At 33.4% G+C, this 121,896-nt stretch overlaps 17 protein-coding genes across 31 annotated transcripts; 6 read left to right on the top strand and 11 right to left on the bottom strand.

Annotated features, from left to right (window-relative positions):
- Positions 1–10,907: 10,907 nt before the first annotated feature.
- Positions 10,908–13,108, bottom strand: LOC146538588 (uncharacterized). Its single transcript, XM_085187428.1, has 2 exons — positions 13,018–13,108; positions 10,908–11,490 (listed from the first exon to the last, which is right to left on the bottom strand). Exons 1-2 carry the CDS (start codon positions 13,019–13,021, stop codon positions 10,991–10,993), a joined length of 504 nt encoding a protein of 167 aa, XP_085043554.1. The 5' UTR covers positions 13,022–13,108; the 3' UTR covers positions 10,908–10,990.
- A 2,252-nt stretch (positions 13,109–15,360) lies between these two features.
- LOC146538587 (PBAN-type neuropeptides-like) lies at positions 15,361–18,377 on the top strand. The gene is made up of 6 exons (XM_085187427.1): positions 15,361–15,500; positions 16,040–16,140; positions 16,322–16,416; positions 16,686–16,824; positions 17,377–17,477; positions 18,207–18,377. Exons 1-6 carry the CDS (start codon positions 15,417–15,419, stop codon positions 18,266–18,268), a joined length of 582 nt encoding a protein of 193 aa, XP_085043553.1. The 5' UTR covers positions 15,361–15,416; the 3' UTR covers positions 18,269–18,377.
- Positions 18,378–18,935: 558 nt separating this feature from the next.
- Positions 18,936–20,876, bottom strand: LOC146538586 (uncharacterized). Its single transcript, XM_085187072.1, has 2 exons — positions 20,846–20,876; positions 18,936–19,996 (listed from the first exon to the last, which is right to left on the bottom strand). Exons 1-2 carry the CDS (start codon positions 20,874–20,876, stop codon positions 18,936–18,938), a joined length of 1,092 nt encoding a protein of 363 aa, XP_085043198.1.
- Positions 20,877–21,467: 591 nt separating this feature from the next.
- LOC146538585 (uncharacterized) lies at positions 21,468–26,014 on the bottom strand. The gene is made up of 7 exons (XM_085187166.1): positions 25,800–26,014; positions 25,500–25,724; positions 24,995–25,143; positions 24,203–24,359; positions 23,506–23,633; positions 22,244–22,383; positions 21,468–21,733 (listed from the first exon to the last, which is right to left on the bottom strand). The coding sequence occupies exons 1-7, from the start codon at positions 25,819–25,821 to the stop codon at positions 21,574–21,576; spliced, it is 981 nt and encodes a 326-aa protein (XP_085043292.1). The 5' UTR covers positions 25,822–26,014; the 3' UTR covers positions 21,468–21,573.
- A 1,751-nt stretch (positions 26,015–27,765) lies between these two features.
- On the bottom strand, positions 27,766–32,106 carry LOC146538584 (uncharacterized). The gene is made up of 3 exons (XM_085187506.1): positions 31,552–32,106; positions 30,658–30,899; positions 27,766–30,052 (listed from the first exon to the last, which is right to left on the bottom strand). Exons 1-3 carry the CDS (start codon positions 31,986–31,988, stop codon positions 29,022–29,024), a joined length of 1,710 nt encoding a protein of 569 aa, XP_085043632.1. The 5' UTR covers positions 31,989–32,106; the 3' UTR covers positions 27,766–29,021.
- Positions 32,107–33,052: 946 nt separating this feature from the next.
- Positions 33,053–34,539, bottom strand: LOC146538583 (WD repeat domain-containing protein 83-like). The gene has a single exon (XM_085187508.1). It carries the CDS (start codon positions 34,286–34,288, stop codon positions 33,323–33,325), a length of 966 nt encoding a protein of 321 aa, XP_085043634.1. The 5' UTR covers positions 34,289–34,539; the 3' UTR covers positions 33,053–33,322.
- A 252-nt stretch (positions 34,540–34,791) lies between these two features.
- On the top strand, positions 34,792–40,606 carry LOC146538582 (sorting nexin-16-like). Of its 3 annotated transcripts, none has more exons than XM_085187511.1 (2): positions 34,792–35,006; positions 37,328–40,606. In XM_085187511.1, the coding sequence occupies exon 2, from the start codon at positions 37,338–37,340 to the stop codon at positions 38,163–38,165; it is 828 nt and encodes a 275-aa protein (XP_085043637.1). In that variant the 5' UTR covers positions 34,792–35,006; positions 37,328–37,337; the 3' UTR covers positions 38,166–40,606. The 3 variants fall into 3 exon arrangements, with proteins under 3 accessions (XP_085043637.1, XP_085043636.1, XP_085043638.1); XM_085187510.1 differs by lacking the exon at positions 34,792–35,006 and adding an exon at positions 36,876–37,000; XM_085187512.1 differs by lacking the exon at positions 34,792–35,006 and adding an exon at positions 37,021–37,247.
- A 592-nt stretch (positions 40,607–41,198) lies between these two features.
- On the bottom strand, positions 41,199–49,606 carry LOC146538581 (uncharacterized). The gene is made up of 13 exons (XM_085187505.1): positions 49,149–49,606; positions 48,709–48,849; positions 48,019–48,262; positions 47,729–47,849; positions 47,386–47,511; positions 46,688–46,805; positions 45,942–46,151; positions 45,373–45,506; positions 45,121–45,231; positions 44,316–44,519; positions 43,949–44,060; positions 43,540–43,647; positions 41,199–42,843 (listed from the first exon to the last, which is right to left on the bottom strand). The coding sequence occupies exons 1-13, from the start codon at positions 49,287–49,289 to the stop codon at positions 42,661–42,663; spliced, it is 1,953 nt and encodes a 650-aa protein (XP_085043631.1). The 5' UTR covers positions 49,290–49,606; the 3' UTR covers positions 41,199–42,660.
- A 43-nt stretch (positions 49,607–49,649) lies between these two features.
- On the top strand, positions 49,650–59,684 carry LOC146538580 (uncharacterized). 5 transcript variants are annotated; one of them, XM_085187503.1, is made up of 17 exons: positions 49,650–49,791; positions 50,698–50,820; positions 51,696–51,813; positions 52,348–52,463; positions 52,867–53,019; positions 53,619–53,712; positions 54,066–54,193; positions 54,410–54,583; positions 55,004–55,092; positions 55,553–55,681; positions 56,287–56,394; positions 56,784–56,886; positions 57,215–57,339; positions 57,516–57,624; positions 58,017–58,115; positions 58,584–58,700; positions 59,034–59,684. In XM_085187503.1, exons 1-17 carry the CDS (start codon positions 49,786–49,788, stop codon positions 59,160–59,162), a joined length of 1,920 nt encoding a protein of 639 aa, XP_085043629.1. In that variant the 5' UTR covers positions 49,650–49,785; the 3' UTR covers positions 59,163–59,684. The 5 variants fall into 5 exon arrangements, with proteins under 5 accessions (XP_085043629.1, XP_085043628.1, XP_085043627.1 ...); XM_085187502.1 differs by having other exon boundaries at positions 54,063–54,193; XM_085187501.1 differs by lacking the exon at positions 49,650–49,791 and adding an exon at positions 49,891–50,370.
- LOC146538579 (uncharacterized) lies at positions 59,562–63,032 on the bottom strand. The gene is made up of 3 exons (XM_085187507.1): positions 62,531–63,032; positions 61,780–61,918; positions 59,562–61,555 (listed from the first exon to the last, which is right to left on the bottom strand). The coding sequence occupies exons 1-3, from the start codon at positions 62,597–62,599 to the stop codon at positions 60,324–60,326; spliced, it is 1,440 nt and encodes a 479-aa protein (XP_085043633.1). The 5' UTR covers positions 62,600–63,032; the 3' UTR covers positions 59,562–60,323.
- A 2,192-nt stretch (positions 63,033–65,224) lies between these two features.
- LOC146538578 (uncharacterized) lies at positions 65,225–68,811 on the bottom strand. The gene is made up of 3 exons (XM_085186297.1): positions 68,479–68,811; positions 67,155–67,293; positions 65,225–66,575 (listed from the first exon to the last, which is right to left on the bottom strand). Exons 1-3 carry the CDS (start codon positions 68,539–68,541, stop codon positions 65,344–65,346), a joined length of 1,434 nt encoding a protein of 477 aa, XP_085042423.1. The 5' UTR covers positions 68,542–68,811; the 3' UTR covers positions 65,225–65,343.
- A 502-nt stretch (positions 68,812–69,313) lies between these two features.
- LOC146538575 (uncharacterized) lies at positions 69,314–95,292 on the bottom strand. 5 transcript variants are annotated; one of them, XM_085186291.1, is made up of 10 exons: positions 94,897–95,292; positions 74,479–74,730; positions 73,992–74,129; positions 73,206–73,670; positions 72,814–72,911; positions 72,046–72,156; positions 71,235–71,438; positions 70,743–70,854; positions 69,932–70,104; positions 69,314–69,544 (listed from the first exon to the last, which is right to left on the bottom strand). In XM_085186291.1, exons 2-10 carry the CDS (start codon positions 74,620–74,622, stop codon positions 69,526–69,528), a joined length of 1,464 nt encoding a protein of 487 aa, XP_085042417.1. In that variant the 5' UTR covers positions 74,623–74,730; positions 94,897–95,292; the 3' UTR covers positions 69,314–69,525. The 5 variants fall into 5 exon arrangements, with proteins under 5 accessions (XP_085042417.1, XP_085042414.1, XP_085042415.1 ...); XM_085186288.1 differs by having other exon boundaries at positions 69,997–70,104; positions 94,897–95,280; XM_085186289.1 differs by lacking the exon at positions 69,932–70,104 and having other exon boundaries at positions 94,897–95,289.
- LOC146538577 (facilitated trehalose transporter Tret1-like) lies at positions 79,850–85,289 on the top strand. Its single transcript, XM_085186299.1, has 4 exons — positions 79,850–80,014; positions 82,629–82,761; positions 83,224–83,395; positions 84,252–85,289. The coding sequence occupies exons 1-4, from the start codon at positions 79,934–79,936 to the stop codon at positions 85,273–85,275; spliced, it is 1,410 nt and encodes a 469-aa protein (XP_085042425.1). The 5' UTR covers positions 79,850–79,933; the 3' UTR covers positions 85,276–85,289.
- On the top strand, positions 90,068–95,142 carry LOC146538576 (uncharacterized). Of its 4 annotated transcripts, none has more exons than XM_085186293.1 (5): positions 90,068–90,214; positions 90,539–90,650; positions 91,593–91,728; positions 92,738–92,912; positions 93,654–95,142. In XM_085186293.1, the coding sequence occupies exons 2-5, from the start codon at positions 90,561–90,563 to the stop codon at positions 94,705–94,707; spliced, it is 1,455 nt and encodes a 484-aa protein (XP_085042419.1). In that variant the 5' UTR covers positions 90,068–90,214; positions 90,539–90,560; the 3' UTR covers positions 94,708–95,142. The 4 variants fall into 4 exon arrangements, with proteins under 4 accessions (XP_085042419.1, XP_085042421.1, XP_085042420.1 ...); XM_085186295.1 differs by having other exon boundaries at positions 90,090–90,276; positions 90,558–90,650; XM_085186294.1 differs by having other exon boundaries at positions 90,090–90,276.
- A 3,314-nt stretch (positions 95,293–98,606) lies between the features above and the next one.
- Positions 98,607–100,037, top strand: LOC146538574 (facilitated trehalose transporter Tret1-like). 2 transcript variants are annotated; one of them, XM_085186837.1, is made up of 2 exons: positions 98,607–98,922; positions 99,574–100,037. In XM_085186837.1, the coding sequence occupies exons 1-2, from the start codon at positions 98,735–98,737 to the stop codon at positions 100,010–100,012; spliced, it is 627 nt and encodes a 208-aa protein (XP_085042963.1). In that variant the 5' UTR covers positions 98,607–98,734; the 3' UTR covers positions 100,013–100,037. The 2 variants fall into 2 exon arrangements, 1 of the variants encoding a protein (XP_085042963.1); XR_014878057.1 differs by having other exon boundaries at positions 98,782–98,922; positions 99,275–99,703.
- A 3,311-nt stretch (positions 100,038–103,348) lies between these two features.
- LOC146538573 (uncharacterized) lies at positions 103,349–108,686 on the bottom strand. Its single transcript, XM_085187071.1, has 5 exons — positions 108,061–108,686; positions 106,616–106,751; positions 105,061–105,235; positions 103,843–104,402; positions 103,349–103,431 (listed from the first exon to the last, which is right to left on the bottom strand). The coding sequence occupies exons 1-5, from the start codon at positions 108,145–108,147 to the stop codon at positions 103,349–103,351; spliced, it is 1,041 nt and encodes a 346-aa protein (XP_085043197.1). The 5' UTR covers positions 108,148–108,686.
- A 1,182-nt stretch (positions 108,687–109,868) lies between these two features.
- On the bottom strand, positions 109,869–114,881 carry LOC146538572 (uncharacterized). Its single transcript, XM_085186880.1, has 4 exons — positions 114,688–114,881; positions 112,812–112,947; positions 111,518–111,692; positions 109,869–111,422 (listed from the first exon to the last, which is right to left on the bottom strand). The coding sequence occupies exons 1-4, from the start codon at positions 114,772–114,774 to the stop codon at positions 110,369–110,371; spliced, it is 1,452 nt and encodes a 483-aa protein (XP_085043006.1). The 5' UTR covers positions 114,775–114,881; the 3' UTR covers positions 109,869–110,368.
- Positions 114,882–121,896: the final 7,015 nt, after the last annotated feature.

Here is a 121,896-nt window from a genome sequence, read left to right as displayed (position 1 = left end):
TCACTTCCTCGAGTGGGGATCGAACCCACAACAAGAGCGTTTCAGTCGCACCCTTGTGCCGCTTCGCCACGACAGCCTCATTCATAACAATTATATATTTTAAATAATAATTAAGAAATAAATTATGAATGAAGCCATAATAAAATAATTTATAATTATTATATTAATTTTTATTAGTGGTTTCTTTGTAGTTCTTTATAGAAAATTCCATAATCTTTGTATGTCTTTTAAATATTTCTGACCAAACAAAATGTGATATAAATAATTATAATGCAAATAATACAAATATTTACAAATTATTGCTAATATTATACGAAAAACACATGTGCAGGCCCAAACGACAGTCCGTTGTATCCGAGCAGACCATCACTTGGCCCACAGAGAGGAAATATTCCATCACCTTATGACTCCCTAAGCCCAAGTGGATGGGGTCAACCACCATCAGGTATATAAATATAATGAACATGTATATATTTAATATATTTTTAAGCCTTTCGATATATTTAGCATATAGCAGTGGATTTGGGGATACTTGATATATAGACCACTTTCCCCAGGTGCCGACAAATCTTCGGGACGTTCCGTGTTGAGTGGCAGAACTTATGCTACTAATAATCTATAATCTATAATATGCTTATCGAATAAATAATTAAAAATTATTTCCCTAGAAAAAATAAAAATAAGGGGAGACCTCGGTTGACCTTCGAAAACACAGTATCAAAGATACTGGAAGAAGGTCACGTAAAAAGCATGAGGACCCCCCGAAGGGTATGTTGTATGAAAAGGTTGATGACAGCGGACGAGGCGAAAGAGAAAGATAAAGCGTGAAGTTAAATATAATAAAATTTAAATAAAATCCTCTAGCATTACTTGCTTGCGTTGTCAAAATAATAAGTATAAAGGATTAATAAATGTTGAAATTAAAAAAAATATTTGCAGACAAATCACCGTCATCCGGTTCATGGAGCTCTGGAAATTCAAATAGTTATTCAAATAGCAACCAGCAAAGCTCTTCGTACAGCTGGGGACGAAGAGGCCAGCAGCCACGAAAACCACAACAAAATGGCCAACAGCAACCCCAGCAGCAACAGCAGCCTCAGCAAAATAGTCCACAACAAAATGGCCAACAGCAACCCCAGCAACAACAGCCGCTTCAGCAAAATAATCCACAACAAAATGGCCAACAGCAACCCCAGCAACAACAACAGCCTGAGCAAAATAGTCCACATCAAAATGGCCAACAGCAACCCCAGCAACAACAGCAGCCTCAGCAAAATAAACCACAACAAAATGGCCAACAGCAACCCCAGCAGCAACAGCAGCCTCAGCAAAATAATCCACAACAAAATGGCCAACAGCAACCCCAGCAACAACAGCAGCCTCAGCAGAATAATCCACAACAAAATAGCCAACAGCAACCCCAGCAACAACAGCAGCCTCAGCAAAATAGTCCACAACAAAATGGCCAACAGCAACCCCAGCAACAACAGCAGCCTCAGCAAAATAATCCACAAAAAAATGGCCAACAGCAACCCCAGCAACAACAGCAGCCTCAGCAAAATAAACCACAACATAATGGCCAACAGCAACCCCAGCAACAACAGCAGCCTCAGCAAAATAATCCACAACAAAATGGCCAACAGCAACCCCAGCAACAACAACAGCCTCAGAAACATAAACCACAACAAAATGGCCAACAGCAACCCCAGCAACAACAGCAGCCTCAGCAAAATAATCCACAACAAAATGGCCAACAGCAACCCCAGCAACAACAGCAGCCTCAGCAAAATAATCCACAACAAAATGGCCAACAGCAACCCCAGCAACAACAGCAGCCTCAGCAAAATAATCCACAACAAAATGGCCAACAGCAACCCCAGCAACAACAACAGCCTCAGCAACAAAAACCACAACAAAATGGCCAACAGCAACCCCAGCAACAACAGCAGCCTCAGCAAAATAATCCACAACAAAATGGCCAACAGCAACCCCAGCAACAACAGCAGCCTCAGCAAAATAATCCACAACAAAATGGCCAAGAGCAACCCCAGCAACAACAACAGCCTCAGCAAAATAGTCCACAACAAAATGGCCAACAGCAACCCCAGCAACAACAGCAGCCTCAGCAACATAATCCACAACAAAATGGCCAACAGCAACCCCAGCAACAACAACAGCCCCAGCAACATAAACCACAACAAAATGGCCAACAGCAACCCCAGCAACAACAGCAGCCTCAACAAAATAATCCACAACAAAATGGCCAACAGCAACCCCAGCAACAACAGCATCCTCAGCAAAATAATCCACAACAAAATGGCCAACAGCAACCCCAGCAACAACAGCAGCCTCAGCAAAATAATCCACAACAAAATGGCCAACAGCAACCCCAGCAACAACAGCAGCCTCAGCAAAATAGTCCACAACAAAATGGCCAACAGCAACCCCAGCAACAACAGCAGCCTCAGCAACATAAACCACAACAAAATGGCCAACAGCAACCCCAGCAACAACAGCAGCCGCAGCAAAATAATCCACAACAAAATGGCCAACAGCAACCCCAGCAACAACAGCAGCCTCAGCAAAATAAACCACAACAAAATGGCCAACAGCAACCCCAGCAGCAACAGCAGCCTCAGCAAAATGGCCTACAACCTGGATATCATTCATCACCTTATATTTCATCCAGTTCATGGAGTTCTAATGGAGCCAGTTCAAGTAGTTACAGAAACAACTATGGATCTAATTCTTATAGCTGGGGACAAAGTGGTACCACAGTTACACAATACAACTCACAACCGCAACAAAATTACCTAGAGCAACCCCAGCAGCAACAGCAGCCTCAACAAAATAGTCCACAACAAAATGGCCAACAGCCACCTCAGCAACAACAACAGCCTCAGCAAAATAGTCCACAACAAAATGGCCAACAGCAACCCCAGCAACAACAGCAGCCGCAGCAAAATAATCCACAACAAAATGGCCAACAGCAACCCCAGCAACCACAGCAGCCTCAGCAAAATAATCCACAACAAAATGGCCAACAGCAACCCCAGCAACAACAGCAGCCTCAGCAAAATAATCCACAACAAAATGGCCAACAGCAACCTCAGCAACAACAACAGCCTCAGCAAAATAGTCCACAACAAAATGGCCAACAGCAACCCCAGCAACAACAGCAGCCGCAGCAAAATTATCCACAACAAAATGGCCAACAGCAACCCCAGCAACAACAGCAGCCTCAGCAAAATAATCCACAACAAAATGGCCAACAGCAACCCCAGCAACAACAGCAGCCTCAGCAAAATAATCCACAACAAAATGGCCAACAGCAACCTCAGCAACAACAACAGCCTCAGCAAAATAGTCCACAACAAAATGGCCAACAGCAACCCCAGCAACAACAGCAGCCGCAACAAAATAATCCACAACAAAATGGCCAACAGCAACCCCAGCAACCACAGCAGCCTCAGCAAAATAATCCACAACAAAATGGCCAACAGCAACCCCAGCAACAACAGCAGCCTCAGCAAAATAATCCACAACAAAATGGCCAACAGCAACCTCAGCAACAACAACAGCCTCAGCAATATAGTCCACAACAAAATGGCCAACAGCAACCCCAGCAACAACAGCAGGCGCAGCAAAATTATCCACAACAAAATGGCCAACAGCAACCCCAGCAACAACAGCAGCCTCAGCAAAATAATCCACAACAAAATGGCCAACAGCAACCCCAGCAACAACAGCAGCCTCAGCAAAATAATCCACAACAAAATGGCCAACAGCAACCTCAGCAACAACAACAGCCTCAGCAAAATAGTCCACAACAAAATGGCCAACAGCAACCCCAGCAACAACAGCAGCCGCAACAAAATAGTCCACAACAAAATGGCCAACAGCAACCCCAGCAACCACAGCAGCCTCAGCAAAATAATCCACAACAAAATGGCCAACAGCAACCCCAGCAGCAACAGCAGCCTCAGCAAAATGGCCTACAACCTGGATATCATTCATCACCTTATATTTCATCCAGTTCATGGAGTTCTAATGGAGCCAGTTCAAGTAGTTACAGAAACAACTATGGATCTAATTCTTATAGCTGGGGACAAAGTGGTACCACAGTTACACAATACAACTCACAACCGCAACAAAATTACCTAGAGCAACCCCAGCAGCAACAGCAGCCTCAACAAAATAGTCCACAACAAAATGGCCAACAGCCACCTCAGCAACAACAACAGCCTCAGCAAAATAGTCCACAACAAAATGGCCAACAGCAACCCCAGCAACAACAGCAGCCGCAGCAAAATAATCCACAACAAAATGGCCAACAGCAACCCCAGCAACCACAGCAGCCTCAGCAAAATAATCCACAACAAAATGGCCAACAGCAACCCCAGCAACAACAGCAGCCTCAGCAAAATAATCCACAACAAAATGGCCAACAGCAACCTCAGCAACAACAACAGCCTCAGCAAAATAGTCCACAACAAAATGGCCAACAGCAACCCCAGCAACAACAGCAGCCGCAGCAAAATTATCCACAACAAAATGGCCAACAGCAACCCCAGCAACAACAGCAGCCTCAGCAAAATAATCCACAACAAAATGGCCAACAGCAACCCCAGCAACAACAGCAGCCTCAGCAAAATAATCCACAACAAAATGGCCAACAGCAACCCCAGCAACAACAGCAGCCTCAGCAAAATAATCCACAACAAAATGGCCAACAGCAACCTCAGCAACAACAACAGCCTCAGCAAAATAGTCCACAACAAAATGGCCAACAGCAACCCCAGCAACAACAGCAGCCTCAGCAAAATAATCCACAACAAAATGGCCAACAGCAACCTCAGCAACAACAACAGCCTCAGCAAAATAGTCCACAACAAAATGGCCAACAGCAACCCCAGCAACAACAGCAGCCGCAGCAAAATTATCCACAACAAAATGGCCAACAGCAACCCCAGCAACAACAGCAGCCTCAGCAAAATAATCCACAACAAAATGGCCAACAGCAACCCCAGCAACAACAGCAGCCTCAGCAAAATAATCCACAACAAAATGGCCAACAGCAACCTCAGCAACAACAACAGCCTCAGCAAAATAGTCCACAACAAAATGGCCAACAGCAACCCCAGCAACAACAGCAGCCGCAACAAAATAATCCACAACAAAATGGCCAACAGCAACCCCAGCAACCACAGCAGCCTCAGCAAAATAATCCACAACAAAATGGCCAACAGCAACCCCAGCAACAACAGCAGCCTCAGCAAAATAATCCACAACAAAATGGCCAACAGCAACCTCAGCAACAACAACAGCCTCAGCAATATAGTCCACAACAAAATGGCCAACAGCAACCCCAGCAACAACAGCAGCCGCAGCAAAATTATCCACAACAAAATGGCCAACAGCAACCCCAGCAACAACAGCAGCCTCAGCAAAATAATCCACAACAAAATGGCCAACAGCAACCCCAGCAACAACAGCAGCCTCAGCAAAATAATCCACAACAAAATGGCCAACAGCAACCTCAGCAACAACAACAGCCTCAGCAAAATAGTCCACAACAAAATGGCCAACAGCAACCCCAGCAACAACAGCAGCCGCAACAAAATAGTCCACAACAAAATGGCCAACAGCAACCCCAGCAACCACAGCAGCCTCAGCAAAATAATCCACAACAAAATGGCCAACAGCAACCCCAGCAACAACAGCAGCCTCAGCAAAATAATCCCCAACAAAATGGCCAACAGCAACCTCAGCAACAACAACAGCCTCAGCAAAATAGTCCACAACAAAATGGCCAACAGCAACCCCAGCAACAACAGCAGCCGCAGCAAAATAATCCACAACAAAATGGTCAACAGCAACCTCAGCAACAACAACAGCCTCAGCAAAATAGTCCACAACAAAATAGCCAACAGCAACCCCAGCAACAACAGCAGCCGCAGCAAAATAATCCACAACAAAATGGCCAACAGCAACCCCAGCAACCACAGCAGCCTCAGCAAAATAATCCACAACAAAATGGCCAACAGCAACCTCAGCAACAACAGCAGCCGCAGCAAAATAATCCACAACAAAATAGCCAACAGCAACCCCAGCAACAACAGCAGCCGCAGCAAAATAATCCACAACAAAATGGCCAACAGCAACCCCAGCAACCACAGCAGCCTCAGCAAAATAATCCACAACAAAATGGCCAACAGCAACCCCAGCAACAACAGCAGCCTCAGCAAAATAATCCACAACAAAATGGCCAACAGCAACCCCAGCAACAACAGCAGCCGCAACAAAATAATCCACAACAAAATGGCCAACAGCAACCCCAGCAACCACAGCAGCCTCAGCAAAATAATCCACAACAAAATGGCCAACAGCAACCCCAGCAACAACAGCAGCCTCAGCAAAATAATCCACAACAAAATGGCCAACAGCCACCTCAGCAACAACAACAGCCTCAGCAAAATAGTCCACAACAAAATGGCCAACAGCAACCCCAGCAACAACAGCAGCCGCAGCAAAATAATCCACAACAAAATGGCCAACAGCAACCCCAGCAACCACAGCAGCCTCAGCAAAATAATCCACAACAAAATGGCCAACAGCAACCCCAGCAACAACAGCAGCCTCAGCAAAATAATCCACAACAAAATGGCCAACAGCAACCTCAGCAACAACAACAGCCTCAGCAAAATAGTCCACAACAAAATGGCCAACAGCAACCCCAGCAACAACAGCAGCCGCAGCAAAATTATCCACAACAAAATGGCCAACAGCAACCCCAGCAACAACAGCAGCCTCAGCAAAATAATCCACAACAAAATGGCCAACAGCAACCCCAGCAACAACAGCAGCCTCAGCAAAATAATCCACAACAAAATGGCCAACAGCAACCTCAGCAACAACAACAGCCTCAGCAAAATAGTCCACAACAAAATGGCCAACAGCAACCCCAGCAACAACAGCAGCCGCAACAAAATAATCCACAACAAAATGGCCAACAGCAACCCCAGCAACCACAGCAGCCTCAGCAAAATAATCCACAACAAAATGGCCAACAGCAACCCCAGCAACAACAGCAGCCTCAGCAAAATAATCCACAACAAAATGGCCAACAGCAACCTCAGCAACAACAACAGCCTCAGCAAAATAGTCCACAACAAAATGGCCAACAGCAACCCCAGCAACAACAGCAGCCGCAGCAAAATTATCCACAACAAAATGGCCAACAGCAACCCCAGCAACAACAGCAGCCTCAGCAAAATAATCCACAACAAAATGGCCAACAGCAACCCCAGCAACAACAGCAGCCTCAGCAAAATAATCCACAACAAAATGGCCAACAGCAACCTCAGCAACAACAACAGCCTCAGCAAAATAGTCCACAACAAAATGGCCAACAGCAACCCCAGCAGCAACAGCAGCCTCAACAAAATGGCCTACAGCCGCCAGAACAAAATTTGCCGGTATCAGGCCATCCATCTACGGTTGTTAGTTTGCCTAGACCTGGAAGTGGTAAGAAATTTGTATTTATTTTTTATGGCAACAGTATAAAAAAAGTTATTTTTTTACTTTGTGTTTTCCTTTGTTAGGAAATTTTATTTATATTTTAATTCTTAATTCTTTTATTTCTTATACGTTTTACTCGTATTCTTTATAGATGAATCGTCCTATTATTTGTGATCCAGAGCTCACTCTGGAATCAAGGCAAAGCGTTGAGTTAGCGTTGACATTGAGTTCTGCCACTCAATGTCTTGAGTCTTCGACGAAAAGTGTAGAATAATGTGTTTTGTGACTAGCTGTCCTTTGTCTCCCCTGCCAGATGTGAGTTACAGCATGAAGCTAAAAAACACAGTTTTTGTTTTTTCGTGATCGTGTTAGCAACACGAAAATTAAAGTCCCTGTAAAACATGAATGACTATTTTCAGGACTTATCCCCGGACCAGGATTCTTCCCCAATTCTCCAGGCAAGAGCCGCATTTGCGTTTGCTTCAACAGTTTTAACGATATGCCTTCTGTCCTTAAGAAACAATTCCAATTTTACTAAAAACCTTGGACGCGACACGATTATGAATTCGACATATTTTATTACTTAATAAATTTTAGCATTTTGATACAGTGTTTTATTGTAATCCTTTTATATTTTGTCAGCTTTTATTTTATACTAGCGGCCCGCCCGCGGCTTCGCCCGATTGAACTCCATGATTATTAATTTAATAACCAGAATTGACTGACAACTGTCATTATAGAATAACGTCTGATATATATTTTTATAGCTTTTCGCCCAATGTTAATAATGTATCTCCTATCTCCAGTTAACGTCAATCTTGTATTGTTCGACATGTCTATCCAATCACTAACCTGCATGCCGTCCTCCATCTCTGTCTATTTCAATCTATGGTTGCAATTTATGGATTAGGATTGATTATTAACATTGGGCGTTAATCTGTCAATTTCTAATATGATCTACATTATTGTAATTTCTATAAGAATTTTTGATTGTACCGAATTTAAAAATACGACCAATGTTCATATTTCATATTTATATTTATAATAATATACTCTGAACTTAAAGGTAATTATTTAATATACGTGTATATTTTTGTAACATCACATCCTTTTTAACCGACTTCTGTAAGAAAAGGAGGTTTACAATTCGACTGTTTTTTTTTTATTTTCTTGTTTGTTTCCTCAGAACTTTTGACTAGGTGAAAAGATTTTGATGTTTTTTTTTTAATTGAAAGCTAGTGTTTCCTGTGTGGCCTCATTTTTTTTGTCCATTTTTGACAACGGTATATAGATACCACAAAAATCACAATAGTACACTTCAAAGATAGTTTGATGAAAGTTTGGCTAGGTTCTGATTATGGAATCCTGTTGAAATTGAAGAAGTTTGTTTTTTTTGGTAAAAATTATAATTGTTTATAGTTACAATTATTGTACTATAATTGTAAAAATTCGTGTCAGAAGTGAGATTTCCCATGGTTGCATTTCTTTTTTAACCAACTTTATAAAAGAGGATATTCAAAATTTCAGCCGACTTCAAAAACGCCCGAATAAGGTTTCCAATACGCACGAATATGATGCCCGAATATTTGTTAATGCTAAATTGTTAGTTTGCACAAAAATAATAGTAATTAAGATTAAAGTTTTACATAAGGCAACTACCACCTACTCGTTTAGAAGCATTCTTTTAAGGTCTACCATCACATAAAATCGAATTAAAATTACAATCGAACTAATTTTTAACAAAAAGAAAAACCGGCTTGTAACAACAAACTAAGAAGTAAAAAATAATTTTACAAAGATTTTATAATTTTTAAGCCGGTGTCAAGCTAATGCTACACCAACCATACTACAGTATGAAATTACTAAGGCTGTTTGTTTTAGTTGGCACCAATATTTTCTCGCTAATCGGCGACTTTTGCGGCAACATCGCGAATCTTACTTCATTACAGCATCGTTTTTAATGAGTCTAGCACATAATTCGTTTCTACAAAATATTATTCAAATATAAGTGACTGTTTAAATATTCCCATTTTCCATTCCATTCCCTTATGTTTCATTCAGGCTAGTGTTAGCACAGGGACACAAAGTGTAACTGTAAACGCGACTGATTGTAAGGTCGATCCCCACTCGAGGAAATTAAATATTTGTTTAAATTTATATTTTCATTTCTTCGCTCTGGTGTCAATACGAAGTGCGGGGTTAAGTTCCGCCATTTAACACACAATGCCTCCAGAATTGCGCGGAAAGTGGGAAACGAAGTGTCTTAACACTAGGTTCATCGATGTTATGTAAATCAGTCCAGTCATATAATTCTCTACATATAGGACATCTACAATGGAGCACGCGATGCTACAAAGAGCACTTCTCGGCGATATCTTCTCAGGTGACATCTTAGACACCTCTAAAATCTTTTAAGATGACTTACCATTTGTTCCTTCGTTATTCATCGACAAATAAGAGAGTTAGTCCCTTGGTCACAGAGGACAATTCCATGTTATACCCCTGTAATGTAGTTCTACTAGTACTACCAACAGATTAAACATTAATACGAGCTGTTAAAAAATGTCTGTGCTGTTTTTGTGCGGTGTTGTTGTTTAATGTACTAAATGAAATCTACAGAATTTGTTTGAACAGAAGTGCCTAACGCTACGCATGGCATTTCTCAGTCTTCAAAAAGTCGAGAGAAGAGTTAGTCTTCTGGCACTAGCACGCAGACTCCGAGGACCTTTTCATTTTACTTCTCTATTGGATCATGCAGGTCTGCACCCATTATGAGTAGACACAAATAACACTATTATTATTAGTTCAATAAAATCTGTGATCCCTTTGTGCTTGAGACATTAAACGCTATCTACAGTATCGACGACGATCGGAGCCTCCCTGAAGTTAGCTAGCTAGTTTTTTTTACTTTACTTGATTTACTGCTATGTGAATGAACAATGCCCAAAAACTTGACAACATAACTTCAGGTACGGTCGATAAGTTACCCGGTCGTTACCATCGTGGGCAAAGACATGACCTGAATATTAGTTTAAATATTTGAAATTAAATCTATATTTATTCTCGTAACAATGCACTATTAAATAAGATAAATGAGAAACATAATTTTAAATACTATTATTTCTCGCCGCAAAAAGGTAAATTACTTCAAGTCTTTTCCTCCATTTCAAAATAGGCAGAGTGAAGAAAATCTAGAGATAAAAGTCCAAACATTGCGTGTGACATCTTTATGCGCCGCGTTTACCAGCTCCGGAAATAATCATTACCCCAAATAGAGATTGAACCCACAACGATCGCGCATACAGGGTTCAAAATGCTATTATTATTTCTTTTATTCTAATAGTCTGTATTATCTGAATAACATTTTATATAATTTAAAGGGAAAATAATATACAACACGTTTTTATTGATTATAAAACAAACACTACATATTAGTTTTTCAATCTACAGTTCACAAGAATAATTATTATTATGAATGATCAATTGCAGCTTTTTGAGATTCTCTTATTACTTCATCGATTCTCTGCCTCGTCATATAAATATTTTTCCTTAAAGCAAAAGTGACTTGATCGGCAGTCTCTTCCTTTATATTAGGCAATTCATTTTTAATACAATTTTTGACATCCTCAAACGTAGAATCTGGTAGACCATCATCGACTTTATCAATTTCTTTCACATTTTCAGCATTTTCTATGATATCTTTTAGGTCTTTAGCGAATTTGTGGCAAAAATCTTCTAAATAGTCTTGGATTTTCTCCATATCGTGGACGGTTAATTCGTTGTATTGAGATTTTACGTAATCTGCCATCATATTTTTAAATTTATTTACATATGAGACATCATCTAGTACTTTTTTTAAATCGTCTATTTCCCGTTTCTTTAGTTCTTCTATGGCTGTTATGTCTTCATCTTCTTTTAGAGGGTGAGCAGTGACAACTGCTACCAGAAACGTGAACAAAAGTAGTTTCACTGGAATAATACAAAATATATTTGTTAATTAAAAATGTTCGCATTACTACAATTTTTTATAATAAAATAAAATAAAATTAGTTTTATCAAGAATTTATATATACTTAACCAGCTTAATATTTAGACTGCTCTCGTGGGCAATTTAAATAAGAACAGTGGGTTACATCATGTGTGGGTGACGTACAGAAATTGACTATATATAGCTCTCCTAGATAAATGGACTACATAAAATAAATAAGTATAGTATAATTTTAAATATTTTTTAGATTATGTGTTCTACCAAATGAATTCTTGGCCTTTATAATATTAGTATAGAGTATTAGCATACTATAGAAATATATAAAACACATGCACTATAAATGTGACAGATTAAAATGGATTTCAATTTCCTCAAGGATAATATAAAAACATTCGTTTTCTATGTGTTTAAATCAAAACTTGATATTAATTGCAGTATTACACTAAAAAAATATACTAAGCCTGCCTAATATCCTTGTTAAATTTTGTAACAATATCTATGGCTATGTACGAAATTAGTTATATATTTATTAGATGATATAAATATTTCTACCTACTAGCGCAGTTAATGGACTTGAACATAAAACTTTGTGTATATATAAACTAACTCTGAGGTGACCATCTCTTGGCTACATTAAAAAAGTCAGTAGCTTCACGCTTTTTCCCTTTTGGAAGCTAGTGTTAAAACACTCCGTTTTTTCAGCACTGTATAATTTGCGAGACGTTACAAATTGTGTGGCGGAATCCAACGCTACGATGTGCCTACCAGAATGGGAAAATTAAAATAATTTAAATATAACCATTAACCGAGTTGTCAGTCAGTCACATTGCGACTCGATGGCCTCGTTACAATATACCTAATTATAAAAATTAGGACCTCAGTTACATTTAATTCATTGATATGTAGTTATATTATTACTACATTCTTTTGTTTTCACTCTCAAGTAAAAGAAAGATTGTCAAAAAAATTGAGAAGAATATAGAGTTTTTTTAAGGTCGGACAACAATCTTTTGCGATAAGGCTGTAACGCCGGCATTGAAGAAAAATTGCATAGGTACTTTTAAGAATTGAATTTAATTACTATCACTGAATTATCATAATTTTGTGTAATACACAGGAAAAATTTATTGAAAATTACAATTAGCTTGATAAATTACAAGTAACAATGTGCGTCACAATCACAAGCCGAACGCTTCGGCCGATGGTGCCTCTCTATCGCGTTCTCCGCTCTCTCGGTTGCACGCTCGGTTTACGCGGAACGTGACAATGAGCACTTTAGTTGAGTTGATGATGCTTGCTAGTTTAGATGCTGTACCACTATATATCTGCCATTTTCAATTCTTCGCTCTGGTAAGACAAACTGCGGCGCTGAATTCTGCCACTCAACACGCAATGAGCCGAAAATTGGGCAGTGCTGGGAGAACAGAGTGTCTTAACCCTAGATTCCCTATTGTTCGGGATACAGCGTGAAGCTAAAAAATGATAAATAAATAAAAAATGTAACTCACACATAATTTGAAGCGCGTTATCCGTTCACGTGCGGTCGGATGCACAATGAATTACTTTGAATTATCCCTCTACCTACTACCTACATACGAGAAGATGTCTCGGTATGCGATAGTTAACCAACAATAAAGGTTTTTTTTGGTTTTACTTTTATTATAAATAATGATCTTCACCATTCGTGCGTAACGAATACGAGTGAGTGATGTGGGTTCAATTCCCACTTGGGGAATGTATTATTGTCATTTTTCTCGCTCAAATAACAAGACATTACTGCGTTGAATTCCGGTTCTACCAGACACCACGCAATATCTAGTGAGTAGAAGAGCGAAGTGTGTTAACACTGGATACCCTCTGCCGATCCTACTATAAAAAAAACTTTCTTGTACTGTATTACATGACACCGTCCAACCAATTCGCGCGCTCACTCAATTGACTAACCCAATGCATATTGAGAAACGTGTCATATAAATAAGTACCTATTAAATAATATATACATAGGATTTTTGTTAGCTTCTCGCTGTATCCCGCACATAGCAGGGAAGGTCGCAGAGGGAACCTAGTGTCAAGACATTTCATTTCTCAATTTTCCAAACATACCATGTTGAGTAAACGCCGCGCTTGGTCTTCTTACCAAAGTAAGAAAATGACAATAATTCGCTCCCCCAAATAAGAATTAAACCTACAGCCGCTGTGTTTACAGTGAGACGCTGTATCCTTTTTTTACTGAGAAGAAAAAAAATATATAGTAATTTTAATTTTTGTATAAAAACGTAATTGTACAAATCTTTATTTGACGTTTCCCAAAACAATTATATTTTTAAAAGGTTACTATAATTTTCTAAAGGTGTGATATATTATAGGCACAAATATTTTAATCTATTCTTGGTCCTTTTTTCTATTTAATATATATCAATGATTTACCGTATCTAGTTGAGAACAACCATGAGATGATGACACTTCATTGATTTTATACATTGGTTCAGTAATGTTGCTTTGTAAAAAGTTTGAACCTGCTACTGCATATATAAGAAGGACCATCCATACAAACAAACATGTATGTATTTAAAGTCCTTAATCAGAACTATAAGACGATTGTGTAAAACGATACTAATGGATAACATCCTTAGTCTACAACATCCTTTTTTACTAAATTAGCGTTTTTGATTTCAACTGCGATATTAGTTTTTTTTTAGATTAACAATATATTCCACATATAGCAGGGTAAGCAGAGGGAACCTGGGAAACTAGTGTTAAGAAATTCCATTCCCATTAAGACGCTTCCGCTCCCATTCCTACGGCCATGGTTATGGCAGGAGCAGTCGGCGTAAACAGTTGAAAATATTAAAAAAATGTTAAAAAAGAGACACTACAGTCTGGTTGGCGGGTTTTTTTTATTAATCACATTGGAAATTGAATTCTCTAAACCACTAAACACTACTAAATGTCTCGTCTAAGGTCTGATAATACAAAAGGCGGTAAAAACTGTCGTGAAACACGCTATATCCTGAAAATTTGCTGAAAATGGAGAATAGAGTGTCTCAACACTAGGTTGTAGAGTATGCAGTTAAATTGTAGACAGGCACCATCGAGGGACACGACTAGTACCTATGTAAATATATAAATAGAAAGCAATATAAGTTCGCCGATAATCTTTGTCTTATTTGTCGCATTTATATCAATTTGTTACTAATACTTTAAGCTAATAGGGGAGATTGGGGACTCATGGGGTACCGAGTTCTATATTATAATGTGTAAAACTGTGGCTCAGTTAAGACATGGCTAGTTTACGGAGAGCGGCGTTTAGTTTGTATTAGCGTTGAGTTGAGTCAACTCGCAAAAATTTGGTGGTTCTTCTAGCTGCTATGTAGGTAAAGCTTTAAGCTGTTTGTTTACATCTTAAGTGTTATTTTACATTATTCACTTTATTTTGAGTACTCTTTGACTATCTAACTATATTTAATATACGAGTATTTTATTACTGTCATGACGTGTCGCACTCAATGACCTAATATTTTATGATATACATATACTCGTACTTATAGAACCATTAGCTGTATGTCAAAAAGCGGACAAGTTGTATGTTCAAAACTTTTTTCAAAAATTAACATTTATCGTCAAATAATAATAATAATATCACGTTTATTGCTAATGTAATGTCAGGACGGGTGGGTTTAGTTTTTGTTTACTATGTATTAAACCTACCTCACTAATGTACCTACCCTGCTATACGCGGGATACAGCGTAACATATGTCTTTCGAAACAAACGTAACTTTCTTTTACACCCCAGTCTACCCCTTTCATTACCATATATTTTCAATCACCTTTAGTATAAAAGAGCGAGCTGGCTGCCACAGACATCAGTGGACTACAATCACTCAACACGAAATTCAATCAATAAAAATGTTCTCTATCTCGGATACGTTCTTTTGTTTCATAATAATTTTTTCATTCATTAACTTTTTGGCTGCCTCCGATAATACAAAGGTTAGTTTATTTGTTCTTTTACCAACATGTATTGATATAGCATATAAAATGATAAGCAAAGGGAACCTAATATCGAGACACCCCGTGGAACCCCGCACTTGTTGTAGTTACCAGAGTATATAAAAATAATTCAATAGCCCAAGTAGGAACCAGACCTCAAATGACCCGTGTTTCCCATTTTAAAGTAGTCAATTCAGTTCACAGGTTAATAGTAAAAGCCTCGTAGATTTTAAGAGATCATAGCTTAGGTGTTGGATTAAGTATTAGATACAGAAGACAGTATTAATTGAGCCAGTGCTTGTTGTGAGGTTTTTTCACACTGAAATCCCGGCCACCGATGGCCCGGACTCTTTTCTTACCATAGGTAGATTTTTTATTTTTAAATGTAATTTTTTTATTTATATTTTAAACTGTATAATTTTTAGGGACGTAGCTTTTCGGATTACCAAGTGTTGCCATATAAATAATGACAATGTTAAAGTTAAATTCACTTATTTACAAAAGATTTCCTGTTTAATGTAAAATATTTATATTTTTAGGATGACGGCCTCGACAGAGGCGCGCACAGTGACCGAGGTGGTCTCTGGTTCGGTCCCCGACTCGGCAAGAGATCACTGGCACTTGTTAATGAAGATGATAGGTAACTTTTAATGTATTTAAAGCTTTTTTTTTTTAAAACGTATAAAAAATTATTAAAAAAACTTATGTTTTGGAAAAAAAAATTGAAATGTTCACATATTTATTTCGGGTAAAGATTTAAGATTTAAAGAGAAAAAATAAAAAAATTGAACTTAGCATTTATTAATTTCTTTTGATTCCAGAGAATCGTTCCTAAGATTGCTGGAAGCGGCTGACGCATTGAAATACTATTATGAGCAACTACCTTACGAAATGCAAGTCGATGCTGCACCTAAAGGTAAATTAATTTGAACTATATTAACGTTATGCAATATAGCCTATATAATCCTTTCCGACAAATGGACTATCCTAAACAGAAATACGAGTATTTTTTCAATTTCAAGCAGAAGTTCTCTCATTCGACGATTCAAAAGTGCTTATAATAGTCTATTTGAATAAAGAATATTTTGAATTTGAATTTGAATTTATGTGGAGACCGGAGTGTCTTAACACTAGGCTGCCTCTGTTGATACTGCTATATGTGTACTGTGTATTTTTTTATTTCAGTTATGAAAAAGGTAATTTTCACACCAAAATTGGGCCGTGCTTTGGAACAGGAGAAAAGATACGAAAACATTGATTTTACCCCACGTTTGGGAAGAAAGCTCCCTGAGAGGATGTCCGCCACTCCTGCTGATGAAGAGAGGTAAGTTACGTTTTTAGGGTTCCGTACCTATAAAGAAAAAACGTTGCCCTCATAGGAAGTTTTCTTGTCAGATTTTTCAAGATAGTTAGAGATATCAAGCTGAAATTAATTGCAAATATCCAGGTAACAGTCTAGTAGGTACCTACAAGCGCTTATGTTTCTTTTTTTGCAGTATTTTGTATGAAATTAACCGCGTAATTACCGCCACCGTATGGGGTATTTACAGTAGACAATACAATTATGAAATTTGACAAGAATTGAAAAGTCACAATAGAAATAAAGAAAAAAAATACAAAAATTAGGAATTTCTAGACATATTTTAATAAGAAACGGTTACAAACTTATATTTGTAGTTCATTTCATATAAAATGAGCATTTTGTCAACTGTCATTAAGTCATTCAGGCGGAAACCGCGGTGGGCGAATCCAGTTCGCACTTAACCGGGTTTACGCGGTATCCCGCACATAATGGGGGCTAAGGTGACCTAGTATTAAGACAGTTTGTTAGCTTTCCGCCCGAACACGAGAAATAAAATTTTATATTTTATTACAGGCCTGATGCATTAATGGCTGATCCGAGATCCAACTACTTCTCCCCAAGACTCGGCAGGAACTTCAAACTAACTCCTAGACTTGGCCGAGAGTTACTTTATGGTATGACTTTTAATGACCAGGAATCAATTTTCATAAAAACTTAAATAATTATTTTTAAATTAAGTTGCTGTCTTAAGGGGCTGGGTCTAACTTTAAACGTGACAATTGTGGGTTCAATTCAATGAATGAATGAATTATTTTCTTTCTCTCGCACTAGTATAAAGAAAAAACACAATCAATTGCGATGCTTGGGAGACGGAGTCTCTTGACACAAATTTCCTTAGCCCATGGGCCATGCCCACATAAGAAATTTAACAAAAAAAAAATTACCTGAAAAATTTAAAAAAAACGCCTATACAAAAACATATCTGTTAGAAGTCCACCAAGATAACTAACCAACAAACCTCTGCTTATCCTCCTATAGGCGATATATAATATACCTACGTAGCCGAGTAGCGTAACTCAACGCCACATTTTGCTTCGTTTCAAGAGAAAGAAAATGAAAATATTTAACATTCCATTTCTCAAGTGAGAATCGAACCCCAACCTATTCCGTTTATAGTCACACTTTTGTGCCCCTGCGTCACAGTGTACCTCAAGTTCGTTTTTTTTGGGCTTCACGCTGTATCCCGCAAATAGCAAGGAAGACGGTGGGAACCTTGGAACCTAGTATAAATATTAGGACATTTCCGTTCCCCACTTTTCGCCAGTTTCTGGAGATATTGCGTGTAATTAGGGTTTTTTTATAGGGCTAAGATTTTTTTAAAGTATATAATTTATTTCTTCCAGATTTGTACCCAGAATCACGAATTAGAGTAGCAAGAAGCATCAACAAGACCAAATCTACGTAAATTCGAACACCGGACATACATTTATAATGGGATTTACTATGTTTTAGACAAATATAATTGTTATTGTATGATATTTTAAGGTGCTAGTAATAAAGTGATCTCAATTTGATTTATTTAATTTTACTGTATCGTCCTTTACCGTTAAAGACACTAAAAAAACCTAGTTATTTAATTAAATTTATTTTAGGCTTCATGCCGTATCCCGGACTTAGCAGGGTATATGGAGGAAACTTGACACTAGGACACTTCAGTTCCTCACTTTTCGCCGTATACTCGAGGCATGTTGAGTGGTGGAACTCAACGCTGCTTAATTAATTACTTATTTTCATATTTTTCCATTATTAAATCTTGAAGTTTTTTACTACTACGGCTACGCTCAGGTTCAAGACGTTGTGTGTAAAAGTTAAATGGTGGAACCGCGTTTTGTCTTTCCAAAGCGGAAAGTTCGGAACAGTAACAGTTAACAATTTTGAAACATTACAATGTTTTTTGTCCATTACCTACTGACTGACAAAAAGCATAGCATAACTACACCGCAAATAAAAATGAAAGTTGGCATAAAGGATCCTTAGGATGTGTAGGAGAGCAGGAAGTCTTCGTATAGTTCACACAATCTAATTTTCTGAGGCTACAGCTCAAAGAACATTTAAAAAAACAAAACAAGAAATCATATTAACATTTTTTTATTGATTCTCGCGGGTGGATTACCAAAATATTTGAAATGTTCCCTTTCTCTATCTTTTTCTGGGATCGGTTCATCAAAATCATATCTTTCAGCTCCCGCCGGTGAAACATAGTTTGGTGTAACAATCGTATATACTTCTCTGGTCGGCCTATAAGTACCTAACTTCAAATCCTTAACGCTAGACGTACTTAAATAATCTTCATATACGATATTCTCGGTTCTTGCTTTCACTTCTTCACCAGATTCTGCATAAGATGGCTTGTAAATTTGTGACTTTGCTTTTTTCAACGGTTTTCGAGAAACTTCCTTAGAAATTGGACTTTTTTTTATTTTAAATCGTTTATTCTCCTTACTAGAATACACGTTGGTATCTTTGGCAGGAGTCTTATAGTCTTCGTAACTGTCGTTTTTAATCATTTCTATCTTTTTAAATTCATCATAATCTTTTTCTCTTGTCGTTTTTTTCCTGTCCTTATTTGTATACGTTGTTTCTAAAGCATCTGCGTATTCATATCGTTCTGTTCCAACTGTTATAGGTTTCTCAGGTCTATATTTTGTTGTTTTATCAGTTATTTCATCTATGTATTCTGATTTACCATCTAAATCCTTAATTTTTTTGCGAGTAGTTAAATATTTAACTCTAGCTTTTGTAGTTTCGTCGTCTTCTTTTTTAGTTTCTTTATTATTAGATAGTTTATCTGTCAGTTCTTTTTCTAGGCGCTTCTTAACTCTATCAACTAATTCTTCGAAATCTATAGTAGCTTCTATAGCATCTTTAATATGGATATTGCTTAATTTGTTTGTCTTTTTACCTCTGTTTTGTCTATTATCATGTTTTTCACGTAAATCATATACTGTTTCAGTCTCAAAGCTACTTTCGTAATCATATTCGCGGTCTCTCATGTTCGTATTTGAACTAATTCTCTTTAAGCTATCTGCCAATTGTTCTGGAACAAGTTTCTTAGCGATTGCGTGAAAGTCCTCTAGATTCGCCGCGAATAATAAATAGCCATGTAGTAGTTTTATGAACATTGAGTAGTATCCTGAAATTAGGTTGATATTAACTTAAAAAATGTAAGCTTTGATGCAGGGATTATGGTCTTGTTACTTTAATATGTTATATTCATTTTAATTTTCCTGCAGTCTTAATTTGAGGCGTTGTTCAAGTAACGATGAGAAACTTATATACTTATCTCTTTTATAAAAACCATATTAGCATTATTTTGAATTTATTTTGTAGTTATTATTAAGCTTAAGTAAACATCAAAATTTTAATATATATATCAAGATAAACAAAAATCAAATTCAATTAAAATAAAACAATTGCTTCAAATAACAGAGAAAAAGAAAAATAGGCCGTCGTGGTGCACTTTCGTCTCACTGTAAACAGGACGATTGGGATATCCGACTCGGTGGAATGAATAATTTTCACTTCCTCATTCTGGTGACAAGACAAAGCACGATGTTGAATTCCGCTCTTTAACGCGCATTGTCCTGAAAATTGGTCGTGAAATGGGTGGCGGAGTGCCTTAGCTCTCGTTAAACTAAAATAACATTGATGATATATGTATACGTATATATATTGACCTCATATCGTGGTCGTGGGAATATATCATACATATTCTACTTTCGCTACTTTACGAGAGTAGAGAGGTAGGTTCGAGTTCCGCTATTCAACGTGCAATGTCTCGAAAATTAGACGGTAATTGGAGAATGGAGTGTTTTAGCACTAGGTTTTTTCTACACATAGACATGTGGGAATGTGGGAAAACTCGTTTGTATTTTTGATAAATTAATAAATATGTCACTATGTTTACTACAGAAAAAAAAGTTTAAAAAAAAAATATTAAAGTAAAATAACAAAAGATATACTAAAATTAATCTACGCTTACCAATGCTGAATATATTCGATAAGAGTTTCATTTTGTTTTGTCATTTTATTACTTTACAATAACAATTTTTATTTAAACGCATTTTATTAAGGAAAGCGACTTTATGCTTTCAATTATACTGCATTATTCTTTATTTTAAAAAAGGTTTGAAAATTTTCACGTATCGACATTGGATCCCGTGCCTCAAATTTTTCTACATTTAGTCCAATCCTGTCATATTTCTACACATTGTCTAAAAAAATATTTTTAATTATTTATTTAGAAGTTTATTTTTGGACAAAACTTATACAAAAATTAAATAATTGATAGCTTCACACTGTGTCCTGCACATAGCAGGGTAGACAAAGCAACCTAGTATTGAGATACTATGTTTCCTATTGAGACACTCCTACTTTTCGCTAAATTCTCGAGATATTGCCTTTTTGTGTAGCGAAACTCAACGCCGTTACGACAGTAAAATTAAAAACTTCAATATTTCATTTCCCGTCAGTGGGAACAGAACCCTCAACCTGAATTAACAACTGAACCAAATTAAAAATTATATTCTATATACTCTTATCTCTCTCTATAACTCTATTTTTAATGAAATTCTTAGGCTAGCCACAAAAAAAAACAACAACCATATACAATAATCATTTAATATTAGACATTAGATAAAAAATTTCATAACATAATTAGCAATAACATTCAAAACACTAGCTCGATTCCTGGTAGAATTTAAAAACCATTTATTCTTCCTCTATGTGTACTTTATTAGATTTAGTCTTATGGAAGACTTGAAAGAGCTCAGAATTAGGTAATATTGCTCCTTTTGCCGCCATAAAGAGCAAAGTCTGCGCTATATCTTCACTTTGTATTTCTATTGTCACTTTCATTTTCTTATTTAATCTGTGGACAAATCAGATTATTAAAAAAATGTTTTGCAGTTTCACGCTGTATGTAAGCTCGCATATAGTAGAGTAGGAGAGAGGGTCGAGTGTCCCGATACTCTATTTGAGACATTGCATGCTGAGCGGAACTTAACGCTACGCCTTTTGTTCTAGTGTGGGGAAATGAAAATATATTAATACAATCATACCTGCGAGTGGATATCAAACCCACAGCTGTCGCTGTCCATATGTACGAGTATATTAGGGAATCAAATGCGGCTTCGCCCCTTATAGTTATCGTTATATTATAGCCTAATTATAAAAAATATATTACATAAATTATAGCGAGTCTGATGTGTAAGCAATGATGCTGAAATTTTACATTCTAATATATGGATATTATATTTAGAATAAAAATGTTATTAGAACACGAAAGTAATTCAGATCTATAAATAAATAATTTAGTTCAAGCGGACGTTAGTTTATAATATTAATAGTAAGATAAAACTTATAACAAAAAAACACTAACCTGTCCGGGTCACAGAAATCCCTTTCACTTGTCACTGTCAATTTGTTCAAGCAGGGTGCGGAGTCTAGGATTCCTTTAGCACATTGCTCAATCTGACCTCTAGACGTGTAATCAATACCATTGCGGGTTATCGATGGTACCTAAACGTAATAAAAAAATAAAATTAGAAAAAAACCATAAAATAATTCACGTGGCAAAATAATCATGTGACTGTATAAAAGCGACGGTTGTAGTGTTCAATTCCCAAGAAGGAGAATTTTTATAAATTTAATATTTTTATTTTCATACTCTGGTAATAAAGAAAATGGCGGCGTTGAGCTTCGCGTTTTAAAATGCCTCGAGAATTCGGCGGTGCGTAGAGAACATGATGTCTCAACATTAGGGTCCCGTTGCCTACTCTGCTACAAGCTGAAAACCACGACTGAAACTAAAAAACCGGTGTCCGTAAAGCAGGTTTACTAACGATTTATTTCTATTCATTGATGAACAAATGCATACTTTTATAAATTGAATTAAATTATTGTCACTCTATTATCATTTAGTATAGTAAAATGAAGGAGTAAATTGGAAATAAATAATAAGTTGTTATCACGTCAATAAAATTTATTTAAAGACAACTAGTAAAGGTGTGAGTTATTTTCTTCTATTGAGGGTTCCATACTATTGTCATGATTGTAAGTCCAGCAGTTGGTCCAGCAATAGAAAGCAAAACATATAAAAGTTACAAATATAAATTTGTAATTATTTCTTTAGCTTTACACTGTATATAGCAGAGTAAGTAAAGGGAACTTAGAATCCTAGTGTTTTTTAATAAAAAAAATATAATCAAGTAAAAAAATTTTGTAATTAAAATTTATATATATGTCATTGTCTAATGGCAGTGCAAGTGAAGGAAGCCGCCAAACTAAACACTAGTTATTTATTAAATACAAGCTGTACCGTGTGCTATGCTACACTACCAATTAAATTGGTTTGAAGGAAAGACATTACACGAATACTCAATTAATTTCGAGTCATTTTATAAATTTTGTTCATTTCGAAATAAATTGGTTGTACCAACTTAGTAACCTTTGTAGGCTCATGTACATCAACTTGGCTGCAAATGCATAGTTTGCGATTCTATAAAGAACATATTGTCTGTATGTAACGTAACATTAAAAAATAAGCTTCACACTGTATCCCGCACACAATAGGGTCGACAAAAAGAACCTAGTGCTAACACTCCGTTGCCCACTTTCTTGTAATACTAGTTACCTACTAACCATTGAATAAGATGGCGCCTCCGTCAAATAATCCGGTTGTTCATTATGATTAGTGTTATATATACGTAATAGAGAAAACACGTCCTGTCCGTTCAGACATGCGTCCTCGAAGTTATTGTAGCCTAGACCTGAAAAAATATTAAACATAATATTGAAATATTAAATATAAAAATAATATTGCGTCTTGAGTGGCGGAACTTCTACGCGCTTTATGTTTTTGGCAGAGAGGATGTGAAAACATAACGTAATCCATAACCCCCGAGTGGTAATCCAACCCATACCGTCATGCTTACAGTCACACGCTGTGCCACTTTATCTTCCCGAAGCGGAGATAAATTAGTAACTTAAATACGATCATCACCTATATGGTATAGTACATATCGAACCCACGACCACAACTGTCACATTTGCAGTCGCGTCTATTGGGACAAGATAAATATAAAAATTTAAATAAAAAAGGGAATTTAGCAACCAACGGTAAAATAAGATAAACATTCATTAATTTAATATTTTCATTTCCTTGTTCTAGTAACGAAGCAATATGCGGCGTTGAGTTCTGCCACTCAATACTCAATGCCTGGAGACGGGTTTCTCTGAAGTGGGAATGGAGTATCTTAACAATAATCTCCAAGGTTCCTCCTCCACCTATCCTCCTATACGGCAAACTGTAAAAAAAAATTATAATTTGTGTACTAACCTCTAACACAAGCACTTAGTAAATTCCCTTTGATACAGTTCGCCAACGCTACAGGTTCGTTAGGTACAGCAGCCACATATAATATTGATCCAGACTGGGTCTGAGATACCATTTGTAGACTAATGTAGATGAGATCATCCATTTTTGCTGTATATACCTAGAATAATAGAAAAAATATCTAATAAATTACTATTTAACAAAAAAATAACTGACAAACTAAAAAGTAAAAAATAATTTTATATAAAGTAAACCATACTTTGATTTTGTTAAAGAAAAAAATAAAAAAAGATTTTATAATTTTGTCACCTACTACAATGAAAAGAATGATTACTACGATGTTGAATTACTAAGCCTGTTTGTTTTACTTCGCACCCAACTTCAAAATTATAAACAGATTACAGATATAGTTCATAAGCTAGCAGATGTAACTACTATCATTTTTGGAAATGTGGAAAAAAATTTATGAGATTAAATTAGTCTTGTATTAAAAAATATAACAAATGAATGCATTAAGATTTTATTAACTTTAATATTTTTTTCCAAATGCGAACATAGAAAACATTGCGAATATTTATCTTGTTTATAAGAATAAGGAAATGAAAATAACTTATAACTTTGAAGAATGGCATACTACTACAGAATGCAAATGCTCAAGTAGTTTCTCTTAAAAACAAAATATTTATTGTACAGTACAGCTTCAAGCCCTGTTACACAAAAAAAAAACTTCGAGTTCTACATAATATAGAATTATTTTAAATAAATTGAATCCCCTACTTTGAAGCCACTATTTACCTCTGGCTCCATATTTCTCAATCCCTTTATATTGTGTACTGCCTGCAAAACTCTTGAAGGTAGAACTTTGGTTAAAACATTGACAGGCTCATCTGTTATTTGTTGTGTTAACTTTATTACATGCCATGTTCTTTTTCTCGTTACTTCAACTGGAAAAAAAATAATGATTTAAATAAAAGTGCCAACAATCTAGAAATACCATTGTGCCATACCCACTGTTACAGTGAATTGTTTACTGTTGAATATGTTAATTAGCCAATTTAATTTTATAAACATTTAAAAAAATTAAGAATTATTATCTTGAAATATGGAGTAATATTTTATGTATATAATCAGTGTATTTTTAAGAATTTCAACAAATAACTACTATTTAAGAACCGCTTGGCAAGCCTCATCGTTGCTCATGCTTGATTTAAAACCAAAACTTCTTGAAATTAGTGTGTATAAACAAATTCTTTAGCTTTATGATATCAATATAAAAGTATAGAAATATCGATAAACTTACATTTCAATCTTAATTTCGCCACTATTTCATTAATTTCTTCACTAGGTAACGTATTAACAACATGTCGACATAATATTTTGGCCACACTTGGGGGGGTCATTGGTAATCTAGCCTTTCTAACTGCATTGGAAATTTCCCTCCAACGCACACCAAATTCAGGTAAAACGGTCACACAACACGTGGCTATTGGCATTTTACTTATAATTTTTTGTAGTTCGTTTATTTCTGTAATTAATTAATTAATTCATTTTATAGAATCTGAAATAGTTATTAATAATATTGGCATGTTTGTATACGTACTGTTCTTCGATGTGGATTCCATTTTTTCTTTAATATATAATTAAATTATTATTCAATATTGTTTGTTTTAATGGCAATAAAAAGGTACTTTATATTTAAACACTATAAGTCAATCATTATAATAAGTAATAACATAAAACAGCGAATATATTGTTGATCTTTATTTCTAGCGTTCAGCGAATATGTCACTGATCGACGACCGTTACGAAATCATTTTTAAATTCGAATTTTGAATAAAATGTCACAAGACCACAGAATACATTTTCCCACAGACTTAAAAACACACACAAACTATTATTGTCAATACCATATTGGAAATAATATAGTTCATTCAATATATGGCCCCGCATACTACACAATATGATTGACAATATTTTGTCGTAAAATCTGACGTAGTCGCTCATTAGCTTGATTTGTGTGCGGACGTATTAAATCTAAAATGAATAGAAAACCATTGCTTTAGTTATTACATTTTTCCTACTTACAAGAAATAGGAAATAATTTTTAATCAAAAACTGGACGAGTCGACTGGACGTTAAACATTTTAATATTATTAAAGAAATACAACTAACAGAGATCATTCGTGAACAGGGGCACAAAGTGTGGCTGTAAACGCGACAAGTTTTGGGTTCGATTTCCGCTCGATGAAATAAAATATTTCATATTTTCATTTCTCCGCTCTGGTGTCGAGGAAAAGCGCAGCATTGAGTTCCACCACTCAACACGCAATGCCTCCAGAATTTGGTGGAAAATGGCAAAGGTATTGTTTCCAAAGTACCACTGCTCAATATCACGGTTAAGAATGTTAGTCCTTTTATTATGGTAATTAATTAAATGATATCCTTAGGTTCCTTCTGTTATGTGCGGAATACAGCGTGAAACTAACTTTATTAAAAGAGGATGGTTTAAAATATATATATATATAAGTATATTTAGTAAATATTGGGCAGTTTCTATAACGCTTCTTGAACGATTTCTTGACTTTATCTCAATATGCTTCAATAGATGTATTCCATGCAAATGGAGTAGGTTGAGTAGGAAGGCAGAAGGCTCCCTAGAAGTTAAATATTGATCTTCGACTAAAATATTGCCGCGCGCCCGCACACGCCAATATTATTGACAATATCCCTGCCTCCCACGATATTGTCATTGCAAAAACAGAATTTCTAGAAATCCACAATAATATTGACACACACAATATTATTGAGGATACGTACTTTATTGACAATATTATTGTACGTGTACGGCCAGGCTTTGACTGTTGACATCTATGATAGATGCTGTATGTCTATAACGTTCGGAATTTATGATTCAAATACTTTTTAAAATAATAATATATTATCCACACATTAAAATACTATCACTTAATCTAATAAATAACTTTTAGGTAGCTACACATGCAAATGCGATAGTGGTGGATTAAAGTAATATTTAACTCGATTTCGTGAATAAGGCGTGTACGATGTTGTCGCTTTGATAGGTTTATGTGTGGAATTGGATGACTGGGTGCGTTGGTGCGTCGTCCTTAACAAATGGTGTTTTATTTTACAACGATAATTTGATTATTTATTTTGTTTGAAAAAATCACTTTCTAGTTTTTGGCAAAATCTTTCATTTTAATTGTATTAGGCTTTTATAGAGTAGTTAAAACTGCTTTCATTTAAAGTGGGGATGACCAACAGTCGTTGAACGAACGAGATGAAGTATTGAAAGTTTACTACCTAAAGAAACAGATCCTTAAATTAATAACTGTGAAGAAATCTTTTCTTCACTTAAGAAATCATATAAATATTATCGTCATTATTATTACTATTTAATTTATATTTCTCCCTCTTGTCTTTTCAAGACCAGTAGCTTTGGCTTGTCAAGCTGGGATTAATACTATCTTTTATTATAAAATCCAGTTATATTAACATTTTACCTTGTAAAGAAAGCATATATATTCAAGAAAATATAAAAAAACATGTAATTATAAAGCAAGTCTTTATTACACTATATTACAATACAAACTTAAAACTAACAGTCAATAATAAATTTTTACATTACAATTCCATCAAACATAATTTTGGCTTTAACCTAACGTCCGTTTCCGTTTTTTCTTTTTTTCATAAGAAAAATCCTTAATTTTTCTTATGAAAAAAAGAAAAAAATATATATAAATATTCTTTTACCGCATATTAATTGTTTTATAAATTATAATATAAAAAAAACAATATAATGAAACATTTGTTTATTAAAAAATAAACAAATGTTTTTTATTTCGAGACTAACAAAAATAGTAAAATACAACATGCTTCTTGCTTTATCCCGCGCGCAGCAGGATAGGCAGAGGGAACATAGTGTTAAGACACTCCGTTTCCCACTTGCCGCCCAATTTTTCGAACCATTGCTTGTTGAGTGGCGGTACTCAAGGCCGGACTTTGGCCGGACGGTGAAGAAATGAAAATATTAAAAAATAATAATTAATTCTCTCAAATGGGAATCGAATCCACAACCTGCATGTTAGTCACAGTTACAGTTTGCCCTTGGCCTACGACGGCCTCGAACGTCATGCACAATTTTCTTTAATTAATATGTATTTTCACCATCTACTTTTAGCACAAAACATAATGACAATAAACTTTTACATACAAAATAATATTAAAATTGTACAATATTTTAGAACATGCAGTTTTAAATAAACAAAAATAGCGCCAAATTAAATTCACCAGACAGTCAAGATAAGAAACTTAAATATTCGAATTTTGAAAACTTAACCCCACTTAAAATATGTTTTATATTTTAAGTGGGGGGTAACATTTATCGCAACAATATAAAGTATAAGGTCTTGTTAAACAGCCTTCCCCAATAAATGGACTACACAATATAAAGATATTTTTTTAATTGGAACCGTTAGTTCTTGAGATTAGCTAGATTAGGCTTGATTTTGCTGTAATAGATTGTTAGATATATTTATTATATTGTAATGACATTTTCAATTGAAAACATATCATTTGAAAGTTAACAAAATATACCATATTTGAATAAAAACATTACTAGTTTCATACATATATACATAATACTATAAAACTTAGGCATTGCATGGCGATACGTAACATAACGCCGCGATTTGTCTTGACAAAGCAGGAAATGGAATTTATTTAAATAATATCTTTGCCACCAAGTGGGTATTGAACCCATAACCATTTCACCAGTTGAATATTAGACCAGTGCCCTATTATATTACACTTTCAATATTAATATATTACAGCCATCTTCCTGTTCCTTGACTTCATATTTTAAATCCACTATAGGTTTATCAAAAGTTAATCTGTGTATAACTTTCTCTTTTACTTTACTTTCTTCTGGTGTTTTTGGTGACTTAGGTGACAAACTAGGCTTAAATTGACCAATTTTAGTCTTAACTACAGGCTTTTTAATTTTTTTCTTTATTTCCTTTTCTGCCGTTGGAAAGTTTTTAACAACAAAATCTTTATATGAATCATTAAATGATGATGAATAAGGAAATGATGGTGACTGGGAGTCACTACCTTTCTTATCAGTATTTCCTTCTCCATCATCTAAATGCTCTTCATTGTTTTTTTTATCTGTTATAACCTCCATTTTTGTATCAATATCATTATTTTTTTCATTTGTAGCCAAAGAGAATGAATTAACTATTTTAGGTGACATTTCGTGTTTTTCTGAATTATCCTTAGTTCTTTTCATCTCTAAACTAATTTCCACATCATTTTTCCGTTTGCCTGATGACATTTTGGAATATTCTAGAGACAATTGATTATCAATCTTTTCAGTTTCTTTATCATAATTAGTCAGAATTGATGTCATATTTAAAGCTTTGTTGAATAAATTTCTCAGTGTTGCCACATTAATTTTAGCAGCGTCCACTATAATGCACTCCATTAAAGATTTAAATTGCGGATATAATTGATTTTCATCTGTTGGTACATTTATTATAGTATTATAATCATCAGTTTGTTTCAAAAATGATGTTATGGTAAATTTTTTATATTTATCCTTTAAAAAATAATTTTCAGTGGTATGTTTAAAATGTTTCTTGAAAAAATGAACCTGTATACCTTTTGGAAATTCTTGCACGACTATTGTAGATGGACAAAAATATGTAGCGTCGACTTTTTCATTATTTTCTTTTGTGTAATCACAGTGATAGTAGTGTTTAGAATCATATTTTTCTAGAGTTGCATATTTTACACTTGTTTGTATTTCCATGTCTGACTTCCAGTTTGTGAAGTCTGTAATAATTATTATTTATATATATAAAAAAAATATACAATATATTAAAAAAATATATCCTTTTGTGAAATAAAAGAAATATTTTGAAGATCAACGTGGCACAAAAGCACAACCTCAAGACTCTGTTGACTATGACGGTTATTGGTTCAATTCCCACTCGGAAGAGAAATATAATTAATATTTAATTTCATCACTCTGATAACAAGGCAAAACACGGCATTGAGTGTCAGGAATTCGGCCGAAAATGGAGATGATGGATGAATGAACAATGGAACTGTCTTAGTGCAAAACGGAGTTTCTTAACAATAACTTCCCAGGTTCCCCATGCCTATCCTGCTATGTGCAAGATACAGTATGAAGCAGAATAAGTCATAACTGATTTCAATCAAATTGAGTGCGTGACAATGTCGATTAATTTTTAACAAATTTTTGTACATAGCAGTTTCATAAATTAATTGTGATGGTTGCAGGTTCGATAAAAGATTATCATTTAAAAGAGAATTCAATATCTCAGAAAATAGGGCCTCAACTCTGCTTGCCAGTGCCATATGCAGTATATGACATGAAGTTATAAAAGAAACTTTATTTTTATTTTATCACTTACCTGTAGTTAAAGGAAAGAACATACTCTCAACATCCTCCGCATGAGAACTTAATATGTGACAATCGAACGACTTCATGTTTGGCAACCAATCGTCACACCCCATACAAATTACCACTCTACCTGGACTAAGCTCTTTAAATTCCTTGTCACATAAATGTGTTTGTATCGATTTCACTTTTCTATTACATTTGTTGCATAGTTCTATTCTTATAGGTTGAATAAGACTGGGGGAACTAGGTGGACTGAAAATGGAAATTAATTGTATAAATATATTAAATATAAATATAATTTCAATATAAATATAGCTTGACTGGATTGGGATACAGAAATCAGGTATAGATATATTATACAATCTATTATCGGGGGCATTTCTCAATGTAATAGAACCCAAAACAATGATTTTTAAATTTTTTTTGGTTTGGCTGTTTGTACTCAATAGTAAAGTACAATTACTTTGACAAACTTTCTTTAACATTTAGTGTCTGTTTCATTTAAAGTGGTTCACAAATAAAGATTGGAGATTGGAGATTTTAGTGTTCAATGTATGGTCTATAAAATGATAATGTTATTAGAATATTAATGTAATTGAGATTAGTAAATAGACCATTGTGTAGTGCAACACTCTCACAAAAAAAATATTTTTTATTTTTATAATTTTACATATCACAGTTATGATTACTGTATTATTCAATATGGTATCAAGCATTACTCACTCTCTATGACCATAAGAAAAATTATTATTATATAAAATTTCATTTAATGTTTTAAACTTAAAAGTTATATATTAAATAAACTGAGAAATATAAAATATTCTACATAACAATTGTTTTACTAAGTAAAACTAAAATTGACATTAACATAACAGAAAATAGAATAAATTATAAATCTACTTACACTTTAGCACCTTGTTTATCAACACAATGATACTTCTGTATATGTTTATGTGCTGGAAAATAAGTAGCGAATACGCTAAAACACTTTGGGCATTTAAATTCCACAGTTTTTTTCTTCAACGACGCACTATCCCGACTTACAAGTGGATTTTCTTTCGCTTCCTTCTTACTTTCCTCTGTCTCTGGTTCTGAAAATTTTACTTTTTGAGTACTCTTTGGCGGCGTGGGTTCTTTTCTTGTTAATTTTTCCTTAATTTGCGGCTTAATAGATTTTAAAGGTTTATTGACCTGTTTAGGTTTGTTTCGTCGTTTGATAACATTGTGCGCGGTGCGCTGGTGGATTATTAGTGCGTCCATAGTCATTAATTTTCTACCGCATAGGTCACATTTAAAAGCAGTACCTCTAGCTCTTAATTTAACTGCAGTTTTGGCGCGCATCTTTAAGTTGAATATTGTACATTTATATAAAATAACAGTTTCTATTTAACAATGTAATAAAGAGCGGACGATGCGCTTTGACGTTTTGTAATTCGTTTTGACAGGTAACCTAGTTGTTTGGTACAGATTATATAATACGTATGGGAATATATCTCATCTGTTCTATATGTGATTGTTGTAATTGGAGAGCAAAATAAATAAAAAATGATATATAGTAATATACCTATCTACCTATCCTTGATAATGATATAAAATTGTTAATTGAGGTCGTCGTGGTCCAGGGGTGTGAGTGACCGTAACGCGGCGGTTGTAGGTTCGATCACATTTCTTCGCTCTGGCACTACTTAAGTCAAAAGTTCCGCCACTCAAAACGCAATGCCTCAAAAGATTTAGCTGAAAGTGGGCAACGGAGCGTCTCAACACTATAATATATGTTTCCTCTGCCTATTCTGTTGTGCGCGGGATACAGTGTGAATCTGATTTAATCTTTTAATTTATATAATATTCTTGTTTGACATAGTAACAGTGGCGTAGCGAGCTTAACTCGCGCCCGGGCAAAACTTTTACAGCGCCCCCCAGGCGAACACTATATAATTTCATATGTATGTTTAAAGTTTTGCAGACTATTTGGTGACCCTTTATGAGCGGCGCCCGAAGCATGATTACCCAATTGATCCCCCCCCTCCCCTCACTACGCCACTGCATAGCACATTATAAAATATATTTGAATAACAATTAAGTGTTTACCAATATTTTTATTAAGTAACAATAAAATTAATCATCATCAAAATCAAAGCCAATTCAGGTTCCCACTGCTGGACATAGGCCTCCCCCAGGGGATGGCAAAACTCCTGATCCTCCGCTTTCCGCAATCAATCATAACCAGCAATCTTCAGGTTGTTGCATTAATAATAATGAAATGAAATTAAATTATTTTAAAATTGTAACAATAATGCAATATTATTTTAAAGTTAGAATTTTTTTTTATATTTGTATTATAAGAAACATACAATATATTTTCTTAAGCTCACCTAGTATAAAAAATTGCATAAAAAGATTCATACTGAAACATAATAATTTAAATATTTTATTTCCATATTTTTTGTCTTTTTTTTTAATTATAACAATTATGAAAAATGTTGCATTTTGAGTGGTTGGACTGAAGGTCAAAAGGGAAACATGAAAAAGAAGGGAAATTATATAAACGGTGATGTAACTCGCAACCACAGCGGTCAGTCAGAAGCTATTCCACTGCACTACAATGCTTGACCTAAATGTTCCAAAGCAAGTTTATAACTTTCATGTAACTATATTCTTTATACAGTATTCTTCCATCATTCTGTCTGAGGTATACCCCAAAGTTTAATTTCATCTTCTGAAGCAGTTAATAGAAAATTATCTGTAGGATGATGGTTTATAGAAACCACAGGCTTATACCCATGTTTTAATTTAGAAACACAATTGCTGGATACTAAATCCCAATATAAAATATCTCCATTTGCTGAACCAGATATAATATGGCTATCTTTTTCATTAACAGCATTTTCAAGTAAAAAGTCTTTACTTTCATGTCCAGAAAATATATTAAGTATTTCACCAGACTCTTTATCAAATAATTTAATTGTGCTATCAGCACAGCTTAATATGGTACATTGTCCATCATGTGTGATATTAGCAAAAGTTATAATATAGCCTATGTAATCAGAAAACATTTTTCCTACCCTTAAATCGTAAAGCCTTAGGTGACAATCTACAGAAGAGGTCATTACTTCATGATCAGTTACTTGAATTGATGTAATAGTATCTTTAGCATCTTTCAACACTTGTACGGGCTCTTGCCTCCGGCTTACCACATCCCAAAAGGAAACTGTATTATCAACTGATCCAGACACAGCCATTGTGGATTCTTCGTTAAATTTAACACAAGTTACGGAGCTGGCGTGGCCACGATATCTGCGTATGGGTTGTCCTGTAGTAACATCCCATAAAATAACTGATTTATCTGAACTACATGAGACAATTTGGCTGCTATCACAAGAGCCTGCGGCGTCTAAAACTTCGTTGGCGTGTCCTCCGTATGTTTTTAAGAGTAATTGATTTTGAGGATTCCATAATTTAATTTTCTTATCAGCTCCACAAGTAAGGCAATAAGCACCGTCTACATTATAACGCACAGCCCTTACCACCTGTTGTTTGCAAGGTATCGTTGCTATGGTTGTTAGCTTTGTAATATTAGACATGATTTTGCTGCTGCCACAGTTTATAATTAACGCGGTTGTTATAACAGTACAACCGTACATAAACAGTTTTATCGTGTTGTCATGAATAAACGTTATACACAACAATAATACATTATAATATTTTGCATACAATAATATTAATTATACAATTGTTGATTTCCTTCTCTGACTATAGTTTTTATATAGCTAATCCGCCTTTGTTTATATGTTTCTAAAACGTTTTGCTTTTTAACCATTAAATTGTGTAATAGATTATTACACAATTTAATTATTATATACATAATAATGTATATTACAAATTCCATGATAAGGTATATGATAATGTGACACACAATTTAAATATTATATACAAACGGTTACAAATAAATTCAGAGTTAAAATTACTTTAAGTTAAAAAAAGTCTATTTAGCATATAAAAATTTAGTTATCTTCACGGTAGCTTTGAAATATTATTTTGGGTAAAAATAGAATAATAACCAAGATATCCGGTACAATTTAGCAATTTAAATAAAAATCGATTTTTAAACGATTTTTTATGTCGACAAACAAATATAATTGTTTGTCATCTGTCACCACACCACTAATTGTTGTTGTCATTGCGTTGAACCTTACAATATTGTTTATTATTTTCTTTTAAAAATACTATAAAATAGCAACGTAATATTTTCAAATGGTGCTCATTTAGAGTAATGTAATCAAATATTATATATAAAAAACATTTTGTTCGTTACTGTGATCAAATGGGCGTAGCGTAGTAAATTCTAATTGGATTGACAAAGTAAGTTGTTTTGTGAAGGTTGCCTTATTTGGTTTAATTTGTATGTATTCTACATAATTAACCAAATTTATAACTTATAATGTTGATAGAATAAAAAATGTTATATCTTTACAAATTCATGTTAATCGGATATACTTCAATATACTTAAGATTGAAATCATTGAAATGAATATAGAACATCTTAAATTGCCAAATATTGCTCAATTTTAAAAAGTGCCTTATATTACTTATTTACTACTCACTTTATTACATTAAATTAAACCCTTATGACAAAATTTATTAGTTTCTGTTTATCATGTTTTATCTCACCTATAGCATGGTCTGTCTATACAGACAGATTGACAGACTAATAATAATAATAATAAAGCCGCAGGGCAGCTTGTGGCGAGCAGTTGGGGAGTGACGACCCCATGGACCTGAGATCTCCGGAGGGGAATTGTAATCTATACCCCGCCTCTGGCTTGCCTTTATTGGCCGGCAGAGTGGAGCACAAGAGCTATATGCTCGAAAGGGTGGAAGTGATCAATCTGCGTAATAGCGGGGAAACTCGCTCACCAATTCCTCGTGATGGTGAAACCGGTGCACACCTCTCTACATCCTTAGCCGACCACGCCGATGTTGCGCCCAAGGCACTACGCCGCTTTGTGGGGGCCCATCTAGTGGGAGGCGAGTCACCGTCTGCTAACCATTCCATAGCCCTAGTTTAGATCTCCACATTTTCCATAGTTCCTACGCATTAACCGGCGACCGGTCTCTGAGCAATTACCTGTGGTTACCCAGAGATGAATCCCGGCTGATGCGTCACAGTAAAACATTTGTATATTCTCTTAGGGGCCTCTACGTGTTGGATCTGTGTCCCCACATTGATGTGAATCTTTAAAGAGAAACATAATAATAATAATTTTTAAGCATCACAAATTGTTAATTTTATTAATCATATGTATATTTATATATTTGGCTTTCACTTGACTTAGGTCCGTGACTGTCAATATGCCGGTATTAACTTACTGAGACTACGAAGTAGAATAAAAAATAATAATAATAATAGAGCCCTTCATTCCAAATCTTAGTTTACATTTAAAATATTGTTAGTAATGTTAGTAACACTTATATAACATTAATTACTTAAAGTTAACTAGTTACTACTAACTACTACTGTTACTATTATTTTGTTGGGCCAACTTTGCGTTGTCCTTGTCATTTAGTGTTATCTTAAATGCGAGCAATGGGATCGGCCCAACAAACTAATAATTGTTTTATAATTGCCTTGTAATATGATTTCAAACTGTTATTCTTATGCCATACATACAACTCTAACATTAATGATAAGAAATATATAAAAAATACATTTGAAATAAATCTCTCCTATGTTTATTTTTATTAAAATAAATAAATAAGCTTCACGCTGTATCCTTCACGCAGCAGGGTAGGCAGAGGAAACCTAGTGTTAAGAAACTTCATTCCCCCACTTTCTGCCCAATACTGCAGGCATTGTGTGTTGAGTGACAGAACTCAATGCCGCGCTTTTGCCTCAACATCAGAGCGGGAAAATGGAAAGATAAATGTAAATAAATATTTCTTATTCATATTACTAATTACTATTAAATGCCATTTAGTTTGTTAAGCATGGATGGCTTTGATTTGTTTTTTATGATTTTTCTTGCTTTAATTATTTTCCTTCTTCCTCTTGAACAATGCAGCAAAGTTCTGAAAATCTAACTTCAGGGCGGCCAGTGGCCACAACTCTTCGATTGTACTGTAATTATGATAAATGTATGTGTTTTAGTGTTAACAATAAACAAAGTACAAGTTCCGGTCACTTAACTTATTTTAAATAATAGAACAAATATCTTATTGTCTTTTTACCTAGAAACATGTGGGCAGTGAAATGTGAATGACTGGAACAGTTCTGAATTATGCAAGAGTTTTTTGTGTAATCCCAGTATGGCTGCGTTAATATTTAAGTCCTATCAAGCTTTTTCCTGCATAGCAGGGTAAATACAGTGAACCTAGTATTTAGACAATCCGTTCCCTACTTTCCAGTCTATTTTCAGGATATTTCGTGTTGAGTATCAGAACTTAGTCTGCGTTTTGTCTACCAAAACGAAAAAGTAAAAATAATTTATTTTCTCGAGTAGGAATCGAACCCACAACTATCTCGTTTATAATCGGACGCTATTCCCGTGTACGACTGATGAAATAAGCAGACGATAGAAATAATATATTATTTGTTTACAAAATGTTAGTGTTGGAATTTCCCGACATTTTATTTGCTTTATCATTTGTTGTTTATTTGAAAAATTTAAATTTTTTGATTACAGAATAAATAAAATGGCGACTCAGAAATTGGAATCCAAACGAATACAGCTGGATAACCGTCCAAGAGATAATATGAACAACGAAATATCCTCAACATCTAGCGAGGACAACTCCGATGCTGTAACAAAATTTAATAATTTTTATAAATCCCGATATATAGAAACTACTCAATCGGACAATGAAACTATGGAGCCGTCGCGTTTAAAAAACAAAAATCATTATAAATCCATGGGAAATATTCATGATTATCAGAGCAGGGTGCAAAATTCTATAACCAATGTGGATGTGCAACTCCATTCCTCTGAAATTAAGAAATTTGAAGCCTTACGTATACCGATAGTTGGTTATGAGGTTATGGAGGAAAGAGCTAGGTTCACAATATATAAATTAAAGGTTGAAGATGACAAGAGAGATCAATCTTGGCTGGTTTTTCGAAGATATACAGATTTTGTTAGGTTATACAACAGAATTAAAACGGAACAACCTAATGTACTGCTTCCTTTGCCAGGAAAAAGATGGTTTCGGGACAATTTTGAGCCTGCTTTCTTAGAAGAAAGGGTTAGAGGGCTGCAAGTTTTTGTGAATGCAATACTAGGGAAGCTTCCTAATCATCCGATAATTAGGGAGTTTTTCTGTTTGGATGATCCACCTCAAGTGTTTAGTTATCAACCAGAAGTCCAAGCGGTTTATGGAGCATTGGAAGATTCAATAACAACGTTAAAAGTGCAATTGAAACAGAAAGACGCCACTATAATGCATTTACAGAAACGAGTGGCTCTTTTGGAAGATCAAGTCAAGAATTGTCCAACTTGTAGTACAAATAAATCGATGAATCAATAGTTTTTAAACTATTTCTTTTAATAAGTGAGTATAAATGTATAGAATTTTTTATTATAATGATGATAGTCCAAAAAACAGTCTTTTTGAGTGGATTTTTTATGATTAAACTTTATATAGGATGCAGTTTAGAAGTAAAATATTTTTTTTATATTTCGTAAGTCAGTAGAAAAAATGGCAGCATTGTATTTTTAACATAATATGATATGATACTTGATAACTAAAGGACCAGATTCTTCATCTTTTTTCAAGTTTTAGAGTTATATCACTTTAATAGCCTGACGTTTTAAAGGTATTATAAAAAAATAATTATCCAATATTTTAAAAAATACTGCTTTAAGGTCTTATTAGTGTTTTGGTGTCTATTTTTTAACATTATAATTTTAAATTTTAAACAGACGTTATATGTAAACTTATCAGGATTAAATATTAAGATATACAAAAAGATAATATTTTAAATAAAAGTGTATATTTATAATATAACTTTCAGCAATTTGAGGATATTTGAAATTCCAATAATATTATTGAAAATTAATATAATGTTCCATAAAAAATGAGTAAAATTAATAATTTATATTTATAATTTTTATAGTTTTTTGCTGCACTACAAACATTTTATAAAATAACATTAACGTTAACGTTAAAATGGTTATATCTTAAGGTACAAATAAAGTGATATTAAATTTAAATATTAAATTCATTTTACAATGGGTTACCTTTAAATGAAGTTAATTCTTTTGTATGTTCAATTTAAAAAAAAGTAAAAATATAGTAATTAAAAATATAAGTTAAATTAGTAAAATTTGTGTCATCACAATTTATTTTAATTTTATTTATATTAATTATAAATATTGAATTTGTGTTGATGATCAATAAAAAATACAGCCATATTGAATATATTCCATACAATGAAACAATTACAAACATTAATATTCTTTATTATTGTCTATGAAAAAAAAAAGTTACAGATTTAATGAATGAATTAATTGTTAAAACAATTTTTGAAATGGATACTCATGTTTTATATACTATAATAATTAGAATTGAATAAAAAATAAAAAAGAACTGTTTGTGGAGTTATAGGTAAAAAATCTTATTTTTTCAAGAAACTATAATATATTTTTTATTTTAAATTCATGAAAGGTTTTCTACTTGATATTTGGAGTATGAAAACGGAGTTACAAAACAAAATTTATATTTTAAAGACATTGATGTCTTGTCACAGTTAAGGTACAAAACTTTGTGGTTTTTATACAATCGTTACTATATACTCATATGTATAACTAAATATTAAATCGCGTTTCGACGTCTGTCTATATTGTAATATACAAACAAATATAAAAATAAGGTTCTAATTAAAAATGGAGAGAATGTGGTGATTTATCACTAATTTCTCTGTCGTTATTCATGTACAAAATAATAGGAGTGTTGACGACATTTTAAATCTCGATACTAATACATTATTCAATTTTAATGTTGAAATAATTTGGTTATTATTATTATTTGTTTTAATCAGCTTCACGTTGTATCGCGTACACAGCAGGGTAGGTATAGGGAACCTCGTGTTAAGACACTCCTTTCACCACTTTCCGCCGAATTCTGGAGGCATTGCGTGTTGAGTGGCGGAAATCAACGCCACGCTTTGCCTCGACACCAGAGCGAAAAATGAAAATAAATATTTCCTTTCCTCGAGTGATTTTACAACACACCTTGCCCCTGCGCCACAACTAGCCTCAATATTAGCGTGAAAGTAATATTTAAATGAATAAAGTTTTTGCAGTTTACACTTATGCAGAGAAATATAAGTGTAAACTGCATATATATATATATAATAGTAAATAAGAAAAAATAACCAAGCTAAAGAAGACTTGCTTGTTTTACATCAATTAATTTAATTATTTCAATATTATTATTTCCTCTTTTTTTATATTATAATTAGTTGAAGTTATTTCTAAGTTTTACGATAATAGTCAACATTCCTATTAAAATCACTAGGTGCTAACCGTCACGATTAATAAACATAAAATAAAAATTTTATTAATTTACTTTGTAATATGTAATTTGTCCTAGCATTTACTGTATTTGTATGAAATATGCATTTTTTATTTATTTGATTTGTTTTATATATTTATTTTTTCAGTTTGATAATTCCTTTATGTAACTATAATTCAAAATGTCGACCATATATACATCAATGTATAATAAACGATTTTTTTTTGTAGTGGGAAAAACTGAATTGTCTGTCTGTATAAGTTTAATTTCTATACATTAGTTTAAATACTTATGTGTAATATTAAAAAAAAGTCATACCACTTTGAGTTATAAATGATTGCTTTCTTTTTTATATAATTTTGTTTGTATTATATTTATTGAAATACAAATTAATGTAATTCACTGAAGCAATAAGTGCCTTTTGTAAAATAATAATTATTATTGTAATAAATGTTTTATGTTTTTATTTTTCCTATTTATAATTAAAACTTAGTTTTTTTGCTCGGAATTGTGTGGGCATCTTTTATGTCTTCTCGCTTCTCCCATATATAATTCTAAGGCCCGTAGTTATAAATGGCTCTCATCTCTGAGAAGCCGATTCTCTACCTCCGAGAAGTGTGATTGTAAACGCGACAGCTATGGGTTCGATACGCACTCGCAGGAATGATTTATTATTTATTAATATTTTTATTTCTTCGCTTTGCCAACAAGGCATTGATGGCGTTGAGTTCCGCCACTGAAGGGCGCCACGCAATGCCTTAAAAATTCGGCGAAAAGTAGGAAATGAAGTGTCTTAACACTAGATTCCCTCTGCCTACCCAACTACGTGGGGGATACAACAAGAAGCTGAAAAAAGCTAAAATCAAATAATCTACCACCAGTTCATTAAAGATAATGCCTTAGACCTGCACAGCTTTTACAATTCGATGCGTCCGACTGCGACAATAGATCTTGATAAAACATTCTAATTAGAAAGCGAGAGGTAAGTGGAAGGATATGTCTATTATTTCTTTTAAATCTAGAATTATAAATAAAAATATAATATAGTATTTTATAAATTAATAATTTATTCAAAAGTATACATATATCATGTCTTTTTATAAACTATGTATTACTATATATATAAGGCAGAATATATTTAATGGATTTATTTTTATCTTTGAGTTTGGAAAAAAAATAACCTAACCTTTTTTCCAAATTTTCTTATTTATATTCATAGTATATGTACATAGATCTAGGATATTTTCTCAAAATTAATGTATATAAATAATATACCCATTTTATGTTTCATTAAGGGTTCGAATTCCATTCACAGATGTAGACAGTATGGTCGAGTCGTGGCCGCCCTGAAGTTGGAAATTAATCAAAAGTAAGAAAAAAAAACAAAAAAAAATCTACGCAGCCATCTACAGTTAACTTCAGAATGACCATTTCTTGTTGACTGTACAGTATATATTAACAACAAGCGGCCAACAAACGCTTATTGCTATATTTTAGCCAAATTACACAAAATGTTTACTTAAATTGAGATTATGTGTTATTATGATGTATAAGCTATATTACTGTAAAGGTTCATGTAAATCCGTTCCATAGTTTTTGTGTGAAAGTGGAACAAACATATATTCTCACAAATTGTTACATTTATAACATTATAAGCAAAAACTGGAGAATTAAGTCTTACCACCAGGTTTTCTACATTTCATGAAAAAAGGATAAGTTTGTAAGAAAACATTTTTAAGTAATTATTTGTATGTAAATCTTTTATAATTATTAATACCCTACTGTATGTAAAAATCTTATTATGTATATAAATTTAAATTATTCATATATGTATATGATTAAATAATATACCCTCCATATTTTAATATCTTCCAATTCTTTTAATCTATCTAAAAGTAACTTCACAAACTTTACTAAAAGTATCAATATTCCGGAAATTTTTGCGAACTTCCAGAATTTGCAATATTATTTAACTCAAATTTAGTCCAATTTACACTGCACTGTAAAATAGTTTTTAATATTCTAAAGTCTTTTAATTATTTTTTTATTATTCCTCACCTTATATCATGCTTTGGTTTTTAACTTGCTAGTGTTTTAACCTTTGTTGACAAATATTATAAAGTAGCGGTCTATATTTTCTTTTAAAGTATCTAAATATCTTTTTCCCTAGAGTCCTTAATATTTATAGAAATTTTCGGAATCTTCCAAAACTTCTAACACTCCTCCGCCTGGTATTAATCAACTGCCGTACTCAACCTACTCCACTTTGCGGTCTTTTGCGTCCTCGAAACTTCTAACACTATTTAACTGAAATTTAGTCCAAATTATTTTTTTTCAAATTCTCAAGTCTATTGAACACTGTTCATCATAACCAGGTAGAGATCTTTTTTTTCTTCCAATTTATTTAGAAAGTCTCTACCCGAAATTTTACTAAAACGCCATGTTTTATAGACATTTTCGCCGTCTACCAAATGATATCTTAAAAAAATTCCAACACTATACTATATCATACATTTTGGTTTTTGACTTCCATAAATTCGACCATACGTTTCGCCGGGAACACTTTGTGAACCCTCTTCCTATGTGTATATAGAGAGGCCTTTTGTTTGAAACTTTGTTGGCAAATGTCACAAGTCAAAGGTCTTTCTTTAGAATGTATCACTTCGTGTTGTGTCAGGGCTTTTTTATCCTGAAATTATATTTATTATTTTAATATATGTACTTTATAAAACTACAAAATTAGGCCAGTCATTGTGTAGGGCACAAGTGTGTGAAAGTAAACGCGACAGGTTATAAGATGATACCCACTAAAGGAAATGAAACAATAAAATCACGAACTTTCGGTAAGAACTATATTAATATCAATTCTATTTACTACTTCATGCTGTATCCCGCAGAAAGAAGGGTAGGCAGAGGATACCTAGTGTTAAGACACTCTGTTCTCCATTCACCGTCTTTCGAGACATTGTATGTTGAGTGGAGTTTTCTTGTCACCAGAGCAAAGAAATGAAAAAAATAATTCCTCCGAGCGGGGATGGAACCTACAACATTACGAGGATGTAATGTCCGGCGTAAAAGAATGGATATAATTTTTGATTGTTTTCATTGATCACTTATAATTAATAATACGCTTTTTTTAAGTTTTTTTCCTAGCTTTACTTTTAGAGACACTCACACAAATGCAAAGCTTAGCTTAAGCCTCGCGACTTGTGGTTACCTGTATTTTCATTTCCCCATCCTGAAGCATTGAGTTTTGCCCCTTGGTGCAATGTCTCGAATGATGGTGCATGTAAATGGAGTGTCCTAACACTGGGTTCCCTATACCTGCCCTGCTATATGCGGGATGCAGTGTAAAGACTGAAAAAAGTAAAATAAATATACATACAGTGAAACCCTTCTTGCACATTTTACAGACATGGTTTCTAGGTTTCGGTTTCTTCTCGCCGTGTACCCGCATCATGTGTTTTTCTACGTTCGCTCGAGACGCTATTGGCTGAAAAAAAAAAGATTTTTTTTTAAATTTAATAAAAATAGGTACCATAAGTATTAAAATTTATTATATTTTAAATTTACCAAGTGGACTGAAAATTTAAGGGGTTGTAATAATATCAGTATTGTTAAAAACTTTTTTTATTAATAATGGGGTGGTCACACAATCTCCTCTCGCTTAGCTTACTGTAAAAATAAATAATAAAAGAACTCTTTGAAGGGCAAGGACATATAAATTATAAAGAAATAAAAAAATACTCAAGTAATATTTTTTAATATAACAAAAAAATATAAATTCTAATCACCTTATTACATACAGGACATTTGTGTGTAGTTTTCCCCAAATGTTGATAGTTAAAATGATCCTGCATACTCTGTTTTGTCGGATAACCCTTATTGCACATTGGACATGGGAACCTAAAAAAAAGAAAAATATATGAGATCGTCGTGGCGCAGCGGCATAATGTCTGGTATTAAGTGCGACGGTTGTGGATTCAATTTCCGCTCTCGGAATAAAACCTACTGCGTGTAGTGTCACGTACAAACGACGGCCTCAAGTATTTAATTTTTTTTTAAATTCTCAGCTATCACATATATTTAATTCATTTAAACGTGGTTCAATGTCCACTGGGGCATTAAATTATTTTCTATATTTATACAAAACTTACTCACTTAAACACCTGATCAGACGCATGAGGCCTGGAATATTTAAGATGAGCTTGATATGTGGCAAGATGGCTGAACACCTTGTTACAGTCTCTGCATTCATATTTACTTGTATTTTGATGTCTTTGTATGTGATATTTGATTTGTATCGATCTAACCATTTTGTGACAGATTGGACACTCCTCTCTTGGTAATGGGCCCTCGTGAAGTCTATAAAATATACATATAATTAAGAAACGGCCTTCGTGTCGCAATGAAACAAGGTTTTGAGCAGAAGGGATTAACTGGTTTTGGGCTCAATTCCCAATTGGGGTAATGAATTGTTTTCAATTCGTTGCTTTGGCGACAAGACAAAGCGAGGTGTTGAGTTCTTCCTCTCAATACGCAATGCCTCAAAAATTCGGCGGAAATTGACGAACGGAGTATAATATATAAAATATTAATATAATTTATCCATTTGATCAATTTCACTCTATGTTTATAATTTATTGGAATTTCTGACATATAACTTTGACTTGTAATTTCACAAAATATAAACTAAATGTATTTCACCAATCACAATGTTTCCCCAGGAAAAAATAATGAAGCCGTCATGGCGGAGTGGCACAAGCGTGCGCCTGTAAACCAGACGGGTATCGGTTCGATCCCCACTAGAGGGAAATAAAAAATTTAAATTTAATATTTGCATTTCCCTGATCTGGTACCAATACAAATAGTGAACTCAACACGCAATATCTCCTGTAGGTTCCATCTGCCTACCCTGCTATAGGCGGGATACAGCGTAATCCAAAAACATAATAATATTTTTTACCTCATATGCGTTGTCAAAGTAGTTCTATTTACAAATCTCTTTTTACAATGATCACATTGTAAACCTTCTCTATGAAATCTGTCGACGTGATTCTTTCGAGCTCGGGAATTTCTGTAAAAATGGGAAAACATTTAGTGACGGAATTCAACTCCGCACTTATCCTTGCCGGAATGTAAATGAAAAATTAATTCTCTGAGTGCCTTTAAGTAAAACTTTAAAAAATATTAACAGAAATTCGTATCCACTACTCACTTGAAGAACATATCGCATTCCAAACATTTGTAGCCAACTATTGTTGTTTTGGACAATAGTTTCCTTAAATCACTTCTAGTTGGTGGGTTTTTTTTTTCTTTTATTTCATCTATTTCTGGCTTTTTTTTTCTGCCCTATAAATGTTTTTTTGTAGAAATTTTATATTTCACTAATAAATAATTAAAAAATAAAACTAAAATACACGCTTTTCTACAGGAAGTGATGAATGCCCTCAGTGCTGTAAATTGTATGAGCGTAAGAAGAGCATACTAAAGAGTTAGACCATTCAGGTTCTGGCTCCATTATCACACTGCTCTTTGATACTATTAATATAGTACAAGACAATAATGCATTGTCACCAAGTTTCACAAGTTTCATGAGGATACAACTATTACAAGGAGTTCCAATTCAGATTCTTGGATTGGTCTCTAGCAGACTGAGGCAATAAAAATATTAAAACCCACAACCGTTGCTTTCACGTTCAAGATCCTCTCTCCCTACTTTATACGAGACATAACAAGAAACTATGAAAAAAAACCTCAAATGAAAAAAATCAAACCCACACCAACCTTCACATCATCATCACCAATCTGTATAACAGCGTTGGGCCGCGTTTTCACCATATGAGACTTTACATGTAAACTCATTAATTTACTACTAGTTTCGTATTTATTGCACAGTTTACATACATATCTCCAGTAGTGGCTGTCTGTGTGTTCGTTTAATTTGTCCTCTGGTATATATACGTAACACACTTTGCATGCTAGTTGGCCTGGTTTCTGAGAAAAAAATGGAAAAAGTTATTTTGGGATGAATATCTTACATAACTATACAACAAGCTTAATAAAAGGCCTTGTCTTAAAAAAATATGTATAAAATAATTATATTTAATAGTGGTGAAGGGACTGTCTTAACACTAGGTTCTCCCTCTGCCTACGATGCTGTGTGCGAGATACAGCGTAAAGCTGATTTTTTTATATTCAACATTAATAAATAATTTGGCGGAAAGTTAGGAACGTAATGTCTTAACGGTAGGCTTCTTCTGCCTACCCTGCTGCATGCGGCGTACAACGTGGGAAACTAGTGTTGTTCCCATTAAGATACTTCTGTTCTCCACTTTCTGCCCAATTCTAGAGGGATTGTGTATTGAGGGGCAGACCTAAACGTCGCGCTTTGTCACGTTACCAAAGTGATAAAATGAAAATATGAATTACTTCTTTCCCTCAAGTGGGAATAGAAGCCACATATTGATTTTTCACCAAATTTTATATTCATTTTAATAAATGCATACAGCTAATATACTTTTTATACTAACCTTTCTATGCATAGCCACAAAATGATCTTCAACCTGCTGTTGCGTGTAAAAACCTATTATACATAATTCACATTTAAAAGCTGTACTCGTGTATTGAACTTTTGTTTTTGCTTCTTCTCTAAAAAATTAAAACATTTCACATTGATAAAACCATCAAATTGTGTTTTTTATTTTATAAATAAAGTAGAAGAAAGTTATAGATTTAAATTTTTTATATCCATTAGAGGTATCCAAGTAACGGAACCTAGTGTTAAGACACTCTGTTCCCCAGTTTCCGCTGAATTTTTGTTGAGTGGCCGATTTCATCACTTTGATGTCAGAGCAAAGAAATGAAAATATAAATAAATAATAATTCATTCCTCCGAGTGAGGGGCCGAACTCACAACCACCGCGTTACAGTCACACCCTTGTGCCCCCGCGCAACAACGGCCTTAATTTTTGTTGATCTTTTTTATTTATATTCGTTAACTATACAAGATAAAATTATGTTTCTAATTATTTTTTGTTTGTTTCCTAACAGGATTTTATAGATTGTGATGACGCAATGATAGAAATAGGTATAGCTACAATACACATCTGAAGTAATAGTATTAGTGAAAAAAAAAAAACAAATTAAGATCTAACACACAAAATATGTATAAAATATAAATTTAATTTAAAGAGCACAGATATTTAAGTAAAAAATATATAAATATTACCTAGCCTCCAGCATTTCAGCTTCAGACATGAATACAGTGTTATATCCAGATTTCAAATCACTGTGAGATATTGTATCATTTTTAAATTTTTGCGTTATAATAACCGTATCCGGGTTAGTTGTTGGGCTGAAAATAATAAGAAAAAAATTATGACTTCATGTTTTCTCTAGCTTCGTGCTGTATTCCACACAAGGTAGGCAGAGGGAATCTGGGAAACTAATGTTAAGACACACTAGTCTCCATTAAAACATTTCCTTTACCCACTTTCCACCAAATTGTTGGAGGCATTGCGTGTTAAGTGGCTTTATTATGTTTATTTTATTAATAAAAAAGAAATACTCACTCAATAGTCAATTCCGGTAATTCCCCCTTAACTCCCGTAAAGGGACTAACTATCGCGTCAGCACCGACCACTATATGAGACATAACACCTGTCATTGTGTTGTCTAACACCATTTCTGGAACTAATACAAAATAAAAATTAATTTATAGCAGGCATTTAATTTATAGAAGATAGTTCAGAAGTGTCAGTTCTGTTTGTCTGTTGGAACTCAACACAGCGGTTGGCCTCAACACCAGAGTCAAGAAATGGAGATATAAATTTAAATAAATACATAATAAACAAAATCTCACCTTCAATAACCTGATCTTCTATACCTAAACTGATATGATCTCTCAAAGCTCTGCTAACATCGTAGCTTTCATTTTTTATATTTTGCGCTGTCGTCACAGTAATGTACTGAGGATGCCATTCTTTTTCTAATAAGGCACTGTCATCAATATTTTGTGTATAATCAGCTATTACTTTATCATAATCAGTTTTTATAACACATTCTAATGATGATAGCGTTTGCGACATGTATGTATGGTCCATTGTCTAAAAAAAGTAGTACAATTAAAATTTTGGACTTTCTGATTTAAGAAAATAATATTGTTGTCTATTAGAAAGTATACTTAGATGGTCAAATTAACATTGAACATTTAAAAATATCCGTAAATCTGTATTTTCAGTTTCACATTTCTTTTCACATATAGCAAGATATGCAGAGAGAAACTTAGACAGCTACTTGCATGTTGTGTGGTCTTCTAATGCTGCTCCTTATTTTGCAATTGTAGGCTAATGAATATAATTTTAAAATGATCATACCCTGATTGCCAAATGGCATCTACCCCAAAACTTAACCACAATGGCCTCTTAGAAACAATAAAATTTGAATATAATAAATATTTATATAAAGAATAGAATAGCCATGTACAACCATATCTTAACAAATCAGAAAATTAAATAGTTAAAATAGTATTCTATTAAAAATTTATGAATACCTCTTGAGACTGACTTATAGCCAATACTCTTAAATGTTCTTGTGCATTGTGGACTTGACTTTTAAACCTTGCAAACTTCTTCATTATAGCGAGGCACTCCCAGCAGACTACCTGGTCTAATTCTATTATTGAATCTCCAAACTGAAATCAATTTATATTTAGGTTTTAAAATTTTATTGATTATTTATTAATTAGTACTCTAAAAAGTAGTCATTAATGTTTAGCAGTTACATATTAATAGTTATAAATAATTTTAAAAAAAACTGATTATTTAATCAGTTTTTTATGCTGATTAATAAAAATTTAATATAAAATTAAGCAGTCTCTACTATTATCTTCACTTCACAAATATTTACTTTCAATGCTATTTATAATTAGGCTATATAGTAATTATTTTCATTATATAATAATTTCATAATACTGTATTTAATTAAACTCACCCGGTCGCCAGCATAGTCGTACATAATCAATCTAAATATCTGATATATAGAAGTCAACCCATTTATAGACGTAACATTCCTATCAGAGCTTAAACAAGTGCAGCACAAAGTTCTGTAGCCTGTATCCACATCTTGCTCCATTTTAAACTTATAAAAATTTCGCGGGACAAATTAAATATACAAATTTGTTTATATTTAGCTTCAAACTTACTTAAAAAGTTTCTCTTATATTAGATAACAATACAAATAAGGTTATAAGCTTTAATTTGTTCTAATAATATCATAAACTAATAGATAAATGTATATTACAGTATACTAGTTATTGTGTATTGAAGTAATAATCAAAATTATCACAATATGTTATCAATCATAACAAAAAGTAATACTCCCATGTAAAATAGACGAAATTATTAGAAGAATATTTCAACGCCACAACGACACCACAAAATGGCTGCTTTACACGGTGTTGCTGGATGTGAAAATTTGTATAATTTTATGTATATGGCAACACTTTAAACGTCAGATTCTCACTAGTGATGTGTTGTAACAGTGTATTTCTATTCTAATTAATTTTATTAATATAATTAAATGTATAAAAAAAATTTCTTCACATTAATTGATTGTAATAGTGTGATAAATGGGGGTAAGCTCTATTTATTTAAATCGATATGTATTAAAGTAGTAACCAATATATACGAAGACATCCCTAAAAACTAATATAACAATGGCGTCTTATTGTTTTGTTTTGTTTTTAAATTGTAGCGAAAGGGAAAGTTATAAATAAAACTTATTTTACCAATGTACATAAATAGGATACCTTTATTCATTATAAAGCGTAAAGTTAATATTGCTACTTGATTAAATTATTTATATTTATAAAGCTGTATATTTTAATTTAAGTTTTGCTTCGAATATCGAAGAGAAAGTGGATTAATTTAAATTTTATAAAATAAAACTGCTATATTATATCTTCTAACTATAAAAAAACGTATCAAATGGAGCACGTTTTAGTGTAAATCTATATACCTCTGTAAATTATTTTATACTTTAGTGATAAATTCAGTTACAATATATTTGTAATTTTTTATTAAAAATGGAAAATAAAGATGATATTGTGAACAATCTTTTATGTATGGCTTGTTTATGTGTTGGTCGTTCCATTCACGAAGTAAAAGATGAAAAATTGAAGAAATACTACTTGGACACCTTAAATGAAATTCCCGTAAGATAAATTCAATTCTATATCAAAATTATTGTAAAAGTATTTACATATATTTATTAAAAATTGTGATATTTTACTAAATATTTAATAAATAGATCAAATGTAATCAGAGTAGTATAAAAAATAAATTATAAAGTAAGAGACCTCATAAAAATATTTGAAAATATTATTACCAATATTGTTAGGAGGTGTTACTGCTTACCTTGCAATGCGAAAAAAAAAGATTATTTTTGGAAGAAAAATATGCTAGAACATAACTTTCATAGAACTATTCCCTGTATTATTTTGTATATTTTGTTTAAAGTTAAGATTTTTTTTTATTTGCAGTTAAATTACATAAAATTGGTGGTACCCATAATATGTTGGGAGTGTGAAGCAATTCTGCACAAAGTAATAGCTTTTAGAGAACAAGTGAAAGATTCCTATAGGATATTACAAACTTATACTGAGGTAAGTTATAAAAATTGGACACAATCATTGTAGCAGGCATGGTTGGCCCTCCATGAGGGGGGTCTACATTCTGCAGTGGGTGGTGATAGGCTGAGAGAAAGATTGTAGTAGAGTGCATAGACAAGCAATATAATATATTGTGATTAGCTAGATACCAGGACAAAGTGGCTTGACCCCTCTGGGAAAAGACAGGGGACGTCAAAGATAAGATGGGTTGACAAAATGATTAAAATAGCTGGTACCAATTGGATTACCAAAGCTCAGAACAAACCAACATGGAGAAAGATGGAGGATGCTGTTTACCCTAGAGGGGCTCTACAGTAAACAACAAATAAGCAACAATATCATAATATAAATACCTACTTACTATAGAGATCTTAATAATAATAAAAAAAAATTTGCAACGTTGGCCAGAAGACAAAACAAACATTTTCTTGTGGTTTATAAATAGGATGTAAAACAGAACCAATTGTATTTACTTATTTATTTTTTATGACTTTAATCCCTGTATCCTGTATAGCAGGGTAAGTGGAGGGAACTTTGTGTTGAAACACTATTTCCCATTTTCCCATCTGATTTTTGATATGTTGCATGTTAAGTGGTGGGACTCAATCTTGCACTTTGTCTTGTTGCCAGATTGGGGAAATGGAAACAAATAATTCACTCCTCTTCTTCCCCATGTGTGAATCATTTTTCTGAGTAAGAATCGAACTCACAACCATTACATTCACAGTAAGATGCTTGTGCCTCTGCATCACAACAGCCTCAATTTAAATTTTATCTATGCTGATGTTTCTATTACAAATATAAGTGAGTGGTGTAACTCTAGGTTCTTCCTACTATGATTTTCTTAATGTAAATAATTACTTTTACAGAATTTGAATGAGTGCCTGTTAAGTGATGTATCAAGAAGTCCCAGATTAAAAGTGCATGCTAATACACCTATATCAATATTACCTAATCATTTAAATGAAATAAAACTTGAAAATAATGGTAAGTATTTTAGTATTTTTTGTTTTGACAGTACACTTTATATTGTTTTAGTATGTGTTGTCTTAGTATACATTATTGTTTGTTTTATTATATTTTTAGTTCATCTGGACTCAGCTTTACGCTGCATCCCGCATACAGCAGGGTGATAGAGGGAACCTAGTGTTAAGTCACTCTGTTTCAGACTTTCTGCCGAATTTTTGAAGGCATTGTGTGTTGAGTGGCCAAACTCAATAGCTGGTCTTGTCCTTATTGTAAGAGTGAAGAAATGTAAATATTAATAAATAATAATTCATTCCCTCGAGTGGGGATCGAACTCACACCCTTGTGTCCTTGCACCACGACGGCTTCAATCTTCATCAGTACACGCGCGTAATTATATTCATTCGTGTTTGAATGGAAGTAGTACAGTGAAACAAGTTGACATGACTTTGTATAGTTTCAATTATGGGCTTTTTAACATTAATCATTAGTATCTGAGATAAGTGTGTTCATTCAAACAGTTTGTTTGAATTATTTTTCTTATTAATAATTCAGATAATAATAAATCAGAAAATGAAAATAATAGTAAAGATGATATATCAGATGGTGAACCAAATGAAGACATACAGACAGTTATATGTGATGTTAAAAGATATAAAAGAAAGAAAAAGGTAAACATTTATTATTTTTAAAGCAATTGTTGAAAGGTGAAACATGACACCAGGCTTTGTATTACCACAGGTTTTTAAGGATATTCACTCCTTAAGTAAATAATGATATATATTTTAGTGTTAAAAGACTATTATTTCTGAAAAAGATATGTTCATGTATGTCAAAATGATAGATATACATGAAGCTATCTTTTTCTGTAATATTTTTTTTATAATGGGAATCAATGAAAATAATTAAGTCAAGAATTAATTATTTTTGTTTCTCCCGCTCTTGCACGACGAAGCACGCGGTTAAGTTCCGCCTTTAAACGTGAAAGGGGAGAATAAATGACCTTGACGCTGTTTCCTTTGGTTATCCTGCTACGCGGGGAAAAGCGTGAAGCTATGAATATTTTTATTATAGAGTATACACAAAATAAGAAAATTTCAAGATGACAAAGATCCAGTTGATATAACAAATGAGAAAGGAAGCCTAGGAGATATTAAATTAGAAGAGAACATTTTAGAAAACACATTGAATCAAGATTCAAGAATAGGTTTAAAAAAGAAAGATGAGGTAGATTTATATAATAGTATTAAATATTGACATGCTAAGAATTAGTTATTAATATATTAAAATTATTTACGATTCTAAGCTATAAGTACATTTTTTAAAATTCACACTTCAACAGTATCGGTCACCAGGGCAGTAGGCAGAGGGACCCTGGTAACATAGTGTTAAAACGCTCCATTCCCCATTTAGACACTTCCTTTTACCACTTTCCGCCGAATTCTTGAGGCATTGTGTATTGAGAGATCGAACTGAACGTCTCTCGTCGTCGTCTTTGCTTGGTTACGAGCGAGAAGAAATGAAAATATTAAATATATCATTCCCCGAGTGGAAAACGAACCCAGAACCGTTGCTTTTACTATCACAAGCTTATGCTCCTGCTCCAGGACGGCTTAAACGACGACGACGACGACGAGTACAAACTAACTATGATATACAGATTGTGCATATATCATCACCACCTCTGGCTAGTTTTCACCTAGCATTTAAATACGTTTGGGGGTGTTAATATTGCGGAAAAAAAAACATTTTGGGCTAACATCAAATATTTTTTATATGTATGAAATATTTTTTATATGTATGTTTTTATGCTGATATTTTTTTAGAATATTCCTAATCAAACGAACACGGATATGAAAATTGAATTGAATAATGCAGTTGTAGAAATGGATGACATTAAATCTGAATTTGATGATAAAGGTCAGTACGTGTTCATACTGTGCCCTGCATATAGTATTATAGTCAGAGGGAACCTAATGTTAAAACACTCCATTCTACATTTTTTTTATTAAGAAAACAGCCAATTATATCCCATAAAGACTATTTTTACAGTGTGTCGACGTTTTATTGATTTGTTTTTTTTTTGTGTCACCTTCCGAAATATCACAAAAAAAGCTATTTAAGTTTAAAAATAGTCTTTCCGCATACATTCACATATTTAAATAGTTTTTTTTTAATTATTGCACTAAATGACCGATATAGCGTTAAGTTCCGTTACTTAACACACAATTCGCAATGGCTTTGTAGTTGACGCTTGTAATTTTTTTTAGAAGATAATTTAGAAAATTCAACGTCGGAATCGGATATAAAAGATATAGATACGGAAATACAATCTTTTTTGGATAATGTAAAGAAAAATACAGATAAAAATAGAAGTAAAAGTAAGAAGAAATCTCATATGGTAAGTTTTTTAAATATTTATACAATATACATGTGCAGTATAGCTTAGTAGTGTAGAGTGCTTGTTTTTTTTCTTTTTTTTTTTCAATTTTAAAATTGATAAGTGAGTTTCGGTCTTTACATTTTTCTCTATATTCTTGTTTTTTTAAAAATGGTTTAAAAGTCACTAAAACAATAGAGCTTTTTTTTTAAATCCCTCTTATTTCAAAAAATACAGGAAACGAAAACAAAAATTATAACAATAGATCTCTCCTACGAGGAAATGCAAGCGGAAAGAACAAAAATGTCGGAAAAGGACAGTTTTTTAAATGCCAAATATAAATGTGAAAGTTGTTTAATTGTGTTTAACACTGAAGTGTCCTTGAAAACTCATAGAAGCAAGAAACACGAAGTAAGTTTGTTTACTGACATAACTGACAGAGCTGATATATCTGACGTAGCAGATAAAGTTAAAAATGTAATTATTCCCCCCACGTATAAGGACATACAACCTTCATATACATAGTCAGATGATTAGATGAATCCAATATATTTGATAGCTATATACCTTTAAGAGGCAAGTCGTGGCGCAGGGGGAACAAGCGGGCGACTATAAACAAGACAGGCTGTGGGTTCGATTCCTTCTCTCTGGTAACGAGGTAAAGTGCGGGATTGAGTTTCGGTACTCAACACGCAATGTCTCCAGAATTCGGTGCGAAATGTCTTAATGAGCTGTATGAAATGTCTTACTACCTTGCTATGTTCGAGCTACAGCGTGAAGTTAAATGTTCTATTTAGCTTCATTTTTACAAGTGCAAGTGAAATTTTACAGGTGAAAGGTGATTTTATATGTTCAATATGTAAAACAATTATATCATCTGTAGAAGCTTTTACAACGCATTACAAGAGACATATGAGAAGGTAATTTTATATAATTTTTCTTTTTCAGCTTCACGCTGCATCCCGCACACAGCAGGGTAGGCAGAGGGAACCTAGTGCTAAGACACTCCGTTCCCCACTATCTGCTGAGTTCCGGAGGCATTGCGTGTTGAGTGGTAGAGCTCAACGCCGCGCTTTGCCTCGATACCAGAGCGAAGAATTGGAAATATAAACGTAATTAAATATTTCGCTTCCTCGAGTGGGAATCGAACCCACAACCGTCGCGTCACACCTTTGTGCCGCTTCGCCACGACGGCCTGTATACCAAGAGATATATATATATATATATCTTATATAAATATATTTTGTTATCAAAATTACTTTAGTGTCCTAATAATATTGTCATCGATCCCTCAATCAAGGAACTGTTTCGATATAACTCTGGACTTATCTTGGATATATGGATATAAATTTGTTATTTTTTATAATAATTTGTTTTCAGATATGAATGTCCCGTTTGTGGGAAAAGAACCCCCGACCTAAAGACGATACAGCAACATATATACACGAAACATAATAACGATAAAACATTAAAGAAATATCAGTGTAATGTATGCGGGAAAATATCTAAGTGAGTAATTCATTAATGACATCAGTCTCTGCTTTTTTTGTGTGTATTTTGTGTGTTCTGTGGTAAAAGTGTTATGTTTTGTATCATCATATTAGTTATGTTTATTGTTTTTAATAAGTGAATCGTAACTAATATAATTGTTAAGCTTGTAGATGAGGCGAGTGGTCGCGCAGAGAGGGACAAGCATGCCATTCTAAACGCGTCAGTTTGTGGGTTCGATTCTCACTCGTCGAAATATTTCGTATATTTAATATTTTCATTTCCTCACGCTGCTACCGAGGCACACCGCGGCGTTGAGTTTCACCACTCAACAAACAATTAAATGCGAATTCGGCGGAAAGTGGGGAACGGAAGTATGTTAATGGGAGAAGGTTAGCACTAGGTACATAGATTCCCTCTGCCTACCCTGCTATGTGTGGGATACAGAGTAAACTAAAAAACAAAAAAAAGTATAACAGATATAACTTAGCTCCACGCTGTATACCTAGCGGGAAAGTCAGAGAGAACGGAGCGCCATATGCAACGGGCTCTAACAGATATAGTTTTATAATATGTATTTCTTATATATTCATAACTTAAGTGACTTATTTCTCCGTTCTCCTCAGTTCGCTGGACACTCACCGCTACCACCGCGACACTCACAGGGCGAGAGTGGAGTGCTCGCAGTGCGACAAGACTTTCAGCCATAGAGCAGGACTCATGAATCATAGATTGTGAGTATTATCTATACTCTTGTTTATACTAGTTTCTACCTGCGGCATCGTCCACTTGCATTAACATTTGTTTTTTTCTCTTTTATGCTGTATTCTGAATATAGTGGGGTATGCAAAGGTAGCCTAGTGTTAAGACACTTCGTTCCCCCACGCACCGCCACGCTTTGCCTTGTTACTAGATCGAGCACATGAAAATAATAAATATTTCATTACACCCAGTGGAAATCCAGCCAATTCGAGAAATTAAATATAATATTTTCATTTCCTCGGTCTGGTAACGAGGCAAGTGCGGCGTTGAGTTCCGCCACTCAACACTCAATGCCTCCAGAATAAGACGGAAAGTGATTAATTTAAGGAAAACGGAATATTTATTTTTTTTGGTTTTCCAGAGCAGTACACGAATCTCAAAATGAATTTCCTTGTACAGTGTGCAACAAAGTTTTCAGATGGAAGACTAGTTTGAAAAGACATTTAGAAAAACATGATAATGAGGTAATTTTAATACTCTATTACTTATAATATTATTAAGGTACAGGTACAAATACATTGAAAAAATATTTTTTTTTTAATTAAAATCCTTAATAATACAGTAAAGTGAAAAGAAAATAAATATCTGAATAAGGAGATGATCGTGAATTTAAAAATTCACTTACAGAAATATTTACTTTTAAAGGAATTAAAAATTATGGGTCAGTTGTGTGAATGAAATTTTTAGTAGTTGCACTTTTTCACTTTAGTTACGAGAATTCGGTGGGAACTGGGGAACGGAAGTGTCTTAATAGGGACGGAGTGTTACACTAAGCTATTTTGCTGCTTTCAGGGTAAAGGCACCAATTCAACTAACAGAGCGTTTTGTATATCTTGTGGCATTGGATTTTCGTCAGTATGTTCGTATCAGCGACATCTAAGGAACAGCTTGAAACATGTCACCCACGATCAGCTGAAGTGAGTAGTTTTTTTTTTGAGATTTTAATTTGGATGTTTTAGATAGATTTTGTTTTTTTTTTTAAATATTTTATGGATTTTTCTTCTTTAATATGTTTTGAACGTAGGTCTTTTGGATTGTGTCCGCAACTTCGAATAGTCTGATCTCACGCTATAATACACAATATAATTTTCAGATTCATCTGCGACCACTGCAACCAACGGTTCGCAGATAAAACAAAGCTACGTGACCATATAGAGGAGAAACATTTACACAGGACTTTTCAATGTCCCATATGTAATAAGGTTAGTTATTATAAACTAGATTAAAATATGTCTTTGTCGCGTTCGCGTTGCTTGTTGCAAAAAGCAATTCACAAAAAGCAATGATTACAAATTTTATTTAGTTTATATAAAAAATATTTTTTTCTTACAAAAGTAAGAATTCGATATCGATAAGATAAAAATATCGATTTTCAATAGGCGTAGAAAACCCAATGTTTAGACACTCCCTTCCCCAAAGCAACGCACAATTTTCGGAAATTTGCTCAGCGAGGAAATAGAAACAATGTCAATTCAATCTCCCAAGTGCGACTCGAACCCACAAAGGTGTTGGGAAACAAACTGTTTCAATTGCACTTTTACGAACATTTACAATTATTTATTTCCATTTATCTATTAATTATAATATATTTCAGCCGTCCAAAAACCGTGTTGGTTTAGAACAGCATATACGCGCAGTGCACAAAGGGAGGCCGAACAATAGAATGTGTCACCACTGCGGGAAAGGATTTCCGGTAAGTAAGGAAAATTTCATATTTATAATACTATTATAGTAATATATATTTTTAGCTTCGGCTGCTGCGGTAGGAGAGAGTAGGAGCAGAGGGAACTTGGGAACATAGTTTCGAGATACTCAGTTCTCATTAAGACACTTCCCGTTCCCTACGTCCGTATTACAGTACTGTCTCAGAATCGTGTCCGCTCTCAAGTTAGACTTATAGTTATTTGTTACTTTTGGTTATTTCCTTATTTTTTTCTTTTCTACGCTCTGGAAACAAGACAAGGTCCCGAAAATTCTGCGTTGCGTGGAGAACAAAGTATCTTAACACTATGTTCCTACACGGCTATATGTGGGATACACTAAAGCTAAACTTTAAAAAAATGCTCCCTAATGAACAATGCGTAAAAGTTCAGGGCGCACCTTCATGGCGACCACGACTCGTCAACCGTACTATATATTTAATTATTTATAATTATTTCAGACTAAAGTCCAGCTCGAGTCGCACATACGTACGCACACCGGCGAGCGGCCCTTCATGTGCGAGTTCTGCCCCACTACCTTCTCACAACAGTCCAACCTGTACAAGCATCATAGGCAGGTGAGAGAGTGAGTGACGTGAAGTGAGTAACTGAGTGTCTAATCGAATAAGTGATATGAGTGAATGATATTGAATGTTTTCTATGGACATAGCAGCTACCGAAGATAATAGTTAGTGAGTTTTGTCGGCTGACTGATTTGAAGGTTGCTTGTCTATAATTTACTTTATTCTCTGGTCTTGAGAAAAAGCGCTGGGTTGAGTTCCACCAGTTAAGTTGGCGAAGAATGGGGAACGGAGTGTCTGAACATTAGGTTCCCTCTGCCCACCTTGCTGTGTGCGGGATCCATCGTGACGGTAAAATAAAAAATAATTTTGTGTTTTTTTAATTTTCAGGTACATTTAAACATAAAATCCAAACGTTATTTATGCAAGAAGAGCAGACACGACGGGAACGCTACTAGTGACCCAACGTTCACGCTGCCAATAATACAGTATATACCCGAGAATGGGTTTAGTTTATGATTTTAGCATAATCTGTGGTGTATTAAATTATTTATTTAGTAACTATGCTCATAGGGTATCATCATAGGGTAGGTACTAACTTTTGTATTTTTAATTGATAACTAAAAACCCTTAACTCAAAAAATTTTAAAAAATAAATAAAACTTTTTAGACGGTTTTTTTTTAGAAATTACACCAAAAGTGAACCACAACAAACGACAAATTATTGGCGCAAAAATATGGTCTGTCATTGATGTTCCGCTTGTCTTCCATATTTTTTTATTATGTAATAATTGTGGGTTCGAATCCAAATTATATACAATATTGTATAAACATTCTCATCTTTCTTATATTATAAATGTAAATATGTGAAAATTGATGAAACTGTAATGAAACAATAATATGTTAAATTATTAATTTATTTATGGAATTGTATAAGAATTAAAAACATATTTTTTCGGTATCTTTTTTACTTGTGTACTTCAGTTTTTATATACAAATTTCTTGTGTTGATAATTGTATGTTTATGAATAAAAGTTTAGAATATGGATTTTTTTTATTATAAAATCTCTGAAGAGCTTAGGCATATAAACACTGACATTAAAAAATAATTACTTAATAAATACAATTTTAATAACTAATTACCTATATGGCTCATATCCATAATTCCATGACAATTTTAATTAATACCTTTATTTTTTGCGATGACCACTTCAGTTCTGACAATGAAATAACATATAAATAAAAAATAAAGCAATAAATCAGCGTCACGCTGTATCCCGCATACAGCAGGATAGGCAGAGGGAACCTAATGTTAATGTTCTATACTCCGTTTCCCACATTCCGCCAATTTTTTCGAAGCATTGCTTGTTGAGTGGCGGAATTCCACGCCGGGCTTTTGCCTTGGTGCCAGAACGAAGAGTGATAAATATGTAAAATGTTATATTTATACGCTCAGATAGTATCAATAACGAAATAATTAGTCTAATTACGAATGAATTAAGTAAATCATATCGATACCGAGAATACATTGAACGATCCCCGTACTTTTTCTTAAATTTAAGTTATGTTTACTAAAAAATATTCATAACAGATGAAAAAGAAACTCCTTATAAAAACAACATATTTTACTTATTCTATTTAAATAATACAGAATCAACAGCATTAGAAAACGAATAATAATTATTTATTCCTCTGCAGAGGTTTCTCTTCTTCACTCGTCCGTGTATCTTTGAAAAATTCTTCTATCTCCAATTGCGTTTTATTTTTAGTTTCAGGCATATATACATACAAGTACACAGTACACAGACCACAAGATATGCCAAAGAAGAGAAGGCTGCCATGTATACCAAAATGTTTAAATAACAGAGGCGTCAGTTTTACTATGCAGGAGAAAAAAATTGCAAAGGTAGCCCCCGTTATAGCGTAACAGCTACCTTGGAATTTTCTTGGAATGATTTCACCATATATAGCCAAAGACAAAATCAATGGTCCACAGCTTATTGACAAAGAATATAATGTTAGTAAAGTTATCGTAGCATAATTACTTTCGTTTATAATTTTTAATTTAGCCAAATATAAATATAACGAGGTGGCAAATAGTATAAATATGCCTGAAAATGATGAGCTCATATACAACGTTCTTCGTTTCACAAATCTTGACAGGAAAGATCCTAAATACAGTCCAAAAACAGTCATTCCATCCAAAATCAACATCGCTGTGTACGCTGTAGACTTATCCTCAGTTAACTGATTGAATATATCCAATATGTATAAAGTGCAGGCCATTTTGCCAGACAAATGATATTGTATGACCGACAGAACACAAACAGAAAGTGGCTTATAAAATTCCTTGTTTTTCATCATTTCCAGAAAACCTATCCTTCTATTATTCGATAAATCGACACTAGCTGCAATCAATTCCTGTAATAACTTCTCTGATTTTTCGCTATTTCCATGTAGCCATCTGAACGAATACTTGCATTCCTCAAATCTACCTTTACTGGCCAACCAATAAGGTGATTCTGGCCAAAAGAACACATTGAATGTGTAAATTGAGCAAATTAATCCCAAAACAGCAATGTTCTTCCAAGGAAAGAAAGTTCCGATTGCGTTAGACGCCCACAGGCCCCAGTAGAAACTGGCAGCTTTGATGGCCAGAAATATGCCGCGGCATTTGGGCGAAGTATATTCAACTACCGTCAAAACTCTGACAGTAACGTTACCACCGAACAAGAAACCTTGGATTATTTCCGAAATTATGATGTGGTAGGGATTTCCGCTGAAATATAGAATGAGGAATACAATTAGGGAGCACACTGATGAAATGACTTGCGGAGGTTTTCTTCCCCAATATTGGGTTACTATTGGAATTATTATTATCCATGGATATGTTGCGAAGCCGCTTGTAGAGTCTGAAAATAGAAAAAACATAATGCGTCAGGTATAATAATAGTCATGTTTGAAGGCGTTATATTGATATTTTATTGTGGGTTTGATTCCCTCTCCTTGCCGTTTACGTATCTTCCTATAACATTATGGTGTTTTCGAAGGTCAACTGGGGCTACCCTCTGCCTTTCTTACCCACTTATATTTGTATAATTTTAGAGTTAAATTAATGTATTTTAAACCAACTTACATAACCAAGATGCCAATTCATCATCTATAATTTCGGTAGAATTAGCTTCTTTCCGCATTTGTGGTATGAACACCGTGGGCGCTCCGACACAGAGACCTGCCGTGAAGTATTGTATCCATACTGAGCTGCATATTAATATCTGAAAATTTTTTTAGTCCCGCGTATTGTAGAGTGGGCAGAGTGAACTTAGTGTTAAAACACTCCGATCTCCATTTTCCGCTAAATTTTCGAGACATTGTGTGTTGAGTGGCAGAGCTCAACGCCGCGAACGCGAAAGGTATTGCTTCTTATGTGTGAATGTGAAACCTCTTGCATTACATTTATATGGATAGTGAAATATTTAAAATGCATTTTAATATTATTTATTTATTTTATTATAAATTTTACTTAATAATATTTATTTTATTTTAAGATCATTCAAATCTCAGGAACTGTTATTGATCCGAACTGAAAAAATATTTTTAAGAGGACTACGGTTATGCGTTTGACCTTTATATGTGGGTATGGATTTTCATCATTCAAATTTCAGGAATTATTATTTATGTATACATAATTTCTTCGCTCCAGTGTCGAGGCAAAGCGTGGCGATGAGTTCCGCCACTCAACATGCGATGCCTCCAGAAGTCGGTGGACAATGGGGAACGATGTGTCTTAACAATAGGTTCCCTCTGCCTACCCTACTGTATCCGGAATACAGCGTGACGGTAAAACATAATGATACCTATAGGTATTAGATATAGTGTAGATGTACCTGTTTCAAAACCGATTTGACGGATTCCTTCTCGCTCTGGACTTCTTCACAACTAGCATCATCATTCATCTTATGTATTTTTATTAAACAAAATATTTAAAAATTCTAAAATAAAATATTTAAAAAATATATACGAGTATAACTTAGTAAAAAAATAATAATACTAATTAAACACTTAATTTAGGCTAATCGTGGCGCAGGGGCACAAGTAATTGTAAACGCGAAAAGTTGTGGGTTCGATTTCCGTTCGAGGAAAGGATCAAAGGAATTATAATACTATCTCTATTTCCTCACTCTGGTACAGATGCAATGCACGGCGTTGAGTCCCGCCACTCAACACGGTATGCGTCTAGAATTCCACTGCAAGTAGAGAACAGAGTCTTAACACTAAATTCACTCTGCCCGCTCTACTATACGTTAAAACAGAAAACAATATTTTTTTTATAAAAATTAAATACTAACAAAACACTTGGTACGCACTTGTACTCGAAACAGACGCGTATTAACTGATATTGTTTTTAATAATTTTGCAACACATACATTATTTATGAATACAGTATGTAACTTAAAAACAAAAACTCGAACAATGACAAATATTTTAAAATGAAAAGCGAAACGATTAGTTACAGTTATCCATTTTAAAGCGGGTTTTGTTAGTTAAAATTTAAAAAAAAATAATAAATATAAAAAACAATAGGAATGTACAGGCATAGGTTATTTCAATCGGTTGAAATATATTATTTGTTATGCTCATTTTTATATATTATTCTATTCCATTATAATTTTCAACTCATACTTTTAAAATTTAAAACGGGCGGTAACAGTTTAAGTTCGCGGTTCTAAATACCCACATTCGTTTACTTTTCTCTACATCTAGTGCACTAGAAGTAGTGTGCACTCGCCAATTAAATAAGAATAATCAAAGAAAATAAAGCTTGAATCTAAAAATAATAATTTGAAAATTCGTAGTGTATAGCAAACTTTATACCAATAAAAACCTAATAAATAATTTTAGAATAGCACTTCAGATGTTTTAGTTTTCATTAAGTACCTCATTTTATTGTTGAGAGCTATCTATATATCCTACCTATAATAAACTCAAATTCAAATTTTTCAATTTTTTATACGTTTACAAAAATAAGTATTTTTCTTTAATAATGAATGATACATGATAATTCTATGTAATTATCTTTGGATATGGAAATTTGTCAGGCTTTATTATATTAGTATAGAACTGTAGATGTACCTATAGATTATGATGAGTTCAACACGTATACAAAGGAAACGAGGCGTAGGAAAAAACAACATCGAAACAAAAGACAATAACACGTAACAGTCGAATGACGAATTTTAAGCTAGCAAAATACAAATTTAACTGTATTAGAATGGCGGAGGGTACCCTTTTTACAAATTTAACCCGTCAGTGTAAATATAATTTATTTAATAAAATACATCATATAAAAATTGGGCTTATTTACATTCAATAAAATTTATAATTTTATATTAATTCACAACACTTCACCGTACATCTTTCAGCTTTGTAAGTCTGTGGTCTGTCGACCATACAAAACAGAACCGTTCTGAATTCCAATTATCATTTATAATTCTAAATAGTCACAGTCAGAGATGGCTAGTTATTTATATATTAACAGCACCTAGTGTTTCAGTCAGTGCATCAGCAGCAGTCTAATCTGCCATCTATCTTTATTAGGTGGTACTAAGAAATATTAATTATCGATATTAACTAAGTAGGTAAGTAATAAGTAGAATTTTTTTTTATGGAATTGAAAAGTAATATTCATTCCTACCCCATTTGGCTTGCAATCCTAGAGTTTTGTAAAGGCCGACACGGCGCAGGGGCATAAGCGTGGGACTATAAGCGCGACGATAGTGAGTTCGATTCCAACTCGAGGTAATGCATTTGCCCACAAACTTAGGTTTGTCGTATAAGTTGTACTTCCCATTGACTTACAACCCTGACTTTTTTTGACCCCCTATTATTTTACACAATTCTTTTAGCTTCACTCTGTATCTCGTACATAACAGAGGGAACCTGGGAACCTCAGGTCATATTATAATTAAAATCATAATATTATGATAGATGTTTATAGTATTTTGTGTATGAAGCAAAATGTTTTTGACTAGTACCTAACAAAGATAATCTATTTATTTGCCAAAGAGATTGAGCAACGCTGAATAACACTGAACTCGCAGTTTGTTTGTACACCTGTCCGAGATCTTGTCCCACATTACAGATATGGCTGATATATGTTATAAATTATTCAAATAGTTTTCAAATGTTAGTTTTATAATAATTATAAATATAATAACATATTAAAATTCAATTCAATTTAGTACATTGAGGCCAATCATGGCGCAGAGGAATAAGCGTGCGACTGGGACAAGTAACTGTAAACGCGGCTAGATGTGGGTTCGATTCTCACTTGAGGAGATAAATATTTAATATTTTCATTTTGTTGAGTTGAGTTTCGCCACTTAACACGCAATGCCTCCAGGATTCGGCACCGGCAACCGTCTTTATGGGAACGGACTGTCTTAACACTAAGTTACCATGTTTCTTCTGTCTGTTCTCCTATGTGCGGGATACAGCGTGAAGCTACAATAGCCATATCTTATTTATTTTTCATATTATTATTATCATTAAATGAAATATAAACTAAATAAAAATGTTCTTTATTCATTTCATCTACTTACATATATAAATAAAAAAAACCGCTAATGAACAATGTTTTATTTAGAATACAATACTACACATCAACTAAAAGATTAAACAACATTAGACAACAATTCAATTATTTACTCCTCTGTAGAGGCTTTCCTTCTTCACTCGCAAGTTTATCTTTGAAAAATTCTTCTATTTCGAACTGTGTTTTGTCCTTAGTTTCAGGCATATACACATACAAATATACAGTACACAGGGCACAAGTTATCCCATAGAAGAGGAGACTGCCATGTATATCAAAATGTTTAAACATTAGAGGCGTCAGTTTAAGTATCCAAGAATAAGAACTTACAGCAGTAGCTCCAGTAATTACGTAACAACTACTTTGGAATTTTCTAGGAATGACTTCGCCATATATTGCCAAAGATAAAATCAATGGTCCACAACTTATTGATAAAGAATATAATGTTAGTAAAGCTATCGTTATATGATTATTTTCATTTATAATTTGTAATTTAGACAAAAATAAGTATAGAGAGGTGACAAACAGTAAAAATATGCCTGAGAAAGATGAGCTCATATACAATGTTCTTCGTTTCACAAATCTTGATAGGAAAGATCCTAAATACAGTCCAAAAACAGTGATTCCATCCAAAATCAACATTGCTGTGTACGCTGTAGACTTATCCTCAGTTAACTTTTTGAATATATCCAATATGTATATAGAACATACCATTTTGCCAGACAAATAATTTTGCATGACTGTCACAACACAAATTGAAATTGGCTTATAAAATTCCTTATTTTTGAACATATCAAAAAAACCTATCCTCCTATTATTCGATATATCAACGGTAGCTGCAATTATTTCCTGTAATAACTTCTCTGATTTTTCGCTGTTTCCATGTATCCATCTGAACGAAGACTTGCATTCCTCAAATCTACCTTTACTGGCTAACCAATAAGGTGATTCTGGCCAGAAGAACACGTTAAAGGTGTAAATTGTGCAAATAAATCCCAAAACAGCAATATTCTTCCAAGGAAAGAAAGTTCCGATTGCGTTAGACACCCATATACCCCAGAAGATACTGGCAGCCTTGATGGCCAGAAATATGCCGCGGTATTTGGGCGAAGTATATTCAACTACCGTCAAAACTCTGATAGTATAGTTACCAGCGAACAAGAAGCCTTGGAAAATTTCCGAAATTATGATGTGGTAGGGATTTTCGCTGAAATATAGAATGAGGAATATAATTAGGGAGCACATTGAGGTAACGACTTGCGGAGGCTTTCTTCCATAATATTGGGTTACTAACGGAAGGATAATTATCCATGGATATGTTGCGAAGCCGCTTGCAGAGTCTGAAATTAAAATTGTTGTCTTTAAGATATTTACAATACCTAGGTACCTTATACATATATGCCGCAGAGTACGAATACGAAACGTAAGGTGGTTTGAATTGAACGGCACGCCATACTTAAATAGTGGAACGAGCGATGCAAAATACGTTCGCCTTTCCCCGTCTGAATAAAGACCATTCCAGGTTAACAGCAGTTCATAGCAGCATGCATCCCTTCGTTACAATAGAAATATGTAAGTAAATTATAAACTTTATAAAGTGAAAACATAAATAAAAACTGATTAAGTCATCATATTGTAAAAAGTAATCAATAGACTCAGCATTCTGTTCTTTATAAAATCATTAAGACGCGATGGGACTTCGTCAGAATGTACGCACGACGGTTGTTGCTTCATATTAAGACTACTTCACTTTCCACCCGAATTGGATATAAGTATTGTTCGTTGAATGAAATCAACGCCTCATCTTGTCCAGGGCAAAGAAATAAAAATAATCCCCCAGTTCATTTTCCCCCAATGTGTTCTCGATGGTTAACCCACATTTATATAGTCTTAAATTAATATATTTTTAGTTGACTTACACAACCAGGATCCTAATTCATCATTTATGATTTCAGTAGAATTAGCTTCTGACCGTATTTGTGGTATGAACACCGTGGGCGCTCCAACACACAGACCCGCCATGAAATATTGTATCCATATTGAACTGCTTATTAATATCTGAAAACATTTTATAAATTTTATTTCTTCGGAAGGAGTGTTGCGTGACAAGGCAAAGCATGGAATTGAGTCCACCCCTCAATACGCAACGCTTCTAGATTTCGGTAAATCGAAAATTGAAGTTTTTTAATAGGTGTCTTAACACTAGGTGCCCAGGTCCACCTACCCTGTTATGTGCAGGATACAGCGTGAAGCTAAAAAGAACCCGGACAAGCGCGAGTTGGGCTCGCCCACTGAGGGTTCCGTACATTGTAATTCTCGAGCTTTTTTTGAAATTGGAGCTTAGCTTAGTCAGAGAGAGCCCTTTCATCTGATTCCTCACTTGAACTTGTGGACGAATCTGCTGCCCAGATGCTAGATGCCCAATTTCATAATTCTAGATCAACTGGAAGTACCCTAAGGATTTTGATTCTCTTTATAGTGTCGAAATACGAATCGTACGTATATTTTTTGCAATATAACATATCTTTTTTTAGGTAAATGTAGGAATACGTTTTTTTTTAAGAAATCATGGGGCCATAGATCTGAGTAGGATATGGTTTGAATTTCAACTCGATGTCTCCAAGCATTCTCGAGATATATATATCTTATTATTCTTTTTTTTTAAAAAGGTAAGGAACCCTAAAAAACCGGACAAACACGAGTCGGGCTCAACCAACTCCGAGGGTTCCGTACAAAAACTTGAGATATCGAGCCATTTCTGATATTCAAGCTTAGCTTAGCCAGAGCCCTTTCATCAGATTCCTCACTTAAACTAATTTAGCCTTTTGTCGAAATACATGTTTTGTGCCGGCCATATCTTTTTTTAAGTAAATGTAGAAATACTTATAATAAATAGTTAAGTATATGGTTTGATTTATTGACAACATAGTGCTCTTATAAAGGTTTCTTTTTTCCTTAAACGGCACGGAACCCTAAAAATGGCAATAAATCATGTTTGTTTTACAACTTACTTACTACTTATACATCATAAGTGAAAAATTCAACTGTCTAACTATAACGGTTCCTGAGAGAGCATGGTGACACATGGACAGATATACAAAGCCAAATATTTTATTATTATAATAATTCTGGAATCCGAAGCAAAGTATGGGAACTGTTGTGTGAAGTTTTTACGAGCGTCTTCTGGGTCGCGTGGCAGGCACAGGTTAGAAAAAAAGCTACTGATATTTTAATTTTAGGTACCTGTCTTAAAATCGATCTGCTGGACTCTCTCTTGTTTTGGACTTCTTCATAACTATCATTCATGTTATGTATTTATTTACAGTTCTTAATTTTTTTCCAAAAAAAGTTCTTAAAATTTATATTAATAATCAAAAATTAGTAAAACACTGTACAGTAACAGACACACGAATAATGAAAATACTTTGAAATGAAGCATAAAACGACCTGTAGATAACACTATTTCATTTGAATTTCATAAAGATAAGAAAGAGACACGTACGAAATTTCGTTATAATTTTGACGGGGGTCTTTAATTGCAGTCGTCTAAGCAAGTTGGTCGTGATATATACAAGAAATCGAATATCGAATATAATAATCGAATCGAATATAATAATAGATATCGAATCACCAGATTCGAATACGGATACGCACGAAATGAAATATTTTAATTTTTCTCGCTCTGGTAACGAGGTAGGAGAGGAGCGCGACATTAGAGTTCCGCTACTAAACACGCATTGCCTCAGAATTTGGCGGAGGGTTCTCAATAAGAACAGCGTCGTAAGATCGCTGATCGCAGTAGTGTAACCGACACTGGGTTCTTAAAACCTGCAAACCTCAAAGTGTTCATTACTCTATTTTACTGTTAAGCCTATAAATAAATACATACGTGACTGGACCGAAATGATAGTCACCTATACATGCTTTCATAGTTTCTCATGTAAGAATATTTTTAACAGACTGAGTGTGAATCCTTCTTAAGGGTTGTTACAATGGTGAGAGGCGTGATTACACATCTAACTTAAGATGTTGTGTATTTTTTATTTATGCGTTTGGGTGTAATAAAAAAAACTCAAAAAATATTGAAAACACTTTATTTTCCCAACGTCACATTACCACTTACAATTTTGTCAGTCATGTCAGTATTCCCAGTGTGTTGCACAATCCTCACAGTGGGCTGTATGTTGTGCACCCGTCGTCTGTGCGTGTATAGAGAGGCGCGCTGTCTGAACGTCCGTCCACAGATAGCACAGGACAAGGGTCTCTCACCGCTGTGTATTAGTTCGTGTTCTAAGAGACATCTTTTGTCCTGTAAAAAATAAATTTTAATATGTAAACATATAATAATATTATAGAGGAAGAATTTGTTTGATCAAATATGCTCAGGAACTGAATGCTTTCAATTATATTTTTTCTTTGTGAAATATTTATCGAGAAAGACTATAGATTTTATTATTAATAGTTTAGATGTAGCCCGCTGCACCTGCGTCAGAATTCCTTCCGTACTTATAATGTGTGTAGCGATACTTGTAAGTTCGAGTCCCATTTGGGAGATGAATTATTTAATACTTTCATTTTCTTCGTGCTAATAATAAGACAAAACGGCGCGTCGACTTCCGCCACTCAAAACACAATCTCTCTGAAATTGTGTGGTGCGTTGGAAACAATGTCTTAGCACTAGGTTCGGATTGCTTACCATGCAGCATACTGCATCCCTAATATAGCATGAGGGATACAGCGTGAAGCTAAAAAAAATCTCACCCGAAACACTTTCCCGCAAGTCTGACATATTTTATCTTTCGCATTTTCTTTAATACCTTGATGCGCTCTTTTTACGTGACGCGCTATGCCACGACGAGTTGCTATTGCCTAAAAAAATTTAACTTCTTTAAGTTGGATTCGAACCTATGACGTATTAAAATTATAAAAAATTGAGTAGATCAATGTTTTAAAATTCATTAAAAATTATATATTCTTTTCTTAGCCTTACGTTGAATCCCGCACATATCATGGTAGGCAGAGGGAACCTGGGAACCGTTCCCCACTTTCCGCCTTATTCTGAAAGGCATTGCGTGCTGAGTGGCGGAATTCAACGCCGCGCAATATTGTACATCATTAATACACGTATAAGTATATATGCTTTATAAAAATGATTGTTCTGTTCTGTTCTTTCTATTATGGCGTTCCGAGCGTACCAGTAAAAATGATTGTAAGTCAGAATTATGTCTGACGTCTATCTGTGTTATATGTTTTTCACTATAAATTTTAATAAAAATGAAAATAAAAATCATCAATATTTAATTACGACTATTGTTTTTGATTCTGAAAGTTAATCATTGAATAACATTTTTGTGACAATTTATAAGTTTTACGATTCATTGTTCTTGGGTTTAATAAAATGAAGCTCTAAATTGTCAATTATAAAGTAATATTATGATTAAAATTTTATTTTATGTTACAAAGTCATAATTTATTTTTGATTTTATATGATTATTTTAATCACTTACTTTATCACAAATAGGACATTTGTGTTGTGTTTTTCCCATATGTTGGTAATTCACATGATCTCTTAACTCCCCTTTAGACCGATACGCTTTTTGACACATTGTACATTTAAATCTGAAAAAATATGCATTAAGCTCAGGATAGGTAGAAGGAATTACATTCTCGGTTCCCAACTTTCTGTTGGAATTTAAGATGTCGAGTGTTGAGTGTGATTAGAGCCAGCTTTGTAAATAAAAACAATACATTCACGTGAGTGGTAATCGAATTCACAACCAGCGCGTATACATTTAGTTACTGTTCAATACCGACTCGATGGCCTCACAAAATGTATGTTCAATGTTTTTATTTGGTTAAATATATATTTTTTTATATTATTATGTTGAGTGTACTCATATGTACAATATTAAGTACAAGTGAAAGAACGTGTTATCTTAATACTATGTTATTCTCAAAATTTTACTCTGAAAAAAACCGTAAGCAAAAAAATTACTCACTTTAAAACATCCACAGTAGTATGATTTGATGTATATTTTAAATGATTTCTATATGACTCTTGCGATACAAAAGTTTTATCACATTTCAGACACTCCACTCTCTGTCTCTCTGTGTGTACTCGAGCGTGGGCTTTGGTTAGATCACAACGGACCATTTTCCCACAAGTGGGACACTGCTCACGGTTTAGTGGGACTGAGTGGATTCTAGAACAGAGTTTTTTTTGTATGGATAAATCATTTCTTTATTGATTTTGTAATAGGTTTTTATATTTTATTATGTAGAAATGGCACAAGCGAGCAACTGAGAACGCGACTGGTTGTGGATTTGACTCCAACTTGAAATATTTAATATTTTCATTTTTATGTCAGGTTAGTCGTGGCGCAGGCGCACAAAATGTAACTGTAAAATCGACTAATTGTGGGTTCGATTTTCACAACCAATCGAGGAAGCGATGAATATTTATTTATATTTATGTTTTCATTTCTTCCTCTACTCATCAGGCCTCCAGAAATCGGCGGAAAGTGGAGAATGGCGTGTCTCAACACTAGGCTGCATCTGCCCACCCGGCTGTGTGGGTGATACAGCGTGAAGCTGATTTATTTCAATTTTATTGCTCTAGTAACGAGGCAAAGTGCTGAGTTGATACTCAACATACAATGTCTCCAGAATTCGGCGGCAAGTGATGAACGAAAGTGTGTTAGTGGAAACAGAGTGTCTTAACACTAGGGTCCCTCTGCCTACTGCTATGTGCGGGATACAGAATGAAGTAAAAAAAAACTAATAGTATAGAGCAAATATCAAGAAACTAACCTCTCATGACTTTTCAAATGATGTTTAAACGCAAAAGTTTTACCACAGATGGAACATGGTGTGCCCGAGCTGTGATTTATTTTCATGTGCTTGTATTTTTGACTTTTATTCCTATAAAAAAATAGAAAAAGTATTTTTACTATTTTTGATCGCAGCATTTGGCGCTCTGTTCTCTCTGACTACCCCGCGAGGGATACAGCTTGAAGTTAAATTAATTATTTTTACGCTGTATATCTGCATATAGCGGGGTAGGCAGAGAGGAATTAGTGATAAGACTGTCTATTCCCCATGCACCGCTCAATTTTCGAGACATTGCATGCTGAGTGGCGGGATTAAATGCCGCGCTTAGTCTTGTTACCAGAACGAGGAAATGAAAATTAGTTATTGCCTCGAGTGGGAATCGAACCTACAAATGTCGTATCAGCCTTCTTTTAAAGAATTCCTAAATTTTGTTTAAGGTATTATCCAACTACAACTAGAAAGTAATGGCAGGGCGGAATAAAATGATTTATCTATGGGGTATGATAAGAAAAGTTTGAGTTTTTTTTTACCTTCACACTGTATCCCGCATATATCAGGATAAGTAGAGGGAACCTGGGAACCCAGTGTTAAGACACTCTGCTCCCATTAGGCACTTCCATTCCCTACCTTAAGCGAAATTCTGGAGGGATTGTGTGTTGAGTGGCGGAACTAAAGGTCACACTCTGAGATGAGGACCTCTTTTATCTTTGTATCTTTAAAGAAAAAGTAATGTTATATAGAACTCACGTAAAACATTTATTACATTCAGTACACACAAAACTCAATTGTGTTTTCTTTTTGTTTATTGGTATTTTTTTATTGCCTACAATTATTTCAGAAGTTACCTGGAATTATAAAAATATTTCATCATATAAAGGATATAATTTTAGACTTTAAATATGTCATGATAAGAAATGCATGGGCACAAGAATGTACTGTAAATGCGACGACTGTGGGTTTGATTACCACTCAATGCTACTAACACACAATGTTAAGTTTTATCTTATCTGATCAAGGAAATGGAAATAACTCAATCTCTTAAATTGGGATCGCACCAACAACCACCAATTCAATATGAATCCTTCAAGTTTGTTTGTTAATCTAGCTTATAAATTACTTCATAGAAAAAAAAACTATACTTTATTTTCTTTTATCTGTTCCATATTTTCATTAAATTTATTTGACAGTTCATTTTTAGAACTAAATTTATAATCTGTGCTGTTTATTTTTGATCCACTTGCTTTACTTCTTATTTTATTTACTTCTAATTCCTTTTTATTATATACTATTTTATTATTAGTTTCTTTATTTATTATTATATTATCGAAAACATTATTTTGATTAAATTTTGTATGTGTATCCTTTTTTCTTTTCACTTTTATTTTATTTTTAAAGAAATTTGTAAAATTTTTTTCTTCATTTTTACTTGTTAATTCACATAAAGGAATATCTGAATCAATCTCTGACTTTATATCTTCAATGACTAAATCTTGACCGCAATCTATAAAATATGTTAAAGTTTCATAATTTTCTGTATATTGTTTATTATAGTCTATTTGGTGGTAATAATTTAATTGTGACATGGATTTTACTTCACATACATCCTGTAAGAGACCATATGATAAATATTATAAGAAATAAGAATATAATTTAATTACATGATTTTGTTTCTAATTTTTATGCCATATGGCGCACATAGCAGAGGGAGCCTGGGAACCTTGTATTAAGACACTCCATTTCTTGTCACACAACACTTCTGTTTCCCACCTTCGGCCGAATTCTGGAGCCATTGCATTTTGAGTGGCAGAACTCAATACCGCTCTGTCTCCTTACCAGAGTTAAAAAATTAAAATACTTCATTTCTTTGAGTGTGCATGCTCTTGCGCCATGACTGAAATAATATAAAAACAAAAGAAATTACTTACATCAATTTTTCCATCTATTATATCAGTCAGTTGTTTATGAGCTTTGGCAGCTTGATTTCTAAATTTATGTAATTTCTGCATTATCATTTCACATTCCCAACATATGAGAAGATGAGTGGCAGTTCTGTTGAAAATAACCTGAAATATAATATATAGAAATTAAATAAAAACAAAAAAACTTCACTTGACACCTTGAAAATTTTAGACTAGAAAACTTATGGCAAAAGTCAACACTGCACTTGTCTTACTACAGCGAGGAAATGATAATAGAGGTAGACCTTCCATTGTATTCGAATTCTATTTTTTTTACAAAAAGATGTAACTGTTTAGTTATTCCATAGGAACCCTAAATTTAAATTATTTTTCTCTATAGATAAAGCCAAGGACACATTTACATATTACAAAGTAACAATAATAATTTTTTAAATTGAATTTATAGGTCTATAGATTCATTACAGAACAAAATGTAAAAAATATTTTTACTTACATCATAAGCATCAGATTCATAAGAAAGAAGGAAATACAAATTATTTACACCATTATTTATTTTAGATAATTGTGATAATTTTCTGTCAACACTTAGACATGTACAACATATTGTTTTTAATATTTTTCTTGCATTTTCATCCATTTTGTTGTTATTCAATTATTTCAATTAACGGTTTCATTGTAATAAATATATAAAGTTATGTTATTTTTATTCATTTTATTTAGATAAGCACTAATTACTTTCCTATACCTAAAATATAAGTAATTTAAGCAATAATAATTAAAATAACATGAGGTTTTAAATAACATCAATTATCTATCATTAAAGAGAGAAATAATTCATTTCGAATTCAATTGTTTTTCTTTAATTTTCTAATAAAATAACAAATGAAAAAAACACCTAACAGCAAGTGTTAACTGTCAATACAAATCAAACTTTCAAATTTCAAAGTGACGTATCACTGATATGATATCGATTATTAAAAGTTATTAAACAAAATCGATTTCTCATATCCTTAGTAGTAATTTAGAATATTTTTTAATAGCTCATCATATATATCAGATCCCACGGCCCCCAGACCTACGTCATTTTAGCAAACCATAGCAAAGTTTTAAGGACTTTTAGTCTAATATGTACTTAAGACAGTATGCGTAGTAGTAACTCAGAAGTAGCGCCAAATACATAGGTAAATTCTAGAGGCATAGCATGTCGAGTGGTATGCTATGCCTCTAGAAGTAAAAATGAACCATCTATACCTAAAGAAGAAAATATTATTTATATCAGTTTTACTAACACAATTTTCCATATATAGACACAGACAGTATCATCGGACCACAACTTATTGCGATACAATAAAGTGAACTGAAGTGATTGAAGTCGGTTTTTCTTTTTGTTAAAAATTAATTTAGTTTACGATATTAAATGATGAATAGACTTTAAAAGGATGGTTCGTAAACGAATAGTGGTGGTTGTCCTATGTATAAGTTCACTTAATTAGGTATTATTTTTGCCCTAAGTAACATTTTGACACATTGACAAGCACATACATAAAAAATATTCGGGCGAATTGGGAACCTCTCCCTTTTTTGAAGTCAGTTGAAATTGAGACCATTTTTTTGAGGTTGGTTGAAAAGAAATACACCGATGGAGAATTTCACTTTTGACATCAATTTTAATAATGTTTTTCCGTGTAACTACTTATTACAGTATAATATCTTAATTTCGACTGGATCCCATAATCGGAACCTAACCAAACTTTCACCAAACTATCCTTGAAGTATATCCTTTCAAATAAAAAAAGAATAATTGGAATCGGTTAGCGATAGTCTGAAATAGACCAAAAAATGGAACTACACGTCAAAAAATAATTTCAGTCTACTAATTAAAGGAGAAACTCTCAATTTGTCGGAATCAGCTATTTTCTTAGGTGTAGCTATAGATTCCAAACTCCAGTGGAACGCTCATCTGGAAGCACTTGCGGATAAACTCAGCTCTGCCGCGTTTGCAATTAAAAAAGTAAGACAAATGACGGACGTTGACACTGCCCGACTAGTCTACTATAGCTATTTCCATAGTATTTTATCTTATGGAATGCTGCTATGGGGCAGTGCTTCAGACATAAATTCAATATTTATCCTCCAAAAAAGAGCCGTGAGATATATTTATAAACTAAGAGCGCGAGATTCTCTGCGAGATGTTTTCAAAGATGCAGCTATTATTACAGTTGCTTCCCAATTGATACTATAATATTCTCTTTGTCCGACAAAATATACATTGGCATAGTAAACATAGTGACAATCATACGATAGAAACGAGAAATAAAGATAAGATTGTTACTCCAAGTTTTCGCCTCCAAAAAGTTAATAAATCTTTTATGGGTCTGAGCATACGTGTATATAATAAAATTCCACAGTGTATTCTAGATTTGCCACTTCCAAAATTTAAAATATCAGTAAAAAAAATTCTTACAAGTAAAGCTTATTACACTGTTCAAGAATAATTAGAGGACAAACATGTATAGAATTAATGTCTATTGAATGTAATGCAGGATAGCTGCCAACTAATGTAATAGATTGTACCATTGATTTTGAAAAGAGCAACTGTTGAGTTTCTTGCCGGCTCTTTTCAGCAGAACTGCCTTCCGAACCGGTGGTAGCTTTTTGTTCATATGTTCATTCGACGATTCAAAAGTGCTTATTATAAGTTTATTTGAATAAAGAATATTTTGAATTTGAATTTGAATTTGAAAAGTTATGAGGTAAAAAACATTAAAAAAAACAGTCGAATTGATAACCTCCTTTTCTTACAGAAGTCGGTTAAAAATAATTATACATAGCATAATATGACACAGCCTCTGACCGTGAGTAGCACACACTACTGTGGGTTACATCAAAATGATGAATTGTATTCCTCGATAAATGGATCGCTAAACACGAAAAAAATTTTTTCCTATTTGTAACCAATAGTTCCTGATATAAGTTGTTAAAAAAATACCAGTAAGCAAATACTCAGGAGCCATAAAAATATTTTTAAAAAGTTTTGATAAAACTCGTAGATATATGTTTAATGTGTATGCCTATTATCAGATGGTTATTAAAATATGAAAATTGATTTGTATATTCTACTCTGAAAGATCCATTTGCATAGCTGATTATTGGTTAATAAAGGTTGATTTAATATTTGTTTTACACTTTGAATAATATAAAAATGTACACCATGAAAAAACAAAGAATGGACAGCGGCCTTACACTCTAAGCCGACGTTATCTATATATATAAAATCGAAAGGTCACTCACTCATCACGAAATCTCAGAAACTACATGTGCTAGCTTTCGACCCCAAAAACATCTAAGGGGTTGTTTTTGGGGTCGAAAGTTTATATGAAACTTCGTCTTATTATCGAACCAGTTTTACGTCGTCTTATGTCCAGTTGTGGGCGCTATGATAGTGTATTGTGCTTTAGGATAATGAAGTGGTATTACTGAACCTCTTTTGGAAATATCTTTACAATCGATGCAATTGATTGAAACAATCGCTCAAGATACTGAAAACGAATTGATAATAATGAAGAGGTATGTCTTCATTATCAGAGTTGTGCAAAATTTTAATATATTTATGTAAAACATTTATGGTGCATTTTTAATGTTTCATATCACAAAAGGAAGAAAACAGAATCCTTTCAAAATCACGATGAATGCTGAATGAAGCTGCGCCATAAATAATGATAAAAATGTTATATACATAATATCATTATATTAAAATTATATAGGAAAAATACCTTTTTTAATTTAATTATTGATTGACTAATTATAGCGACCTTCTCTCACAATTGATTCGAATTTAAATTCTAGTTCAAGTTCGTTCGTGCGAACAATTCCTCATTACAACGAGATATCAGCATAACTACCCTGGTGCACGTCAAGGCCCTGTAGGACTTGGCCGCCAGGCAAGGTGCCTTCTTTTGATGATTTTCTGGTGTATATCATACATTTGTATGTTTTTATGCCTTTTTACACTTTTTCTTCGTTATGTTGATGTAAATCATTAATTTCAGTTTTCAGCACTAAAAAATCATCCATATTCTAGAGCTAATTTTATTAGGAAATTTATAAACAAAATCCTTAATACTTTAGGGATTTTCGAGTTCTGAACCAACTTCAGAATTGTGCTTGAGAAATACATGAGGTTTTAATAATACGTCGAATAAAGTTAACTAACATAAGTATAAACACCTATTCAGAATGAAATGAATTAATAAATGTTTACTTCTCGTATTTTTTTCCTTTATTTCTATTGTAAGATCTTACTTGGTCATATACAGTATATAAATACCCTGAAATCTTTTAACTGTGTTTTATTAGAAGCCTAATTTCTGTGCTCTAAGGAACTGTCAACCTGAATATCTGATATTAATTTCAGATTGAAACCTCAACGGAATCTCACATACAATGGTCTTGACAGAAAGGCAGACTGACGGGAGGACAGTCACGTGTGCATTTTTACACTTTGTCCCCTGCGCCATCACTGGCCCCTAAATGTTAACAAATTATAATTCATTTTCCCGAGTGGGAACTGAACCCACATCTGTTGGTAGATGGTAAGTACACATAAACGTTCACGGCAAGCGCAATTTTCCTTGTGTAAACATCGATCCTAAATCTTGAATCTTCTTATCATCATCATCTTTTTATAATCATACAAATTGAAAACTAAAGATTCAGTTAATTCAATAAAACAGTTGTATAAAATAACTAAATAAGTACTTTAAATTGACATAACTTTTTTATTTATGAACCGATTGTAATAATCCTATATGTTAATGGAAGCTTGCCAGAATGCAATAATGAAGACCGTGTTTTAATCGGTAAAGCCAATTCTGAGATTAGCGATAACAAACGCACAAACAAACATACATAAATTTTATAAATTTATAAAATATTTTTTCAAATATTTTCTAAGTACAGTCTACCATATTAATCCAATGTTTTTACTTTCTTTTTTCAATTTTGTAAAATAAAAAAAAAAAACAAAGTAAATTAAAAAATAAATTAAGAACATTCAAAATTTACAATATTGTATGAAATTTCAAAGAGAAAAAATATATGAGCAATACTAGAAAAAAAAATCAAAGTTATTATCTTTAGTTAGAAATTATAAAATACTAGCGGCCCATTCTCGGTTTCATCCGCGTGAACTATGTTATTATTAATTTCTGTCTCCATGGCTACGTCCTAGTGACGTCTATGCAAAATTTGAGATTCCTAGCATTTGTAGTAACGAAGTTTCATACAAACTTTCGACCCCAAAAACAACCCCTTAGAAGTCGAATATTGCAAATTCCCGTCTTAGCTAGCACCTACGTCCTATAAATAACTCCTATGCAAAATTTGAGATTCCTAGCTCATGTAGTTTCTGAGATTTCGTGATGAATGAGTGACCTTTCGATTTTATATATATAGATTTAAAACGTTAAACGTTATTGTTAGTAAGCAATTTTATTCGAACTGTACAGAAACATACTTATCATAGATAGTCTAGGGTCTTAATGGGAAGGAGTGTCTATTAATGCATTAGCATTAACTAGGTTCCCAGGTTCCCTATGCCTACCCTGCCACGTGCCGCATACGACGTTAACTTAAAAAATTAAAAAGTAGAATTACGGAACTCAGCTTTGCCTCGACACCAAAGTTGTTTTGATACATAACTGAGCACACTTAAATAATATTTTATGAAGAACCAATAAAAAAATATATATTGTTTGACGTAGAAAAAATAATAAAAATAACAACTAAAATATATTTTTTAATTTTTAGTTTTTAAAAATTATTATTAAGGTAAAACTAAAATTTATAAAATGAGAAAATAATGTTAAGGCACGGAACCCTAAGACATAATTATGTTGTATTATTTGTGTTTTTCTTTAAATTATTCTTCACAGAAATAGCAGTTTGAAATGTCGTGTCAAATGGATAGTTTTCAAGGAGTTATTAGAGGACATGACGAAAGAAGAACTGTGCAATCAATCTATAGGCAGGTAAGGCGTACTTATTAACTTATATCCTTCTCAGTGTATGGAGAATATAAACAGGAAAGGCAAAGGCTACCTAGTGTTAAGATATTAGAGTACCATCACCAAAAACCACCAGCACCAGCCAATATCGGAATATTGTGAGTTGATCGAAGGAATTCCAAACTGCGCTTTGTCTTATTATCGGAGCGAGCAAATAAAAATAATTCATTTCCAAAATGTAAATTGTCGCGTTAAATGTTAGAAGTCGCCTCTGCGCCAGTTCTACCATTCAGATTTAAACAGTGAGCTCGCTGAGTTGCATACGAACTATTTAGAAATAGTGGCTCAGGATCTCAGCGGGATCCACTGAATGATATTGTGGGTACATTTGACCGGTGCAGCAGTGAAAAGTGAACCGGATTTCAGAGCGTGAAATTCAGTTGAAAGAACCTCAATTTTTTTTCATGATTTTAGCAAAAAGAAAGCCATGAATCGAAGAAAACCTCATGTTTATGTGATGAACTGGTGATTGTAATGCACAACAATTACTCAAATCACTAATAATAGACCTGAGGAAGGATGACTCATGTGTTACCCAAAATATAAAAGTTTATACACATAGTAAATTAAATAAAATTATTAAATTAAATAAATTTATAAAAAAGAGTAATAAAATGCTAAATTAAAAATTTTCTGCCAAAAAACTTATAACACTAAGAAATTATAATTAAAAATTAATTAATAAGCTTTAGTGTTATAATAATAAACTAAATCAAAGCAGGTATATATATATAATCGGGACACACTTCGACTGCAGAGTGAAATAAAAAACTGACATAGCTCCCTCAGAGCATTAAGTGAGAAGTCAACAGTTCCTCACAAAATCTAATTAGAGTACATATTCAAGCCGCGAATGACTTAGTGGACTTGTGCATTAATAATGAAGAAAGATTAGAATCTTTGACAAATAACGGAGTCCATTGAGTCAAATGTCACTCAAACGATATGCAATTCTGAGGTTGTGGGTGACTTGGCCATGCACACTATATTGAACAAAATTCGTCTCGCTCCTCTCCAAGCAATATTATTGTAATTTCAGATAAATTAGGTCAAGGCTTTTACCAGTTTAATATTAACAAAATAATGTTCATGAATGTAAATGAGCGTAGTACTATTGTACTATTACATGGAAAGAGTTTGTCAGTGAGGAGACAAGTTGTGGTTCTCAGTAGCGTAGCTAGGGTATTTGCTGCCCGGTGCGACTTAGGGGACTTGATGCCCCTTTCCTTTGAATGAGTTGATTTGTGGACTTGTGCAATTATAATGTAGAAAGATTTGAATGTTTGACAAATAAACATAGCTGTGATTGTGCTGTTACGGAGTCCACTGAGTCAAGTGTCACTCAAACGATATGCAACTCTGAGGTTGTGAGTGACTCGGCCATGCCATAGTCCTATTGTACTATTACATGGAAAAAGTTTATCAGTGAGGAGACAAGATGTGGTAAAGAATATAGAAAACTTGCTTAAATTACATAGTAAAAGTAAATGTAAATTTATTATATGCTCTTTTCCATATTCTTCTTGCCTTAGATAGACTAAATAGGTATATTTATAATTTAAATATCTATACTAATATAATAAAGCGGAAGAGTTTGTTTGTTTGTTTGTTTGTTTGTTTGAACGCTAAGATCTCTGGATCTACTGGTCCGATTTACTATGTTTTTGTTTTGTATGAAAGCTGCATTCTTCAGAAGTGCTATAGACTATATAACATTACATAACACATATATACTAATATATTAAAATACATTCTAATTTGACATGCAATTTATTCTGCCATCTTAATAACAACCGTCGCGTCGCTACGCAACCGTTACGTTTACGTTACGTTTTGACATTCATCCTTATGAAAATAAATATAATAGTCGCTTTTAGCATTATATCTAGATTGAAATTATAGTTTACTGTATAACATTCTAATAAATAATTTAGGAGATGTCACTGATTCGCAATGACTTACCCTTCGGGCGGTATAGTATGAGTATGACCGACGCGAAAATATTCTTATAGTTCAAGCAGGCGTAGCCGCGTCCGGGTCCACTAGTGATATATATAAATCGACTCAACGTCATAGTGACGAGTTCTTTTATTTAGATTTAAATAAGTTTATTTATAACAATTGTAAGTTGACAGAAGATACATTATATCTGCCATTATATTTTTAAAGACAAATTGCTCCCAAAAGTAGCATATAATCTTAAGCATTGTTATACATTGTATAACAAAAGAAATAATTTGTATAAATAATGTTCCTTTAAAAAATAATAATAACTTAATAAGTTCCAGTTTAAACTAGACAACAAGACAACGCCTAGGCCGTTTAATAGTTACATAACTGCACCTCGACGTTGTGGGTTTGATTCCCACTCGAGGAAATGAAATATTTATTTACGTTTACATTTTCATCTCTTCGCTCTGGTGTCGAGCAAAGCGCGGCGTTGAGTTCCACCACTGGAACTGAAGAGAAAAATGGATGGATAACCCATCCGTTCGTCCCGTGTTATACTATAGTTCATCCGTTCGTTATATCGTTTGTTATAATGGGCGAAAATAATAAAAAATTACTAACATTTCAGATATTTATATGCAGCACAGTATGGCTTCAATTTTTCCTAGCAGGCTTATGCTTTGGACTCCCCACAGTGATGGTCCCACAGTTGAGGAAAGATAATTCATATTATTTAGACGACGAGTTGAGCTCTTGGATTTGTAAGTGTAATCTTTATAAGCCAACAATCTAATTACATTATATGCGATACAGATGTGGTACAGTGTGTCAATGGTCGTGGGATCGATTACCTCATTCGGCGGAATAATAATATTTGAAAGTCGGATAGAAAATGAAAAAAAGAGTGTCTTTATATTTTGTTTGTATCTGCATATAGGAACTATATTTGAAATAAAAAACGTGATGGTGTAACAGTAAAAAGCACGTGTTAATGCCTATCAATTTGCATGGATGTTAAAGCTACAGATTTGTTATTCCTCTATTTAAGAATATTAAATGTCAGATCATAAGTAAGCAGAAGCCAGGATCGATCGCTGTGGAGATCCTGGGAGAGACCTATGTCTAACAATGGGCGTCGAAAGGCTGATTTGAACACTTTATATCTACCTCACTAGAAATGTAGTGTCTCAAGGTTAGGTTTTCGTATATGTATGTATTTTCAGATGCCGGCCCTTTTTTTTCTGGAATACCATGGGTGGCGTTACCATATTTCTCTGAACGCGTCGGTAGAAAAATTCCACAAATGATAGCGTCCATCAATTGTATTTCAGTTTTTGGCTGCTTGTGTCTTACTTCTTCAACATATGTCATACTCGCAGCAGAACTACTAGAAGGGTAAGCTACTCGTATAATACAACTAATTAATTATGATTGTTTGCTTGGACTTTAAAATGTGACATGAAAAACCTAGATTTCCAATTGTATGGGAATTTCGAGGGATTATATCTCTTTTTACTCTGTTACATTCGCCTAACTACGAAAATGTACATACATTTTAATTTTATAGATCCAGTAGAGTGTTTTGTACTTGCAATAAAATAAATATACTGGCAAAGATAAAATATACTATAGAATTAAAAAAAAACCTGACAAGTACGAGTTAGGCTCGCCCATCGAGGGTTCCGTACTAAAATTAGAGGTCTCGAGCTTTTTCTGAAATTCAGCCCTTTCATCTGATACTTCACTTGAATTCGCAGCTTTAATGTTAATTTTTGCCTCCTTTGAAGACTATTATTTTAATTACAAATATTAATAGTTGTCAATTTTTTTTCTGAACAAGTACTATCTGTAGGTTTAAGGTTAACTGAAAGTAGCTTATTAATTTTGATTATCTGTATAGTGTCAAAATACGCGTTTTTTGCTATTTCATTTTATGTTTGTCTTCTAATGAAATAATGTTTCGTTTAATTTTTTCTTTTCTTCTTTCCGCCCTATGATCAATTTCAAATTGTCTTAAATTAACTTAACTAATGGCGTTTTATTTGACAACAATAATTTTATTATTTATTTTGTTTGAAAAAAAATTCATATTTGGGAAAAAAAAAATTAATTGTATTAGGCTTTTATAAAAAAAAATATGTAATAAAATATTAAAATGGTGGTTTTATTTAAAGTGGTCTGAAAAAAACACTCTGTACATTAATATACTGAATGTTGACATGCGAATGAGATTTTTTTTTTATAATTACAGATTTTTTCACAGCTGTAATGTAAGCATCGGGATCTTAATCTTGTCAGAATATTCAAGTCCTAAGTACCGTGGGATGTTCCTAACAATGTCTACAGCTGCTTTTTTTTGGGGTATTTGGACATCCGATGTTATAGGCACATTTTTCGCTTGGAGGAATATTGCTATTGTTGGCTTCTTCTGTTCACTTTATATGTTGACAGTATTTTTATGGCCAGAGTCGCCGATTTGGTTGGCAAGTAAGAAACGCGTTGAAGAAAGTAAAGAAGCCTTCAGATGGATCCATGGTGATACAGCGGAGGAAGAATTGCAAGCATTATGTAGTGAAAATGCTGCTGAATATTTTACAGCTCAAATGAAGTGGTATAAGATTATGCAATGCCCTCAATTTTATAAGCCGATGATATTGTCAATAGTTGCTGTATTACAATATCACTTTTCTGGGAAAATGATGTATAGCTTATATATTCTTGATATATTCAGAAAAACTGCAACCGAAAGAGTAGCGTATACAGCCATGTTGATATTGAATGGATTTTCAGTTCTAAGCATGTATTTTGGATGTTATTTAACAAATGTGTTGAAACGACGCACTCTGTATATGACTACATCAGTTGTAGCTATCTTATTTCTGTTTATAATATCGACTTATTTATTTTTGTGTAAATTAAATGTATTTAATCATAATAATTATTTAGTAATCTGCTTTCTTTTTGTTTATAATATATCAATTAGCTGCGGACCGATGATTCTATCGGGTACTATATCTGGTGAACTTATTTCAGCAAAATTTCAAACGATAAGCTATATTATATTATTTATAAGTGTTGCCATAACTCAAGGACTTCTATCCAAGTTAACTCTTAAGATTTTCGATACTTTAGGTATCCATGGGTCGTTTTGTATGTATGGTGTCATATGTAGTCTGTGTACATTGTATTTGTATAGATTTTTGCCTGAGACAAAAAATAAGAGTAAATGGGCTATTGAAGAGATGTTTAATGAGAAAAAAGATAATGAAAACTAATAAAAAATATTTACTGAATATATGTATTTTTATCCTCGAGCATCATTGCATAATTATTTATATATATTGTCAAATAAATCATTCGTATTAAGACCAGTACAGTGTCCAGACATGTTCTTTATAAGAAAATGCAATTCAGTATAAAAATCTAAACTTTTTCGACTTTACCTCAATAAGAGTTTTTAATTTTTTAAAACGTCTCTCATCTCTTTTTAAAAAAGGTATCTGGCTAAGCTTAGCTTGAATTTCAGAAAAAGCTCCAATAAAAGTCCAAAGGTCCAAAAGACCTCCAATATTTATACGGAATCCTCGGTGGGCGAGCCCGACTTGCGCTTATTTCTTTATTTTTAGGTCTAGGACCTTTTACGAAAATAATTACCTACTTAAAGTCGTAAATTATATTTTCCATTGAAATGTCATTTTATAGAACGGTTGGTTACAATTTAAAACAAACTGACTGTGATGGTTTTGGATTCATTTCGTTTATTTAAAAAAAAAATAAAAAGAACCCAAGCAAGCTCCATAAACCCCGTTCGATCGTTTTAATGATCAAAAATTTTTTGTGAATCAAACTCAAACAAACGCTGTCGTTAATGTTATAATATTATATTAGTATAGATTAAAAAAAACTGTACTGAATTGTTTTTTTAGCTTCAACGGTATCCTTCACGTAGCAGGTTAGGTAGAGGGAGCCTGGGAACCTAATATTAAGACATTCCGTTCCCATTATGATATTTTCGTTCCCCATTCCCCCCACCTCCTCTAAAATTTGGCATTGCGTCGCGAAATTCGACGCCAAACTTTGTCTAGTTTCCAGAGCGAAGAAATAAAAATATGAAATATTTCATTTCTACAAGTGGGAACCGAATCCACAACATGTGCGTTTACAGTTGCAGGCTTGTGTCCCATTAAATTATTTAAACAAAGTAAACTTATAAAAAACGCTGTCTAAGCAAAGCATTGCATATGTCCAAAGTGTATTAACACCACATTTTTTTCTGCCTGTCCTGCAATGTGGTATGCAACAAGAAGATAAATGATCGAGTCGAACTTGCATATTGAGGATTCCGTATCAATTTCAAGTTTGTATATCAAAAGCTTCGCATTGACATTTTGTACTTTCACAATTTATAAATGTTGACAAACTTAAGTTTGCGGACATTTGCAGTCATTTTGGTTGCAATTATATGTTTGTAATATTTTTTTTCCATGAAATATCTATAAGTGGATGTTTTTCTTTATTTGTACTGCAAGTTCTCAGTTCTTAACAAATGTCATAATACATCGACAATTTTAATTACGCGGCGAATTTAATAGAAAATGCAGTAAAAAGAACGCATTAAGACTCATTTCTTATGATTGCGTTGACTTTTTCTGTGCTCCAAGGGACCGCGGACCTAAATATTTGATATTAATTTTAGATTGATACATCCACGCTATCTTCAGACAAATGCTTTTGCCAGACAGATAGACAGACAAGAATGTAATCCTATAAGGGTTCCGTTTTTACGTTTTGAGGTATGGAACCCTAAAAACAAATTAATAGATTACAAGGCTGGTTTTAACTTAACCAGTTATCGCATCAATATCAATATTATTGACTATTATAGGATTTTTTTCCGTTTTATATTCATTTAGATACTATTCTTGTCCCTATTTATTAAAATAGCTTTAAGAGTATCTAGCTAAGTTTAAAAAGGACAGTCGTGTATAGTGCTCTTTAAAGTGTAGTACTTCAAAATGTTTGGAAATATAAAATGATTATTTTATATTTATTATGTAACATTTAAATATTAGTTGAAAGTAAAATTAGTAATGTAATAGTAATCTATACTTACTTGTATACTAATATTATAAATTAAAAGAGTTTGTTTAGTGGGACTCAATCTACTCAGGAACTGGTTCGGAAAAAAAAATATTTTTGTGTTATCCATTTATCAAGGAAGGTAGTATCTATATTCTTCTTCTACCTGGCATTAATCTATTGCCAGGGTCTGCCTTTCTACTCAACCTACTCCACTTTGCACGGTCTTTTGCGAGTAAAGTCGTATCTACCTTTTGCGAGTACTTAAACAGGATCTATATTGCATCATGATATAAAATTAAAATTAAATACATTAAATTAGCCTCACGCTGTATCTAGGACAGAGCGAACCTAGTGTTAAGACACTCCGTTCTCCACTTAGGAGAAGGCCGGGCAAAGTGGACACCTTAAGATATTTAAGGTTATAGCAGAAAAGGTATAGGGTATAAAAACAAAATAACTTGTACTAATCAGTCTTTATTAATTGCCCTTACAAATACTGTTATCAGTTAACCTAAATAATTAAAAATATATTAACTGGAAACAGAATTCAAGAAAGTCCGAAAGTATTCGCTTTGCCCGGACCCCTGGGTAAAGCGGATACAGTACTTGGGCAAAGTGAATACTCTCATGTTAATAACTCTGAAAACGAGAGTAACAAACTAAATAAACTTTTTTTTTAATAAACTGAAAAAAACATAACTTGAATTTAAATAATTAAAAAAATAAGATTGGCAGTTATCACAAATATACCCTTCCGTGCCATTGAATGCGGAACATTTTTCGTGACACCATTGTTGACAAATGTCACATCGAATCCAATTTTCAATGGGTCTATCATCTTCTTCAATATAAAATTCTCCGCAAAAATAGCATAAAATATCCTTAAATTCTTTAATTTGCTTTGGCTGTTTAGCTTTTCGCGGGCGTAGCCGCCTCCGGGCCCACTAGTATCTTATAAAACAAAGTCGCTTTTCGTGTCTGTCTGTTGTTTCTAACTCTTCTTCTTCTAAACCACCCAACGGATTTTCATGCGGTTTTCACCATTAGGTCTAGTATTTTTCGTAGAAGGTTTATATATAGTTTATTATTTGTACATTCTTATGTAAATTAACATAAATACGATAAATGTGTATAAAGTCCTACCCGTTGAGACACTTTCGCGCATGTGCTGCTTTAATGGTAAGTACTACATAAAAAAAATGTACTAGAGTATTGTTCCTCTTAATAAGATCTACAAAAAAGTTCGCGACGGCATATTCGTATTTTTTAAGAATAACGTGTAGTGACCATTTTTCTGTCTAAAAATAATAATTTCAATATATTTTTTATTGTGAGTCATATTTTTCCATAATGGTATTAATCCTTATCCTTTAAAATACTTTATTAATTTTTTACGCTAAACGAAAATAAAATTTGCTTTTTACACTATTTCGAAATTGCGAATAGTTTTACAGAAAAACGCATTTAATTGTTGACACATCCCGCCGTTGCCACATCAGCTGTATGTTACTCAAGTTTCACTTATTCCTTACTCTCAGCATATAAATAAATACATTAGTTACGTTGGCTATTTAATGTAAAACTGTCTTTTACTGTTTTTCATTTTAATAAGTACTTTAGAAGTTGTTACAATATCAAAAAATCCTTGCTGCGAAACGGCTCGCCACTCGCCAAGCGTCCGCCGCGCCCGCCGCGCCCGCCTGCCTTACACGCATCGGTGGTTCAGTGGTAGAATGCTCGCCTGCCACGCGGGCGGCCCCGTTTTAATTTTACGTTTAATAATTGTATTATAATAATAATAAATAAGTAAAAATTGAGGAAAAAACAATCATATTATTCCCTTGTCTCTGTTTTGGCTTAGATATTTTGAGTTATTTGTGAAGACGCAGATTGCTGTTTTAATTTTTAGTTAGAACTTGACATACAGGATGATAGATTAATAAACCAACTCAGACGAGTAGTAGAGGTGATCATTTCCAACCATTTTATTGCTATACAGCATGGTTTGAAATTTTACCGTTTTAATAGTTATTCAAAATCTATAGAAATATCAAATTATTATACATACATACTTATAGAATAGAACGTGAGAGAATTTTATTAAATTCACACCTATTTGGTATACAACACTAAACAAAACAAATGTTAAGTTAACAAGACTAACTAATACAACACAAATATTTATCATAGGTCTGTCTACCTTGCTATGTGCAGGATATTTACCTTCAAACAATCCCTCAATAAGAATGGAAGATTGATTGGATTAGCATTGCGTGTAATCACGCCAATTACTACGATAGTAGCAGCATTTACATAATATTTTTTCCTGAAATATTTTATCGCTTTTTTTCCGCAATAGTTATTTTCTCATTCATAGTATGTATAAGTAACCTTCTGTTCGCGGCTATGTCCATGCTGATTTGATTTCCCCAACAAATGTTTTTTCACTTAATAGGTATGTACAACACACTTAAGGCCAGTCGTGGCGCAGGGGAACAAGCGTGTGACTGTGAACGCGACTGGTTGTTGGTTCGATTTTCACTCGAACAAATGAAATATATAATATTTTTATATATGTAACAATATATATCACAAACAAATAAATAACTGACTGTCTTTTTGTTTTCTGTTTATCCGGGGTAATCCGATTTTTCTGGGACTTTCTTTAATGATAGAGTGAGTTGTGGCGCTCCACAACATACACTCCGACATATAGGTTAGTTAGGTTAGCGTGTGCGTACTTACCGCCCACCTAAATTTAAAAATTAAATAAAATTCCAAACGGTTTAAATGACGATATATTAAATGTACAAATAATCAACCAATTATCCCTGAATACACTTTACATTAAAGCGGGCGAAACCGATCGGGAGCCTAGTTTATAAATAAAATCGATATTAGCATTTTACGAAACTAAAAATAACTTTATTCTGTTATATATTAAGTAATATTAAATTATTAATAAATGTGAGGTAGAATGTAAAACAATTGTAAAACTAGTTATGAGAAATAAAAGTCAGTCTTGGTCGTGAGCTAGTTGTTTTACTACATATTCTAGTGATGTGTTTGCGCAAGCCGGTCGTGTTTATAAAACATAAAACCAAAAATAAAAATAAAATATTCCTTACTTAGGTGTTAATTAGGCTATTACTAGTACTCAATTAACGAAAATTTATATAGAAATATATTCATAGGTACATAATAAGGATAAAATTTCGATAACATTTCACAAAAATGGATTATTTTCCCATTAAATTGATTAAAAAATAATTTTCTAATTACTAGTCAATATAGTTCTTTTAAATATTGAGCGTTAAGCGCGATAAGTTTAATATTATAGTTATGTAGGTTTAGTATAATACGTTAGAAAGTGATCGAAGTACTTTATAGAAAAAAAAAGAAAAAATATAGTTGTTTTTAATTATAAAGCTTGATTTAATTTTTTTTTGTGCGAAGGTATTTTTTTAATATTTAGAAAATGGACACACAGTATAAAGAGGTTCAAACTGAGGAAGACGGGATTAATGAAGACAAACCATCAAGGAAGTCTAGAAGTATTTTGAAACAAGTATGTATTTTTTTATTTTACTTTACTATTTATCTCGCTTGTACAGGGTGACAGTAGGGACCTATTCATATCGCAATCAATTTTGGAGATATTGCATGTTGAGTAGCGGAACTTAACGCCGCACTTTGTGGGACAGTATATGCATAATTTTTAACATGTTTTAAAGTATTATTCCACACTAGGATAGATAATTTTGAACGTAGCATTATTTAAGCGGTTTCTAAGATAAAGCAATTTACTATCCTAAGTATGTAGATACGTATGTTATATTTCTTTTGGCTTTACTTAAGGTTAAAGCCTCAAGCCTTCATCCTCCTCCATCCATGGAGATCAATCTAGATTATCTTAAAAGCAGTGGCGTAGCTAGGGTATTTGCTGCCCGGTGCGGCTTAGGGGACTTGGTGCCCCTTAAAATGGTCTAAGGTCTAAAAACAAAGAAAAAACAAAGTGATCGTCGACTTTGATGCCCCTTTTCCTTTTGATGCCCGGTGCGACTGCACCGCTCGCACTCCCCTAGCTACGCCACTGCTTAAAAGATCCTTTTTCTATTTGTTTTATCGTGAGAAACCTTGTGACCTTTTTCCGGGTACCCCTTCCCATTAAGACACTTTCGTTCTGTGGATAACAGACAGTTTAATGTTAATATACTCGGATTTACTCTTTCCAAATTTTTCCTAATGCCTAATTTTCGAGTGATGTACTAGACTATAAAATGAATATAATTTAATATAATTCCTGAGATTCACACCAAAAACCTTTGCCGATAAACATGGACGCTTTCTCATAATAAACTTACTTATCACTACTAAAAACATAATAAAATAAAGAAAAACTAATACTAGTTTTTTTTAAGTTTCACTCTCTATCTCGAATATAGCAAGGTCCTGTGATAACTTCCTCTTTTTGAAACATATTTTTGAAACCTTTTTCTCTTTTTTCTAGATTTTAATATGCAGTTCAATCTGGATTCAATTCTTCCTAGCGGGCCTTTGTTCTGGAGCACCCACTATCATAATACCCCAGATGAATAAAGAAGCGAACGCGACTATTATCGATGACAACTTGACTTCTTGGATATGTGAGTACTGGTGACCCAAACGCGGCTTCACCCGCTTAGACTTATTATTATACGAGTATTATAGCCAAATTATACAAATTCTTCAGATAAGTAGCCTATATAGTTTTTGCGTAGAACTCTTAGAAGTGTAACAAAAATCCAAGCTTCCAAATATTCAAATTTATAATACTTATAAAAATATATAAATATTGAATAATAAGATTGTATTAAAAATCTTGTTTAAATATAGAAGTAATCTGCATAAAATAAAGCGAAATAAAAAGTTATTATTGAGTCGTTAATCCGTAGAGCGCAGTCTAGATTATCTATACTAATATTATATATCTGAAGAGTTTATTTAGTTGAACCCAGAAACTACTAGTTCGAATTGAAAAAAATATTTTAGTTTTTTCATGTATATGTACAACAATATTACGTTAATCGTTTCAATGTAACCAACTGTACCTGCGGTCAGAGCTCCCTGCGGTACGTACATCTTCATGCCCAGCACAACTCTTACTTATTTTCAACGGACTGTGCAGACAAAGTCAAAGTCAAAAGCTAGTATATTAATATAAAAAACCCCACGACGATCACGTGACGACGTCAACACGTGATCGAGATCCAACTGGCATTTGATCATTAAAATTTATCAAGTAAATTATAATATCGAGTATTTAAATCTATCGCTTCATAAATAATCACTACTTTACAAAGTTACTAATAGAATAATGAACCCTAAGTTGTATAACTGAAGTGGTATAGAATAGGACGTCAAGTTTTTTTAATAAAATCAGCTTCCCGCTGTATCCCGCACACAGCAGGGTAGGCAGAGGGGGGCTTAGTGTTAAAACACTGCGTTTCCCTATTTCCACCGTATTGTGGAGGCAAGAAGAGGGGGAGAAGAAGGAGCTAAGAAATGGAAATATAAATTTAAATAAATAAATATTAGGTTCCCTCTGCCTTCTCTGCTATATGTGAGATACGGTGTAAAGATAAAAAAATACAATTATTTTTATTTATTCCACAGTTTCAACACAAACAATAAGCAACATGCCGTGGGTCATCATTGTGCCGCTCTTCACAAAACGATTTGGGCGGAAAATACCTCAAATTTTGACATCTATCGATTGTATATTAATATTTGCTGGACTATACTTCAGTACTTCACCATATCATATTATTTTGGCAGAGTTGGCGCAAGGGTTTGTCTTTTTTTTTTCAATTTAGTTCCGTTCCGTCGTGGCGCTGGCCTCATAAGTGTGAGAGAATTCGGCTGAAAGTGGGGAACGAAATGTCTTAATGGAAATAGAGTGTCTTAACAGTAGGTTCCTAGGTTTCTTTTGTCTACTCTGCTATGCGCGGGATAAAGTGTGAAGCTAAAATTAAGACACTTCCGTTCTCCTTTGTCTGTTAAAAGACCGTTTAAAATATATAAGTTGTACAAGGGAAGAAATGGTAATGTCTTATTTTAATAGATATTTCTTTAAGCTTCACGCTTTTTCATTCGCACCCCCTGGGTATCGAACCCACAACTATAGCCTATAGAAACTGATTCATCATTTTACGGCTATATATTATACAGATAAAATATTGTAATAAAATATTTTAAATCGTTTGGTTCACACATTAAAATTAACATATTGATTTTTCGTATAAATTTAAATATAAATTGTTTCGTAGTTTGAACCCGTGTCTTTATGTAATTGATTTTTAATGTTAAACAGTATAAATTAATAACTTATTTTTATATAAATATATATAAAAGATAAGGAAAGATCATTCAGTAAATATATACTTTAAAGCGGTGCACAAGCGTGCTACTTTGAACCCGAGTGTTGTGGGCTCGATTCCCACTCAGAGGAATACAATTTCCATGTCCGCGCTCGCTACCAGAGAATCAACTAGTAATATTATGAAATACAAAATATCGTTTTTATTTTTAGGTACTTAAATGCGACCAACATATCTATTGCAATTCTCATCATAACCGAGTATACAACACCAAAATTCCGTGGGATGTTCCTGACTGCATCAGCAGCTGCTTTCTTTTGGGGCATGTGGATATCTAACGTTATTGGGACATTCTTTAATTGGAGATGTATAGCAGTGTTTGGATTTTTCTGCTCCCTTTACACCTTGACCGTATTCCTGTGGCCAGAGTCACCATATTGGTTGGCGAGCAAAGGACGATTTGAAGAATGCAAAGTAGCGTTTAGAGAGATTCATGGAAACTCCGCTGAAAATGAATTGCAGCAATTAATTTCAGCGAATGAAGAACATATTAAATTAGAAAAATCAGAAGTCAAGATGGGTTTATTCGACATAATACGGTGCGCAGAGTTCTATAAGCCTATGATCCTGGCGGTGATGGCAGTATTCCAATACCAGTTCTCTGGAAAAATGATCTGTACTTTATATATTTTAGATATATTTAAAAATATAACAACGTCCGAATACATGGCGTATATGGCCATGTTGATTTTGAACGGTGTCACAGTAATTAGTATGTACGTTGGTTCGTATCTATCAAAGGTCTTGAAGCGAAGAACCTTATATATGTCGTCGTCGTTCATAGGTGTAGCATTCTTGTTTATAATATCTCTATACTTATATTTAGGTAAAACGAATGTCATCGAAGAGAAAAATTATATTTTGATACTATTGTTAACTGCTTATACTATAGCAATCAGTTGTGGGCCAATGATCTTGTCCATGTCTATATACGGTGAACTATTTTCAACGAGGTTCCAATCAGGTAGCTACATAATAATATCTGTAGTTATCTCCTTATCTTATTCTGTTTTATACAAACTGACACCAAAATTTTTTTCTGATTTCGGTATTCATGGGTCATTTTTACTTTATGGTATAATCTGTGGACTATGTACGCTGTATTTATACATATTTTTGCCAGAAACTAAGAACAAAACTCAATGGGAGATAGAAGAGTTTTTCAAAGATAAAGTGGCGCAGATAGATCCACTTATCTATCGTTAAATAGTTTGTCTTTACGGATCTTTAATGGATGGAGATATTAATTTGATTTGAATTTCAAGGATCTCTGTCTTTATATTGTGTTCAAAGTGTTTAAACGATTTCAAGAAGGAATATATACGTCATTTTTAAACCGGTGCCAACCAAAGGCAAAAGTTATAATAACTAAATTTATAAAGAACTAATCCTCACCTGCACCTTGAACTTGCGTGGACTTTAGAATGTAAAGTAGAAAGTCTCATATTTCTCCTCCTTCTTCTCTCTTAATCTCACTGAGGAAGAGATGTATTAACAAAGTAAAAAAATTAGCATTCCATAAATTCATACGTGTGCCCATCACGTAGCATAGACAAAAATCGCGCGCGGCGGTGATCACTTGCCATCAGGTGACCCATACACTGGTTTCCCTTGCCTTTTCCATAAAAAAAAATAAAAATAGAGAGAAGCCGGGACCAAAACCTAAAATTTATTATTGTATTAAGCTTACAATTTTAAAGCGATTTTTAAATTTACAAGCCTATTTTTCTTATAAATATGTATAAAAATATATAAGAACACTATTGTTAAGTAACTAAACTAACTCTATAATGTTCTATTCGAACTTTGATCTAAGACTGTATTCATTGCAAAATTAGTGTGGTTACAATATATTATACTAGCGGACGCGCGCAGCTTCGCTTACTTATTTTGGGGGTGAATTCTAATAAACCATAAAACATGTGTTCAATGAAATACTTTTAAGAGTCTGAATTTCAAATTTTATAAATATCGGTGCCGATTTATTTTTTTTCCCATACAAACTTTCAACCCCTATTTCACCCCTTTAGGGTTAAAATTTTTCAAAATCCCTTCTTAGTGGATGTCCAGATGACGAAAGTAAACATCTGTCCAAATTTAACGTTTCTACGCACAGCGGTTACGGCTGTGCGCGCGTCTTACCTCAGTCAGTGAGGACAAGTCCTTTTATATATATAGATAATATATATTGTGACCTATATTCATTTTGATTAAAGTGTCATAGTTATTAATTTTAATTAAAAATGTTAATTATTTGTATAAAATATTGTTTTACATAGTGTAAGTAAATAGTTGGTGAAAATATGTAATCAAAAAAATATAAAAGTCCTAAACAAATATATATATTTTTTATTTTGTCTTAAAAAACTATGAAAGCTTATTCGCGTGTAAGATGTACAGAAATTAGGTGCGCCACAGACTTTGGTCGCCCGTGGCTTACTTGTTTTTGGTTTTTCAATGGGAACAGAGTACCTTAACATTAGGTCCCCAGGGTCCCTCTGCCTACCCTGCCGGTTACGGGATACAGCGTGAAGCTAAATAAATACCTGTGTGTACTATTATTTATATTTACTGTCTATTTAATATATATCTAAATTATCATTTAATATACATATATATATCAAAAATATTCTAATTTATGTATCACGTCATATACATAAATACGATACATAATATTATTTAATAGAATTTATATATTTTATAGTAAGTATTCGTATTTAATTTATGATAGCGGTCGCTGCCGTCATGCTTGCCACTCTATGTGCTTTCTATATGTTTCATTGTTTTCTGTAGTATTACTTTCCAAATTTGTATTTATCGTGTTTTATATATATATATACATATATGTTTGTAACTGTGACGGAATTTACTACTTGTATTTAAACTATATATGTACTTAAAAGTGGTATTGAATATACTCGGTGTTTACCGTGAGTATAATTTTTAATCATCCTATTAACACTACATACCCACTTTTTCATTACCTCGCCCTGGTAAGAAGGTAGACTGGTAAACTGTGGCGCTCGAGTTCCATCATACAATATCTCAAATAGGGCAGAAAGTGTGAAAAGGTTACTCAAGAACTCTAACTCAAACGTCTAAACCGATTTTTCTGAAAATTGATCAGGAGGTAGGAACCAGGAGACGGTTCACATTCCACCGCATTCCCGTGAAGTCACTATATAAAACTTGGTATAACAATGTGTCTAACATAACAACGTAAAAAAAAAGTAAAAAGAACATTAAATTGTTAAACATATTTATTTAAATATGGTATAAAAAATGAATTTACGTATACAATCAGTAAGACTCTTTGTGTGGTCACCAAGTCACGGGTTTACGTCCAAAATGTTCACCAAATACAAATACTTAAATTAACGCAACCAATGTTTTTAATGTTTTTTTTAAAATAAGCTCATACCAACTGATTGTCTTTTTGTTTTGATTTATAGAATAGTAAAAGCTTCGAAATAATATTTATAGTTACCTAACTTCCCTATTCTATTTATTACACAGTAGAACTCTAAAGGTAATTACTATACTTAAGCTTATTTTTTTGCGTCACTTTGTATACACCGCACACTGCAGGGTAGGCAGAGGGAACCTAGTGTTGCCTCAAAACAACGGCATCAACAACGAATTGAAGGCAATTTGCGTTTACAGTCACACTTTGTGCCCACGATTAGCCTTTACGAGCTTTTATTTTGTGATGACAAATTTTTACTTTTATCCTTTCTTTATGCTTTAAGTTCTTACTCACCTTTCATCACATTTTATAATTCTAGGTCCACAGGTTTCGAAAAAGCGGCGAATTTCATAGAACATGCGGCAAAAACGAAACATAAGCGCTCGTATCATTTGATTGCACTAATTTAGAAGTAAATGTTTTTCTGTAACACACACATTCTTGAGAGGTTGAGAGACAGATAAAAAGACAGGTCAAAAAATGATCCTATAAGTGTTCCGTTTTCTCTTTTAAGGCCCGCAACCCTAAGACATAATTATGTTTTATTAAGAATTATTGAATCAAACAAATAGCTCTATTCAATTATTCTTTAGTAGTTGGTAGTGTTGTGTCAAATGGATAGTTTTCAAGAAGTTATTAGAAGACATGACGAAAGAACAACTGTTCAATCTATTTTTAGGCAGGTAAGCCGTATTTATTTACTTATATATATATATATATGAAGCATATTAATGGGAAAGGCAACAGGTACCTAGTGTTAAGATATTAGATTACTATCACTAAAAAATCACCGGCAACACCCAATATCGGGATATTGCGTGTTGATCGGAGGGATTCAAAGCTGTGATTTGCTCGCTCCGTGAAGAAATACAACTAATTAATTTCTCCAAATGGGAATTGTTGCGTTAATTGTCGCTGTGCCACTGCGTCACTACAGCTTCGCGGCAAATCGGCAAGTAAGTCGTTTTCGGCAATGATAGTCTAAGCGTCCTTCTCATTATAGTTAAAATAATAAGTGAAAATAATAAGAAGTTACTAAAATTTCAGGTCTTTATATGCAGCACCGTATGGATTTAATTTTTCCTAGCAGGGTTATGCTTTGGACTCCCCACAGTGATGGTCCCACAGTTGAGGAAAGATAATTCATATTATTTAGACGACGAGTTGAGCTCTTGGATTTGTAAGTGTAATCTCTATGCATCAAAAGTCATTATTATATAAATATTAATTATTATATTATATAAATAGTTTATATTAATAGTTATTATTATATCATATAAAATATTGGCTATCGCAATATACACTGCGTTCATATTCGCTTAGTGCTGCTATAGAAAGAAACACTCTCCAAGCGTCCATGAGATACCTCGACAGACAAACAGACAAACGGACGGACAACAAAGTGATCCTATAAGAGTTTCTATTTTCCTTAAAAGCTACAGAACTAAAAGACACTTTCAATCACACTCATTCTTAAATTTTGTCTGTATCTGCCTATGATAACTATATGTGAAGGTGTGAAAAACGTGTATTTTGAACTTTTACGTATTTCTAGCAATTTGTAAGCATGTTAGAACTATAAATTTGTTAATTCTCAAAAATATTTAGTGGTTTTATACATAAGTAGGCAGAAGTTAGGTTCGATTGCTTTGGAGATCCTTGGGCAGGCCTATGTCCATAAGTGGGCATCAAAAGGCTGATTTGATTTAAACACTTTATACCTAAACTAGAAACGTAGTGAAACGTGAAGCCGCTATTTTAATAAGTATGTATGTATTTTCAGATGCCGGCCCTTTTTCTTCTGGAATACCATGGGTGGCGTTACCATATTTCTCTGAACGCGTCGGTAGAAAAATTCCACAAATGATAGCGTCCATCAATTGTGTTTCAGTTTTTGGCTGCTTGTGTCTTACTTCTTCAACATATGTCATACTCGCAGCAGAACTACTAGAAGGGTAAGCTACTCGTATAATACAACAAACTAATTATCATTGTTTGCTTGGACACGAAAAACCTGTTTCTTTCCAATTGTCTGGAATTTGAGGGATTTTAATTTTCTCTCTTACATTTTAATTTTTTAAGTCCAATAGAGCTTTTGCTTACAATAAAATAAATATACTCGTACTGGCAACGATGAAATATACTACTAAATTTAAATAAGAGTGCTCAAAGATGTGTTAAGAATAAATTTCAATTAAACTAAGAATGAATCAACAAATCCATGTAATCGTGTCTGAGCTGATTTTTACTTTTAAAATGTAAGTATGTTTCAACAGTGCTAAGGGCTATAATTACGTTGAATTCCAGGAATCAAGGAGCGTCAACAATATGCGATGCTGTTGTGCTAGGATCACTTACAAGTTTTAGCTTTTTAAGCAACTTCTCACTGTCAGAAGATATTAAATATGGGCAAACGAATTAGATACATTACAGATCTATTCAATTATCGAAAAGAATATTTCCGCCCTAATGAACAACAACCTGTTTCATCAAACACATTACTTCCTTCCTTTTGCGTTGAATAGCATTTTGTGACAGAAACTGACATCGTGTCCCAAAGCTGCTGCATTAAGAACCATTAATTTATTTATTTTCTGTAATTACAGATTTTTTCACAGCTGTAATGTAAGCATCGGGATCTTAATCTTGTCAGAATATTCAAGTCCTAAGTACCGTGGGATGTTCCTAACAATGTCTACAGCTGCTTTCTTTTGGGGTATTTGGACAGCTGATGTTATAGGCACATTTTTCGCTTGGAGGAATATTGCTATTGTTGGCTTCTTCTGTTCACTTTATATGTTGACTGTATTTTTATGGTCGCCGATTTGGTTGGCAAGTAAGAAACGCGTTGAAGAAAGTAAAGAAGCCTTCAGATGGATCCATGGTGATACAGCGGAGGAAGAATTGCAAGCATTATGTAGTGAAAATGCAACTGAATATTTTACAGCTCAAATGAAGTGGTATAAGATTATGCAATGCCCTCAATTTTATAAGCCGATGATATTGTCAATAGTTGCTGTATTACAATATCACTTTTCTGGGTGAAAAAATGATGTATAGCTTATATATTCTTGATATATTCAAAAAAACTGCAACCGAAAGAGTAGCGTATACAGCCATGTTGATATTGAATGGATTTTCAGTTCTAAGCATGTATTTTGGATGTTATTTAACAAATGTGTTGAAACGACGCACTCTGTATATGACTACATCAGTTGTAGCTATCTTATTTCTGTTTATAATATCGACTTATTTATTTTTGTGTAAATTAAATGTATTTAATCATAATAATTATTTAGTAATCTGCTTTCTTTTTGTTTATAATATATCAATTAGCTGCGGACCGATGATTCTATCGGGTACTATATCTGGTGAACTTATTTCAGCAAAATTTCAAACGATAAGCTATATTATATTATTTATAAGTGTTGCCATAACTCAAGGACTTCTATCCAAGTTAACTCTTAAGATTTTCGATACTTTAGGTATCCATGGGTCGTTTTGTATGTATGGTGTCATATGTAGTATGTGTACACTGTATTTGTATAGATTTTTGCCTGAGACAAAAAATAAGAGTAAATGGGAGATTGAAGAAATGTTTTAAAAGGTAAAAGATAATGAAAATAAATAAAAGTTGTTTATTGAAGACATGTATTTTTATACTTATTGCATATTTATGTACATTTTCAAAGTCTAATATAAATCTAATATAAATAATTTACATGGGTGTATCTAGACTTACATGAATATAGGGCATTTCACGCGAGGTGGACAAGTCAAAAAAATTATGTTACCGACTAAAAAATATACCAAAGATATATGTCCCGCATCAGCGGTTAGTTTGGTAATTTGCACCCCGCAACAGAGGAAAGTTAGGCACCGGATCTTATCAACCCGATATCGCACCGAATATGTGTTAACACCGAATGTGTTAACTTATCTTAAAATATGCAAATTTGTTCTCTAAGACCTACTTTTTTTATTATTATTAAAAAATGAATATTATTTCTTCACTCCCAGGTGCCCCCCTCCCCTTCCCTCTGTCGACTCTCCTATATGCGGAATATAGTGTGAAGCTGAGAAAAATGCGAGAAGCTGCTTTTTTATTGTTTACTATTCGGTTCTTTACCATATTACACGCAAAGGCCACGTGATGATAATTTATAAATAAGGAAATTAAGAGAAGCCTGTAAGTTATAAGTCACGAGAGTGTCAATTACTTATTTATTGTTATTAATAAGGCTTTGCGACGCGCCTAGTTATAAACAAATATTTTGTTTATTTTTTATTTATATTTTGTATTATCAAAGCAGGGAAAATGGAAATAATAACTAAAAATTACTCGACATTTACAATTATAATTTGCATGTGGGTGAAACACGATAGAAGGAGGAGAAACGATGGCCGTAGGGGTGGAAAAGTTCCCGAATGACGCCCAGTAGGCAGGTCTCTAGTCTTTCAAGCAGTCCCTCGTGGAAATCCTTATATCTAGCAGTGGGCACCCAATAAACTGGGATGATGAAGGGGTGCTATTTAACCTCTTCTGGAAAGTTCTTTGAGATCGATCGAATTGTTTGAAACATTAGCTCATTTAAATTTGAATTTTGAATTTATAGGTCTACCATTATCAACGATATTTAAATTTTTAATATATTTACATATATAACACTTATGTATGTATATGGTGTTTTTTTAGGGTTGCGTATCACAAAAGGAAAAAACGGAACCCTTACAGTATCACTTTGTCGTCCGTCTGGTCGCCGCCGTTTTTCTGGGTCAGTGTCTGACTGTAAACATGACGGCTGCGGCTTCGATTTTCAATCGGAGAACGAAGTGTCTTAACACTATGTTCCCTCTGCCCACCGTACAGTGTGACCACACGGGGTACAGTTTGAATCTGCAAAATGTAAAAAAATAAAAATATACCTCTAAGATTTTATTTCGAAACGTAACAACAATTTTACTATAAGGAAAATTAACGATACAAGGAAATTATATAAAAAAACATTAGCGACAAGCAGCGACCACAACAAATTAAAATGATTTAGCGGAAATATAAATATTGTTATACAAAAATTAATCAACTTGATAAATCTATATTTTATGGTAATTATTGAAAATGCGAAAATTCTAACTAGTAAAAGCTTTTTTAAGAAAAAATAAGAAGTTAATTCTCAGTACTTTACATAGGTTGTTCCTTTTTAACAAACAGTCATTTTATTCGGTATTTTATGGAATAAATAGAGAAAATTTAGTAAAAAATTGCTTTTTTTACTCTAAACTTTTCATCCCATAAGAGAACTGTCAATTTTCTGTCAGACTATAAAATATATATTTGAAAACAAATGATAATGCGGCAGTCGTGTCGCAGGGGCACTGACTGTCGCGCGACGGTAGGTTTGATCCACAGTCGGGGAATAATTACAATATTTTCATTTCTTCGCTCTGGTATCAAGGCAAAAGCGTGGCATTGAGTTCCGCCACTCAACACGCAATGCCTCCAAAGTGCGGCGGAAACTGCAGAAAAGAGTATCTAAATAATTCATCATAAAAACTATTTTATGTATTTACAAGAAAGAAATAAGAACCAAACAAATTTCAAAAATCTTTTTTTATTATGTCATATTTTCAAAAAATAACTTACAAGTAGCTTAAATTAACTGTACAATTAGTATTTATATTATCATAATTTCCTTATTAAATAATCAATCTAGTATTATAACTTTTTTATCAAATCTTATTATAGACTTCCGTCGCTAAACGAAAAGTGCAGACGATGTCTCTCTAATTCTATAACGTACATAGAAGACCGAAGAAAACTGTGGAAGAAGCTAGTAGAATTATTCGGAATTTGCTAATATATTTGCCTGTTCTAAGATTCTATAGTAATATCTTGTGAGTGAAATTTAATCACATGAAATCATTTTACCAAAGAAATTGAAAATAAACGTATTTATTTTCTATTTGCTTTTTGCATTTAAAAAAAAGTAATTCTTTTCGTTAACTCTTTCTTGGTATAGTATCGTATCATTAGATTCTTTAGAGAGTCACCATATTGATAGAAGCATATTTTTTTAGGTAACTTTGATTTGTCATATATTTACAAGTTTAAATATTTTTTGATTTGAGTGAAATTGAACCCATGACTATCACTACAGTTATGGGATTAAGTTTGTGACTTTCCATCGATATGAGATAGAATTAGAAAAATATCTTCATTGGGTCTCTTTGAATAAATATGTAAACTTTTCTACCTTACTAAAAGATAAGCAGACAAAGAAATTGATAATTTTAATTTTTCTTCTAAATTCCTCTTCGGTCTTCTAAAACCTCAACATGTTAGGATAGAGTAACAGATTTTTTTATCTAAAAACTATGAGACTATCGATATAAGAGTGGGTCAGTTTGTCGTTTGTTACCTCTGAAGTACTCTTCAATCTCCCATTGCGTCTTATTTTTAGTTTCTGGCAAAAATACATATAAATATAACGTGGATAAGCCACAAATAATACCATATAGTAAAAACGACCCATGTATTCCTAAATCCGCGAAAATAGTTGGTGTCATTTTATATAAAATGGAATATGATGCAGAAATAACTATAGATATAATTATGTAACTACCTGATTGGAACCTCCTTGAAAATAACTCACCGTATATAGACATGGACAAGATCATTGGTCCACAACTGATTGCTATAGTATAAGCAGTTAACAATAGTATCAAAATATAATTTTTCTCTTCGATGATATTCTTTTTAACTAAATATATGTATAGAGATATTATAAACAAGAATGCTACACCTATGAACGACGACGACATATATAAGGTTCTTCGCTTCAAGACCTTTGATAGATACGAACCAACGTACATACTGATTACCGTGACACCGTTCAAAATCAACATGGCCATGTACGCCATGTATTCAGATGCTGTGATCTTTTTAAATATATCCAAAATGAAGATGCTGCAAATCATTTTCCCCGTAAATTGATATTGGAAGACTGCCATTAACGCTAAAACCATAGGCTTGTAAAACTCTGGGCATCTTATTATATCGAAAAAACCCATTTCTACTTCAGATTTTTCTAATTTAATATATTCTTCGTTAGCTGTAATCAGTGCTTGTAGTTCCTTCTCAGCTGTAAAACCGTGAAGTCGCCTGAAGGCTGCTTTGCATTCTTCGAATCTTCCTTTGCCAGCCAACCAATGCGGAGACTCTGGCCACAGGAAGACTGTCAGCGTGTATAGAGAACAGATGAATCCTAACAATGTAATAATCCTCCAATTAAAGAAAGTACCGATAACATTCGAAATCCATATACCCCAGAAAAATGCTGCCGCAGAAGCTGTTAAGAATATTCCGCGTAATTTTGGAGTTGAGTATTCGGTTACGATCAGCACCGCAATGGTTAAGTTACCAGAATGTAAGTACCTGAAAGAATTGTAAATATGAAATGGTCTATTAATCTTACTAGTGCTTAATTGATCTAATAAATTAGTAAAAAATACATAATTCAGTATTTTACTCTCGCCCAATTGAAGACCGAGCCCATTTACGGGCGTGTGCACAAATTTTGTATGAAATGAACTACAATCATTAGTTTGTAATGATTTTTTCTATGAAATACTTTTAAATAATCACTTTTCAGATTTTTTCTTTATTTGTTTTGTAAGTTCTCATTTGATGCTAATTTCACAGAAAGTAGCTTTTAAATTTACGGTAAATTTCATACAAATCGGAGCAAAAATGAGGAATAATCCTTTTTTGTTATAAAAAATTGCGTTGATATAAAAGTTTAATGTTTTTTTTCTGTGCTCTACGGAACTGTAGACCAGAATTTTTGATATAAATTTTAGCTTTATACCACAACGCGATCTCGAGTTAAATGGTCTTGACAGACGGACAACACGGTGATCAAATGAGGGTTCCGTTTTTACCTTTTCAAGTATGGAACCATAAAAATGATATAAGTTTTCCTTATTCCAAATAATTTATTTTAATTATTGCTTTTATTGGACACCTTTAATTTAATTCAGTATAAAACAATTTTCTATAATCCATTCATATAAAAAAAATATATAATACCCACCCTTGAATCAGTTGTGCTACCAAAAGGTGATAGGGGGAGGAGCTCAGGTACATGCCAACGAATATAGCGACGCAAACTATCGACGTTATAGTCTGAGGGATTTTTCTTCCACAGTGCTTCGTGAAAAGTGGTAAAATAATTACCCATGGTGTGTTACCAATAGTTGGACCTGCATCTGTAAGTTAAGATATATATTTTAGCTGGTACGGAGCCCTTTTAATTTGACGCCTTAAACTACATTTTCTATGCGCAATCTAGTGTAGAGTATAAAGAATTAAGTGTTCTGATATAGTGACTTCATAGACATTGGTCTACAACAGAATCAGACTTTATGACGTAAAAGGAAAACCTCTTCTCCCTCCGCGATACTTCCTAAGCTACATGCCAAATTTTAACTTTTTAAGTCCCGGAGCATCGTCTATGCATAGTTTAACAGTCACTCAGTAACGGTAAAGTTTTATATAATAGATAAATAAACTCATCACCATTGTACAATATCGTATACAAAAGCCACTACGCCGCGATATCATAATCTATTAATGTTTAAATTATTCATTGCAAAACAAAATTAATTCTAAAATATTCCATTATGGAATGCAAGTATCTATTTTAGTCCCATACTATTTTTTATTGTGAACCAACGATCTACATTATTACGTTAAAGAAATTATGCATCAAGTCTTGCTTATAAAGTTGGTTGATCGTAAATATAAATATTATAGTCTCTGCTTAGAGGTTAACATACAAGTATTAAATGTCAATAAACCGGCTGAAGTTCAAGCTAATGTGCTAGAAGATCTTGTATGGGAAAAAATCCGTTGATAAGTATATAATTCTTCTTTTTTTATAACGTATTTTTTATATTTGGTAAGGTAGAGAGTGAAGGTGGTACTTTAACCTATACTTGAGATATTTTTACAGAGACTTCGTGTTTAAGTTTAAGACCAGTACTGGAGCAGGAACACAAGTGTGTGACTGTAATCGCGACTGGTTGTTCGTTCGATCCCGATTAGAAGGAATTACATATTTATTTAAATTTATGTTTTCATTTGAACTGCCTTCCGAACCGGTGGTAGCTTTTTGTTGACATGTACATTCGACGATTCAAAAGTGCTTTTAATAGTTTATTTGAGTAAAGAATATTTTGAATTTTGAATTTTTTTTTAAATCCCTTGCTCTATGGTCGAGGCAAAGCGCGGCGTTGAGTTCCGCCACTCAACAAGCAATGTCTCCAAATTCGGCGGAAAATAAGAACGGAGTGTGTGCGAGATACAATATAAAGCTGATCGTGTTTAAAAAAAACCGGGCAAGCGTGAGTCGGGCTCGCCCACCGAGGTCGCTCCGTACAAAAATTTGAGATCTCGATATTTTTCTGAAATTCAGGCTTCGCTTAGCCAGAGTCCTGTCACATGAACTAGCGGCTTTTATACCAAATTTTGGCCCCCCTTTTAAAGCTATTATTTTTTATGATTTAACCACAAATGTATAGTTTTCATATTAACGGATATTATTAATAGAACGCATTGATATTTCACCAATTTCGTTTAACACATACATATCCAGGAACTTAAGTCGTCATCTATAATAGTCGCGTTCGCTTCTTTATTCATCTGAGGTATTATCACTGTGGGGGCACCAGAACAGAGGCCCGCCATGAAATACTGGATCCAGATTGAACTGCATATTAAGACCTGGAGAATAGACGAAAGTTTAAAATATATTTTTATGTGTCATTTTACACTTAAAAGTGTGAAATAACAAGTCTCTGTCTACCCTGCTGTAAGCGGGATACAGCGTAAAGCAGTTTTTTTTAAATTTCACACTTACGAAAGAAGAATTGGATTGCCCTATTCCAAAATCAGGCAAAACTTCTACTAATGCGATAGGAAAACTAATAAATATACATAAATAAATAAATTAACACTCATAAATAAAATTAAATATTAGTCACCATATAAATATATACAGAGTGGAAAGGAACCCACGACCTTATCTTATTGGAAAAAAAAACTTAATACCTAAAACATTTTAAAAAAAAAATGTATTGTATTACAAAAATAGGAGGCGTAAATCAACGCCGCACTTTTTTTTGCTCATTTTAACGTCCAAATGAAATTTATAATGAAAATTTTATTATTTATACAGTATTATAATTGGTAGAAAATAATTGGTAATTACTAGCAATATAGAAGAATTTGTTGTTAGTTTCATCATCATCCGTTGATAAGTAAATAATTCATCATCAAGTATATAATTCATTCATCATCATCAACAGCCATCTTTTGTACACTGCTGAATATAGGCCTTCCCCAATTCTCGCCACCACACTCGATCCTCAGCTCTTCGTTGTTAGTTTAGCTGGGTATAATGTATATAGTTAGAAGTTCAAACCGCCATGCGCTTGCAACGTTTATAGTCAGCATAAACGTGAGTGAAATCCATTATAAGTTATTGACATGTATACATAGAATATAATTTTAAATATGTATATAAACAAATAAATTAACACTGATATATAAAAATAAATATTAGCCACACATACATATACATACACATATTATAAATGTGTAGGTTGGTGAGGATGGATGCTTATTCCACTTTCAAAAAATACTGAAATGATTTGGATGAAACTTTACAGTAGTATAACTTACACATGAGAATAACACATAAGCTACAATTTATTCAAATAATTACTATAATTATAACTTTAAACGGGCAAAGCCACGTTTGGATCGCTAGTTAATAATAAATCTCTCGTTTTAATGGTAGATAGAGTCTCCTATGGCTCTCCTCCAGCGCTCTCGCGCAGTGTCTTAACTTTTCTTTTTCTACGATAACAAAACCTAGAAGCGTGAAAATTGTAGGTTCGATTATGACTCATGGAAGTGAATTATTTTCATTTCTTCGCTCTGATAACAAGGCAAATGTCGTTGAGTCTGGCACTTATCCTGCTATATGCGGGATATAGCGGGAAGCTGAAAAATATAAAAAGGTTCTTACTTGTTTCAATATTGATTGAACTCTCGCCTTCCTGCCAACATCTTCATACGGTTCATTTGTATTAACTTCTTGATAATGAGCGTCCATTATTTTAAATTTTAAATATCCAAAAAAACGAATTTTTCAAAAGAAAAGTTTTTTAAAATAACTTAAAACACTTCCATATATTATTTAAATAATTTAAATCACGTTTTAAGGAAAAACCGTTAAATTTTTCAAAACAAAATTTTAAAAAATATCTGAAAACCTCAAATTTACTTTACAGTTCTAATAAAATTAATAAAATATTATTTATAAAATTTTATTATTTATTTTAAACATTTTTTCCATATTTATATGAAATATCCTAAGTAACGCGTAAGCTACTGAAGGTTTGTGAGGCGACTAGGCTATTAAGACTCTTTCGTTCTCACTGCTATATCTCGATCTGCGATAAACAACGCTTGAAACCGGTATCCCAAGCCATAATCACCTAACTAATGTAGAGATGAATTTCTCCTTCTTTTTTTAGCTGCCAAACATAGTAGAGAAGGAACCCGGGGAACTCACTCCGACCCCATTAGGACTCCCGTTCCTCATTTTACGACGAAAATATTAAATGTTTCATTTCCTCACTGGAAATGTGTTTACAGTCACAAGCTTGTCCTAGTAGTGTTAAGATATTGTTGAGCTACAAAAGTCAACGTTGCCCTGAGGAAGAATCGAATCTACAGTCGTTTTCAATTTAACACCTCTGTAAGTTTTGGATACTAAAAAAAATCTTTAAATATTATAATTTAGAATTTGAAATAATAAATTATAGAAAGAAGTTCATCACTGAATTAAAAAAACACAGAAACTACTATCGACAATAAATAACTGTAAAAAGGCTATAATAGGTTTTAAATGCGAATAATACGGTACCTCCAATAATGAATGACCCATTCACTTATCTACCTACAGGTATAGATAACATGCCTCATTCGAGTGTCAATATTTGTTATATTTATTATTAACTTAAATTTCAAAATGGGTAGATTTCCTTTCATTTTTAGGGTACCGTACCTCAAAAGGTAAAAACGGAACCCTCATAGGATCACTCTGTTGTCCGTAGGAGAAGACCATTTATATCAAGATTGAGTGGAAGTTAATATTAATATCAAATAATTTAGGTATGGACGATAATTTTACGTCATAACCTCGTAAGAAATTATTATTAAAAAAAATTGCATACTTTAATGAATTAAAACACCAATTATTTATTTGTGTTTTCGATAAATGAACATGTATTTACCGGATGGCCGTCGTCGCGATAGCTGAAACGCGATGGTTGTGGATTCGATCCCCACTCGAGGAAACGAAATATTTACTTAAATTTATACTTCCGTTTCTTTGAGGCAAAAAGCGCGGCGTTGAGTTCCGCCACTTAACTCGCAATGCCTCCAGAATTCGTGGCAAGTGGGGAACGGAGTGTGGTAACACTATGTTCCCTCTGCCTATCTTGCTGTGTGCGGGATACAGCGTGAAGCTGATTCATTTATTTTTAACATTTATTTATTTGCACTCGTAATAAACATTTATTTGCATACATTACTTCAAATATTTTAAACTTACGTTAAGCAGATTGCAAATAATAATAAATGGATAGATGCGCCACAAGCCTCTCTATCGCTTGTCCGGCGCTCTCGCTGGCACGCTCGCGAGGCATCAATTTATAAGACGTTACCATTTTTTTTTCAGCTACCCGCATATAGCAGGGTAGTCAGAGGGAACAGGGAACCTAGTGTTACTGTATCATTTTGAATTTGGGTATAATAAAACGAGAAGCGTCCTAATTCAATTATAATATTGAACTCTCTTCTTATTATTAGAATATTACAGTTTATATTTTATTATTTTAACAACTTACTTACTTACTACAATACATATATAAAATAAATGTTTTTGCTCAGTCACAGTTAGTTATTAATTAACGTTTCATTGAATATTGTGTAAAATTAAGTTTGTCAACTTTGTTAGCAGTGTAATCGAAGGTAGGTTAGGTGGGTAAGTTAGAAACAAACAAAATTCCTATTATATTAGATATTAGAGTAGAAGATAGAACATAGATCTATTACTTGAATCTTTAGAACAACCGAATAAAGGTTAGCAAAACCATATCAGCTGCAATTTGAAATATGTATATCTTTCTTTTTATTATTACAAACAAACTTTAAACGTTACCAAAAGATCAAATAAATATATTGTTAATTTGAGACTTATATTTTACCTTAATTTATTATGTTAGACTAGGAGAATAATATTATATTTTAATCTAAAAACTATTAAACTATCGACATAAAAGTGGATCAGCCTGTCTTTTATTACTTCTGAAGTGCTCTTCGATCTCCCATTGTGTTTTATTTTTAGTTTCTGGCAGGAAGACATATAAATAAAAAGTGCATAAGCCGCAAATTATACCATACAGTAAAAACGAACCATGTATTCCTAAATCCGCGAAAATAGTTGGTGTCATTTTATATAAAATGGAATATGACGCAGAAATAACTAAAGATATAATTATATAACTACCTGATTGGAACCTCGTTGAAAATAATTCACCATATATAGACATAGACAAGATCATTGGTCCACAACTGATTGCTATAGTATAAGCAGTTAACAATAGTATCAAAATATAATTGTTATCTGCGATGATATTCACTTTACCTAAATATATGTATAGAGATATTATAAACAAGAATGCTACACCTATAAACGACGACGACATATATAAGGTTCTTCGCTTCAAGACCTTTGATAGATATGACCCAACGTACATACTGATTACTGTGACACCGTTTAAAATCAACATGGCCATATACGCCATGTATTCAGACTTCGTTATATCTCTAAATATATCCAAAATAAATAAACTACAAATCATTTTTCCAGAGAACTGATACTGCATTACCGCTATCACCGCGAGGATCATAGGTTTATAGAACTCTGGACATTTTATGATATCGAAAAAACTCTGTTTAACTTTAGATTTTTCTAATTTCATATATTCTTCTTTAGCTGAAATTAGTGCCTGTAATTCTTTCTCAGCTGTAAAACCGTGAAGTCGCCTAAAGGCTGCTTTACATTCTTCGAATCTTCCTTTGCCAGCCAACCAATGCGGAGACTCTGGCCACAAGAAGACTGTCAGCGTGTATAGAGAACAGATGAATCCCAATATTGTTATTATCCTCCAATTAAAGAATGTACCGATAACATTAGCAATCCATATACCCCAGAAATATGCTGCCGCCGAAGCTGTTAAGAACATCCCGCGTAATTTTGGAGATGAGTATTCGGTTAGAATCAGGACTGCAATGGTTAAATTACCACAATGTAAGTACCTGAAATAATTATAAATATTAACTGTTGTTAATTGTAAATATTGATATTTATAAAATTTTGCATATTATAAAACTTTCTTAATAAAAATACCTACCCTTGAATCAGTTGTGCTACCAATAGATGATAGGGGGAGGAGCTCAGGTACATGCCAACGAATATAGCGACGCAAACTATCGACGTTATAGTCTGAGGGATCTTTCTTCCACAGTGCTTCGTGAAAAGTGGTAAAATAATAATCCACGGTGTATTACTAATAGTCGGAGCTGCATCTGTAAGATCAAATATTTTTAGCTTTCCATACCTAATGTAGGTTATGGAGAATGGAGTTTCCTCAAATTATGATCACTATTTATATCGGAATCACTGTGCTATACACAATGTAACGGTATTTTATATCAAGCTTTAAAATCAGATGCGAGGAAACGTGAAAACTATTATAAGATGAGTCATCTTCCACAACTTTACTTTAAGAGGTAAAATAAAGTAAAATTTCGGGAAATTCTATTCGACTTTCTAAGGCTATTGCTCCAGTAGTAAACGAACTTACAACTATCGTATAATACTCGTACACTGTACAAAAAAAGATAATTACTCCACTAAACCAATCACCCATATTTTTTTTAATTATCAATTTCAAAACAAAGTTAATTCTAAAGTACTCCATGATAGAACACTAGTGTCCCGCAAGTATCTATTTTTAGTCCTATAATATTTTTATTACACACCAACGATTTGCATTCTTACGTAAAAGAAATTATGCATTATAAAGTTGATCATAAATATGCATATTATAGCCTTTAGTTTGAGGTTAATAATCTAGCATTACATGTTAATAAACCGGCTGAAGTTCAATCTAAAGTAGATGAGCGCAGAGGCACCAACGAGCTACTGTAAACGCCTCGATTTCCACTCGGGAGGTTTTTAAATATTTCATATTTAGTATTTTAGTTTTTCGCTCTAGTAACGAGGCACAACGCGGCTTAAATTCTGCCACTCAACACGCCAATGGGTCAGAACTTGGCGGAAGGTTGGGAACGGAAGTGTCTCAATGGGAACGGATTTATTTACATTTTACGTGAGAAAACAAAAATAATATAGGTATTTAATTAAAAAATCCTGCCCTTAATAAATTACAAAACAATAATTAATAATAATTATATTATTAAGTGTAAAATTAATATTTTGGTCGCTGCTAAAAAAAATCTAAAGAAACTCGATTAATTGATAATTCAACAATTTATAATAATATTTATTTAGAAAAAGCATAATAATTTGAACGTAGCGGGTAGTTTTTAAACGTTTTCTAAATAAGTATTTTTCTTTCCTACGTGTGGAATAACACTTTTAAAAACTGTCAAAAATTTATAGAAATATATTATAACACTTACATATCCAGGAACTTAAATCGTCATCTATGATAGTCGCATTAGCTTCTTTATTCATCTGGGGTATTATCACTGTGGGAGCGCCAGAACAGAGGCCCGCTACAAAGAACTGGATCCAGATTGAACTGCATATTAATGCCTGGAGAATAGGAAAAAAAGTGAGCGGTAAGAGAGGTAGAGGGAGACTTCGAATGACTTTCGATGACTCAGTATCAAAAATATCTATTGGAGGAAGGTCATGTAAAAAGCATGATGATCCTCCGGAGAGCACTTATGAAGAGGTTGATGGCAGTGGACGAGGTGAAAGAGTTATGCTGAAGACGGTAGGATTTGGCGCGTCGATCTCTTTGGTTACCCCGCAGCGTGAAGCCAAGGTAAGTTATTTTTACAATTATTTTTATAGTATTATATTAGAAAAAGAAAACTACTTAACGACCTTTTCTTATTAAGATGTGGCGTTACTACTGAGTTGTGTTGTGTTGTATAGAAAATTAATTCCCCCTCAGTGGGAATCGAACCCACAACCGTCACGAGCGCCACGACGTCCGTTTGGCATAAAATAAATAAACATAAATAGAAAAATATATTTTAAAACACCCTTATTATAATAAAAAGTCTTTTTCGATAAGAATGCAATAAATACATATTTATTGAACAAAATTAAGTTTCTTATCAATGTCTTTTATCTTTTTACCTCTTTAATACACGTTTGGGTCATTTTATAAAAACGCTTAAAACATTATGTTCACTTTTTACACGTAAACCATATATAGGTAGATACTTATATGAAGGGCATCGTAGCGTAGAGGCACAACTGTGCTGTAAAACGCTACGATTCTATTCGTGCTGGGAAGAATCTAAAGAATTAAATATTTAATGTTTTATTTTCTCGCTCTTTTGACAAGGGAAAGCTAAGAGCTGGGTTGCGCCACTCAATTCCTTAAGAATCGGCGGCACTGGAAGTGATTTAATAGGAACGGTCTTAATACTACATTCCCAGGTTCCTTCTGCTTACTCTGCTAAGTGCGGGTTACAGTGTGAAAATACATTTCTTATTTGTGTTTTTTAAATCTTTGTTTTAATGCATAGAAAATTGTCTTTAAACAGATAATGTTATAAGAACACAAAAGTAAAATAAAATAGTGTAATTCAAATGGGCGAAGCCGCGTGCATGTCGCTAGTTATACATAAATATTTTTATTATATTTACTATTTAGGTAGGTACTGTTGATAAATTACTCCAAAAGAACACAAAAATTGTACTGAGACGATTGGTCGAATAATAAAAATACATATTTATATAATTTTAAAAATGCACATAAATAAATAAATTAACACTCGTAAATAAAAATAAATATTTATCACCAATAATAAATATATTCAGAGTGGAAATGAACACACTACCTTTGACCTTATCATAGAAAATTTGTAAATAAAATATTATAGAAAAATTGTAATGTAAATAATGAATAACGGTTTTTTCCTCGTTCAATTTATTAATTCACCCGAGTAGGAATCGAAGTCCCAACCACCGTATTTACAGTCACACACCACTACACCACGACGCTCTCTACAAAATTAAATTCAACAAACTATTAAAATAAAACAATTAAACATATAACAATAAGAAATGTAAATTTGCTATTTATCCGCCTTAACTATAATATCCTAATCTTACTAATATTATAAATGTGAAAGTTTAAGAGAATGGATGTTTGTGGGAAATGTATTGTATACGTAAGACGGTTGTGAATTCAATTCCAGTCCGAGAAATAGTTATGGCTGAAAAAGACTTAACCCAGTCCCAGGTTCCCTCTGTCTACCGTGCTACATGCGGGTTACAACGTGAACCTATGAAATAGTAAAAAAATCGACTTACTTGTTTCAATACCGATCGAACTCTAGCCTTCCTGCCAACATCTTCATACGATTCATTTGTATTAACTTCTTGATAATGAGCATCCATTATTTCAAATTTAAAATGTTCAAAATATACGGTAAATTTGCCAAAAAAACAAAACCTTTTTAGAAATAATTTAAAACACACCCAACATATTGTCTAAATACAATTAAAAAACCGTTAAAAATCGGTAAAAAGTTACTTTATATTATATAATTATAATTATAAATTAAATAATGTTGCCATAGTTATTTATTTTACATATAAGTAATATTTTATTTTCTAAGTAACGCGTAAGCTATTGAAGGTTTGTGAGGCGACTAGGCTGTTAAGACTTTATTTCTTACTGCGATATCACGATCAGTGATAAACGACGCTTTAAACCGGTATCCTATATGATAAACTAAACCTGAGATGGATCTCTCCGTTCTTTTATTTTTTAAGCTTCAAGCTGTACCCCGCATGTCATGACAGTAATGGTGGTACCCAACGCCGCGCAAAGACAATAAAATCCATATGAGGGCTATCGTGGACAAGTGCACACGTATAGGGCTGTAAACGCGACAGTTTGGATATGGGCATAGGAATAGAATAATTTAGTGCCCACCCCAGAAAATTTTCTAACGAAAAACTGCCCTGAAAAAATTAAAAATCAGAAAACGTGTTTGTGGATCCCATTCCTATTCAAGAAATTGAAATAAAAATATTAAATTTTATTTTCTTGTTCTGATGAAGAGACAAAGAGCGGCGTTCAGTTCCGCCACTCAATATGTAATGCCGCCAGAATGCAGCGGTAAATGAGGAACGGAATATCTTAACGCTATATACAGCGTTAAAATACTCCGTTCTCCATTTACCAAAAAAAGAAATAATTATTATTATGATAGGTACTTTAAAATATTGACGGTTGTTTAAAATATTTAATAAAATCTTGTATTTTAAAGAAAAACTTGTATTTTAACATTCGTTTTTGTAAACACAATCAATCTTTTATGTTGAGGAAGACACAACTGATATAGGTTTGCCTTTTTTAGGGTTTCGTGTTTCAAAATAAAAAAAATAGAGTCTTATTTTTTTCAAGCATATCTAAAGAAACAAGGTATTTCATCGATGCATGCATCTTTAAATTTAAGTTTATCTACTTAGAAAGATCTTCGTGGCGAAGTGTCACTTTCCATCCTGTGAACAAAAAAGGGCGGTTACGAGAGAAAACAACGGAGGATAGAGATAAAAAAATTACGTACATTTTAATACAAAGTCAAGGTCGAACGGACATCAGTGATTGTATGAGATTTTGTTTAATTTTTTCGTATGAAGCCCTATAAGTTACATTATTAAGTCATTGCACAGTATGACAAATAATGGTGAAGTAAAACTACTAAGATATTTCTTGTTGTCAAACCCTTTTGAAAAAGACAGATGGCAAATAAAATTACATGGTAGAAAAAAAACTACAAAACCGGCCAAGTGCGAGTCGGACACCCGCACATTGGGTTCCACACCATAAAAGGCAACAACATATTTTAGTACTATTTGTTATAGCGGCAACAGACATACATACATCATCCGCAAATACATCAACAGTTAGTTGATATATTTCAACACACAATGCCTCTAGAATTCGGCGGTAGTTGAGAAACAGAAGCGTTTTATAGGAACGGAGTGGCTTAACACTAGGTTTCTAGGTCCCTGACTTATTTACATTTATGATATTATTATAGCATAATAATTTATTCCGATTAATTTTCCTTATTGTATCAAAGAATATTATGATTAATTAATTTATTTAAATTATAATTTTATTATACGTTTTATAAGATTTATTGCGTTTAAAAATGTGAGACCACCATGGCGCAGTGGACTTGTTGACTTTTTGGCCAAAAAATATTACAATTTTGCAAACTTCAATTATATGATGCATTAGCTCATGGCTTAACTAGTTGTAGGTTCGATTCCCTCGCGAAGGAATGAATTAGTTTTATTTTTCTGGTCTGCTCTGATCGATTACATATGCACGAACGATTAATTGTAGATATTAAAATATATGTCAAACTGACAATCTCTATTTTTTCCTTGTCCTTAAGAAATGGCGTTTTATTTTACAACGCTACTTTTATTATTTATTTTGTTTGTTTTTTATTTTTAGTATTTTTTTTTATTGTATTAGGCTTAGTAGTAAGTAAGCTTAGTAGTAGTAGGTGGTTTTTAAAGTTAGTTATAATCTTGACATGTATTTAGATATGTGATGTTGTTCGTATCATAATCTACGAGTATTTAGGCTTCCAAGCACGAGTGCTAGATTTCATAATTGTGTGTATGTGTGCTTACAAAGTTCTCGGCAATTAAAAGTCTTATCGAGATTATTTCTTTTTTATTGAAATACTTGTTCCAACTTAGAACTGTCTTAGTTTCATGAAAATAGGATCAGCAGTTTTCTATTATTCTATTACTATTATTACCACCTATCAGTAAGAAATTAATGTAACGGGAACAAAGATATGATAAAGAAAGTATCTAAAGGAAACTAATAGTAACATCATGTTAATTAGACGTTAACTAGAAGATAGTTTTAATTGTAATTAATTATCAATTACGCAATTAAGGTGCCGTTAAAATTTCACTAGGCGCCGTTATATAGTACTAGATGTGTTATATGAGTAGAGTGAGATCCCAGGGCCCCTAGACATACTTCATTTTAGCAAAGCTGAAACTTTGAAGTTTAATGGTCTGATAGTATAACTTGAATGTGGGGCCCTTTCAGAGGTAGCGCCAACTAAAGCGCCAATCTAAATCTGGGGGCCCTGGGCTTTAGTGACCTGCGGCTTGACTTGCGTTTTTAATAGATAAGAATTGTTGTATTATGTTCTCGAAAGTACTCAAGTTCTTCCGTTTTTACTATATTTCCTATTGTTACTTCACTCCTAATGCGTTATGTTTAAAATTTGGAGACATTTGGAGTGGCTGAACGCCGCACTTTGCCTCATTATGTCTGTAACGTTACTATATGCACTTCATTCATGCTTAGAACTACAAAACCTTAAAACCTTCATAAGTTAATGAGGCAACGAGCGGCATTAAGTTCTACCACTCAACACGTAATGCCTCCAGATTTCAGAAAGTGGAGAGCGCGAGTGTCTTAATAGGAACAGAGTGTCTTAACCCAGTTCTAGATTCCCCCTCTGTCTATCCTGCCATGTGCAGGATACAGCGTGAAACTACTCATATCTATGTGTTTTGTAGAACAGTGAAGAATTGGAAACGCCAAATGTAATCCACAGCCAACACATATTTAGACACAGCCCGATAAATTAAAACAATTTCCCATTACAATAAATATTCAAATTTTATCACAAAAAGCAAATTTAAATGGCGTTAAAACAACATTTTAAATTAAATTTTATTAACACGATATATTACAAGTAAAAAAAACCTATAATGTAATTTATTTTATTATTCAAATGTAAATATTTTAATAAAATTTAAATAAATTTCCAAACAATTTGTCCTTTTTTTGTATCAATAAAAACTATAAAAGCGATAAGATTTATAGGCGATGATGACTTTTATTATTGGTCTGGTGGTTTTTTTCCATATGACCGTTATAGGTTCGAATCTTCATTTGGAGAATATTCTCATTAGATAGATTCTCAAAAAATGTATGAGTGGTAACTGAGGCCACCGTGACGCAGTGGCAGTGTGACAGCGTGCGACTATTGCCAGCGGTAGGGAGTTAGGTCCTCATTCAGACGTGCAAATTGTGTAATATTTTCATTTTGCTCTGGTAACTAGATAAAGCAGCGTTTGGTTCCGCCTGTCAACATGCATTATCACGAAAATTGGGCGGAGTGTCGAAGCACTAGGTTCCCTCCGCTTACCCTGATATATGCCGGATACATACAACAAGACCGACGACGTAGGACGGATGACAAGTTCTATAAGCGTACCGTTTTTTTCTTTCGAGATGCAGAACCCTAAAAATGTTGAAATATATAAAGATGTTTTTTAGTTTAAAAATAACTATTACAAGTTCAATATTACTAAAGAATGTTGTTAGGTCAGGTTCTTGTTATCCTTAGGTATAAGTGCGTTTTATTTTTCATTGATGGTTGTGGGTTCATACACCGTCGGGGGAATGATTAAAGTTAAGCTGTGTTCTGTATACCTATAGTATAGTAGGGGGTCAGAAACAGGTTTTAAAACCGACCGCCTAATAACTCCGCACCGCCCAATTTTCCAGATATTGCATGTTGCTGTGTCCCGCAGATTGCAGGGTAATCAAAGGGATAAAACACTGCATTACTTACATTCCGATAAATTCTGGGAGCATTGCGTGTTGGCGAAACTCAACGCCGCGCATTGCCACGGTAACAGAGCGAGGAAGTAATTATTCCATTTCTCCAGTGAGAATCGAATCCAGAACCTGTCATGTTTACAGTCCCACGCTTTTGTTCCTGCGCCACTGCCAGTGGCGTAGCTACGTGTGTGGCTACTACGTAGTGGGGTGCGAGCGGTGCGGTCGCACCGGGCACCAAAAGGAAAGGGACATCAAAGTTGACGATTATTTTTTTTTAAAGGTAGCCAATGTCATATTTTAGTGTCTGACACTTGATCTACGTGAGGGTAGAAGACACTTTTTTTTTTTTAGACCTTCTACCATTTTAAAGGGCATCAAGTCCTCTAAGCCGCACCGGGCAGCAAATACCCTAGCTACGCCACTGGCCACTGCTAACCTATTTTTTAATTGTTCGTATAAAAAAATTAGATGAATTGTACACAAAATTAAATACTACGAGGTTAATACGGGGCAAACGACTCCAGAGAGCGGATGTTGTATGAGTGGACAATGTATGCGTAATAATTTGTTAAATGTTTCGATATAATTAATAGCTTGTTTAATTACAGACGACCTTAATTGTTAATTAATTGATATATTAATATAAATATGTGTGAGGCCATCGTGGCGCAGCGGTACAACGTATGAACGCGAGGGATGTGGGTTCAATTTGCAATCGTGAAAATTAAGTGTTTCCATTTTTCCGTCCTGGTGGCAAGACAGGCGCGGCGTTAAGCTCCGTCACTCCACACGCAATGCCCCGAAAGTTTTATGGTGTGTGGAAAAAATTATGTCTTTACATAAGGTTCCCTCTGCTTACCCTGTTATTTAAAACACACGCAAGCAAAAAAAAACAACTTATTATTCCAGTTTAAAATTGATATTTTATTTATTCCATTATAAAATCTATATTAAGGTATAAAATACTTGTTTCTTTTGTTTGTTTATAGAGTTCTGTAGTTCTCAAAGTGTCAATAATTTATTCGTCAGACGAATGAATATATCCTGAAAATTAAGTCAGCAATCCATGCCTATTGCCTACGCAAAGCAAGGTTGGCAGAGAAAACCTGGAAACCTTGGGTAATAAGCCCATTGCCTGTCGAGTGGCTGAACTCACCGCTGCACTGTGCCTCATTACGAAAACATTAAATAAATAATTTTCCCCAGTGAGAATCGAACCAACAACTGTTGCATTTACAGTCACATGCTTGTGCCAATGCGGCACGGCACAATTTTCCTTAAAAATTGTAAATACAAGATATATTTACAATTTTGTCAATGATATAACTTTATTAGGCCTTTCATATAAATTAATTATATACTTATTTGTATAAAACATTATAATTTAAACTTGTTTTGTGGATATCAATTACCATTTTGGGTATTTTTCCCGTGTATATAAATTATGTTGACGTTTTTATGTATTTATGTGAATGTAATAAATTTATATAAGTGTTTCTTTACAAATTATAGCAGGCCTCCCATCAGGTGAACCGACGTTCCGCAGCATAGGCCAGTTGCAAAAAAATTCTACGGGGAGGCCTATGTCTGATAGTGAGCGTCGAAAGGCTGATGTGATGAAATGTTCTGTTGAGCACGCTGTGTCTCTCAGGCAGTGCTTATTGTGGACTTCACCACTGCATTTATATTAAATATATATTTTTAGTAGGCTGAGCTAACCTCGGAACGTAGTGTTATGATACTCCTTTGCTATTAACACTTCATTGGCCTACTTTTCGCCGAATTCAGAGAAATTGGACGTTGAGTAGCGGAACACAACACTGCACTTTTCCTCCTTACCAGAGAGAGATCATATATACAAAAAAATGATAATCTAGACATAACCAGTATTATGCTAATTGTATAACTAATAAATATACATAAGTACCTATTCAATTGTACTATTTAAATTTACAAATTAATAATAAAGCATATACATAAACAAAATGCTCATTATTAATATGTACAAGAAATCGATGTCGCTAGAGGTCGTCTGTGGTTGATATCTCACTCGAGAAAATAGCAGGGAAAAGAGATAACATAATGTCGAGACATTCCGGTCTCTGCCCGAGACGTTGAGTGTTGAGTGGGGAAACTCTACGGCACATCGTGTCATACCAGATTGGATAAATGAGAATCATCACACTTATGGTCAGATATTAACTCGCAACCAGATGAAATAAATATTACATTCTTTTTTTATATTGCAAGATGAGCAGCGTGATACTAAACTACACTGTATCCCACATATAAAGGAGGAAACCTAGTGTATCCATGCCTCACGCACCGCCATTTTTAGGCGCGTAACTCAACGTCGCAATTTATCTTGTTACCATGGAGTGGAAATGAAAATAAATATTTCTTCAAGTTGTAATTGAACTCACACAAATGAATATATTTATATATTACTTATATAATAAAGGCAAAAGTTTGAGAGCCACTTGTTAAGGGATCTACGCAATGTATGTAGGTACATATGTAAGTAATGACATTAAAAAAAGAACTTGTCCCGTTAAAACCTGAACCTGCATTAACCTCAGAACTATTTCGAGATTCATTTTGCATAAAACTACGCTTATCATTTTATTATTGGCGAAGTGTGAGCAGTTTTATTAGGAATAGGTTCTCCGTGTACCTAACTAGTTAAAAACATATAGTATTAAATGTAGGGTCAATTTCCTATGGGAACTATTTAATATCTTGTCCTTACTCGTAGGTATAAGAAGACGACGTGCAGCGTTCAGTTCCGCCACTCAACAATTAATGTCTTGAATTCAGGCGAAAAGTTGATGATGGAATCTTTTAGCACTATGTGCGTGCAGAATACAGCCGTGAAACGAAACGAAAAGTGTAAA

Source organism: Heliconius melpomene, chromosome 6 (genome assembly GCF_056956725.1).
Source record: "Heliconius melpomene rosina isolate 202511_hmr_F chromosome 6, ASM5695672v1, whole genome shotgun sequence".
NCBI classification, from domain to species: domain Eukaryota; kingdom Metazoa; phylum Arthropoda; class Insecta; order Lepidoptera; family Nymphalidae; genus Heliconius; species Heliconius melpomene.
Note: the sequence above shows the minus strand (reverse complement) of the source record. Positions and strands in the feature narration are given on the sequence as shown.

Excerpts from the sequence above, each read along its gene's own strand:
- LOC146538579 (XM_085187507.1), bottom strand. The coding sequence starts at position 62,599 with ATGAATGATGATGCTAGTTGTGAAGAAGTCCAGAGCGAGAAGGAATCC. Across the intron at positions 61,919-62,530 it reads TCAAATCGGTTTTGAAACAG|ATATTAATATGCAGCTCAGT; the intron begins GTACATCTACAC and ends AAAAATTTTCAG. Across the intron at positions 61,556-61,779 it reads TGAATTGGCATCTTGGTTAT|ACTCTACAAGCGGCTTCGCA; the intron begins GTAAGTTGGTTT and ends TTCTATTTTCAG.
- LOC146538572 (XM_085186880.1), bottom strand. The coding sequence starts at position 114,774 with ATGGATGCTCATTATCAAGAAGTTAATACAAATGAATCGTATGAAGAT. Across the intron at positions 111,693-112,811 it reads CGATTTAAGTTCCTGGATAT|ATGCAGCTCCGACTATTAGT; the intron begins GTAAGTGTTATA and ends TTGATCTTACAG. Across the intron at positions 111,423-111,517 it reads GTAGCACAACTGATTCAAGG|GTACTTACATTGTGGTAATT; the intron begins GTAGGTATTTTT and ends TAATTATTTCAG.
- LOC146538582 (XM_085187510.1), top strand. The coding sequence starts at position 36,951 with ATGGCTGCGTTAATATTTAAGTCCTATCAAGCTTTTTCCTGCATAGCA. Across the intron at positions 37,001-37,327 it reads GCTTTTTCCTGCATAGCAGG|AATAAATAAAATGGCGACTC; the intron begins GTAAATACAGTG and ends TTTTGATTACAG.
- LOC146538575 (XM_085186288.1), bottom strand. The coding sequence starts at position 74,622 with ATGGATGAAAATGCAAGAAAAATATTAAAAACAATATGTTGTACATGT. Across the intron at positions 71,439-72,045 it reads CATTTGAAAAGTCATGAGAG|AATCCACTCAGTCCCACTAA; the intron begins GTTAGTTTCTTG and ends ACTCTGTTCTAG. Across the intron at positions 69,545-69,996 it reads CTTGCGGGAAAGTGTTTCGG|GACAAAAGATGTCTCTTAGA; the intron begins GTGAGATTTTTT and ends TATTTTTTACAG.
- LOC146538577 (XM_085186299.1), top strand. The coding sequence starts at position 79,934 with ATGTCGTGTCAAATGGATAGTTTTCAAGGAGTTATTAGAGGACATGAC. Across the intron at positions 82,762-83,223 it reads CGAGTTGAGCTCTTGGATTT|ATGCCGGCCCTTTTTTTTCT; the intron begins GTAAGTGTAATC and ends ATGTATTTTCAG. Across the intron at positions 83,396-84,251 it reads GCAGCAGAACTACTAGAAGG|ATTTTTTCACAGCTGTAATG; the intron begins GTAAGCTACTCG and ends TTATAATTACAG.
- LOC146538586 (XM_085187072.1), bottom strand. The coding sequence starts at position 20,876 with ATGAAACTCTTATCGAATATATTCAGCATTG. Across the intron at positions 19,997-20,845 it reads ATCGAATATATTCAGCATTG|GATACTACTCAATGTTCATA; the intron begins GTAAGCGTAGAT and ends ACCTAATTTCAG.
- LOC146538574 (XM_085186837.1), top strand. The coding sequence starts at position 98,735 with ATGTATGTATTTTCAGATGCCGGCCCTTTTTCTTCTGGAATACCATGG. Across the intron at positions 98,923-99,573 it reads GCAGCAGAACTACTAGAAGG|ATTTTTTCACAGCTGTAATG; the intron begins GTAAGCTACTCG and ends CTGTAATTACAG.
- LOC146538581 (XM_085187505.1), bottom strand. The coding sequence starts at position 49,289 with ATGGAGCAAGATGTGGATACAGGCTACAGAACTTTGTGCTGCACTTGT. Across the intron at positions 47,850-48,018 it reads AGAAGATCAGGTTATTGAAG|TTCCAGAAATGGTGTTAGAC; the intron begins GTGAGATTTTGT and ends ATTTTGTATTAG. Across the intron at positions 44,520-45,120 it reads ACTTTGACAACGCATATGAG|ACTTCACGAGGGCCCATTAC; the intron begins GTAAAAAATATT and ends TATATTTTATAG.
- LOC146538585 (XM_085187166.1), bottom strand. The coding sequence starts at position 25,821 with ATGGAATCCACATCGAAGAACA. Across the intron at positions 25,144-25,499 it reads GGCGAAATTAAGATTGAAAT|TTGAAGTAACGAGAAAAAGA; the intron begins GTAAGTTTATCG and ends TTTTTTTTCCAG. Across the intron at positions 22,384-23,505 it reads AGGCGCCATCTTATTCAATG|GTACCATCGATAACCCGCAA; the intron begins GTTAGTAGGTAA and ends TATTACGTTTAG.
- LOC146538584 (XM_085187506.1), bottom strand. The coding sequence starts at position 31,988 with ATGCGCGCCAAAACTGCAGTTAAATTAAGAGCTAGAGGTACTGCTTTT. Across the intron at positions 30,900-31,551 it reads GATAAACAAGGTGCTAAAGT|TCCACCTAGTTCCCCCAGTC; the intron begins GTAAGTAGATTT and ends TTCCATTTTCAG. Across the intron at positions 30,053-30,657 it reads GTTCTTTCCTTTAACTACAG|ACTTCACAAACTGGAAGTCA; the intron begins GTAAGTGATAAA and ends TAATTATTACAG.
- LOC146538580 (XM_085187499.1), top strand. The coding sequence starts at position 50,242 with ATGGAAAATAAAGATGATATTGTGAACAATCTTTTATGTATGGCTTGT. Across the intron at positions 50,821-51,695 it reads TATTACAAACTTATACTGAG|AATTTGAATGAGTGCCTGTT; the intron begins GTAAGTTATAAA and ends TTACTTTTACAG. Across the intron at positions 54,584-55,003 it reads ATAGAAGCAAGAAACACGAA|GTGAAAGGTGATTTTATATG; the intron begins GTAAGTTTGTTT and ends GAAATTTTACAG.
- LOC146538583 (XM_085187508.1), bottom strand. The coding sequence starts at position 34,288 with ATGTACGGTTGTACTGTTATAACAACCGCGTTAATTATAAACTGTGGC.
- LOC146538587 (XM_085187427.1), top strand. The coding sequence starts at position 15,417 with ATGTTCTCTATCTCGGATACGTTCTTTTGTTTCATAATAATTTTTTCA. Across the intron at positions 16,417-16,685 it reads AGTCGATGCTGCACCTAAAG|TTATGAAAAAGGTAATTTTC; the intron begins GTAAATTAATTT and ends TTTTTATTTCAG. Across the intron at positions 16,825-17,376 it reads ACTCCTGCTGATGAAGAGAG|GCCTGATGCATTAATGGCTG; the intron begins GTAAGTTACGTT and ends ATTTTATTACAG.
- LOC146538576 (XM_085186293.1), top strand. The coding sequence starts at position 90,561 with ATGGACACACAGTATAAAGAGGTTCAAACTGAGGAAGACGGGATTAAT. Across the intron at positions 91,729-92,737 it reads CAACTTGACTTCTTGGATAT|TTTCAACACAAACAATAAGC; the intron begins GTGAGTACTGGT and ends TTTATTCCACAG. Across the intron at positions 92,913-93,653 it reads TTGGCAGAGTTGGCGCAAGG|GTACTTAAATGCGACCAACA; the intron begins GTTTGTCTTTTT and ends TTTTATTTTTAG.
- LOC146538573 (XM_085187071.1), bottom strand. The coding sequence starts at position 108,147 with ATGGACGCTCATTATCAAGAAGTTAATACAAATGAACCGTATGAAGAT. Across the intron at positions 105,236-106,615 it reads CGACTTAAGTTCCTGGATAT|ATGCAGGTCCAACTATTGGT; the intron begins GTATGTGTTAAA and ends CTTAACTTACAG. Across the intron at positions 104,403-105,060 it reads GTAGCACAACTGATTCAAGG|GTACTTACATTCTGGTAACT; the intron begins GTGGGTATTATA and ends CAATTCTTTCAG.
- LOC146538578 (XM_085186297.1), bottom strand. The coding sequence starts at position 68,541 with ATGAATGATAGTTATGAAGAAGTCCAAAACAAGAGAGAGTCCAGCAGA. Across the intron at positions 67,294-68,478 it reads GCAGATCGATTTTAAGACAG|ATATTAATAAGCAGTTCAAT; the intron begins GTACCTAAAATT and ends AAATGTTTTCAG. Across the intron at positions 66,576-67,154 it reads TGAATTAGGATCCTGGTTGT|ACTCTGCAAGCGGCTTCGCA; the intron begins GTAAGTCAACTA and ends TTTTAATTTCAG.